The following is a 144,179-nucleotide window of genomic DNA, read 5'->3' on the forward strand; positions in this document are numbered from 1 at the left end:
GTGTTTAATTAGAATTACCTCTGATCAAGGCAAATGGTGAAAACAATTAGAGGGAAAACAAGTATTAAGTTCCAATAGAGAGAGCTCATTTTTTATACTAAACAACTTCACCCACAAATACTGTTACATTCTGGAATTTTGTAACCAAACTTCAACATAGCTTAAATATTATATTTAATAATTACCGAACGTAAATTTTCTCTTTCCTTTGGTAAACAATAAATTTCATTACTCAGTCACTGTTTACCTGCCTTGTCAGGAACATTTCTAGGACGTGTTGTATTTCCTTGTCTATAATTTAGTAGTTTTCTAGGGTTCTTTTGTATATACGAGCCATGTAATACCTTGTGAGCCTGAGGCCTTGTAATATCTGCAGTTGGCTATAGTTTGTAAATATAATTTAAACTATATATATATATATATATATATATATATATATATATATATATATATATATATATATATATATATATATATATATATATATATATATATATATATATATATATATATAAATATATATAAATATATATATATAATATATATATATATATATATATATATATATATATATATATATATATATATATATATATATATATATATATATATATATATATATATATATATATATATATATATATATGTATATATATATATATAATATATATATATATATATATATATATATATATATATATATATATATATATATATATATATATATATATATATATATATATATATATATATATACATATATATATATATATATATATATATCATGAAAAGAGAAATCACCAATGCTACAGCACAAACACAAAAAAAAAAAAGAGACAGAAGGAGAAAAGGAAGACTGTTTTCCTAAATTAGTGATTAATATATATGTATATATATATATATATATATATATATATATATATATATATATATATATATATATCTTTGTATTACTCAAGGCCTTTAAAGGCTTGTAAATAAAAATTATATTGCAAAGCCTACTTATAATTTACAAAACTATTCTAGCTTTTTCGCATAAGCTAAAATTCCTTGGCAATCCACTATTACAGAAAAAACTGTAATACAAAAAACTCCTAACCAAATCTAATACCGTTTCACTGTATTGGCCTAAAATAGTTTGACCACTGCCATATTGTCATGATAGATTAGAAGGGTAATTCTCAAACTTTCAAAAAATTTACATAAATTGAAAATAAGATTTTTCAGGCTTCTTGGGTACTGGATTGTTTGACTCAAAAGTTATAGATGAAAAAAAATAATTTGAATTGAATAAAAGTGTTGATTATCATTCTGCAATAAATTCTTCTCGAAAAGTCTCGGATTTGAATAAAACCATGAAGGCTTATTTTCATCATTAGTGCAAGTAATCAAATCTTGTTTCCTCTGCAATTTTTTTTTTATTTTACGTTTTTATATCGTAGTATACTTGAATAAAAATCCTGATCACTTTTATTAATATATGAAAAAATATTAAACAAATAATTTAGATCTCTTGACATTCCCAACATTCTAAACAAAAATAGGCCAGTAGTAACGCTTGGTGCCAAATGAGTTATTTAACTCCTTGCTAACTCTTAAAAAATATAAAGGAACTGTTAACGAAGCTACTTTTGGCTAATGCCGATCAATATTTTATATTCCTAGGGACAGATATAGAGGAAAATATTAGGGAGTCCCACTGTGAAAGGGTATCAATGATCAAAATTTATGAGGGGCGGCAATTTGACAAAGGTGCTAATAATTGATCGAACTGACAAATTTGTTCTAAGAAAGATTACATAAAAAAGAAAATTTAAAGGATAAGAGGGCAGCATTAAATATCTCGGGGTTGGGCGTCCACCAGTGTATATGCTCGGCTGTAATTATAGTACCACTTTTGGTTAAAATCAAAATTGTAAACGACTACAATGCCAACTACACATACCGCTTGTACTTTAGCGGGTTGGACATTGTTCCGCCTTCAACTGTGTTATTCACAAACTCGAACAAAAGCTTAAGCAATAATGTTTTGTAAATAGAAAATATAAAAGCTTGCATTTACAATTAATTTTTCTAAATTTTGTAAAGAACTTGGAAAGCATTCTAAGACATATTGTCAAAGTAGAGAATAGTTACGAACATAATAGTGTAGACCCAAGCTTCTTCAATTTCAACTTCAACTTAATTCTTTATTCAACTTAAAAAATGCAAAAACAATATTGTCGCAACAGAAAGCAGAGCTCGTAAGGCTGGGACAGTGCAAAAACACAGAAAAAACATCAACATCTCATCGTGATAATAATTTCAAAATTTAACAGGGCAAAAAACAACCAAAATATAGAAAAACACACCAAATAGAAGTAACAAGAATTAGTAAATAAATAAATATTGGGCAGGATGGGCTTGGGAGGCCATCTCGAACACAAGGAAGAAGATCAAATAATTTGATTTTCCATCATCAATTGTGACTAATAAATTTTTTTTTGCAAACTATCTTCAAAATTTACTTTTTTAAATTTAGCTGATATTTTTGGGATGGATCAAACAGAACTATGTCATTCAGCTAATAATTGAATACGATGAAGAATATTTGGTTCCTAAACGAAGACCTTGACCTTTTGGAATTTACAAAAGGAATTCGGTACATCCCAGACCTCCGACAATCCGAACGAGGAAGTAAAATTTACAGAGATTTATCATCGAAATAATTTTTAGAATTTTAGATTTGAAAATGCCATTTGCAAGTATATAGTGCTCAAGTATTTTTTAAATATAACAAATTTAAGAAAAGGAATTTTTAGTTTCCGAAATTTTTTCAAATTTTGAAGGTCGATGTAAAGAATTTCCGAGTATTCTTATTGCTCTATTTTGTGTTACCTGTAAGGGTTGTATGCTTCCAAAATGTTTTAAGATATACAATTAAGGACTAATTCAAATGAGAAGCAATTAGACAGTGGTAAGTTATTTCTATTATGGTAAATGGAAAAATATTTTTCACATGATACATCGACCCAGTATTTTGAGCTAGCTTTAATCTTTAATACTCAATACGATTATGAAATGACAAAAGGGGATCAAGAAAACTCCTAAATAACGATATGATTGGATGCTCCAAATTTTTTTATCACCAGCCTGAAGCTCCTGACAAAAAAGTTCTCGAGTGGCACGTTTTAAACGACAAAAAACCATAAATTTAGTTTCCGTAAAATTCGGTGCTAGATTTTTGGAAACAAACCATCGATTTACTGAGGTGTCTTATAGTTACATTTTCGATCAATTTCGATGAATTCCTAGCTTTAACTGTTGTAGCTTTATCATCTTCAAATACAATTGCATGGCTAAGATTCTCTTGCAAACCTCGTGGATCGTTAAAAGATCGTTAAAATAAATCAAAAATAATAGTGGACCTAATACTAAGCCTTGGGGGACACCAATATCAATAAGACTTTTTAAATTAGTCATTTTTCCACCCATATCTACTCTGATTTTGAATCCACTCAGGTATTATTCAATAATTTGTAATCCTTTCCCTCTTATGCCGCAATTCAACATTTTGTCAAGAAGAATTTCATGATTTAAGTTGATTGACCAACACCAGCAACGTAATCACTAAACATATTAGCATCTTGCGGTCCTCCAACTTCTACACCTTTTTTATTAGTTAATACCTCAGAATGTGATATTTTTTTATTTTTCCAATTTTATCCTTTATTAAATTCCAATTTTTTTGGGGAGAATCCGAATTTTTAAATGAATTTTCATAATACACTCTTTCTTTTTCTCTAAGAATCCTTAGTAATAGATTCATATAGTTTTTAAAGTGTATTATATTTATTTCAGTGGGACACTTCATTTTAATTGTATATAACTCTTATTTTTCATTATTAAACGTCAAAAGCGATGCATTTACCCAGGGTTTTCTTGGTGTTAACTTTTCATTTTGTTCAAGTAAGCATCTCCAGATCTTCTAGAACCGATTAGTTTGATACATTCCCCACTAAAAAAAGCCAAAAGGAGCAAAAAACAAGCATCTGCGATCCTTTTTCTGATTAAATAAAAAAAAACAAGTTTTCTTAACTGATAGGAAGGAGCGACATTCAAACTTAAAACGAACAGAAATTACTTCGTTTATGAAAGGGGCTGCTTCCTCATCAATGCGCCGCTCTTTACGCTAAAGTTTGACTCTTTCTCTCAACTCTTCTTTTTAAAACAGTAAAAAAAACTTTAGCGTAAAGAGCGGGGCGTTGATGAGGAAGCATCCCCTTTCATATACGATCTAATTTCTGTTTGTTTTAAGTTTTTAATGTAGCTCCTTACTTTCAGTTAAAAAAACTTGTTTTTTATTTAATTTCTGAACGTTTTTGAGTCAATGCATGTTTTGATTTTGGCTCTCCGCAGAGGAATGAATAAAACGAAATTTGCATATTTATTTTTTTCGCTAAATGGCTTTCTCATAATTTTGATCGAATGATTTTGAGAGAAAAAGAGCGGGGGAGGAAGCCTAGTTGCCTTCCGATTTTCGGTTAATTAGAAAGTCAGCTAGAACTTTTAATTTTTGAGTCTTTTTATCAGTAAAAGATATAAGTAACTTATAAATTAGCTTACGTAAAGAACTTTTGTATTCTCATGTTTTTATTACATATATGAGGGGGTTCGCCCCCTCGTCAGTACCTCGCTCTTTACACTAAAGCTTAAATTTTGTCCCAATTCATTAAGAATGGCCCCTGAATCACAAAAGCCATAGAATAAACAGTTGAAATTACTAAAAATACTTCAGCGTAAAGAGCGAGGTATTAGGAGCAGGTGAGCGCCTCGTACGGGTAATAATTTTTGTTCGTTTTAATTTTTAATGCTGCTCCTTACTTAAAGCTGAAAAAATTTTTTCATTCTTTTTTTTAAGTAATGCTAGTAAATCCTGCGCTCCCTTCATGGAAATTTTCTTCGCCCATGAAAAATTCTTTGATGGAAAGTCCCACCAGCGTATCTACCTCTGCTCAATCCCTCCCGAAACCAAAAAAATATCCTCCTGAAAACGCCTGTATACTTCCCAATAGCCATTACTATATGCAAGCACTGGTCAAAGTTTGTAACTTGTAGCCCCTCCCACGGAGGCTGTGGGGGAGTAAGTCGTCCCAAAGACACAGTTATAAGGTTTTGATTACGCTGAATAAAATGGCTATCTCAGAATTTTTATCCGTTGACTTCGGAAAAATAATTAGCGTGGGAGGGGGCCTAGGTGCCCTCCAATTTTTTGGTCACTTAAAAAGGGCACTAGAACTTTTCATTTCCGTTAGAATGAGCCCTCTCGCAACATTCTAGGACAACTGGGTCGATACGATCATCCCTGGTGAAAAAAAAAACAACAAACAAATAAACACGCATCCGTGATCTGCCTTCTGGCAAAAAATAGAAAATTCCACATTTTTGTAGATAGGAACTTGAAACTTCTACAGTAGGGTTCTCTGATACGCTGAATCTGATGGTGTAATTTTCGTTAAGATTCTATGACTTTTAGGGGTTATTTTCCCCTATTTTCTAAAATAACGCAAATTTTCTCAGGCTCGTAACTTTTGATGCGTAAGACTAAACTTGATGAAACTCATATATTTAAAATCAGCATTAAAATGCAATTCTTTTGATGTAACTATTGGTATCAAAATTCCATTTTTTAGAGTTTTGGTTTTTATTGAGCCGGGTCGCTCCTTACTACAGTTCGTTACCAAAGTAAATATTACCTCACCTAAGAGCTATGACCTCTGTCAACGTAATATGTCAGGTAAATCTAATGAACGGGAACCGAAAAGATAAAAGAGATATGCTTCCACTGTTGCATTGAAAAAAATAAGAGTAATAAACTATATGTAATTAGTTTATTAGGTATAAATTTTGTTTGTTTTTATTGATGTCTTTCAGTTTTACTGCTGATGATGACACTGTATATGTGTTTAAAATATCCAGTTCAAAATTTTTATATCAATTCACTGTCAATAAAAAAGTTTCATCCCTATTTTGAACTGTTATACTTTCGTCAGGTCTTTTTTGTCTTTGTTTGTCCATTGTTTGCAGGGTAGGCTATACTAGAAAATGGGTTACCACTAGAACCAAGAGCCTCTATCATCCAACACTACGAAATTTCCAATTATTGGGTTTTAATTTACTACGGTACATCTCTTCTCTTCTTAAGACATTATGTGTACGAGCACTCTGGAAAATACAGTCGTGCAGAGCAAGTTCATATGAAACATTTCGTGATAATGAACTTTGATTCCAATAGATACATCAAAAGAAAAAGAATTTTATGCTCATTTCAAACATACAAGTTTTATTAACTTTGATCTTACTTATGAAATGTTAAGAGCCTGAGAAAATTTGATTTATTTTCAAAAAAGGGGGGAACGCCCCGTAAAAGTAATAAAATCATTGAAATCACACCATCAGATTAAGCGTATCAAAGAACTCAGTGTTAGAGGTTTCAAGCTTCTATTCACACCAATCTGGAATTTTTTTTGGGGGGGGGGCTAGAAAAAAAAATCATGGATGCGCGTCTGGGTAGTTTCTGATATATTTCGTATTTTTATCTGCTGTGTTTATGGTGATTGAAGAAATTACATAACGAATCTCACAACATTATGGGATTTATAATATTAAGTTGAGTGGATTAGCTCTATCACAGAATGTCCTTAGCTAAATTGAGCTATATACATAAACATTTTGTAGTTTACTTGCGTTTCTTAGCGATTTTTTGTTATTTGAGGTACTTCAAAGACAAAATTTAAGAAAATGAAGTTTTTTTTAGTATTTTTAATAGCTCAAACAATTTATGTGATATTCTAGAGCGGACTAGCACAACAATAAAATGTATTCTTCAATTACAAGCGATTAACTTTTTTTCTACTTTATTAGCTCATTCTTATCTAGTTTTCTTTTGTTGGAAACAGCCTATAAACAACACACACGGCATTGGAGCAATTCGACATTCTAAGAATTTTCTGCTACCAAAAATTTTATATAATGCTTTATTCCACCCATATATTTCTTATGAATTTGTGCTGTGGTCAAGCAAATTATGTCATCCGTATACCTCCCCCAAAATTTATGTTTAAAAAAATATGAATCTAACGCTTGTTTCAATATTTTCTGCAAAACAATTTGCTAATAAAGGACTTAAAGGGGCCCCCATGGGTAAACCATTTACTTGTTCGAAAAAAACCTCTGAATTGAAAAAAAAGAGAAAGTGTTGCATGACCTAACTAAATTCATAATTACACCGACTTCCAAAACTGTTTCACCACTAATTAAGTCTAAACTTCTTAATATCTTTCTTTCAAGAAGAATTTCTGTGGTTTTTACAGCAATACTCGTATACATTGATACTATGTCGAAACTTGAAACTATAGAATTTGAAAAAAATTCACTTCTTTTAGTTTTTTTTTTTTTACAAGTTCTGACGAATTCTTAAGGCTAATGGTCTTTTTTGTTCCCGCCCAATTTCTGAAACAGATTCTAAGAATCTTAATAACGCCACTGCTAGTATCTATTCGATAGCAAACTCGTTTATGAGACTTGACAAAAACATAAACCAGTGGGAGAAAAAAACAAAAGATGTTTGTTTAGTAAAAGCACGTTAGATTCTACGGAGATTAATTTAGATGAACAGGTTATGTAAAAGAAAATATACCCACTGCTGAGCTAAAAATAGTGTTTTCTTTTGCACATCAATTTAAAGGGTAATCCTATATTTTTTCGCTCAGAGATTTTGATTCGATGTGCATTGAATGCAAATGGTAGAACTTGTACGAAAAGTAGACAAATCTTTTATTTTCGAGATGGGTGTCTGTTTTGAAATGTAAAGCGTGAACTCTCCCAAACCTCAACCGAGACCGAGTCCGTTTGGAAATGAAAATTGTTTGGCTATTGGGAGAACCCTTGGGTATTGAGAATTGCAAGCAGTTAGCCAGGTGGGTGAAACACCCACCTGGCTATTTTCTTTTAATCTCCAGTTCTCGAAGTCCACCAGTCCCCAAACTTAAACCTCGTCATGTTACTTCTGAATTCCTTTTTACAAATTGTGATGAAAATGAAATAATTATGAGTATGAAATAACAATCCTGTGGAGTAGATGAAGTATCGTTAAAAGTTGTTAAAGCAACAAAAACAATTGTTATTTCTATTTTGACTCATCTGATTAATTTATCACTTGAAGAGGGAACTTTTCCAGAAAGACTTAAATTAGCCCGAGTGCTACCCCTTCACAAAGGGAAGTCAAAAAATGAACCGAGTAATTACCGATCCATTTCTATTTGACCTTTTTTTTTCGAAGATTTACGAGAAAGTAGTCCATGAAAGAATGTATGATTACCTCCAGGAGTAGAATCTTCTGTGCGATACCCAACTTGGCTTTCGCAAAGGACTTTCTACGGATATGCACCAGCTATCTGGAATTCAATCCCCTTGGAAATCCGGAACTCAAATAGCCTTACTACCTTCAAGCGAGCAGTGAAGGGTCGTTACAGAAATACTGTTTGGATTTGAATATGCGGTCCTCCTCTTTTCGGTCTTTTCTTTTCTTTTTTTTTTCTTTTCTATCTCTTCGTCACTCCCCTTTTTTCTCTTTTTTTTTCTTTTTTGATAAATCCAGTTGATTCGTTGTTTCTGTTAGTTGATTGTTTAATTATTCTTTAGTGAAGTTTCTGCCCTAGTCAAGCACTTTTGTGCTTTCCTGGCAGATTATGTACATGTAATTATGTGTTTTTTGTTTAAATATATATGATTGAATTGAATTGAAGAATTCCTGCGAACAAAACTCTAGCACAGCTTGCATAAACAATAAGTGCGTAATTGGTAATTTGATGTGTGTGTGTAGACTTGTTCCTGTGTTTGCGTACGTTTGTGTTTTTGTGCTCCTCAATCTCATCCTGCTAAATAACTAAGAAGACTAATCCGCCATTCCATCATAAATTTACTATGAAAAAGTAGCATATAAACAGAATTGATGGAAATAAAACTAATTTATTGGGAAGATAACAAGATGAAAAGTTTGTGTAAAACGAAAAACTCAATGCATACCCGTACTAATGAACTTATTTTGGAAGAAATATAGCCTCTCAGGCGCATACAGGTTAAAGCACATAAAAAATAATTTTTATTGAAATAGAATAAAAGCGATAAAAATAGAAGAAAAAGTTCGGGATTTCCCAAAAGGAATTTAAAAACCCTTGTCCATCGTATCTGCCCCCATTAAAATACAACAACGAAAACAAACAGTCCGCACATGCAAAAGTAAACTACCCAAAGAAAAAGGATGAATGTTTGAGAGGTTTTTCACTCTCAGAAATCATATACCTCAGGTGGCTAGTACCAAGCATGGCAGAAGTGTGCCAAGCATAGCGGAACTGTGAGAACAGTACTAAGAGTGAATGATCTGTGCCAAGCATGACATAAGTATCCCAAGCATGGCAGATGTCTGCTAAGTCTGATACAAGATCGTGATTTCATAGCAATCTGGGAATGTACATTATACAATTAGGCTAGTGAGTTAAGTAATCAAAAATTAAAGAGCCATTTGAAACAGACGGACAGAAAATAAAATCAATGATCTAAATGTGAAACGGTCAAACATTACTGTCTATGCATAATTGACTGAAAATGAAGAGAAATAAAAATAAATAATTATACCAAACATAAAAGAAATGGGTACTGCTATATACAAATAATTAAATCCTAAACGATTGAAAATTAAAATGAGTGCTAAAGTTAAACCAAAAAGGACACAAATTACTGCCCATAGGAGTTGGGCTAGAGTTCCCTTCTAATCGTAAAACAAAATAAAAAATTGTCGCTAAATAGAATCTGTAAACCTTAATTGTTGATGCTTCCTGTAATTAGTATATTAAACACTAAATAATTATACATTACACATTCAGTTCATTTTCAATATCTTTCCAGTCACCTTGATTTTTATAGGTTTTTTTTTGTCATTTGTTTGGAATTAATAAGATGAAAGCTATTTTCCTTGTAATAAGATTAGGGCGTTAACGTTATTTTGTGTTAGGGCGAGATGCACAAGATTTCGGAAAGAAACTTAATGACGCTTTAATTAAATACCAAAAATGAACGAATTGTACAGAAAACGTAATAATTGTAGGAAAAACTATAAAAATCACAAATATTAAGCCCAAGTAACATACAAGAAATTTATAAAAAAAACTAAAATTGTTTGTATTAAATGTATTTAATATACTTCAGACCAGATAAGAAACTTCATTATTTTTGGACATTGACGAAGAATGAGACAGAAATTTATGGAGGAAAAAAGAATTTTCCTTGCCAATATTTTTTAACACATTTTTTTTATCAAACACGAAGATTTATCTATTCCAAATCAGACCAAATTATTTCTTCAAAATCACTGTTTTCATGCATTGAGTTCCTGGTAAATTCACTGTTCTCCCCCGATCCCTTCTGTGCGTTTTTTTTCTTGCTGTTCACTTCAACTCGACTCAACCTTCTTTTTTTTCCTCTTTTTATTTCTTGAGACAAGCTTGAGTCCTTCGGTTGGTGGGCTGTTGTACATTTTACAGACACAGGTTCTCTGATTTCCATATTCCTTGCAACCCTTGAGTCTAAAATTTCAGGAAGTAAGGATTCATTCCAGAAGGCTTCAAGCTTCGGAAATATTTTTTCCCAGTAGTCTTTCGATCGGTGAACTGTAATTATTTCCCAATCCTCAATAGAGTTATAAACTATTAAGTGGCGTACCATTTTATCCAGTATCCCGAGTTGGCCTTGTATCTGGGCGAAATACCTGTGATTTTTTTTAGCTGAAGACCTTCACTGGATAATTCAAGAAAAAATGCTTTAACTAAATTTTTTGACTGGGCCACATCATAAATGGTTTTGAACTCTGGTATATTATGCACCGTTTTTATCTCTATAGGTGTGCCATTAGGGAGCAGTCCATCTACAGATGCAGCAAGATACTGATACTGTGGATGCACACTGAGTCCTATTTGATCTCCCTTTACGACTTTTAAGTTGAATTTGTTTTCATATGCTTCTAGTGCCACTACTTCTAAATCTAAGCCCTTTTTCATTAGGGCAGAGCAGAATCTAGGTCCCAAGTTTCGAATTTGCTTAACAATTGGGGCAACTCTGGTGCTGTTTTTTCTGGTTGCAATTCTGTGGAAGTAACTACTAGTTATTCTCTTAGATCTTTCTTCAACCCAAGTGTCATTTTTGGATTGACCCTTGGTACTGTTGAACAAACAGCTTATACTGGCAAAATCCAATTTTAAATTCTCGTCAGTATATTTTTGTATAGCCAAATTCATTTCATCAGAAGTCATGTCTGGCTTATTGCAATTTGGTCCATAGTCACGATTACCAAAGTTATAGTTTCTATTTTTTAACTTAGCAACGTGTTTTCCTCCAAGAGCACTATAATAACTGGTCAAATTACGTTTAGATATTACACGGAGCTTAGCCGTTTTATTACAATATTTTTTTGTTACGCTAGAAGGACTAAGCCCAAAAATATTTTTCCAAGCTAATTGATGCCATTTTGGACCTGAATTATAAGCAAGACTTGCTCCATGAACTCTTGCATGATATGAACCTCGTTTAGACCGGCTTATTTGCTTTTCTCCGATGAATTTAGCAACAACTGACATGTAGCTTTCAGCTAAGTTTGTAGTTGCGTCATTTCGAAGCTGCTCTGCTTTTCGACACACAATATCGACCTCTGTCATAACATCTTCAAACACCTGCAGGGGAAAATTATTCCACCGATCTTCTATTTTACTATTCACGGCCAATTCAGCAATCTTAGGACAGCCAGAATCACATTTTGTGTGGTTTCCGAAAACATGGTACGGACCTCTTTTTAACAAGATTTTCAATTCTTCTGCTGTTCCATTATTTTCAGAATTTATTTTTATCGCGCCCCTTAAATTTTTTGTCAGTTGCTGTATAATTCCTCGGGGAAGACATTTTGTGTACAAACCTTTTTTATTTTTGCACAAATTATATAGATGGGCGGTATAGTTTTTTGTGACGTGATTTGCACATTCATGTTTCCGTATGTTGGAACCGTAGGAAACACTTTGTTTTAGCTTATAAAAAACACTGGAATCACCGTCACCGATAAACTCTAAAAACTGTAATCCGTGCATCTCCTCAGTGGAACGAAAGCCTTCAACTAGAATATCTGTTTCCATGCTCCTTGAATTTCCGTTATAATTCAGAAAGCAGAAATGATCTTTGGGAATTACTTTGGCGTTTGCAGAAGAAAAACATATATAACAGTATTTATTTTTTATGCCAACATATAACAGTTTTTTCGAAAATGCATCTATGATAACTGCAACACATCCTTTGGCCGAATAATCGTGTCCTTTGCTACGCTTATTCCAGCCTCCATCACATATCACTTTTGTCCAGTATGAGTCCTCCTTATACCTATCATCATGAATGGCTGATTTTAAGGCCTCTCGTCCATTTTCTAGCAAAATTTCCGATAAACTATTCATCCAAGCATTACCAAGCTGCCTTTCCATACGGGAATAAACTATTCGTGACATTGGTTTCACTCCAAGCACCCCGAAGAATTCACACAGTGTAGAATACCCTCCTCCACTACCCATGGCTCCCCAAACAGCCTTCGAATTCAAGCAGCCTTTAAGACTTGATTTTTTTTTCGGAAAAAGCAACCTGTGTCTGGTCCGTAAAACTTGAAATATATTCTTTTACGCTTGTTGCTGGACATTCTGGTTCACCTTTAATCCTCTTTTCCCAGTTACACTTATTACACTTAACTTTCAGTTCAGTTTTCAGGCCTTTCTTTTCTAATTGCTTTATAATCAATTTTCCGTGATCGCAACTGATTTTGTGTCTGAATGCTGAAATTACTTCAGCAAGGAAATACCTTAGATTCACAATGCAGTTTCCATCTGGAATTCCAGATAAGTCTATCTCAGTATTCGTATCGGGGCAATCAACACCGTAAGAACCACTACCGTTTCCCAATTTATTTGAATCGTCTATGAGAGGATTTGCTGAAAATTCTTCTGAAATTTTTGATCCATTTGACAAATTATCTTTATCTTGTTCTCCAAGCAGCACCTTTCTAAAAAAAATGAAAAGAACCATAGAAAAAAAAAACAGCGACCCGGCTCAATAGTAAACGAAAGTCTAAAAAACGAAATTTTGATACTAATAAATACGTCAAAAGAATCGGATTTTAATTAAATTTAGTCCTACCCATCAAAAGATAAGAGCCTGAGAAAATTTGTCTTATTTTGGAAAAAAGGGGGAAACACGCCCTAAAAGTCATAGAATTGTTTTGCCAGAAGACTGATCAAGGGTGTGTGTTTATTTGTTTTTTGTTTTCTTTTTCCCAGGGGTGATCGTATCGACCCATTGGTCCTAGGGTGTCGCAAGAGGGCTCATTTTAATGAAAATGAAAAGTTCCTGTGCCCTTTTTAAGCGACCAAAAATTGGAGGGCATCTAGGCCCCCTCCCACTTTCATTTTTTTCTCAAAGTCAACAGATCAAAATTTTGAGATAGCCATTTTCTTGAGCATAGTCAAAAAACATAATAAGATGTCTTTGGGGACGACTTACTCCCCCATAGTTCCCGGGGGAGGGGCTACAAGTTATAAACTTTGACCAGTGTTTACCTTGACCTGATGCCCACTCAATTGGACAATCTGTCTTGGCTTTTTCTACAATTGGCCATGACTTGACTTTTCCCATAACTATTCCTTTTAATTAAAAGTCAACGGTTGAGGGGTTTTGGCTGAGGGGGGGGGTAGAGGGGAGGGAGCTACGTTGAAGGATCTTTACTTAGAGGAATTTGTCACGGGGGAAAGAAATTCAATGAAGGGGCATAGAATTTTCTAGCATTATTAAAAAAAAACACTGAAAAAATAATAATGAAGAAGTTTTTCAACTGAAAGTAAGGAGCAGCATTAAAACTTAAAACGAACAGAAATTATTACGCATATGAGGGGTTCATCTCCTCCTAAATACCTCGCTCTTTCCTCTTTCCGCTAAAGTAATTTCAACTATATATTCTACGGACTTGGTGATTCTAGGGTCATTCTTAAAGAACCGGGAGAAAATTTAAGCTTTAGTGTAAAGAGCGAGGTATTGACGAAAGGGCAAACCCCCTCATATATGTAATACAAATATACAAAGTTCTAGGTGCTTTTATAAGTTACGAAAAATTGGAGGGCAACTAGACTTCCTCCCCCACCCCATTTTCTTCAAAATCGTCAGAACAAAAATATGAGAAAGCCATTTAGACAAAAAAAGATATGCAAATTTCGTTGTGCGGTGAGCCAAATCAAAACATGCATTAATTTAAAAACGTTCAAAAATTACATAAAAAAAAAGGTTTTTTAACTTCAAGTAAGGAGCGACATTAAAACTTAAAACGAACAGAAATTATTCCGTATATGAAAGGGGTAGTCCCCTCCTCAACGCCTCGCTCTTTACGCTAAAGTTTCTTATTGTTTTAAAAAGTATAGTTGTGAGAAAGAGTCAAACTTTAGCGTAGAGAGCGGGACATTGAGGAGGGGACTACCCCCTTTCATAAACGGAATAATTTTTGTTCGTTTTAATGTCGCTCCTTACATGCAGTTAAAAAAAACTTGTTTTTTTATTTAATGGACAAGAGGGAATGAAACTTGTATATGTAATTTTTACTTACCGGTATTTTAAATTCAGCCACCTTTTGTTGATAATTTTCTTCCTCATAGCTCAAATGTCTTATTGACTTCAGTTGACAAGTCAACAGCTTTAATCAGAGACACAATGCCTTCTAGGCGTAATGTCTAAAATTGGATAAGAATCCCGCCTTTTTTTCTATTGGCTGATAAAGAACGCTATTAAGCCGGAAACAGGGGTAAAATAAGTAAAAAGTAAGCACATTTTGAAATTGTATTTTTCTGATTTTGCTTTCAAACTATTTATGATAGACATCAGAAATTTTCTGTAATGGTTGTAGATTATAAAATCTACATATGATCCAAAATTCTACCCTCTGGAGCCAACTTCATACCTTCTAGCAATAAAAATGTTGAAAATTAAAAATAATTTTTTGCACCGTTAAAAATAAAAATATAACAATTCTGCAACCAACATTTTTTTTTTAAATACTGGCAGGATGAACTAAAAAAAAAATCTACTGTCATTTCCCATCCACTAAATTTTTATTCACCAAACCAAAATAACTTGATTTCTTTTTTTGCACAATAGGTAAAGCATATACAGAAAAAGTGAAACCAACATTTTTTTCCTTTTTAACTCGAGAGTCATCAAAAAAAAAATCAGTTCAAAATCACCTAAATCGCAGAAGTTATTCATGATTTTCTATCATAGGAGAAATAGCATTGGACACAAATTAAGACCATTAGCCTTAATGTATGAAATTTGTATAGACATGAGTGGTTTACATAATGACACTAACCACTTACTCAGAGCACTTGTTGGTGACTTTTTACTTGCAACAATTGGTCGTAATGGCAGATTTGGCTTATGTATTTTGGAATTCCATATAATTTAGGGCACAAAGAACTTCTTGGTAAGAATTTGTAGAAAAGTTGAGGTGTAATATTCCCTTCTTCCTTCAAACTCTTTAACTCGTTCTTAAAATTCTTTGAGTACGAGTCTGTCGGGTCAATAGAAAGTTATTTTGTACTTTTTTTCATCTTTCAGTAAAGCGTTTAATTTTGAATCATAGTCCTTGCTATCCAGTATCACTAAAATGTGACCCCTGTCTGCTTTTGTAAACATAATAGATTCATCCCTTCTAAAATTGTTAAGAATCTTTATGTCTTTGATAGAATTTTTAGGGATTTCTGGTTTTAAAGCAAACTCCGACAGGGTTTTAACTGTAGAAGCTCTTACTAGGCTAACATCTTTGATTAGAATGGGGTTCTATATAAAGATGTTTCTATTGAAGAGATAATTTCTTCTACTGGGACTTTATTAGTTTTAAAGCAAAATTTTGGACCTTTTTCTAATACTGACTTTTCTAGTAACGTTAAGGTCCTTGATGAAAAATTAGTTACACCTGGTCCAAGAGTTGACGAAGGTATTACAGCTTTATTTTCAGATAATTTTGAAAACTTTTTAAGTAATCTTTTTCTGGAAAGGTGAAAGTCATGATTGAAGTGATTTCTTGCTGTTAGTTGAAAATAACAAAAATCACCTTTTTTTATATAATATTTTCCAGAAAAAGTTTATCTTTCACTAGTACAGCTCTTTTTCTCCATTTATCTTTAATAAGATGATTTAAATTCTTGAAATGTAGACCTCTTTTTAACTTTTTCCTGACAAAACCAAGGAACAAACATCAAGGAAATGTTCCTGGGAATTAATGCTGACTAAATATTAGGCTTTTTCTCAGAAAATTGTAGAATATGTACTGATGTGCTATTCTGAGTATCTTAGTTTCCAAACTTAATAACTGTACTATTTCCTTTCTATGAGCTGTAGACAGAAATTCCACAAAAAATGTTCAACATTACAAAAAAAAACCTCTCCAGTGAGCTCCAGTTATACTTCATATCTTGAAGTCTTTTAACTATGCATGCGATGACCTTGCAACTAGTAACAAAGGTTTTAGGTGTAATTCATACCATTTTGGACCTTTTTAAGATGAGTAGCAAAAGAATTGCATTTAAGTGTCCTTAAAATTTTTCTCTGAGTCAACGGCAATTATTGAATAATTCCGACCATTGAAAGTGTTGTAAGAATCATTAGTTCGCTATAATTTCCCCTAGAAAGGGCACCAGCAGAAAAATAAGACTCTTTCTCTTAACTCTACTTTTTAAACCAGTAAAAAACTGTAGCGTAAAAAGCGGGGCGTTGAGGAGGAAAAGCGCCTTTCATATACGGAATAATTGCTGTTCGTTTTAAGTTTTAATATCGCTCCTTACTCTCAGTTAAAAAACTTGATTTTTTTTTAATTTCTGAGCGTTTTCGAATTAATGCATGTTTTGATTTTGGCTCTCCGCACATAAATAACAGAAACGAAATTTGCATTCTAATTTATTTTTGGCTAAATGGCTTTCTCATATATTTAATTGGAAGATTTGGAGAAAAAAGGGTTGGGGGAGGAGGCCTAGTTACCCTCCAATTTTTTGATTACTTAAATGGCAACTAGAACTTTTAATTGTTTTACGAACGTTTTCATTAGTAAAAATATACTTAGCTTACGAATTAACTCTCGTAACAAATTTCTATATTCATATGTTTGTATTACGTATATGAGGGGGTTCACCCCCTCATCAATACCTCACTCTTTACACTAAAGCTAAAATTTTGTCCTAATTCCTTAAGAATGACCTCGGAATCAAAAAGGCCGTAGAATAAATAGTTGAAATTACTAAAAATACTTCAGCGTAAAAAGCGAGGTATTACGAGGAGGTGAACCACTCATATGCGTAATAATTTCTGCTCGGTTTAAGTTTTAATAGTACTACTTACTTTCAGTTGAAAAAACTTTTCATATTTCTTTTTCCATTTTTTTTAATAGTGCTAGAAAACCTTTCGCCCCCTCCATTGAAATTCTCTTCCTCCATGACAAATTCCTCCATGGAATGATCCTCCCACGTAACCCCCTTCAAGTTCTCCTTTCTCCCCCCAAAAAAACCATTACTATATGTAAACACTGGGCAAAGTTTGTAATTTTCAGCCCTTCCCACGGGGACTGTGGGGGAGTAAGTCGTCCCCAAAGACATAGTTATTAGGTTTTTTGACTATGGTGAATAAAATGTTATCTCGGAATTTTGATCCGGTGACTTTCGTTAAGATTGAATGACTTTTAAGTGTTTTTCCCTATCTTCTGAAATAAGGCAAATTTTTTCTCAGGCTCGTAACTTTTGATGGGTAAGACTAAACTTGACAAAATTTATATATTTAAAATCAGCATTAAAGTGCAATTCTTTTGCTGTAACTATTGGTATCAATACTTTTTTTTAGAGTTTTGTTAACTATTTAGCCGGGTCGCTCCTTACAACAGTTCGTTACCACGAACTGTTTGAAAAGCGCAAAAATTCTATCTATCGCATATAGAGTCTTGGAACTTCTGCAATAAAGTTTTACGATATTTTAATTTTTTAGATTCTTAATTAATTTTTGGTTACTACCTTCACTATCAGCTTTTACTTACATTTTCTAGCCTTGAACTGTTTCAAAACCTTCACAAAAAAAAACCTAGTCAAGGTAATAGGAAAATAATGATAAAACTAAAAATTTTTGTGTTTTTTCTTTTTAATTTTGGTAATTTAAATAGGGCTAACTTTATTTTTAATTCTCTTTCGTTCAAAAGTAAAAAAGTACGATGTTATAAGCCTTTAAAGGCAATACGATCCAAATTACTGTAGGTGCTATCCTGTTGTATATTAGCCTTGATATAGCTCCAAAAGTTCATAAATAACTGACATAAACAACTGATGACATAAACAACTGAGCAGTAGTTGCCAAATTTGAGATGCGGACTCTAAAATAATTCCAAACATTTTTAAACATTTGTCTTAACAAATTACTGAAAAAATGTGTATACAACTTACTGCTCATATATGGTATAGTATTTTCGTATGAAAGTAGGAAGGGTATATATTGAAACGTTAGTTATAGAAAAAGTTTTGTTGAATAGTTGATTGTTATTTAGTATCAAGAATAAGTTATTTCACTGTGCTAGATATTAAGAATCTAAATACACAAGATGCCATGGATTCAGTTGACATTTTAATAAGAGGTAGATCGACATTTGAATATGAAGAAAAGCTCAGTAGACATTTAATAGAGCTGAATGGAATCAGATCTGAATTAATTCAAAATAAAACCCTAAAGGTACCCTGATAAATACATGATACTTGGCCAGTAAACAGCATTGAAAAACAACAACGAGAGAACAAAACAAGAAAAAGCTGAATATCTCTTCCTTTTTGGTTTTCCACAGGGAACAACATCCTGGATACAATGCAACCGATTTTGAATATGAGCTGAAAATAAATTAGAATTTGAAGTTTGTTATACCAGTGCCAAAAATAGAAATCATAAAATACAGCTAACTATCCATTTTCGTTCTTGTTAGTATTTTACATAATATCTGTTTTTATATGATATTTGTCAGTATTTGCATTAATTTTTATGCTTAGAACCAACTAAAAAGCGAAGTCGATGTCTTGTATTAAACTAACAGTAAGCAAAATTAAAAATAAACTCATAATGTTGATGCTAGTATACCATGAACTCAGAACCACACTCTTCTTTTGTTCTTAATCATTCCCAAGACCAGTTGAATATATTGTAATTTGAAACTAAGCTTATCTCAAATGTTTGGAAGTCTACAGATCTGTTTATACCGCATTTGACATTTAGTAGCCACTCCTATTTCCTTTGTTTATTCTTGCTACTGGGTAGACAAATTATCAATATCCAAGGTACCTGTTAATGCTAAATTTTGCATTTAGTAAACAGTCTCATTTTCCTCATGTGTATCTGTATCCTTACAATTAAGCAGATGAGCACAAAAAAAAATTAAAAATATGAGATTAAGCGAGAAAAATATTAAAAACTAAAAAAAATCAATAAACAAGGGCTGAAAGAAGGAAAAACTTAGGACCAAAAACTGAAAAAAAAGAAATTTTCGTGAATAAAAATGGCAAAAAGACAAAATCACTTGAATAAAGATTGAAAATGGTTAGAGATTTATCCTTCTAAAAGCTATATATTTTAAAACTTTGGTACAAAATCGAATTGACAAAATCATGTGAACAAAATTGAAAAAGACGAATCCACAAGAATAAAATACTAAGAAACAAAAAATTTACAGAAGAATTTACGTGAAAAACTTTTGAAAAATCAGAGACAAAAACTTCGCGACAAAAACTGGAAAAACAAGAACTAAGAGCTCATATGGCACTTGTGACGAGGCGAGAAGAGCTAAGAGCCAAGAGATCATATGGTATGAGCTCTAACAAAATTCTATGAATCAATAGATTGATTTGAAAAGGAAAATAAGAGGCTTAATGCCGGTCAGGATTTAAAATAAGAGCTCTGAGTGACGATGTCCTTCTAAATATCAAAATTCATTAAGATCCGATCACCCACTCGTAAGTTATAAATACCTAATTTTTTCTAATTTTTCCTCTCCCTTCAGCCCCCCAGATGGTCGAATCTGGGAAAACAACTTTATCAAGTCAAATTGTGCAGCTCCCTGACACGCCTATCAATTTTCATCGTCCTAGCACGTCAAGAAGCACCAAACTCGCCAAATCAATGAACCCCTCCCCCTATTTCCCCCAAAGAGAGCAAATCCAGTACGATTCTGTCAATCACGTATCAAGGACATTTGTTTATTCTATCCACCAAGCTTCATCCCGATTCCTACACTCCAAGTGTTTTTCCAAGATTTCCCCCTCCAACTCCACCTAATGTTAAACGATCTGGTCGGGATTTGAAATAAGAGCTCTTAGACATGAATTCTTTCTAAAAATCAAATTTCATTAAGATCCGATGACCTATTCGCAAGATAAAAATACCCCAGTTTTCACGTTTTCCAAGAATTCCAGTTTCCCCCTCCAACTCCCCCCAATGTCACAGGATCTGGTCGGAATTTAAAATAAGAACTTTAAAGCACAAGATCCTTCTAAATATCAAATTTCATTAAGATCTGATCACCCTTTCGTAAGTCACAAATACCTCAATTTTCATAATTACCCCCCTCCAATTCCACCAAAGAGAGCAGATCCGGTCCGGTTATGTCAGTCACGTATCTTAGACAGGATTTTATTCTTCCCTTCCAGTTTCATCCTGATCTTACCGCTTTAAGTATTTTCTAAGATTTCCGGCCCCCCCCCAACTGCCCCCCCCCCAATTACGCTTGATCCGGTCGAGATTTAAAATAAGAGATCTGAGTTACGAGGTCCTTCTAAATATGAAGTTTCATGAAGATCCGATCACTCCTTCGTAAGTTAAAAATATGTCATTTTTTCTTATTTTTCAGAATTAACCCCCCCCCCCTCCCAATACGTTGGATCCGTTCCAATTATCTAAATCACGGATGTAAGACTTCTGCTTATTTTTCCCACCAAGTTTCATCCCGATCCCTCCAATCTAAGTGTTTTCCATGATTTTAGGTTCCCCACCCCAAACTTCCCCCAACGTCACCAGATCCAGTCAGGATTTAAAATAAGAGCTTTGAGACACGATATCCTTCTTAATATCAAATTTCATTGAGATCCGATAACCCGTTCGTAAGTTAAAACACACCTCATTTTTTTCTAATTTTTCAGAATTAACCCCTTCCCAAACTACTCCAAAGAGAGCGGATCCGTTCCGGTTATGGCAATCATGTATCTAGGACTCGTGATTATTTTTCCACCAAGTTTCATCCCGATCCCTCCACTATAAGTGTTTTTCAAGTTTTAGGTTTCCCCCTCCCAACTCCCCCCCCCCCAATGTCACCAGATCTGGTCAGGTTCAAAATAAGAGCTCTGAGCCACGATATTCTTCTAAATATCAAAATTCATTGAGATCCGATCACCTGTTCGTAAGTTAAAAATACCTCATTTTTTCTAATTATTCTGAAATACCCCCCCCCCCCAACTATCCCAAAGAGAACGGATCCGTTCCATTTATGTCAATCATGTATCTAGCACTCGTGTTTATTTTTCCCACCAAGTTTCATCCCGATCCTTCCACTCTAAGTGTTTTCCAAGTTTTAGGTTTCCCCCTCCCAACTCCCCCCTCCATGTCACCAGATCCAGTCGGGATTTAAAATAAGAGCTCTAACACACGATATCCTTCTAAATATCAAATTTAATTGAGATCCAATCACCCGTTCGTAAGTAAAAAATACCTCATTTTTTCTAATTTTTCAGAATTACTCCCCCCCAACTACCCCAAAGAGAGTGGATCCGTTCCGATTATTTCAATCATGTATCTGGGACTTGTGCTTATTTTTCCCATCAAGTTTCATCCCGATCCCTCCACTCTAAGTGTTTTCCAAGATTATAGGTTGCCCCCCCTCCAACTCCCCCCAATGTTTTAAAAAGTGTTAATAAGAGACTTATTATCTCAGTCGAATCGTGAGCAATGTAAAAGATTCTGAACCTTTCTCACTGAAAGTGAACAAATACAAATTAATGGTGAAAAGAATCGGGTTGTAATCCCTGGCAGCACCTACTGTCTAATTGATTTTATATAAGATTTGATAACAAATGGGAAAAAAAATTGTATTATTTGACAGCCTCTTGAACAAATTATTACACTCATCAAACTTCCCAAAAATTCTTATTGGTAGTAAACATATTTTAATACGATCAGCTGAATAAAGCCAATTATCAAAAGATGATTTTAGATATTTCGGGAAATGCTATCTCACCAAGTATTGACAGTTTCACAACGATGAGAGTGACGAGTCACAAGCAAAGGTGTCTTAATATCAGTACATCACCCACACCGTTCTCCAGTATGAAAAATGTGGTGGCACTTTATTAACCGTGTACGTTCAAACTGGTTGAAATTTTAAAAAAAAACGGGAATACTGTTGAAGTGGAAATTTTATGCTACCCAACCACAATTGATCATGTCAATAGACTTAAGGAGAAGCTAGCAACATTTTTTGTAGAGAGAACCAAGTTAAACTCTTCATCGACATCCTAGAGGCCTTGGTGGTAATTATCAAAAAATAAAGCCCTTCCCCATTGCAAATACTACAAGGAGACCCTTTGACGCTAGACGAGATTCAGAGATGTCACAGCACACCATACAATGTATTTTAATTGCAATCAATGTTTTTAGTTGCTATGCATATGCTATTCTATGGCAGTCTAAGAGAGGTGATGAACTTGCTAACGCTTTTGAAATCATCCTTGAACAAGATTGTTATAGGAAAATTTAAACAGATACTGGTAGTGAATTCGTTCATCCATATGAAAAAAGGTTGAATTGAAATATAATACAATGCTCCAACACAGCCATAATCCAATAATGTTGGCATTGACTGAACGACTGATAAGAACTATTCAACTTTTAATTTCAAGATATTTTACATTGTAAAAAGTGCTGCTTTTATCCATGATTCAGATAAAATTCTGTTGATCTATAATCGGCCCCTTCTTCTATCCCTGCCTTATCTTAGTCCTCTGGAAGTTAATCAATGATACCACAATACAGTTTATATTTTTCTTAAGCAATATTCAAATGAAAGACAAGTGAAAAAGAAATTCAATTGTGGTAATATAGTTCGAATCAGTCGAACTAGTTGAACTTTTGAAAGTGGGAGCTATCGTTGGCCCACTGAGCTTTTTAAGGTTTCAAAAGTCTTAAACACTAAACCTCTAGCATATCGTTTACGTCGTATGAAAGACGAGGATATTCTCGATAATACTTGAGAAGATATGTTGGTCCCTGTTCTGTACTGGTATCAGAGATCATTTCTTTTTATTACGCAAAATAAGTTCATTCATTTAAAGAATATGAAAAGTAAAACCTCAAATCTGACGACCATAAAAAATATCTACCGTATCAATATTTTGACGAATAAATTCAGACGACTTGAACTGGACTTACTAGAAGTTTAAAAAACACATCTCCTAGGGAAAAGATGAATGTTATTGGATAATATAGCATTTGATTGCTCACGCAGGGCAGGAAGGACAGGGTAAAAAGGAACAGAGTAGGGCTCTCGATGAATGAGAAAGCTTCTAGCTCTTGTTTAGGGTACGAATGTCTTAATGATAGAAAATTGATTTTATTCTTATAACTTAGAAAATTTAAGGTATCATTTATAGTAGTACTATCCCTGTTGAACCAACTGACGAAAATACTATTAAATCAGACGAGCTGAAAAATTCCGTCTATCAGTTATATTAGTGTTTACCCCTTTATAAATCAGACCGACAGATGGAAATACTATTAAATTAGATGAGTTTTACTTACAGTTATAGGAGCATATAGACAGGGTCAAAGGTATAAACATGGTGTCTTAGGGGTAGATTTTAACGCCATTGTCGGTAGAAATAGGGTTAGATGGTGTCCAAGCCTAGGTGAATTAGATGTAGAGAAAGAAAACAATAATAACTACAGACTTTTGCCATTTTGTAGGTATAAGAATCTAGGTAAAATCATTTGGAGGTTTTGTCATAAAATGTCCAATAAGTTAATATGGTATTCCTATGATCCTAAGATAGCCAACCTTATTGATTATGTTATTGTATACTAAAAAATGGTATTATCAACAACAATTAGTTACGGCAGATCATTGGGTTTCAGCTTTTACTGATCATAACCTGTAAAGACAGGATCACACTTTCTATAGTAGATTGTAACTTTACATTCGTTATATCTGTTTGTAAAGTCAATGATTGTATTTAAGTTCATATTGTAAAATTCACATTTTTCAGTTTGTTTATTTTAATTGAAGTCAGACACTGTATTCTCATATGAAGAGTCATTTTTTGTAACCGGAAAATCATCAGTAGGCTTACACACACTGTTGCCATTTTCTTTACAGTAATAATATGGAAATCAGACTTTCTTGTTTTTCAAATGAATGAAACGTGCACCAGGTTCTTCTTCAAAACACAAATTAAAGCAAAGACGATACCAGTCTCTTAGAAATTCACTGAAATTACGTTTAGGATTTTTTCCAATCATACCAGGTAAGTGTTTTCTCGTTATTCACACTTATCATAGTGACAATTGGAGCGTAGGAAACCTCTTTTTTGAGATTCACAAGCCTCTTCAAGACAGAAATTACAATCTTTAGGTGGCACTGCATATACTCTATGAAATTTCCATGGATTATATAATATGCTTTTCGTAATAGTTTTCAGTAATAATGCAGTTCTCTCCGGATGACCAGCAACCATAATATATACAAACAAATAAACATGTGAGGAACATGTTCAGTGTTGACTCTCTCACTGCCAAATAGAAACAAACTTGCGACATAATACAATCCTAATAAGAGGCGATTACTGCTAAAATTGCCTCTCACTCCATTGGACTATTTGTTTAGGGTTTTTCTACAATTAGCCATGACCTGATGCCCACAACTATTCCGTTTTAATTCAAAGTAATATACATAGTACGTGATACTTCAACAGAGAGAGAGAGAGGATGAGTAGTCGAGTGATGTCAAACTTCAAAATTGATTAAACCTTTTTGGACAGGTGTTTTTAAATTATAGACTTATTTGATGTCCTTGTAAAAACAGAGAGTGAAAATCGTTCTGAAATAGTCTTCAGTCAACCTAGAAAACATGAATATATAGGTAGTGCTCAAAAGCAAATCCACAATTTGATTTTATTCCTTTCGATTAGCATGTTAATAAATTTAGTGAATGCGTTTTGACCACGACGCATAAGTATAAAATATTAACCCAAAGCTGGAGACTAATCTTTCATGATGTTTTCAAGCATTCCTCTAGAGAATTTTATCTTTCGTGCCAATAACTCTTGAAACTGATCATTTAGATTCAAACAGTTTTCCAAAGTCAAAATATTCCGTATGATTTTTTCTATCTCAAATCCATTTATATTTTAATCCTGACACTCTCACTGCTGATTACAGACTAACCAACAAAGCCACAGAATTAAGATTTTTTCTATATTAAGTTTTGTTGTATATTGGTAATCTAGAGAAAGGTGCGGTAACCAACCGAAATATCTAACAAAAAATAGTTTTTCAATTCAGAACATTTTATTTTCAAAAAAGGATTGTAACAAGCTCAATCTTTTTAAAAAATACTGATTTAGATCATTGAAATATATTTCATCAATACATTTAATCCATCAAGTGGTGTATGTATATGCATTATATTCATTTTTGCTGTGAAACATAACTCTTCCTCCAATTCGAATTTGCTCAATGATACAACATGTTTTACAAACATCTCATCCTGTTCAAGGGTTAACTGACAATATCATGTAATTTTTCCTGCAACATTGGGTACTTTTGGCATCAATTCACTACCACTAGCACCTTCAACACCCAATACAGTAAACCGCTCCTATCAAATAGTAAAGTATTTTTTCCATGGACAAGAATCTATATTAAAAATATAGCCAATCTAAACTCGTCTTCACTACTGCTTTTTACAAAATGTATATCCTGGAGAAACAAAGGAGCTACCTTGTCCGTTCCCCGGTATATGGATTAATAAACTCTTTCGTAAACACTGTCAAAACAAGGGCCTTTGACCCTCAAAACTACGTCATTGACAAGGTCGTTTGAATTTACATAAATGAACATTGGACTAACGTCTTGAGAGGGTACTATAATCCTTGTTTTCTACATTTTTTTTTTGCTCACTTGACTAGCGTCTTAGAAAATGCCCTTGGGGAGGGCGTATTAACATTTGTCGAGCCCTACATCATCTTCGTTCAAATTTGCATAAGCAAACAATAAAACCTGGTAAACTGTGACGGAAAAACCACCTGTTCCCACTAAATGAAATAAAAAACAGTACCTACATCTTGGAGAGGGTCCTAAGAGAATCACCGTTGAACATTCTTCGTGATCTTAAGCGAGAATAGAAGAGAAGACTAGTGGCTGTGATTGTACAAATAATTTTGTACACCTTACAACTACTGTATTAAGTCTCCTTGTTTCTAAGGAGGAAAAATCTTTTTTCGGGTATTTTTTTTCCTTGTTTTAATTTTTTTCATCGACTTCACATATTTTTCACTTTCTATTAATGTAGTTTTTGCTACCATATTAGGCTTATTTAATACAATGTAGTGCGATAAATTTTTGGTTTATTATTGTGACTAGACGAAAATTTGTTAGGGATGAAAATTACTTGACTCTTTGGTGTTTTCCTATATATATATATATATATATATATATATATATATATATATATATATATATATATATATATATATATATATATATATATATATATATATATACATATATATATATATATGTTTATATATATATATATATTTATATATATATATATATATATATATATATATATACATATATATATATATATATATATATATATATATATATATATATATATATATATATATATATATATATATATATATATATATATATATATATATATATATATATATATATATATCATGAAAAGAGAAATCACCAATGCAACAGCACAAACACATAAAAAGAAAAGAAAAAAAGGAGAGAGACAGAAGGAGAAAAGGAAGACTGTTTTCCTAAGGTCAAACAGCATAGCCAAACACAATCAACCATAAAGAATAATCCATGGACAGGCAGTCATGTCGTCAATAAGTATAAGTCGTCATTTACCAAACAATAGAAAAAATAATAAAGACAAATAATTCAGAGGCAACAACCCAACACAAGGGCTCATCAGGAGAATACACTGGCCTATAGGGTTTCGCCACTTTAAATTCTCTACCCAGCCAAGTGTTGTGGCTACCACAGAATATCCATGGCATCCCCGTGTCAGGTATCACCCCCAAAATACATGCCTATGAAAAAAAAACAGCAAATGTAAAACAACCAAGTAACACCAAAACAAGCTTATCCTGTTAGTATATCCCTCTTTTTAGCAGCAATAGGTAAACTAAATATGATAAAATTTACCAAATCACAAGTATTAGCACATTGCAAAAAAAAAAAATTAATGAACTAAACAATTATAGAATTCATCTTTACCATGTGGCTATTTTTTTTAAAAAAATCCGCTCTATTAGAAACACAATTCAAAATAAATGGCGCTGCATCATCATTTGTCGAACCTCCGAAATTAGTTGAAAATTTCTTTAAGTATTTCCAGATAATTCTTTTGATATTTATTTAAAAGTTCGTTATAATGAAAACTAAATTTTTTAAATTGCCAGGTTAATTTATTTGCAGAAAAACCTATTGATATCAATTTTTGGCTTAAGATTTTACATCTATTTTTAAAATCAATATAATTACTACAAATCCTTGCATAACGAAGTAACTGTGAGAAAAACGCAGAATATATGATATTTGAGTGTATATTACTTTCAGGGAATGGGAAACTAATCACTTCAAAATCAAAATCATCCGTTTTATTATACATTTTAAAACTTAATTTATTATTATCACAAATATTAACATTTAAATCTAAGAAATGATCTTCATGACTAGCACCATGACTAGGTTCAAGAGTAAGCTCTGAGGGATATATATTTTTAAAAATATCAATGAAATCCTTACAATTTAAGACCAAAATATCATCTAAATATCTTTTATTATTTGACAAAACATGTTTTAAATTATTTGGATTATTCTTATCCATCATATATTTATATTCTAGTTGACTTAAAAACAAGTTAGCTATAAATGGGCTGGTATTCCCCCCCCCATTGGAATTCCCACGATTTGCTTGTACAAATCACCACCAAATCTTATATAAGTATTGTATAAAACAAATTCTAATAACTCAAAAATCACATCCAAGCTGTAACATCTCAAGTTAACTGTGGTATTAAAGCAATTTGTCCATATAGCTTTTTTATTATAAGTGTCTATTTTTAAGAACCTTTTACTAGAGAAGAGGAAAGATTTCTTGATAACAGTTTTTAAATTATCTAACACTACATTAAGTGATAAATTAGTATACATTGTCGCAAAATCGAAAGACTTAATTCTTTTAGCTGAAATCATTGTTAAAGACTCTATCACCTGCAGTGAATTATTAACACTCCAATATGGATTAAAATTCGAAAACTTTTTAATACCAGAACAATAGGTTTTAAGTTTATTTACAATTTCCTTTAAAATTAAAGAGAGGTCAGTAGCAGCAATGCGGGTTGGACATTTAGCTGCTCCAGCAATAAACCGTGGTTTAGGGGGATTCCTATGAAATTTTGCAGTCCAATATAGGAAAGGGAACTTTTTATCATTGTCATTTATTTTAATATCAAAATTTTTAAAAAGTATTTCTTCAGTCTTGTCAATTAAATTCTCATCCTCTAAATTTACCTTTTCCTAAACATTAGTTGTGCATAACTCCCTTTTTAAGATATCACAATACAGCTTCTGACAAATTATGGCAAAATTATTATTAGCTTTATCCACTGGCACAATTACAAATTCATTCTGTAGATTAGCAATTGCTTGTTTAATCTTCGCATTATAAAATAATGATTTAGTGTTACTATTTTTTAAATTAGAATATATTTTATTTCTTATTCTACTAATAATTAAATTCTTCCAACTTTGAAAACTCTCTTTACTTTTATTCTCTTTCTTACACCACTTATCAATAAATAAATCAAAATTATTTTCCAAGCCATCAAGAACACTCGATGGTATCAGATGATGAGAAAGACGGAAATTAGCCCCTTTATTCATTATAATTTGAAGATCATCTTGCTTTATTATTGACAAGTCCCCTGTTATAACATGTTTGTAAGTAGGATTTACAAATGGGCCAAGTTGCTTACAATTACAAACCGGTTTCCAATTTATATCACTATCTAATCTTTTAAGTATTAAATTATAATTAAAAATAATTTGCCCAATAGTTTTTGAAAATTTATAAGTTAAAACTGGACTATCATTATAATTCAAATTACTAGGAAGGGCCTGTTTTACATGCCGCTGATTTAAAATTTCCGGTAAATTAATATCTTCAATCTGCTTACAAGTAAAATTAATAGGTAAATATAATCTGTTATCCTTATTACCAATTTTATCAAACTTTTTCTTTTTTGAAATAAATTTCGTTTTAGTTAGAATACAAATTGTATCACATATTACTTTAAAATTATATTCAAGAGCTGTATTATTCTTAACAATCCAGAAAAGTTTGATTAAATTCCTCTTGGATAAATTATTTACACATTTTATTACAGAAATCATACCCCTAGATTCAAGTAGCTGGCGTAGATCTATAGAAAGCATATGTAAATCTAATTCATTTTTTCTATTATTTTTCCTATGTCCTCTCGATCGTTTTATATATATATATATATATATATATATATATATATATATATATATATATATATATATATATATATATATATATATGATAGGTTTTCCATTTGTGAGTATCCTGTATACTTTCAATTAGTCTTAAGCTTGCTATATCTAATTTGGGGTGTTGTGGTGAGTTTTTATTGGAGAGAGTGTTGACTCGAGAAGTTGAGTCGTTAGAAGGAAGAAAATACAAAATTTGTTAAAAATTTTAAATTGGGAAATGGTTTGTTGTCAAAAATCAAAATAATAATTTGAAGAGTCTTAAGAAAAAAACAAAAAAAAAATATGAAAATGGAAAGTCAGAAGTAGCCGGAAAATGTGAAATTTGTTAAAGCTCGAGAATTAGAAAATATATTTTGTCAAATATTGGTAATATGAATTGTGGAATTTCTAAAAAAAAGCAAGAATTCTTGACATTGTATAGGTTTAGTCATTAATAGTTGAAACACCATTTATGTTACACGAAGAAAGTGTGAAAACATTCTGTATTCTTGAGTTAATAGATGCTTTGTAATAAAAAATTGACGAAAGAACTTCGAAATTCTTGTAGAAAATCTTTCTAGTACTGATATTATGCTTGACTTGTCATTCTTAAAATGCGAAAGGTTAAGTTAAAAAGACATAAATCTTTAAACCCGTTAGAAATAAAAAATTAAAATTTGCTAAATTCTCTGAACTGGGATGAGTTTTTTGAAAACAAATTTAAGAAATATAGAATATTGAAAAAGAATAGTGGTTTTTTGGTTATAAAATATAAAATTCAAAGACCCAGAAGGAAGGAAATGGAAAGTTCTTGAATTGAGAACTGATTTGTTGTCAAAAAATAAAAAAAGATCCAGGAAAATTATGAGAAGAGCTCATATTGTTGAAATATGGATAGTTTAGGTATAAATCTTTTAGAATCGGAAAGGTTAGAAGGAAGGGCTTTATTGTCTATATTGTGATAAAAACCTTGGAATTTTAAAAAAAGTTTAATTCTTGAAATGCGAAAGGTCTTGCTGTAAAATGTATAAACTCCAAGGGTTACAACTCTGAAAGTCATAAGAAAATAAATTTTTTTAATAAGAGAGATTTTCTATTTAAGTTCGGAAACACAAAGCTTAAATACCTGCAAAGGTGATTTTTTTAAATAGAAAGGGTTTGAGAAATGTTACACTTAACAGCCTTTAATGAGGAGACAAGCGCACCTATTTCCTCTTCTGAAGTAATTTTCCACCTCAATTTCAAGAAGATCGGTGGTTATCCCGAGATATATGGAAAGCCCTTCTCAGATTTTTGACTGTGGTTTTGATTAGAGCTAATAATAAGAATAACTTCTTTAATAGCCATACATAAAAATACCAAATAAATGATCAAAATTAGGATCAACGTCAAAATTGCCCTAAGAAGATTTAACTCCATCTCATGAAACCTAATGAAAATTTATACCCAAGAGTTCTCTTAATAGTCAGAGTGTCAAAATATAAGACAATAAAAAGGGTTTTGGCATACAGTAAGTAGATAATACTTGGAATATGGCAATAAACGAAAGAAAAGGGTTAAGTTTTATTTTTTTAAACATAATCGGTTTCAAAATAAGGGAGGGGTTTAAGACTTAACATCAAATCAAAATTTAATTCGCTTTTGGATGACGAGTAATAGTTTTGTTACAGTTGATCGAATAAAAGTTATTTAACATTGATTTATTTTGACTTAAGTTTACTCCAACATCAAAATCCATCTCTTCCTAGTTAGTGAAGGCAAGGTATGTTAGTGACAAAAAAAATGTCTTTCCATCGCTTTTGGGGAGCAGCCTCTTGGACAAGAGTCTTCCCTAACAATATTTGTTCTGCAAACACCTGCTTCTCACTGGCAAGATTTTTCATAAGGTATTCTGCAAGTATGTGGCTTGCAAAGATTTCTTTGTTAGAAATAGTGCCATTTCTGAAGATTTCTTAAGCGTGTCGAGTTAATTAACATTAGCTTTTCGAAATGAACAAAAGCAAAACTTTTAAATCTTAAAATTAAAATTTACAAGACAATAATAGCGTCTAAAGAAAACATAAAATAAAGAAAACCTTTATTTTTGACTCATCTATTGCATTTATTAATAGAAGTAATTTTCATCACTCTCCAAATAAAAAAAGGCTTGAAAGAAAGATTAAAATTAGCATCGAAAGAAAATATAATTCATCAAATTTAGCTAATAAAAAAGACATGGAGGATGGGGTACTATATTACTAAGGCATTAAATGGAATTTTATTCTTTTGACGGGGGAGGGGGGCACAAGAAACATTTTTGAGGTCTCCTCGCAAGCTTTTTATGCAACAAAACAAAACGTTAGCTTCTAAACAAGTTCAAACATGAAATTTTGCATCACAAGACGAAACTCTTACGTGAGGGGAAATGACTCTCATTTCGTTTCTAGCTATAGTTATATCCTTTAGCGATAGGGTGCTATAGCTTTGCTATAAATTGATGAGATCGTATAGTTGTGTCCTATAGCTGTGTATGGAGTCTTGAAAAGTGTAACATTTTGTCCAAGGAACTGATGCGTCTTGTATTATCTTATCATACTACAGATTTTCTGATTGATCAAGTTTGTATTGGACCACACTTTACTACTACAACTTTTTTTTCAAGTACTGTACTAAAAATTTGGCTGAATATTTTACAATTTTTGATAAAATTGCCAGAGGAGCTAACATCTGTGAAAGAATTTTGGACAACTGCAGAAGGTGAACTGTAATTGTCATAATGGGCTTGATGGGGAAAGTTTTGGATAACACAAACCTAGGAAACTTTTAGGATTTTGTTGTCACCACATGAATAAAAGCAAAGGCATTAATTAAAAGTGACACAGGCCCTAAAATTAATCCCTACGGAAATTGTTATTCATTTCCAAATTGAAAAAACATAAATTAATTTACAGATAAAATGACCATTAAACAAACAATCAAACATTCCTCAATATACTAAACTGACAGAGTTTCGACAAAAGAATTTTATTGGATAAGTGCTTAATAGTATTGCGAATATCCATAATTATAGCAGCAGAAATTAATCCAAATATAGAGTGGAACATAAACAAAGGGTTATACACATTTTTTGGTTGATTATTACATATGGAACCGAATTGAAAATTATGATACAAGTGTTAATAATTAAAAACGAATTGAAATAAATTTACCTAGATTTGTCAAGTATTTTATCAACACGGATAATTTGGAAATTGGCCGATGGTTGACTGGGTCTTTTGTCGGCCCTCCATTACATAAAACAACACTAGGAATTATTTTTTAAACAAAAAGAAAAATTTCATAATAAATTTCAAAATTTCAGTTTGGGGTGGGGGAGTCTCGTTTTATATTTTGGCGTTGTTGGCAGTAAAAAGAATTGGCATTGTCACTAACATAATTTGCAACTACTAGACAAATTATCTTACCATTCTTACTAGGCTGAGGTCCAATTATTATTTATGAATAAAAATCCACATAAGCATAAGACATCATAGGTCAAATTAGAGAGTCAAAAAGCGTTTATTATAGCATTTTGGATGCCGGCGAATAACTGTCATTACTAATAGAGACAAAAGAAAACAATATTCCATATTAGTGGAACAAGATGATGAAGGGGGGACATTTGTGGCATAAAAAGGATTAAATGGAAGATATTATGAAAGGACAGTATATTCAGAGGGTTAAAAATATATTTTTTATAATAGGGGCCATTATTGGTTAGAGTGTAAAAAATTATCTATTAAAAAAAAAATAGGTCATAGGCTGGAACCAAATTTATTTTGTGTGTAATTCTTAAAAGTGGTGGAGGTAAATATAACATCAATCATATCACAGGATATCATGGCTGCAACAGAAGCTGTACCCTAGCTAGTAATTAACTCTTGCCTAAAGCAAATGAAAACTCAAAACTTCAGTTTCCAAATTGTCAAAGGAGGAAAAATCGCCATTTGAAACTAACTGAGGAATGCTAGCTATGATTAATCAATGTTACTAGTGAAATTTTACTTTGAAAAGAGACTTATGGGAATATCCAGTTTGAGTGAAGTTCCACCATATAAATGATAAATAGGTCAGCTTTGAACAATATGTCAGGAATGAAATGAAAAACTACTACAACCTTCTAATAACAAAACAGTAAAAAAACAGCGAAAATACAAGAAAAAATAAAGAAAAACACACTTAAGATGATGTAAAAATGTATAATACTAATGTCCAGAAGCTGGTAAAGACCTATTTCATCAAAATTTTGACATTTTCTTCCGATCATGTTACCATGGAGGAAAACAGAAAAGAAACTTTTAAAGAATTGAAAGTATTGAACTTTCAAAGAAAAAATGTCTTTCGTATTCAAAAGAGGGAAAAATAAGCAAATGAATATAACTGAACAATTGTATTAAGCCAATAATAAGTTTAGTAAGGCTCTGCGGTTAAATTTTCTACTGTTCTCGAGTAGTCCCACCGATCCTCTGCGTCAAAACTGTCAATTTGTCTAAGTTTTGAAATTCAAAAATTTTCTCATAAAAAGCCTTACAAATTGGTCAAAATTGATAAAATATTTAAAAATCAATTGGGTTTGAATCCCACGTTTTAGTTTGTATAACTAAAAAAATGAGCAATATTTATATAGATCTGCCTGTTCAGCAGGAAGGGCTAGATCCTGAAAAAATGGCATTGTTCCTGGTCACTGAAACGTCTAGCCACCCCATTTTCTATGCTCTGTCTCCTTATAACACGTAACTTACACTTCATATTAGTGTTAGCATGGAGAAACAAGGATGCTTTTCAATAAAAGTTAATATACTGATACATGCATCAGTAAAAACGAAGAATTTTTATGGATGAACTTTGGTATTAGAATTTTCAGACTTGGAATTCCAGTAATGGGCATATGCGAATTTTACCCAATATAGCAATTTTTACCAAGAAGATGAAAACTAAATAATGCAAAACAAGGGAATGAGTCTTTGATCGGCCACTTCTTTTTAGCACAGTTGAATAATGCTTGGCTGTCTTAGTCTTGCAATCTGCACAGGTCTTTTAAACTTAAAACATTTGCGACCCATCAGAAGTTTTAGAGGAACATATATTAGATAACTCTCTGTAAGCATGTTTTCTAGGGATAAAATTTTCAGGAATTGACTTCTCTTATTAATGACTTTAAACGGCCCAAAAACCAGCAGAAACAGTTTTGCAACAGCTATAAGACAATGAATTTATAAAAGCAAAAAACCTACTAAATCTATTAAAATTTTGCCTTACCAAATAATGAAAAAAACATTGCTGCAAAGCAGAAACCAAAAAACAAATCATGGCCCCTGACGAAAGGTGTCCTTGGGATTTGTTTTTCCGCATAGGCTGTAATTGTTAAAAGAGTGAGAAATGAAGTAACTCCAATGCTCAGTTTGGTGCCTGCTTCTCTGTCTGGCAAAAGGAATACGAGCCATGATGAGATAACAACAATCAGGGCCGGAAGGTATATTGACATAATTGGCAGCTGAGGATATCTTGCCAGGTTTACTTTTACCCATGCGGTATCACGCACTACGTTTCCAAAGCCTGCAAAACAACTTGTGCCAAAAATTGTAGTTTTATATTGCAACATTGCCGTAATATTTTTTTGTTTATTTACTTATCTATCAATTGATTTGATATTTTTTTTGGTAAAAAAATAAAAAGGCTGAAAAATTCCTAATGCAAAATAAAAAATACACACAATAAACGATCTTCTTGACAAATAAAATCACTGACAACACAAACAAAAAAATAAATAACACAATATATACGGCAGCTATAAAACAGAAATAGACGAAAAACAACATTAATGACATAAAATAATACAAAATAGGTGGCAGGAAGGAGAAAGTTTTATTACTCGCACCCATTGAATTCAGCAAATTTTAAATTTGAGATCATGTTTCTTAATTTGTTTAGCATCTAAGACTTAAGGAGCTAACATTTTAAATACAGAAAAATTTGCATTTTCCTCTACCATGGAAAGGTAAAGTAGATGCTTAGTAATGATAAACACTTTAGAAGTCCAGAATACCCTAATTCAGAAGTGAACTTTAAGGGCCATGTCCCCTAGGGTTCCCTTGTGCAGTGTAAGTACCATGTAATTCCATCATTTCGATGACATATAAGGTGGTATTGCAACTTCCGGGTGATAAGAAAATTCCTGAAAATTCTTGCCGGCTGTTATTTCTCGGTGGAATGGGCCTTTGGATAAAAGCAGCCAGGTACAGGGTGCCCATCAAGGGGTCATTAGTATAAAAATTTGATAGTGAGTTACTTAGTATCACAGTTCCATATAGAAAATTGACATATCTCTTCTGTGAGTTAAACTGGGGTCTTTCCCGGGACACTATTGGAGTTGTAACACTTTTTTGGTATCATTCCAAGAATTTCAAAACAGGTTTCTGAGACATTTGTAAATTTCAAGAATCATTCATGCTCTTGGTGAAACAATACAATGAATAAAAGTCGGCCCATATCCTAATTTCTGAGAATTACTTGGCATGCTGCAAGAATTTTACTGATGATGGTTTATATGGTATTGCGCAATCATTTATGTTGTCCGTGAAACAAAACAAAACGTTCTGTGACAGCCCTCACATCTGGCCCTTTGAAATAACAACTGTGCAAACAACATCTTTAGCTGTTTAGCAGTTTCTTATAGATTTTATGAAATTTATGTCGAATGTCTGAATCGAACGTTAGACCCATTATTTCCTATAGTAAAAGAACGAAACGCTACACGACTGAGCTAACAATTCATATATAAAATTATGCTCTTGGAAGCACGTTCCAAGTAATCAATGTATTGTTTCTGGGACGCTGGCCAACTGGCGTTAAGCGTCATTATATTGTGACAAGTTGTTTGCAAAATTTATTGCTCAATTGGATATATGGTAAATGTGATCAGAGATTAGTCTTAAGGCACCTTTTTGACATCATTCCGAGAATTTGCATACCAAGGTGATTCGACATGCTTGCTCGACAGACATATTCTTTTGATGGTAAATGAAACTTGTTTTGACATCTAAAAATTGTGATAGATACAGCAGGGCAAACATCATTTTTGTAATGTAAAAGTCCTGAGCACATCAGTTTCCCATTACCAGAGCTTACGCATGAGTTTGAATCCCACGATTCTCATCCAGGACCCCATTTACCCTTGCAGGAGACCAGTGTCTCCGTCAAAGGCCCAAGTCCCCCTCTTCGTCCCAGCATCTCCTCATTTTCTAACTCCTATTGAAAATTTATTACTGATTATCAATACTGATTATTTGATTATATGTTATTGATTATCGATTATCAATTAATATTATTGACTGTTGATTATCAATATTGATTATTAAATAATGACTATCGATTACTGACTATTTATTGCTGATTATTGATTATCAATAATTGATTATTAATAACTGGTTATGAATTATCGATGTTAATCATTGATTTTTGGCTATAGATTATTGATTATTGATTATCAACATTGATTATTGATAATCATTTAATGATTATTGATTACTGGTTATTGATTAAAAATTAATGATTATCAGTATTAATTATATATTAATTATTATTGAATACCAATTATTGATAATTGATTACTGGTTATTAATTGGTGATTATCGATTATTGATGTCCAATTATTGATGATCAATGTTGATCATTTGGTCTTGATTATCGATTATTGCTTATTGATATTGATTGTTCATTATAGACTATTGATTCTTAATTATCGATCTTTGATTCTTGATTTTCAATTATTGATTATCTGTTACTGATTATGGATATTGATTACCGATTATTGTTTATAGGTTATTGATTATTAATTGTTTTTTTGGAACCCAGATTTTTTGTACTTTACTTGGGCTAAAAGTTTGTTTAACTTAAATTTTTATTAATCAATAATCAATTGATAATTATTATTAATATCGAAATGGTTATTCATATAGTGTGAGTATTCAATAAACCTGTGTTTTGCTTTTCAGAAATAAGATCACGCACGGTTAAAATACATCTTTTTTTGTTATTAGTATTTGGGTATTTAATATACTTGAGATTTTTCAGAAATAAGAATATCCCGGTTTAAAATAAATATCATTTTATTAACAAAATTTCAGTATATAATACATTTGGGTTTTACTTTTCAGAAGTAAGAACAACCACGTACCCCCTCCCCCAAAAAAATTTATAATTTATTACCAATTATTGAAATTAATTATTGACTATACATTATAGATTATTGATTATGAATAATTGATTATTGATGATCGATTATGAATTATCGATATTAATTATTGTTTTTGGTTATTGACTACTGATTATTTATTATCAGTAATGAATAGTATTTATACATTATTGATTAATGATTTTCCATTATTCATTGCCGATTATTGATTATTAATTAATGATTATCGGTATTAGAAATATATATATATATATATATATATATATATATATATATATATATATATATATATATATATATATATATATATATATATATATATATATATATATATATATATATATATATATATATATATATATATATATATATATATATATATATATATATATATATATATATTTGAATATCGAATATTAATTATCGATTATTGATTATTTATTATAGGTTATTAACTGCTAATCATCGATTAATGATTACTTATTATTAATGTTCAATAATTGATTATTTATATGGATTATTAATTCTTGATTATCTATTATTGATTATCGATACTGGCTTATGGATATTGATCATTGATTATGGATTATGGATTATTGATTATTAATTGTTTTTTTTAACCTATTTTTTTAACTTTTTTGGACTTGAAATTTTTTGAACTTAGATTGATTTGATTAATAAATAGTTAATTAACTATTAATATTAATATAAAATTGATTTTCCTATGATGTGATTATTCAACAAACTTGGGTTTTACTCTTCATAAATAAGAACACTCACGGTTAAAACACATCTGATTTTGTTAATAGAACTTGAGTATTTAACAAATTTGGGTTTCAGTTTTCAAAAATAAGAGCAATCGTGTTTAAATAAACCTAATTTTATTACAAAATTTGAATATTTAATAAACTTGGGTTTTAGTTTCCAGAAATAAAAACATTGACGTTTAAAGCACATCTAATTTTATTGTTACTATTTGAGAATTTAATAAGTTATTGTTTAAAACTTGTTTAAAATACATCTAGTTTAATTGATAATACTTGAGCATTTAATTAAATTGAGTTTCAGTTTTCAGAAATAAGAACAATCACGTTTAAAATACACCTGATTTTATTAATAATATTTATGTATTTAACAAATTTGGGTTTTAGTTTTTAGAAATAAGTTAATCGATAATCAATAAATATTAACTGATAACAATAATCAATAAACGACAATCATTAATCAATATTCAATATCGATAATCAATAATTAATAGCCAATAATCGCTAATCCATATCGATAACCAATAATCAATAATCGATAATAAATAAAGAATAATCAATATACAATAATCAATGCCGATAACCAACAATCAATAAAAACTGAAGTTAAGAAATAGCGGGGAAGGTGATGGTGCCCTGGGTGACTCGGGGTACTGGAGGGGAATATAGAGCCCCTGAAAGAGGAAAAGGGTTCTTGGGTGGGAATGTTGGGACCCAAACTAATGCACAAACACCTCTCAAATGGAAAATGGACGTGCTCAGGACCATTACATTAGCAAAATGATACCCGAACCAGCAAGCATCTCAAGTCAACGTGGTATGTATATCCTCGGAATGATGCCAAAAAAGCTGCTCTGGAACAAATTACTGTTTGAATTTATCATATATCCACTTGAGAATTTGAATGCATAAATGATTTATTATGACGCTTAACACCAGTTGGCTAGTACCCTAGAAACAATATATTGATTGTCTAGAATGGATTGCTATGAAAAAAATTTCATCAATGACTTGTTATCTCAGTCGAGTAACATGTTACTGTTTTACCACAGGAGATAATGGGTCTCACGTTCATTTCATACATTTGATATAAATTTCATAAAATCAATGGAAAATTCCTTAGAAGCTAAAAATGTTGTTGGTTCAGCTGTTTTCAGCTGTTGTTGGTTCAGCTAATTTAAAGAATTTACAAATTCTTCTTTTTAGTTTTATTGCACGGGTAATCAAGACAGATCTAGTTTTATTTCCATTTTTCTGGGATTTCTTTTTTTAGAAATGGCCTGTCTATGCAAAGTTTAGGCTTAGCTAATCGAAAAAGTGCATAAATTCTTCATTTTTAGTCGCATTGCATGGATAGTCAGGAAATATTAAGTTTTTTCTATTTATGTGGTAATTTTAAGAAAATGGCATAGCTTTGCCAAGCTCAGCCTTACCTAATATAAAGAAACAAACATTTTTAGTCATACTTCATGGGTAATCAAGAAAAAGTTAATCCTTTTTCTTTTTTCGTTTGTCTTCTTAAGAAAATTGCCATTCTTTGCCAAGCAAAGCATTAGCTAATTGAAAGAGTTGATAAATTCTCCATTTTTAGTCGTATTGCATAAGTGATCAACAAAAAATTAGATAGCAAAATGAAATGTATTGAACCCTGTTTATAGAAAAATAAGATTCTATGAAATATGGGCAGCAAAAAACTAGATGCATTTTGAAACACACCCATTACTTTCCTTATAAGTTTCACCTTAACGCCTTGTGAAATTTGGACAGCAAAATTCTGTTAACAGTGCTTAAGATACGTTGAAATTCAGTCAGTGAAAACAAAATGCAGTATTATGTTTAAAAAACGAAGATTTTACTAATTTTTAGCTAGGATAAACAAGTAAAATTTGCAAAAAAAAGACGTTTTGAATCTTGGCTAGCAAACTAAAATTTAGTAAGCAAAACAGGAGGGGACTTAACATTAAATTTACAATTACTTGATTTAAACTTAGGCTAGCGAATAACTAGGCCTTTTAAATTTTGTGTAGCAAAATCCAAAATGTATTACATTTGATGTGCAGTAGATTTGGTGTGTTAAATTTATTTTAGCAAACAGAAACTGTGTTAATTTTTGGTAATAAGAAAAAAATAATTTTGGCTTGGAAAATATAAAGTTTATTAAATATAGGTCACTTAAAGAGTAAGATTTATTGTCATAGGCATTATTTTGTGCATCGCGGAAGTTCTTATAGAAGGATTTTTCTTAAAAAACTTGGAAGTGGCCCTTTGGAATGCCAATTCAATGTTTTACTGCCCTTTTTAAGAGTCAAAAGTGATCAAAGGGTAACCAGTTCCTTCCTACCACCACCAATACCCCGAACAAAGTGAATCAATATGAGGTAGCAAATTTATTCAACATAGTCGAAATATTCAGCAAATATGTCTCTGGGGATGTTAATCCCCCCACACACAGCCTCGGGGCAAGGTCTGTAAATTAAACAATTAGCCCATTAATCTTTAAATAATGGCGAAGACCATACTGCCTTTCCATAATACAAATACAGAAGAGAAAATAATGAGACTTTTTTTTCCAAAGACAGTGAGTGAACAAAACCTATTTGAATATTTCTGCCCAGTATCTAAGGGCCGTCTTCAGTAAAGAAAATAACAAACAATAAGACAATTATAATAAAAGTTTTTGGTTAAAAATCCATTTCTTAAGAGAGCCTAGGCATCATTACTTCTTAACGAATCGTTCAGCAAAGACATTAGCCTTGCCCTTAGATGTAGGGCCGAAACATTCAAATAGGCTTCGTTCATTCACTGTCTTGGTAAAAATAGTCTTCTTTATTCTCTCTTCTGTATTTGTATTTAATATTTAGTATTTGTTACTGAGAAAGGTGGATATATATGACCTTTAGTGTCCAAAACAGAGAAGGCGTTCGGGTGTGCCATTGAGAAAATGCTGAGGGATGTGTTGACCTAAATCAAACCACGTTACGTGCAGAAGAGTTGCCAAAAGCCCGTAACTCAGGAACAACTAAGCGTAATAATTTAAAACTTTCAAGAAGTGATAAGAGGGATGTTCAATTGACCAAGACAGGTAGTATTTGAGTACTAAAGTTACTAAAACTATTGTTATTGATAATAAAACCAAGAGGCTACTACTATACCTACTAATAATGCCATCACTACTACTACCTCTACAACAACTGCATCTACAGCGAATAGGCTACTACCCAGGCATAGGTATTGAAGTAAAAATTTGAAGAAATGTTAAAGGGGATTTTGAACTAGATCAAGACATCGAGTCTTAATACAATATAAGACTGGTGGTCATCTTTGGCCTTTACTGTCCAAAACGAACAAGTAGGTCCAGATTAGCCCTCAGAAAATTTGAGGGAATTTTTCAGCTAGATCAAAAAACATTATGTGCAAAAGAGTTTTCAAAAGGCGTAGCTTAGGAATGACTGTGCATTAATTCAGAGCTTTCATTGAGCACTTCTTATAAACTGCTAGCTGTTGGGGTGGCGCCACCCCAACACCTAGTTGGTGGGGGCGCTTGCCAAACCACAACCCCCCCTCCCCAAGCCAACCCCCGCGCGTAAGTTGTTACTTGCCATATTAGCTAAGCGCCATTGTAGTGGTGTCCCTGTGTCCCACCTGTGATATATATATATATATATATATATATATATATATATATATATATATATATATATATATATATATATACTAGCTTTTGGGGTCGCGCATCGCGTCGGCCCAACACCTAGTTGCTGCCCCCCCCCGCACGCCTCCCTAACACGCCCCCCAACACCTCCCCAAGCCCCCCCGCACGCGTAATTCGTTACGCACCATATTAGTTACGCGCCATTGTAGTTGTGTCCCTGTGTACCACCGATGAATATAGATAGGTTTATATATGTGTTTTGAACTACGTGAAACTTGCGAGTATACAACATTCTTGGCTTTCCCATTGTCTGTGCATATACAAAGCCTTATGTACTTATAATGACGTCATATGCAAAAGCTCTTTTTAAAAGCAAACAAACATGCATACACACAACTCGTTTCTATATAGATAGATAGATAGATAGATAGATACAATACAAATTAACTGCGTAAAACTTGCGAATATACAACATTCTTCGCTGTCCAATTGTCGCTGCATTATAAATACATTGTCAGGTTTACCCACCCTCGAACATGCAACGTACAATTGTCCATGGGAAAAACAATCAGTATTAAGATCTATACCACATTTTTCTAATAATTGACCTTGAGCTTTGTTGATGGTGATTGCAAATGCTAATCGAATTGGGGATTGAAATCTTTTAAATTTAAAAGGCAGATCCGTTGGAATCAGGGGAATGCGAGGAATACGAGCAGTCATATCTGACGTCTCTAACCGTTTTCGATTGAGTATATCTTCGGACATTTTCGATTTATGTTTTCCCCATAACTCTGTAGGAGCTGAAGGAGAGCAAGTTGTTAGAATGATTCCAAACAATGCACGAATTTGACTTGGAGTTGACATTTCGCACGCGTCATTGATGCAGTTATCCCAGTGTTGGTCATTCTCCAATAAATTCAGAGCTTGGCATGCACTACGGTAAGTGTCATGTATAGTACCGTTTACAGTTCTCAAATACTCAAAGGACGTCGGACCGGGTACATTCACCAAAAGCAGGCGTAGAAAGAAGCATTCATGTTGATTGGGGTGAACGGTGTAGTCTTCCTATCGTGGTATTTTTGAAGATGGTAGTTTGGCCGTCGACTGACTTACCCTGTTTTTGACGTTCAAATACTTTATTTTTAGTATTCCACGTGTAATACGAAGGCACTTCAATATACAACAGTTTTATTGCAAAAGAATCATTTTTGCATAGCGGAAAGAAAGCAGTTAACTTTGTATTCGGTGGATTCAGGGCTCTTTGTTGCACGTTGGATTCCAAAAAATAAACAGGTTGACCATTCTGTAAATGTACCACTAAGTGAACAACAGCTGGACTACGTTCATGTATCGGAAATGAAAGAATTCGCCAATCAGCTTCATTACTGCTTATGTGTCTTCCAGCCTGATATTGTGCGATTTCGTCGACATCTTTGATTTCGGACTGCAAGCCAAAAACTGTCATGTCACTGCCTTTGTTGACGTATTTACATATGTATTTGACTGCCTGTACAGAGTTACAGTATTCAACATTCATGTGTGCATTAAATGTTTTTGATAATAATGGGGAATATGGAACAACCATGGGGAATATCTACTTCGATTGTGGTGCCGTCACGCTTCTTTATTATTGCTGTTTTTCCGCCATCTTCAGTAGATCTTCTTCTATATTGTGGGTAACCATCATTGCCAGTAATTGTGTTGGGTACTAAAAGTGGAGGATATTGCTTTGTGCACCTTCCTTTGGCCACGCATGGTGAATTTTCTTTCAGTGCACCGTAAGGTCCATGTATCATATTTTTTACAACAATATCATATAACCCATTATCGACATTTTCATCAGGTATTTCAGCGGAAATCACATCATCAATTTCGTTGGAATTAATTTTATAATGTAGCCAGATTAGTATATGTGCGTGTGGTAATCCTCGTTCTTGCCATTCCACTGAGTACATCAAGCATCGCACTTACCCAGGTTTCTCTTGTGATTCCTCGGCACGCTTTCTTTTGGTGATTTCTCTTTGAGACGCAAGCCTAATTTCACGCTGTTGTTTTGATTCCTCGGCACGCTTTCTTTTCTTACTTTCTCTATCAGCCGCAAGCCTGTTTTCTTGCAGTTCTTGTGATTCCTCGTCAAGCCTTCTTTTTTAAATTTCTCTTTTAGCAGCAAGTCTGATTTCGCGTTGCTCTGGTAGTTCCTCGGCACGCTTTCTGTTCTTTCTTTCTCTATCAGCTGCAAGCCTGTTTTCTTGCTGTTCTTGTGATTCCTCGGCACGCTTTCTTTTCTTACTTTCTCTATCAGCAGCAAGTTTTTTTGGCATTGACTCTTTGAGCAGCTTCCTCGGCTGTTGCCATTGTAGGTTCTTCAGTCATTTTACAATTAAAAATTTTTCCATGAACGAATGTCTTAAATACGTTTAATGACGTCATCGTCATAACAAACATGACGACAAATAACTTCATGACGACATGACATGATGACATGACGTCACTCGACAGACACACAGACAACGTATTTTTATATATAGACTAGCTGTTGGGGTGGCGCTTCGCGCCACCCCAACACCTAGTTGGTGGGGTGTTTCGCGCCCCCCAGTTCCCCCCTTGCGCGAAAGTCGTTACGCGCCATATTAGTTACACGCCATTGTAGTCGTGTCCCTGTGTCCCACCTGTGAATAGATATATATATCTTCTATATATGTAAAAATAAGTTGTCTGTCTGTCTGTCAGGTGACGTCATGTTTCTGTGTCGACTGACGTCATGAAGTTAGTTGTCGTCATTTTTGTTATGACGGTGACGTCATTAAAGATACTTAATCATGAAGTTAGTTGTCGTCATTTTTGCTATGACGGTGACGTCATTAAAGATATTTGAGACATATATGTTCACGTAGAAATCTATTAATGTTTAAGTTTAAAATGACTGATGAACTTACAATGGTAAAAGCCGATGAAGATGCTCAAAGAGTCTATGCCAAAAAACTTGCTGCTGATAGAGAAAGTCAGAAAAGGGAGCGTGCCGAGGAACCAAAAGAACAGCAAGGAAACAGGCTTGAGGCTGATAGAGAAAGAAAGAACAGAAAGCGTGCCGAGGAATCAAAAGAACAGCAAGGAAACAGGCTTGAGGCTGATAGAGAAAGAAAGAACAGAAAGCGTGCCGAGGAATCAAAAGAACAGCAAGGAAACAGGCTTGAGGCTGATAGAGAAAGAAAGAACAGAAAGCTTGCCGAGGAACTACCAGAACAACGCGAAAGCAGACTTGCTGCTAAAAGAAAAAGTGAAAAAAGAAGGCGTGCCGAGGAATCACAAGAACAGCAAGAAATCAGGCTTGCTGCTGATAGAAAAAGTAAGAAAAGAAAGCGTGCCGAGGAATCACAAGAACAGCAAGAAATCAGGCTTGCTGCTGATAGAGAAAATAAGAAAAGAAAGCGTGCCGAGGAATAAGAGCAACCTGAAAGTTATCGCCTGGCATTCAGGTACAGCCCAGTCATTGATTATAGCTTGAGTAGATGTGTTCAAATCGGGACAATGTCTAAAATTTGTCCCAATTGCAAGGCCTTGAAATTCAATGGTGAAACAATGGGAATGTGTTGCGCCTCAGGAAAAGTTAAACTTACTCTATTGGCTGCACCACCAGAGCCATTGAAGACTCTCCTTGCTGGAACTACGTCAGAATCTAAGCGTTTTTTGTCAAAAATCAGAAAATACAACTCATTTTTCCAAATGACGTCGTTAGGAGCCCAAATCGAAAACCCAGATCAATTTATGTCTACTTTCAAAGTAAAAGGGCAAATTTATCATAGAGCAGGGTCCCTACTACCATTCTCAGGCGAGAATCATAAATTTTTACAATTGTACTTCATCAGTGATAGAAATTCTGAATTGAATGCACGTTTCGAAATTTTTCCCAACGTTGAAAGGACAATCGTTTCCCAATTGCAACATCTTTTCCACGAAAATAATAATTTAGTGCGTCTGTTCAAAACAGCAATCGATTTGATGCCTACTGATACGTATAAAATTGTTATTTCCGCTGACAAAACGTCTCCTGGCCAACATGTGCGAAGATACAATGCTCCAACTATCGACGAAGTGGCAATCGTTATGGTCGGTGATCAGTTTTTACCTCGAGATATTATTCTTCATAAGTGAAACACTCAGTTGTTAAGAATTGCTGAAACTCATCGATGCTACGATGCCCTACAATATCTTATCATTTTTTGGGATGGAGCCAACGGCTATCACTTTAATATTAAATTGATGAATCCAGCCACTAACAAAGAAATGAATAAGAAATGCAGTGCAATGCATTAGTATTCCTATAGACTAATGATTCGGCAGGATAAAGAAAGTTATATTTTAAAATGCCGTGAATTGTTTCACCAATTTGTCGTTGATATGTATGCTAAAATTGAATCAGAACGTTTGCTATATATCCGCCTGAATCAGACCAAGCTCCGCTCTGAACAATACATTCATTTGCGAGATGCAGTTATAAATGACGGTAATACCACAAACGTTGGAAGATTAAATATTTTACCTTCGTCATATGCTGGCAGTCCCCGTCATATGCATGAATATGCTCAAGATGCTATTGCGTATGTTCGTCTCTATGGTCGTCCAGATTTACTTATTACATTTACATGTAATCAATCTTGGGACGATATACTGCAGCTTTTACTTCAAGGACAATCGGCGGTTCATAGGCATGACATTACGGCCCGTGACTTCCGGCAAAAGTTGAAATCACTGATAAACTACATAGTAAAACTTGAAGTCTTTGGGTCAGTGCGATGCTGGATGTACTCAGTGGAATGGCAAAAACGAGGTTTGCGACACGCACATATACTAATCTGGCTGAATAAAAAAATTACTTCGAACGAATTTTATGATGTGATTTCCGCTGAAATCTATATATATAAAAATAAGTTGTCTGTGTGTGGATCTGTGGATCAGATGACGTCACACTAAATTATTTCACACTAATACAAAAGAAGAAAAAAACTAAAAAAGGTAAAAACTACAAAGAAAAGCTAAAACGAAAAAAAAACTAAAAAAGCTAAAAAACTAAAAAAACTAAAAAAAGGTAAAAATCTAATAACTAAAAAAAAAACTGAAAAAAATAAAAAAAGGCAAAAACTACAAAAAAAATAAAAACTAATAAAAAAACTAAAAAAGCTAAAAAACTAAAAAAAACTAAAAAAAACTAAAAAAAGGTAAAAAACTAAAAAAAACTAAAAACTAAAAAAGAAAAAAACTAAAAAAAAGGAAAAACTGAAAAATAAAAGAGAAAAAGAAAACTAAAAAAATATGAATAAATATATATAAAAATAAGTTGTTTGTGGGTTATGTCTGTCTGTCTGTCTGTCGAGTGACGTCGTGTTTGTCCGCATATGACGTCTGAATTATTTCACACTAATACAAAAGAAGAAAAAAAAACTAAAAAGGTAAAAACTACAAAAAAAACTAAAAAGAAAAAAAAACTAAAAAAGCTAAAAAACTAAAAAAAAATAAAAAAGGGTAAAAAACTAAAAACTAAAAAAAACTGAAAAAACTAAAAAAAGGCAAAAACTAAAAAAAAAACTAAAAACTAATAAAAAAACTAAAAAAGCTAAAAAACTAAAAAAACTAAAAAAACTAAAAAAAGGTAAAAAACAAAAAAAACTAAAAACTAAAAAAGAAAAAACTAAAAAAAGGAAAAAAACTGAAAAATAAGAGAAAAAAAACTAAAAAAATATTAATAAATATAAAAAATATAAATATAAATATAATATAAATTAGCAATCAACAAAGCACCGAGACACAAATGACGACCGGGACACAGGGAGTATAAATGACGACCAGGACATAAGTAAAAAAAAAACTAAAAAAACTAAAAAAATGGTAAAAACTACAAAAAAACTAAAAACTAATAAAAAAACTAAAAAATCTAAAACTCTAAATAAACTAAAAAAGAAAAAAACGAAAAAAGGAAAAAAATAAAGGAGAAAAACAAAACTAAAAAACGAATGTATATACAGACCGGGACACCGGGATACAAATGACGACCGGGACACAGGGAATATAAATGACGACCGGGACACAGGGACACAACTACAATGGGGACGCCGGGGGGCACAGGGGGATATAAATGACGACTGGGACACCGGGACACAAGGAATATAAATGACGCCCGGGACACTCAAAGAGAAATCACAGACTGGAACACCGGGACACAAATGACGACCGGGACACAGGGAATATAAATGACGACCGGGACACAGGGACATAACTACAAAGGGGACACCGGGGTGCACAGTGGGATATATAAATGACGATGGCGACTCAGGGAATGGTCGATTAGCAATCACCATCAACAAAGCTCAAGGGCAATCATTAGAATCATGAGGTATAGATCTGAATACGGATTGTTTTCCCATGGACCATTATATGTTGCATGTTCAAGAGTCGGTAAACCTGAAAATCTATTTATATGCACAGACAATGGGACAGCAAAGAATGTTGTATATTCGCAAGTTTTACGTAGTTAAAAACACACATATATATATATATATATATATATATATATATATATATATATATATATATATATATATATATATATATATATATATATATATATATATATATATATATATATATATATATATATATATATATATATATCTATCTTTATTCACAGGTGGGACATAGGGACACAACTACAATGGCGTGTAACTAATATGGCGCGTAACGACTTACGCACGCGGGGGGGGGCTTGGGAGGGGCGCGTAGCGCCCCCACCAACTAGGTGTTGGGGTGGCGCGAAGCGCCACCCCAACAGCTAGTACCTGATAAAAATGAAAAATGTCGATAAGGGGTTACATGATAATATTGTAAAAAATATGATACATGGACCTTGCGGTGCACTGAACGAAAATTCACCACGCATGGCCAAAGGATGGTGCACAAAGCAATATCCTCGACTTTTAGCATCAAACACAATTACTGGCATTGATGGTTACCCACAATATAGATGAAGGTCTACTGAAGATGGCAGTAAAACTGCAATAATAAAGAAGCGTAACGGTACCACCATCGAAGTAGATAACCAGTGGTTGTTCCATATTCCCCATTATTATCAAAAACATTTAATGCACACATAAACGTTGAATACTGTAACTCCGTAAAGGCAATCAAATACATATGTAAATACATCAACAAAGGCAGTGACATGGCAGTTTTTGGCTTGCAGCCCGAAATCAAAGATTTTGACGAAATCGTACAATATCATGCTGGAAGATACATAAGCAGTACTGAAGCTGTTTGGCGAATTCTTTCATTTCCGATACATGAACGTAGTCCAGCTGTTGTTCACTTAACGGTACATTTACAGAATGGTCAACGTGATGCAAAAAAGAATCAAAAATGATTCTTTTGCAAAAAAACTGCTGTATACTGAAGTGCCTTCGTATTACACGTGGAATACTAAAAATAAAGTATTTGAACGTCGAAAACAGGGTAAGTCAGTCGATGGCCAACCTACAATCTTCAAAGATACCACGATAGGAAGACTCTATACCGTTCACCCCAAACAACATGAATGCTTCTTTCTACGCCTGCTTTCAGTGAATGTACCCGTTCCGACATCCTTTGAGTATTTGAGAACTGTAAACGGTACTATACATGACACTTACCGTAGTGCATGCCAAGCTCTGAATTTATTGGAGAATGACCAACACTGGGATAACTGCATCAATGACGCATGCGAAACGTCAACCCCAAGTCAAATTCGTGCATTGTTTGGCATCATTTTAACAACTTGCTCTCCATCAGCTCCTACAGAGTTATGGGAAAAATATAAGTCAAAAATGTCCGAAGATATACTCCATCGAAAACAGTTAGAGACGTCAGATATGACTTCTGATTTTACATCAGAAAATTATAACTACATTTTAGTTATTATAGAAGATTTGTGCATACGTATGGCAAACAAACCTCTTCAGGATTTGGGAATGTCTTCACCTAACCGTATCGCTGCTGTTTCGACATGTGTAGAATTGGATCGTGAACAAAGTTACAGTCCGAATGATCTATTGTCGTATGTACAAAATAACATTTCCAAGTTAACGTCGGAACAAAAAGACATTTATGATACGATAATGCATTGTGTCGATAACAACGTTGGAGAAATTTTCTTTTTGGATGCGCCAGGAGGTACTGGTAAAACGTTTATGATAAAACTGATTCTGGCATCAATTCTATCAAAAAATGATACAGCGTTGGTAATATCGTCGTCCGGAATAGCCGCAACATTGCTGCCTGGTGGAAGAACTGCTCATTCCGCTTTGAAATTGCCTCTGAATTTGCATTCTACAGAAACTCCCACGTGCAATATTTCCAAATCATCTGGGATGGGTAAAGTATTGCAGCAATGCAAACTTATTATTTGGGATGAGTGCACAATGGCACACAAAAAATCGCTCCAGGCTCTGGATCAATGCTTGAAAGATTTGAGAGGGAAGTCGAAACCCTTTGGCAGCACATTAATATTGCTTGCGGGAGATTTCAGGCAAACATTACCTATAATACCTAGATCAACTCCTGCAGACGAAATGTATGCTTGCTTGAAAAATTCTAATTTATGGGCAAACGTAAAAATATTAAAATTGACTACAAATATGCGTGTCCGATTGCAAAACGATGACTCTGGTCAAACATTTTCAGATCAATTGCTGGCAATTGGAAACGGAAAGCTCCCAGTAGACTCAATTTCAGGACGTATTCAACTACCTGCTGATTTCTGTAATTTAGTGACGTCCAACAATGAATTGATTGAAAAAGTATTTCCGAATATTCTAAAAAATTATAAAAATAATAAATGGTTAAGTGAAAGAGCGATTCTTGCACCCAAAAATATAGACGTCCAAGAAATCAACAATATTGTTTTGACCAAGATTCGAGACCAGGCAGTCCTTTACAAGTCAGTCGACACAGTTTTGAAACCAAATGAAGCGGTTAATTATCCATCTGAATTTTTAAATTCCATAGATCTTTCAGGGTTTCCACCACACGTGCTACAACTAAAAATAGGCGTACCAATAATACTTTTAAGAAATATCAACCCACCAAAGCTTTGCAATGGCACGAGACTTGCCGTAAAAAAAAAAAAAAAAACAATGGAAAACCTAATAGAGGCCACAATCTTGACAGGGCCTTTTGTGGGTGAGGCTGTTCTTATTCCTCGCATTCCCATGATTCCAACGGACCTGCCTTTCAATTTAAAAGATTGCAATTCCCAATTCCATTAGCATTTGCAATCACCATTAACAAAGCTCAAGGTCAATCATTAGAAAAATGTGGTATAGATCTTAATACTGATTGTTTTCCCATGGACAGTTGTACGTTGCATGTTCGAGGGTCGGTAAACCTGACAATCTATTTATATGCAGCGACAATTGGACAGCGAAGAATGTTGTATATTCGCAAGTTTTACGTAGTTAATTTGTATTGTATCTATCTATCTATCTATCTATCTATATAAAAACGAGTTGTTTGTATCCATGTTTGTTTGTTTGTTTGTAAAAAGAGCGTTTGCATATGACGTCATTATTAGTACATACGGCTTTGTATATGCACAGACAATGGGAAAGCCAAGAATGTTGTATATTCGCAATTTTTACGTAGTTTGAAACACATATATAAATCTATCTATATTCACAGGTGGGACACAGGGACACAACTACAATGGCGCGTAACGACTTACGCGCGCGGGGGGGCTTGGGGGGCGCGAAGCTCCCAACCAACTAGGTGTTGGGGTGGCGCAAAGTGCCACCCCAACAGCTAGTATATATATATATATATATATATATACTAGCTGTTGGGGTGGCGCTTCGCGCCACCCCAACACCTAGTTGGTGGGGGCGCTTCGCGCCCCCCCCAAGCCCCCCCGCGCGCGTAAGTCGTTACGCGCCATAATAGTTACGCGCCATTGTAGTTGTGTCCCTATGTCCCACCTGTGAATATAGATAGATATATATATATGGTTTTAACTACGTAAAACTTGCGAATATACAACATTCTTTGCTGTCCCATTGTCTTTGCATATAAATAGATTGTCAGGTTTACCGACTCTTGAACATGCAACATATAATGGTCCATGGGAAAACAATCTGTATTCAGATCTATACCTCATGATTCTAATGATTGCCCTTGAGCTTTGTTGATGGTGATTGCTAATCGACCATTCCCTGTCCCGGTGTCCCGGTCGTCATTTACATCCCCCTGTTTCCCCCGGTGTCCCCGTTGTAGTTGTGTCCCTGTGTCCCGGTCGTCATTTATATTCCCTGTGTCCCGGGTCCCGGTCGTCATTTGTATCCCGGTGTCCCGGTCTGTATATACATTCGTTTTTTAGTTTTGTTTTTCTCCTTTATTTTTTTCCTTTTTTTTTCTTTTTTAGCTTATTTAGATTTTTAGATTTTTTAGTTTTTTTATTAGTTTTTAGTTTTTTTTTCTTTTTAGTTTTTTTGTCCCGGTCGTCATTTATATCCCCCTGTTTCCCCCGGTGTCCCCGTTGTAGTTGTGTCCCTGTGTCCCGGTCGTCATTTATATTCCCTGTGTCCCGGTCGTCATTTGTATCCCGGTGTACCGGAGTTGTGTCCCTGTGTCCCGGTCGTCATTTATATTCCCTGTGTCCCGGGTCCCGGTCGTCATTTGTATCCCGGTGTCCCGGTCTGTATATACATTCGTTTTTTAGTTTTGTTTTTCTCCTTTATTTTTTTCCTTTTTTTTTCTTTTTTAGCTTATTTAGATTTTTAGATTTTTTAGTTTTTTTATTAGTTTTTAGTTTTTTTTTCTTTTTAGTTTTTTTGTCCCGGTCGTCATTTATATCCCCCTGTTTCCCCCGGGTCGTCATTTATACTCCCTGTGTCCCGGTGCTTTGTTGATTGCTAATCGAACATTCCTTTTGTCCTGGTCGCTTTCTCTTTGAGTGTCGTCATTTATTTTTTTCTTTTTTAGTTCTTTTAGTTTTTACCTTTTTTAGTTTTTTTTAGTTTTTAGTTTTTTTAGTTTTTTACCTTTTTTTAGTTTTTTTAGTTTTTTTTAGTTTTTTAGCTTTTTTATTTTTTTTATTAGTTTTTAGTTTTTTTGTAGTTTTTGCCTTTTTTTTAGTTTTTTTAGTTTTTTAGCTTTTTTATTAGTTTTTAGTTTTTTTTGTAGTTTTTGCCTTTTTTTAGTTTTTTTAGTTTTTTAGCTTTTTTATTTTTTTTATTAGTTTTTAGTTTTTTTTGTAGTTTTTGCCTTTTTTTTCTCTTTGAGTGTCGTCATTTATTAGTTTTTTCCTTTTTTTTTTAGTTTTTTATTGGTTTTTACCTTTATTTTAGCTTATTTTTCAGTTTTTTCCTTTTTTTTAGTTTTTTTTATTTTTTATTTTTTTTAGTTTTTTACCTTTTTTTAGTTTTTTTAGTTTTTTAGCTTTTTTACTTTTTTTATTAGTTTTTAGTTTTTTTTGTAGTTTTTGCCTTTTTTTAGTTTTTTCAGTTTTTTTTTTAGTTTTTTATTGGTTTTTACCTTTATAGTTTTTTTAGTTTTTTAGCTTTTTTATTTTTTTTATTAGTTTTTAGTTTTTTTTGTAGTTTTTGCCTTTTTTTAGTTTTTTCAGTTTTGACGTCACCTGATCCAGTTTTTTCAGGTGACGTCACCTGACACATCCATCCATCCATCCATCCACAGACAACTTATTTTTATATATATAGATATATATATATATATATATATATATATATATATATATATAAGTATATATATATGGGTGTTGCCTCTGAATTATTTGTCTATATTATTTTTCTATTTTTGGTAAATGACGACTTGTACTTATTGACGACATGACTGCCTGTCCATGGATTATTCTTTATGGTTGATTGTGTATGGCTATGCTGTTTGACCTATGTGATTGTATGGATGAGTAGGGTTAAGGCCTCATTCAAGTGCTGGTCTATATTAATCACTAATTTAGGAAAACAGTCTTCCTTTTCTCCTTCTGTCTCTCTCTTTTTTTCTTTTTTTTTGTGTTTGTGCTGTTGCATTGGTGATTTCTCTTTTCATGATATATATATATATATATATATATATAATGAGGTTAGCAACTGGTTTTGTATTAAATCATGAGTTAAGCAGGGTTGTGTTCTATCCCCCTTTATATGGATCATTTTGATGGACTTCGTCTTAAGGAGCACAGGAAAGGCAATTGGAGACCATGGAATCAAATGGGGAGGAAGAACGCTCCTTGACTTAGATTATGCTGATGATTTAAGCATATTAGATGAAAGTGTGAGCAAAATGAATGAATTTTTAGAGGTTTTACGAGTTCAGGGTGCTAAAATAGGCTTGAAAATTAATGTTAAGAATACTAAGTCACTAAGGTTAGGAATAAGTGAAGATGAACAGGTGACCTTAGGTAACGAAAAGATTGATCAGGTTGGGAGCTTCAGTTACCTTGGTAGTATTATTAGTAAAGATGGTGGGAGCAGTGAAGATGTTAAAAGTAGAATAGCTAAAGCTCAGGGTGTTTTTTCACAGTTAAAAAAAGTTTGGAAGAATAGAAAGATAAGCCTACAAACCAAGATTAGAATATTGGAAGCTACAGTGATGACAGTGGTCAAATATGGCTCTGAAGCATGGACACTCCGAAAAGCAGATGAAAATTTACTAGATGTTTTCCAGAGAAATTGCCTACGGATTGTTCTGGGTACCCGGCTGACTGACCGTATTTCAAACAGTAGGTTGTACGAAAAGTGTGGTTCAATCCCGCTTTCTGGGGCTATAATGAAAGAAAGGTTGAGATGGCTAGGCCACGTTCTACGGATGAAGGATGACAGATTACCGAAGATTGTCCCTTTTGGCCAACCGTCTGGGGCTACACGGAAAGCAGGTCGTCCTTGTCTGGGTTGGGAGGATGTCATAAATAAGGATTTAAAGGAAATGGGAACTTCCTGGGAGGGTGTAAAGAGGGAGGCTTTAAATAGATTAGGATGGAGGAGCAGCGTGCGTAGCTGTGTTGGCCTCAGGCGGCTAAGTTCTGCAGTGAGTTATTAGTAGTAGTAGTAGTATATATATATATATATATATATATATATATATATATATATATATATATATATATATATATATATATATATGTATATATATAATAAATATATATATATATATATATATATATATATATATATATATATATATATATATATATATATATATATATATATATATATATATATATATATATATATATATATAAATATATATATATATATAAATATATATATATATATATATATATATATACATATATATATATATATATATATATATATATATATATATATATATATATATATATATATATATATATATATATATACATATATATATATATATATATATATATATATATATATATAAGTTGTCTGTCTGTGGATCAGGTGACGTCATGTTTCTGTGTCGGCTGACGTCATGAAACTAGTTGTCGTCATTTTTGCTTTGACGGTGACGTCATTAATGGTATTTAAGACATGCGTTCACGGAAAAATGTTTAATTGTAAAATGACTGAAGTTTCGGCAATATGTACTTCATAGTGACGCTGAAAAATAAAGAAGAAAAAAAAAACTGAAAAAATGTAAAAAACTAAAAAAAACTAAAAAGAAAAAACACTCAAAGATAAATTACAGACCGGGACACAAATGACGACCGACACAGAGGGAATATAAATGACGACCAGGAACCTCAAAGAAAAATTACAGACTGTGACACCCGGACATAAATCACGACCGGGAATATAAATGACGACCGGGACGCAGGGACACAACTACAACAGGGACGCCGGGGGTACAGGCAGGATATATAATTGGCGACTGAGACACAGGGATTGTTTGAATTGAAATTACAGACCGGGACACCGGGACACAAATGACGACCGGGACACTGGAACACAGGGAATATAAATGACGACCGGGACACTCAAAGAGAAAATACAAACTAGGACACTAGGACACAAATGACGACCGGGACACAGGGAATATAAATACTATTTATATTCACTGACAATGGGACAGCGAAGAATGTTGTATATTCGTATGTTTTACGTAGTTAAAAATATATATTTATATCTATCTCTATTCACAGGTGGGACACAAGGACACTGCTACAATGGGGGGCGCGAAGCGCCACCCCAACAGCTAGTATATATATATATATATATATATATATATATATATATATATATATATATATATATATATATATATATATATATATATATATATATATATATATATATATATATATATATATATATATATATATATATATATATATATATATATATATATATATATATATATATATATATATATATATATATATATATATATATATATACTAGCTGTTGGGGTGGCGCTTCGCGCCACCCCAACACCTAGTTGGTGGGGCGCTTCACGCAACCCAAGCCCCCCCGTGCGCGTAAGTCGTTAAGCGCCATATTAGTTACGCGCCATATTAGTTACGCGCCATTGTAGTTGTGTTCCTGTGTCCCACCTGTGAATATAGATAGATTTATATATGTGTTTCAAACTACGTAAAAATTGCGAATATACAACATTCTTGGCTTTCCCATTGTCTGTCCATATACAAAGCCGTATGTACTAATAATGACGTCATATGCAAACGCTCTTTTTACAAACAAACAAACATGCATACACACAACTCGTTTTTATATAGATAGATAGATAGATAGATACAATACAAATTAACTACGTAAAACTTGTGAATATACAACAGTCTTCGCTGTCCCATTGTCTGTGCGTATAAATAGACTGTCAGGTTTACCGACCCTCAAAGATGCAACATACAATTGTACATTGGTAAAGCAATCTGTATTAAGATCTATACCGCATTTTTCTAGTGATTGCCCTTGAGCTTTGTTGATGGTGGTTGCAAATGCTAATCGAATTGGGAATTGCAATCTTTTAAATTGAAAAAGCGGATCCGTTGGAATCATGGGAATGCGAGGAATAAGAACAGCCTCACCCTCATAAGGCCCTGTCAAGATTGTGGCATCTATTAGGTTTTCCATTGTTTTTTTTTACGGCAAGTCGCGTGCCATTGCAAAGCTTTGGTGGGTTGATATTTCTTAAAAGTATTATTAGTACGCCTATTTTTAGTTGTAGCAGGTGTGGTGGACACCCTGAAGGATCTATGGAATTTAAAAATTCAGATGGATAATTAACCGCTTCATTTGGTTCCGAAATACAGATTAACTGCGTAAAACTTGCGAATATACAACATTCTTCGCTGTCCAATTCTCGCTGCATATAAATAGATTGTCAGGTTTACCGACCCTCGAACATGCAACGTACAATTGTCCATGGGAAAAACAATCAGTATTAAGATCAATACCACATTTTTCTAATGATTGACCTTGAGCTTTGTTAATGGTGGTTGCAAATATTAATCGAATTGGGAATTGCAATCTTTTAAATTGAAAAGGCAGATCTGTTGGAATCATGGGAAAGCGAGGAATAAGAACAGCCTCACCCTCAAAAGGCCCTGTCAGGATTGTGGCCTCTATTAGGTTTTCCATTGTTTTTTTTTTACGGCAAGTCGAGTGCCATTGCAAAGCTTTGGTGGGTTTATATTTCTTAAAAGTATTATTGGTACGCCTATTTTTAGTTGTTGCACGTGTGGTGGAAACCCTGAAAGATCTATGGAATTTAAAAATTCAGATGGATAATTAACCGCTTCATTTGGTTCCAAAACTGTGTCGACTGACTTGTAAAGGACTGCCTGGTCTTGAATCTTGGTCAAAACAATATTGTTGATTTCGTGGACGTCTATATTTTTGGGTGCGAGAATCGCTCTTTCACTTAGCCATTTATTATTTTTATAATTTTTTAGAATATTCGGAAATACTTTTTCAATCAATTCATTTTTGGACGTCACTAAATTACAGAAATCAGTAGGTAGTTGTATACGTCCTGAAATTGAGTCTACTGGGAGCTTTCCGTTTCCCATTGCCAGCAATTGATCTGAAAATGTTTGACCAGAGTCATCGTTTTGCAATCGGACACGCATATTTGTAGTTAATTTTAATGTTTTTACGTGTGCCCATAAATTAGAATTTTTCAGGCAAGCATTCATTTCGTCTGCAGGAGTTGATCTAGGTATTATAGGTAATGTTTGCCTGAGATCTCCAGCAAGCAATATTTAGGTGCTGCCAAAGGGTTTCGACTTCCCTCGCAAATCTTTCAAGCATTGATCCAGAGCCTCGAGCGATTTTTTGTGTGCCATTGTGCACTCATCCCAAATAATAAGTTTGCATAGCTGCAATACTTTAACCATCCCAGATGATTTGGAAATATTGCACGTGGGAGTTTCTGTAGAATGCAAGTTCAGAGGCAATTTCAAAGCGGAATGAGCAGTTCTTCCACCAGGCAGCAATGTTGCGGCTATTCCGACGACGCAATTGCTAACGCTATATCATTTTTAGATCGAATTGATGCCAGAATCAGTTTTATCACAAACGTTTTACCAGTACCTCCTGGCGCATCCAAAAAGAAAATTTCTCCAACGTTGTTATCGACACAATGCATTATCGTATCATAAATGTCTTTTTGTTCCGACGTTAACTTGGAAATGTTATTTTGTACATACGACAATAGATCACTCGTACTGTAACTTTGTTCACGATCCAATTCTACACATGTCGAAACAGCAGCGATACGGTTAGGTGAAGGCATTCCCAAATCCTGAAGAGGTTTGTTTGCCATACTTACGCACAAATCTTCTATAACAACTAAAGTGTAGTTATAAATTTCTGATGTAAAATCAAAAGTCATGTCTGACGTCTCTAACTGTTTTCGATGAAGTATATCTTCGGACATTTTTGACTTATATTTTTCCCATAACTCTGTAGGAGCTGATGGAGAGCAAGTTGTTAAAATGATGCCAAACAATGCACGAATTTGACTTGGGGTTGACGTTTCGCACGCGTCATTGATGCACTTATCCCAGTGTTGGTCATTCTCCAATAAATTCAGAGCTTGGCATGCACTACGGTAAGTGTCATGTATAGTACCATTTACAGTCCTCAAATACTCAAAGGATGTCGGACTGGGTACATTCACCAAAAGCAGGCGTAGAAAGAAGCATTCATGATGATTGGGGTGAACGGTGTAGAGTCTTCCTATCATGGTATCTTTGAAGATGGTAGGTTGGCCGTCGACTGACTTACCCTGTTTTCGACGTTCAAATACTTTATTATTAGTATTCCACGTGTAATACGATGGCACTTCAGAATACAGCAGTTTTTTCAAAAGAATCATTTTTGCAAAGCGAAAAAAAAGCTGTTAATGTTGTATCCGGTGGATTCAGGACTCTTTGTTGCACGTTGGTTTCCGTGAAATAAACACGTTGACCATTCTGTAAATGTACCGCTAAGTGAACAACAGCTGGACTACGTTCATGTATCGGAAATGAAAGAATTCACCAAACAGCTTCATTACTGCTTATGTATCTTCCAGCCTGATATTCTACGATTTCATCGAAATCTTTGATTTCGGACTGCAAGCCAAAAACTGCCATGTCACTGCCTTTGTCGACGTATTTACATATGTATTTGATTGCCTCTACGGAGTTATAGTATTCAACGTTTATGTGTGCATTAAATGTTTTTTATAATAATGGGGAATATGGAACAACCCACTGGTTATCTACTTCGATGGTGGTACCGTTACGCTTCTTTATTATTGCTGTTTTACCGCCATCTTCAGTATATCTTCTTCTATATTGTGGGTAACCATCATTGCCAGTAATTGTTTTGGGTACTAAAAGTCGAGGATATTGCTTTGTGCACCTTCCTTTGGCCATGCATGGTGAATTTTCGTTCAGTGCACCGCAAGGTCCCTGTATCATATTTTTTACAATAATATCATGTAACCCCTTATCGACATTTTTATCAGGTATTTCAGCGGAAATCACATCATCAATTTCGTTTGAAGTAATTTTTTTATGTAGCCAGATTAGTATATGTGCGTGTTGCAAACCTCGTTTTTGCCATTCCACTGAGTACATCCAGCATCGCACTGACCCAAACACTTCATGTTGTACAAGGTAGTTTATCAGTGATTTCAACTTTTGCCGGAAGACACGTGCCGTAATGTCATGCCTATGAACCGCCGATTGTCCTTGAAGTAAAAGCTGCAGTATCTCGTCCCAAGATTGATTACATGTAAATGTAATAAATAAATCTGGACGACCATAGAGACGAAAATGCGCAATAGCATCTTGAGCATATTCATGCATATGACGGGGACTGCCAGCATATGACGAAGGTAAAATTGTTAATCTTCCAACGTTTGTGGTATTACCGTCATTTATAACTGCATTTCGCAAATGAATGTATTGTTCAGAGCGGAGCTTGGTCTGATTCAGGCGGATATATAGCAAACGTTCTGATTCAATTTTAGCATACATATCCACGACAAATTGGTGAAACAATTCACGGCATTTTAAAATATAATTTTCTTCATCCTGCAGAATCATTAGTCTATAGGAATAATAATGCATTGCACTGCATTTCTTATTCATTTCTTTGTTAGTGGCTGGATTCATCAATTTAATATTAAAGTGATAGCCGTTGGCTCCATCCCAAAAAATGATAGGATATTGTAGGGCATCGTAGCATCGATGAGTTTCAGCAATTCTTAACAACTGAGCGTTTCGCTTATGTAGAATAATATCTCGAGGTAAAAACTGATCACCGACCATAACGATTGCCACTTCGTCGATAGTCGGAGCATTGTTTCTACGCTCATGTTGGCCAGGAGGCGTTTTGTCAGCGGAAATAACAATTTTATGAGTATCAGTAGGCACCAAATCGATGGCTGTTTTGAACAGACGCACTAAATTATTATTTTCGTGGAAAAGATGTTGCAATTGGGAAACGATTGTCCTTAAACGTTGGGAGAAATTTCGCAACGTGCATTCAATTCAGAATTTCTATCACTGATGAAGTACAATTGTAAAAATTTATGATTCTCGCCTGAGAATGGTAGAAGGGACCCTGCTTTATGATGAATTTACCCTTTTACTTTGAAAGTAGACATAAATTGATCTGGATTTTCGATTTGGGCTCCAAACGACGTCATTCGGAAACATGAGTTGTATTGTCTGATTTTTGACAAAAAACGCTTAGATTCTGACGTAGTTCCAGTAAGGAAAGTCTTCAATGGCTCTGGTGGTGCAGCCAATAGAGGAAGTTTAACTTTTCCTGAGGCGCAACACATTCCCATTGTTTCACCATTGAATTTCAAGGCCTTGCAATTGGGACAAATTTTAGACATTGTCCCGATTTGAACACATCTACTCAAGCTATAATCATCGACTGGGTTGTACCTGAATGCCAGGCGATAACTTTCAGATTGGTCTGATTCCTCGGCACGCTTTCTTTTCTTACTTTCTCTATCAGCAGCAAGCCTGATTTCTTGCTGTTCTTGTAATTCCTCGGCACGCTTTCTTTTCTTACTTTCTCTATCAGCAGCAAGCCTGATTTCTTGCTGTTCTTGTGATTCCTCGGCACGCTTTCTTTTCTTACTTTCTCTATCAGCAGCAAGCCTGATTTCTTGCTGTTCTTGTAATTCCTCGGCACGCCTTCTTTTTTCACATTCTATTTTAGCAGCAAGTCTGCTTCTGCGTTGCTCTGGTAGTTCCTCGGCATGCTTTCTCTTCTTTCTTTCTCTATCAGCCTCAAGCCTGTTTCCCTGCTGGTCTTTTGATTCCTCGGCACGCCTTCTTTTTTCACTTTCTCTTTTAGCAGCAAGTCTGCTTCTGCGTTGCTCTGGTAGTTCCTCGGCATGCTTTCTGTTCTTTCTTTCTCTATCAGCCTCAAGCCTATTTCCCTGCTGGTCTTTTGATTCCTCGGCACGCCTTCTTTTTTCACTTTCTCTTTTGGCAGCAAGTCTGCTTTCGCGTTGCTCTGGTAGTTCCTCGGCACGCTTACTTTTCTGACTTTCTCTATCAGCAGCAAGTTTTTTGGCATAGACTCTTTGAGCATCTTCATCAGTCATTGTAAACTTAAACATTAAAAGATTTCTACGCGAACATATGTCTTATATAACTTGAATGACGTCACCTTCAAAGCAAAAATGACGGCAACTAATTTCATGACGTCAGCCGAAACATGACGTCACCTGATCCACAGATCCACAGACAGACAGACAACTTATTTTTATATATATAGATATATATATATATATATATATATATATATATATATATATATATATATATATATATATATATATATATATATATATATATATATATACTAGCTGTTGGGGTGGCGCTTCGCACCACCCCAACAGCTACAAAACAATCCGTATTCAGATCCAACAAAAAACAATCCGTATTCAGATCTATACCTCATTATTCTAATGATGTCTCCCTGTGTCCCAGTCGTCATTTATATTCCCTGTGTCCCGGTCGTCATTTGTGTCATGGTGTCCCAGATTGTAATTTCTCTTTGAGAGTCCCGGTTGTCATTTATATTCCCTGTGTACCGGTGTCCTGGTCGTCATTTGTGTCCTGGTGTCCCGGTCTGTAATTTCTATTCGAACAATTCCTGTGTCCCTGTCGTCATTTATATATCCCTCCTGTGCCCCCGGCGTCCCCGTTGTAGTTGTGTCCCTGTGTCCCGGTCTTCATTTTTATTCCCTGTGTCCCGGTCGTGATTTGTGTCCCAATGTCCCAGTCTGTAATTTCTCTTTGAGGTTCCCGGTCGTCATTTATATTCCCTGTGTCCCTGTCGTCATTTGTGTCCCGGTGTCCCGATATGTAATTTCATCAGTTGACAAACATGACGTCAGTCGACAAACAATTTCATGACGCATACAGCTCAATCCTTATAATGACGTCAGTCGACAAACATGACGTCAGTCGACACACAAACATGACGGCACTCGACACACACACAGACAACTTATTTATATATATATATACGTCAATTGACAAACATGACGTCAGTCGACACACAAACATGACGTCATTAGACAAACACACAGACCAACAATTTATTTTTATATAGACAGATAGATACGCCAGTTGACAAACATGACGTCATTCAACACACAAACATGACGTCACTCAACAGACAAACAACTTATATATATATATATATATATATATATATATATATATATATATATATATATATATATATATATATATATATATATATATATATATATATATATATATATATATATATATATATATATATATATATATATATATATATATATATATATATATATATATATGTTATATATATATATATGTTTTTAACTACGTAAAACGTACGAATATACAACATTCTTCGCTGTCCCATTGTATGTGTATATAAATATGTATATGTAGCTAGTATATATATATATATATATATATATATATATATATATATATATATATATATATATATATATATATATATATATATATATATATATATATATATATATATATATATATATATATATATATATATATATATATATATATATATATATATATATATATATATATATATATATATATATATATATATATATATATATATATATATATATATATATATATATATATATATATATGTATATATGTTGCATATAAATAGATCGTCAGGTTTACTGACTCTTGAACATGCAAAATATAATTGTCCATGCTAAAAACAATCCGTATTCAGATCTATACCTCATTATTCTAATGATGTGTCCCTGTGTCCCGGTCGTCATTTATATTCCCTGTGTCCCGGTCGTCATTTGTGTCCCGGTGTCCCAGATTGTAATTTCTCTTTGAGAGTCCCGGTGTCCTGGTCGTCATTTGTGTCCTGGTGTCCCGGTCTGTAATTTCTATTCGAACAATCCCTGTGTCCCTGTCGTCATTTATATATCCCTTCTGTGCCCCCGGCGTCCCCGTTGTAGTTGTGTCCCTCTGTCCCGGTCTGTAATTTCTCTTTGAGGTTCCCGGTCGTCATTTATATTCCCTGTGTCCCAGTCGTCATTTGTGTCCCGGTGTCCCGGTATGTAATTTCATCAGTTGACAAACATGACGTCAGTCGACAAACAACTTCATGACGCATACAGCTCAATCCTTATAATGACGTCAGTCGACAAACATGACGTCAGTCGACAAACAAACATGACGTCACTCGACACACACACACAGACAACTTATTTTTATATATATACTGGCTGTTGGGGTGGCGCGAATTGCTGTCCCCATTGTCTTTGCATATAAATAGATTGTCAGGTATGCCAACTCTTGAACATGCAACATATAATTGTCCATGGGAAAAATAATCCGTAATTGGATCCATACCTCATTATTCTAATGATTGCCCTTGAGCTTTGTTGATGGTGATTGCTAATCGAACATTCCATGTGTCCCGGTCGTCATTTATATATCAATATATAAGTCAACACATAATACACAAACAACTTATTTTTATACTAGCTGTTGGGGTGGGGCTTCACGCCATCCCAACAACTAGTTGGTAAGAGCGCTTCACGCCCCCCCCCCAAGCCCCTCCTCCCCGCGCGTAAGTCGTTACGTGCCATATTAGTTACGCGCCATTGTAGTTATGTCCCTGTGTCCCACCTGTTAATATATATATATATATATATATATATATATATATATATATATATATATATATATATATATATATATATATATATATATATCTTCTATATATATATAAAAATAAGTTGTCTGTCTGTCTGTGGATCTGTGGATCTGTGGATCAGGTGACGTCATGTTTCGGCTGACGTCATGAAATTAGTTGCCGTCATTTTTGTTATGAAGATGCTTAGTATATTGTAAAACACATTAATTTGGTTAATAATATACCATTTAAAACACCAAAATGAACATGCTGGAGTAGTCACTCGGTGAGAGAGGGTGTCAGAACGGAGAATGAAGGTCCCAGGTTCAAATCCTGGTTAGGCTAAAAAAGGTAAAAAACTAAAAACTAAAAAAAAACTGAAAAAACTAAAAACAGACAAAAACTACAAAAAAAACTAAAAACTAATAAAAAAATAAAAAAGCCGAAAAACTAAAAAAAACTAAAGAAACTTAAAAAACTAAAAACTAAAAAAAACTAAAAAAAGGAAAAATGAAAAATAGAAGAGAAAAAGAATACTAATAAAATTAAAAATAAAAATAAAAAAAAATAAAAAGATAAAAAGCTAAAAAAAGGTAAAAACCAATAAAAAACTAAAAAGAAAAAAAAATAAAAAACTAAAAAAAAAATTCATCTAAAAAATTAAAAAAAAACTAAAAAACGTAAAAACTAAAAGAACTAAAAAAGTAAAAAAAAAACTAAAAAAGGAAAAACTGAAAAATAAGCGGGATATAAAACAGGGGGATATAAATGACGACCGGGACACCGGGACATAAGGAATATAAATGAATCAGAAAATACAACTCATGTTTCCAAATGACGTCGTTTGGAGCCCAAATTGAAAATCCAGATCAATTTATGTCTACTTTCAAAGTAAAAGGGCAAATTTATCATAGAGCAGGGTCTCTTCTACCATTCTCAGGCGAGAATCATAAATTTTTAAAATTGTACTTCATCAGTGATAGAAATTCTGAATTGAATGCACGTTGCGAAATTTCTCCCAACATTGAAAGGACAATCGTTTCCCAATTACAACATCTTTTCCACGAAAATAAGGATTTAGTGCGTCTGTTCAAAACAGCCATCGATTTGATGCCTACTTATACGCATAAAATCGTTATTTCCGCTGACAAAACGCCTCCTGGCCAACATGTGCGTAGATACAATGCTCCAACTATCGACGAAGTGGCCATCGTTATGGTCGGTGATCAGTTTTTACCTCGAGACATTATTCTCAGGGTTTCCACCACACGTGCTACAACTAAAAATAGGCCTACCAATAATACTTTTAAGAAATATAAACCCACCAAAGCTTTGCTATGGCACTCGACCTGCCGTAAAAAAAACAATGGAAAACCCAATAGAGGCCACAATCTTGACAGGGCCTTTTGAGGGTGAGGCTGTTCTTATTCCTCGCATTCCCAAGATTCCAACGGATATGCCTTTTCAATTTAAAAGATTTCAATTCCCAATTCGATTAGCATTTGCAATCACCATTAACAAGGCTCAAGGTCAATCATTAGAAAAATGTGGTATAGATCTTAATACTGATTGTTTTTCCCATTGACAATTGTACGTTGCATGTTCGAGGGTCGGTAAACCTGACAATCTATTTATATGCAGCGACAATTGGACAGCGAAGAATGTTGTATATTCGCAAGTTTTACGCAGTTAATTTGTATTTTATCTATCTATCTATCTATCTATCTATATAAAAACGAGTTGTATGTATGCATGTTTATTTGTTTGTAAAAAGAGCGTTTGCATATGATGTCATTATTAGTACATACGGCTTTGTATATGCTGAGACAATGGGAAAGCCAAGAATGTTGTATATTCGCAATTTTTACGTAGTTTAACTCCTGCAGACGAAATGAATGCTTGCCTAAAAAATTCTAATTTATAGGCACACGTAAAAATATTAAAATTAACTACAAATATGCGTGTCCGATTGCAAAACGATGACTCTGGTCAAACAGTAGACTCAATTTCAGGACGTATACAACTACCTGCTGATTTCTGTAATTTAGTGACGTCCAAAACTGAATTGATTGAAAAAGTATTTCCGAATATTCTAAAAAATTATAAAAATAATAAATGGCTAAGTGAAAGAGCGATTCTCGCACCCAAAAATATAGACGTCCACGAAATCAACAATATTGTTTTGAACAAGATTCGAGACCAGGCAGTCCTTTACAAGTCAGTCGACACAGTTTTGGAACCAAATGAAGCGGTTAATTATCCATCTGAATTTTTAAATTCCATAGATCCTTCAGGGTTTCCACCACACGTGCTACAACTAAAAATAGGCGTACCAATAATACTTTTAAGAAATATCAACCCACCAAAGCTTTGCGATGGCACGCGACATGCCGTAAAAAAAAACAATGGAAAACCTAATAGAGGCCACAATCTTGACAGGGCCTTTTGAGGGTGAGGCTGTTCTTATTCCTCGCATTCCCATGATTCCAACGGATCTGCTTTTTAAATTTAAAAGATTGCAATTCCCAATTCGATTAGTATTTGCAATCACCATTAACAAAGCTCAAGGTCAATCATTAGAAAAATGTGGTATAGATCTTAATCCTGATTGTTTTTCCCATGGACAATTGTACGTTGCATGTTCGAGGGTCGGTAAACCTGACAATGTATTTATATGCAGCGACAATTGGACAGCGAAGAATGTTGTTTATTCGCAAGTTTTACGCAGTTAATTTGTATTGTATCTATCTATATAAAAACGAGTTACGTGGATGCATGTTTGTTTGTTTGTAAAAAGAGCGTTTGTATTTGACGTCATTATTAGTACATACGGCTTTGCATATGCAGAGACAATGGGAAAGCCAAGAATGTTGTTTATTCGCAATTTTTGCGTAGTTTGAAACACATATATAAATCTATCTATATTCACAGGTGGGACACAGGGACACAACTACAATGGCGCATAACTAATATGGCGCGTAACGACTTACGCGCGTGGGGGGGCTTGGGGGGGCGCGAAGCGCCCCACCAACTAGGTGTTTGGGTGTTAGATATATATCAACAGCTAGTATAGATATATATATATATGTATATATATATATATATATATATATATACATATATATATATATATATATATATATATATATATATATATATGTTTTTAACTAGGTAAAACGTGCGAATATACAACATTCTTCGCTGTCGCATTGTCTATGCATATAAACTGATTGTGAGGCTTACTGACTCTTGAACATGCAACATATAATTGTCCATGGGAAAAACAATCAGTATTCAGATCTATTCCTCATTATTCTAATAATTGCCCTTGAGCTTTGTTGATGGTGATTGCTAATCGAACATTCCCTGTTTCCCTGTCGTCATTTATATATTCCCCATGTGCCCCCTGGCGTCCCATTGTAGTTGTGTCCCTGTGTCCTGGTCGTCATTTATATTCCTTGTGTCCCGGTCGTCATTTGTGTCCCGGTGTCCCGGTCTGTAATTTCTCTTTGAGTGTCTCGGTCGTCATTTATATTCCCTGTGTCCCGGTCGTCATTTATGTCCCGGTTGTCCATGGGAAAGACAATCCATTTTCAAATCTATACCTCATTATTCTAATGATTGTCCTTGACCTTTGTTGATGGTGATTGCTAATCGAACATTCTCTGTGTGCCGGTCGTCATTTATATATCCCCCTGTGCTCCCCACCGTCCCCGTTGTAGTTGTGTCCCTGATTCCTGGTCGTCATTTATATTCCCTGTGCTGCGGTCTTTATTTGTGTCCCGGTGTCCCAATCTGTAATTTCTCTTTGAATGTCCCGGTCGTCATTTATATTCCCGGTGTTTCGGTCGTCATTTGTGTCCAAATGTCCCTGTCTATAATTTCGTCAGTCGACAAACATGACGTGAGTTTACAAACAACTTCATGACGGTATAATCCTCAATCCTTATAATGACCTCAGTTGACACACAAACATGACGTCAGTCAACACACAAACAACTTGTTTTTATATATATACTAGCTGTTGGGGTGGCGCTTCGCGCGACCCCAACACCTAGTTGGTGGGGGCGCTTCGCGCCCCCCCCCAAGCCCCCCCGCGCGCGTAAGTCGTTACGCGCCATAATAGTTACGCGCCATTGTAGTTGTGTCCCTATGTCCCACCTGTGAATATAGATATATATATATATATATATATATATATATATATATATATATATATATATATATATATATATATATATATATATATATATATATGGTTTTAACTACGTAAAACTTGCGAATATACAACATTCTTTGCTGTCCCATTGTCTTTGCATATAAATAGATTGTCAGGTTTACCGACTCTTGAACATGCAACATATAATGGTCCATGGGAAAACAATCTGTATTCAGATCTATACCTCATGATTCTAATGATTGCCCTTGAGCTTTGTTGATGGTGATTGCTAATCGACCATTCCCTGTCCCGGTGTCCCAGTCGTCATTTATATCCCCCTGTTTCCCCCGGTGTCCCCGTTGTAGTTGTGTCCCTGTGTCCCGGTCGTCATTTATATTCCCTGTGTCCCGGTCGTCATTTGTATCCCGGTGTACCGGTCTGTATATACATTCGTTTTTTAGTTTTGTTTTTCTCCTTTATTTTTTTCCTTTTTTTTTCTTTTTTAGTTTATTTAGATTTTTAGATTTTTTAGTTTTTTTATTAGTTTTTAGTTTTTTTTTCTTTTTAGTTTTTTTGTAGTTTTTACCTTCTTTTTAGTTTTGTTAGTTTTTTTTTTACTTATGTCCTGGTCGTCATTTATACTCCCTGTGTCCCGGTGCTTTGTTGATTGCTAATCGAACATTCCTTTTGTCCTGGTCGCCTTCTCTTTGAGTGTCGTCATTTATTTTTTTCTTTTTTAGTTCTTTTAGTTTTTACCTTTTTTAGTTTTTTTTAGTTTTTTAGATGAAAATTTTTTTTAGTTTTTTCCTTTTTTTCTTTTTAGTTTTTTATTGGTTTTTACCTTTATTTTAGCTTATTTTTCAGTTTTTTCCTTTTTTTTTAGTTTTTTTTTATTTTTTATTTTTTTTAGTTTTTTACCTTTTTTTAGTTTTTTTAGTTTTTTTAGTTTTTTAGCTTTTTTACTTTTTTTATTAGTTTTTAGTTTTTTTGTAGTTTTTGCCTTTTTTTAGTTTTTTCAGTTTTTTTTTAGTTTTTTATTGGTTTTTACCTTTATTTTAGCTTATTTTTCAGTTTTTTCCTTTTTTTAGTTTTTTTTAGTTTTTAGTTTTTTTAGTTTTTTACCTTTTTTTTAGTTTTTTTAGTTTTTTTAGTTTTTTAGCTTTTTTATTTTTTTTATTAGTTTTTAGTTTTTTTTGTAGTTTTTGCCTTTTTTTTAGTTTTTTTAGTTTTTTAGCTTTTTTATTAGTTTTTAGTTTTTTTTGTAGTTTTTGCCTTTTTTTAGTTTTTTTAGTTTTTTAGCTTTTTTATTTTTTTTATTAGTTTTTAGTTTTTTCAGTTTTGACGTCACCTGAACTAAAAAAACTAACGTCAGTTTTTCAATTGGTTTTTACCTTTATTTTAGCTTATTTTTCAGTTTTTTCCTTTTTTTTAGTTTTTTTTAGTTTTTAGTTTTTTTTAGTTTTTTACCTTTTTTTAGTTTTTTTAGTTTTTTAGCTTTTTTATTTTTTTTATTAGTTTTTAGTTTTTTTTGTAGTTGTTGCCTTTTTTTAGTTTTTTTAGTTTTTTAGCTTTTTTATTAGTTTTTAGTTTTTTTTGTAGTTTTTGCCTTTTTTTAGTTTTTTTAGTTTTTTAGGTTTTTTATTTTTTTTTATTAGTTTTTAGTTTTTTTTTGTAGTTTTTGCCTTTTTTTAGTTTTTTCAGTTTTGACGTCACCTGATCCAGTTTTTTCAGGTGACGTCACCTGATCCATCCACAGACAGACAGACAGACAACTTATTTTTATATATATAGAAGATATAGAAAAAGATAGATATATAGATAATAAGAAAATTTAAAGAAAACAACACTGAACTTTGCCATCCGTTGTGGTTGCAATGGTATTTGTTTCTTGGCCGTTTAGTCAATGTTTAGGAAAAACAATGGGAACTAGGTTCAGAAAATGTTTGGGGGTATGTTGAATTACATCGAATTCGGCTGTAAGTATACAGGCTGTCGAATTGCCGCATCAACATAATATCAAAAAGACTTAAAGTATTTGGAAGAAACTTTTAAAGCAATCTGACGGGTATGTTGAGCTAATAAACGTGCTCTGTATCTATACTACTACCACTAATAGAAGTAGTACACTAATAGAAATAGAAGTTCTACTTCTGTTTGTTTTAATATTACTAAGAATAATGCTATTAATGTGGGATTCCAGGGACTCTTCAGGGGAATGTGGGCTAGGTCAATCTACATTATATGCATGCAGTTTAGCAACAGGACATATCAGAAATATATCAGAAACAACGTAAAGTAATAAGTTTTGAAACCATCAGGGCATGAAAAAAAGATGTTGTACTAGGCCAAAACGGCACAATGTGTATCTCAGAAACAACATAAAGTAATAAGTTTTGAAAGCATCAGGGCATGAAGAAAAGATGTTGTACTAGGCCAAAACGGCATAATGTGAATACAATCGCTACTTAGTACTCTATTGATTCAACTATTACCTATGCTTTGGCATAGTGTATACCTTTTTCTCTAGAATAAGGTATAAACTAGAAACTTTCACGGGAAGTTTATATTACTTTAAAACTAAATTAAAAGGCAGTATGTGTGCATTGGTTGCCAATAAAACGTCTCAGCGACATCACAAGAACCAGGGAGGGTGTTAAATTGAAACTTTCCGGGATATTACTATTACTACTCCAGCTCTTCCAATTCAACTAAATCTAAAGAGAAGAGTTGAATCCAGGTTGTCAAAATGGTATAGATACAATATTTTATATCTTGGTATGTTAAACGGAAATTTCTATTTTCTTGAGAATTTAAAGCGATATATAACTTAAATGAACAATACTATTTGTGTCTAGATTTTCAAAAGGGTATGAATTCTTAAAAATTGTTGAAAACATTCTCCAACGTATAAGTAGTAGGACAAGTTACAGATTCTTAAAAAAAAATTAAAATGTTCTCTTCTTTTCCCATGAAAAAGAGTATCAAACAGTTCGTAAACAGTTCGTTGAAATATATTCTTTGAACAACTTATTTTTTACTAAATATTAAAGAATCTTAATGAAAATCACACCATTAAAATCATCACGGTCCTAACTGCAATAAGAAGAATTTTGTTTTTGTTTTTTTGCCAGAAGAATGATCACGAAGGTCTGTTTATTTGTTATGAGATGAGGAAAATAAATAATTATTCTAACTATTGTTGCTAATTTTTACCATGTAACAATCTCTCAGACTGCACAGGAAGTAAGAATGGATCGTATCTCCGATAATTGTCAAAACTCCCAAGATCATATACCTCTTATTGCTCTAATTTAAAAATGAGCAAGAGTTATTTCACCGGGTTGTTGACGGAGACCTTGGGAACTTCCTTTGAGATTTTAAGATGAGGAGCCCAAGCCCCTGTCTCTTTAATATGATCATAACTGTTTTATTTACCTGACATCTCAAAAAAAGAGGTATTCTTCCACCCCTGGCATTAGTGATTTTTTTTTTTTTTTTTACCAAAAAGTAAGATTATAGACAAATAAGTGAAAATAGTCAAAGATCCAAAACACAAACAACTCACTTTTATTGACCTGGTATTTAGCTAAACCAACATCAATTCCGAGTAACTTGAATTCAGAAAGTTCTGACCCATAGAGTATAGTTTGTGTCACCCAATAAAATTTTGATAAGCTTCCTGAATATGAATCTGAAAAGAAAATAAGAAAATACAAATAATTTTAATGAAATAATATTCAACGTTTGCCATATTTTTGCCAACTCAAAAGGTTTGTAATATAATTCCGTTGCTTGCCAACGTGAGTGATGTATAGAAATACTGAAGTAAAAACTTCGTAACCTTCCCTAACCTTCTCAAAGGGTATAGTTATTGCTGAATCAGACGTGACTCTCTAAAAATGTAAAAGAAGCTCATTATTACAAACAAGATTAACAAACTCTTCTCAATCTGTGTGATTGACTTATGGAGTCAAAATAAAAAATAAATCTTAAATTTAAAAGTTAGTGTATGTTGAAGGGTACCGCAAATCATTGAACACAGTCTGAGGTGTACCCAGATGGCTGGAACAAACCAAAATTCACAATAAATGGCATCTATGGTCCTTGCATCTAAACGCCTCAATTTCTTGCTCTAGATGATGGGTCGGCAACCCGTGCCCCGCGGGCCACATGACGCCCGCAAGGAATCTTTTGTGCGGCTCTTAAGATCCTTACCGCGACACAACTGACGGACTATATTACACACCAATGCACAACGGAGTGAAACCAAGTTTTATCAATCATTCTGCCATCTATATTCTTGGAAAAATCCGTAAACACCGTATAGCATAGTTATTTTAATCTTTAATCGTTAGTTTAATTTTAAGTTAGTTTCCAAAACAAATATTTTAGTATGTTATAATTTTTATTTTTGAGTGAACCTACCTCAAAGTTTGGGAAATATCCCGTAAAAACATTTTTTTTTTGGTTTTACTTGTTTATTCTTTTATAGTTCAGTAAAATTTAATGTCTGTGGTACCAAATGAAAGTCAAGTTATCTTGTCATGTTATGCTGCGATCTTGTGGCAAAATATTCAGAGGAAAAACAAAGTAATGCTTGATTTTTTAGATGGTTAGTATCAGATGACACCCATATACAAAAGCGAGGGTAATGTTTTTTTCCTTTTTAAGGTATTTTTTACCAAAAGGGTTTGAATACATCCAGGGTGTCAAAAGAGCATGGATACAATCTCTTAGAAACAAAATAAGGTATTAAGTTTCAAGTTCAGGGATACCAGGCGAGTAAAACTAAATCAGAAGGTACAATACATATCCAGATTGTAAACAGGGTGTATGTGCAGTGTGCCAGGAAAAAAGGGGACCAGCTGAAACTTTTAGAGCACATTATTGGGGATGTTTGACTAAATTAGAAGACGCTAAATGAAGTTTAAACTTGATTTAAACTTTGTACCACTTTGTAAGCCACTTGATACCACTTTGTAATGGAAACAACAAGACAAATCTTCAGAGCTGGAACAATGGCAAAAAGTTAATGATAAGCCAGCTGGTAGACTCCGTAAAAACAAATAGATACATAGGCCTATGTCTTATTTTTGAAAATTGCAGATTGATAGAACCAAGACGGCTTCTAGGAAAAGAAAGATCGTTGATGAAAGACAGATTCTTAATGAAGCATGGGCAATTTTTTGTTATTGAACTTAATTAAAATCCTGGTGTTTAATCTGTCAAAAGAGTGGTTAACTGTTGAATCTGATGTTTAATATGTCCTTAGTGACGGAATATAACTTGAAGCGATATTACGATACTGAACATAAAACTAAAGTTGACTATCTTGAAGGTGAATATCGAAAAAACAAAATCATTAACATGAAACTATTACTCAAAAATTAGCTAAAAATCTATAAGACTGTGACAGAAAAAATCAAACCAGCTGTGCGTGCCAGTTACAAAGTGGAAAAAATAATAGCAAAGCATGATCACTCACTTACTGACAATAAACTGTCAACAGTGTATATACATTAGTATTTACACATAGTACATGTACACACATTAGTGTATACACATATTTTATTTTCAGATAAGTGTCATTTTCTCTTTGAATTTAAATTCATTTTTGGTCACCCTAAAGGATAACAGATTGCCAAAGATTGTCCTTTTTGGCCAACCGTCTGAGGCTACACGGAAAGAGGTTGTCCTCGTCTGGGGTGGAAGGATTTCATAAATAAATATTTAAAGGAAATTGGAACTTCCTGGGATGTTGTAAGGAGGGAACCCTTGAATTGATTAGGCTGGAGGAGGAGCGTGCGTAGCTGTGTTGGCTTCAGGTGGCTTAGTGCTGCAATGAGTTATTAGTAGCAGTGGCAGTTTAAATTTCTTGATTTTTGAAACCTTAAATCTGTTTAAAATTGGTCTTGCTGTTTCATTTCCATTCTCTGTGAAAATTTCTGAAGTACAAGTTACCATTCTAGCTATTGTAACTATTTTTGTTGCTTGTAACTATTGTAACTATTGTAACTGTTTTTGTTGATTTTATTCCTGGAATGCTGAAAAATTTAGTTATAACAAAACTCATTGACAGTTTGTTTTTGTTGATTGATTCACATCCCCTTGTTTACAAAAGAGAAAGTTCGTTTTGCTTTTGCTTGTGGTTTTGCTTTAAGTCCATGTTGAGTTCAAGAAGTGTTTCTGCCTGTGTTCACAATCATGAAATTAAAGTGAGTTTTTTCTATTACAATAATTTTTTCTATTTTTTCCCCTGCATAAGTCGCTTACCACAAAAATCTTCCTCTCCATTTATTATCTTACTTTAATATTAATAACACTCAAAGCAACTGTCTCCGTTCATCCAATAGTTCCTTCATTGTCCCCAAGTGTTTCTCTAGTTCCGCCAGCGATACCCCATTTATAAATCTATACTTCAACGGAATTTAATACCTCCCAGTGTCAAGCTATCCACAAGTTTTCGCACGCTATATAACAATGTACTAAAATCTTGATTTATAATTCTCTAAATGTTTATTCAATTTGCTTTAATTGCCCATGTTTTTCTTTTTTCTTTTTTTCTCTCTTCTTCATTTTCATGTTTTTCCAGTTAAGATCCTTAACAATTTCGCTTCTAGAATTTTCATTATTATTGGTGTTATATGTGTGTTTGTTTTTATTTTATTTTAATAAATTGAATTGAAAATTGATAAGAGCCGAGGATCTTGGCTTAGTTGAAGGAATTTTCCCCAAAAGAGGGAGGAGAGCATGCCAATTGTTTTATTTTATTGATTTATAGCCTAGTAACTATAGGTTAAACACATTAAGCTATAAGACACGATGAAATTGGCTATTTCAACTTTGATGTGGATTCGTTTCCATCGATGGGGGCTAATAGGCTAGTAGAGCCCCCACCCCCCAAGCCCCCCCCACGTGCGTAAGTCGTTACGTGGCATATTAGTTACGCGCCATTGTTGTTGTGTCCCTGCGTACCACCTATGAATATAGATAGATTTATATATATGTTTTAAACTACGTAAAACTTGCGAATATACAACATTCTTGGCTTTCCCATTGTCTGTGCATATACAAAGCCTTATGTACTAATAATGACGTCATATGCAAACGCTCTTTTTACAAACAAACAAACATGCATACACACAACTCGTTTTTATATAGATAGATAGATAGATAGATACAATACAAATTAACTGCGTAAAACTTGCGAATATACAACATTCTTCGCTGTCCAATTGTCGCTGCATATAAATAGATTGTCAGGTTTACCGACCCTCGAACATGCAATGTACAATCGTCCATGGGAAAAACAATCAGTATTAAGATCTATACCACATTTTTCTAATGAATGACCTTGAGCTTTGTTAATGGTGATTGCAAATGCTAATCAAATCGGGAATTGCAATCTTTTAAATTGAAAAGGCAGATCCGTTAGAATCATGGGAATGCGAGGAATAAGAACAGCCTCACCCTCAAAAGGCCCTTACAAGATTGTGGCCTCTATTAGGTTTTCCATTGTTTTTTTTTTTTTTTTACGGCAAGTCGCGTGCCATTGCAAAGCTTTGGTGGGTTGATATTTCTTAAAAGTATTATTGGTACGCTCATTTTTAGTTGTAGCACGTGTGGTGGAAACCCTGAAAGATCCACGGAATTTAAAAATTCAGATGGATAATTAACCGCTTCATTTGGTTCCAAAACTGTGTCGACTGACTTGTAAAGGACTGCCTGGTCTCGAATCTTGGTCATAACAATATTGTTGATTTCGTGGACGTCTATATTTTTGGGTGCAAGAATCGCTCTTTCACTTGACCATTTATTATTTTTATAATTGTTTAGAATATTCGGAAATACTTTTTCCATCAATTCATTTTTGGACGTCACAAAATTACAGAAATCAGTAGGTAGTTGCATACGTCTTGAAATTGAGTCTACTGGGAGCTTTCCGTTTCCAATTGCCAGCAATTGATCTGAAAATGTTTGACCAGAGTCATCGTTTTGCAATCGGACACGCATATTTGTAGTTAATTTTAATTTTTTTACGTGTGCCCATAAATTAGAATTTTTCAGGCAAGCATTCATTTCGTCTGCAGGGGTTGATCTAGGTATTATAGGTAATGTTTGCCTGAAATCTCCCGCAAGCAATATTAATGTGATGTCAAAGGGTTTCGACTTCCCTCGCAAATCTTTCAAGCATTGATCCAGAGCCTCGAGCGATTTTTTGTGTGCCATTGTGCACTCATCCCAAATAATAAGTTTGCATTGCTGCAATACTTTACCCATCCCAGACGATTTGGAAATATTGCACGTGGGAGTTTCTGTAGAATGCAAATTCAGAGGCAATTTCAAAGCGGAATGAGCAGTTCTTCCACCATGCAGCAATGTTGCGGCTATTCTGGACAACGCAATTGCCACCGCTATATCAGTTTTTGATCGAATTGATGCCAGAATCAGTTTTATCACAAAAGTTTTACCAGTACCTCCTGGCGCATCCAAAAAGAAAATTTCTCCAACGTTGTTATCGAAACAATGCATTATTGTATCATAAATATATTTTTGTTCCGACGTTAACTTGGAAATGTTATTTTGTACATACGACAATAGATCACTCGTACTGTAACTTTGTTCACGATCCAATTCTACGCATGTCGAAACAGCAGCGATACGGTTAGGTGAAGGCGTTCCCAAATCCTGAAGAGGTTTGTTTGCCATACGTACGCACAAATCTTCTATAAAAACTAAAGTGTAGCTATAAATTTCTGATGTAAAATTAAAAGTCATATCTGACGTCTCAAACTGTTTTCGATGGAGCATATCTTCGGACATTTTTGACTTATATTTTTCCCATAACTCTGTAGGAGCTGATGGAGAGCAAGTTGTCAAAATGATGCCAAACAATGCACGAATTTGACTTGGAGTTGACGTTTCGCACGCATTATTGATGCAGTTATGCCAGTGTTGGTCATTCTCCAATATATTCAGAGCTTGGCATGCACTACGGTAAGTGTCATGTATAGTACCGTTTACAGTTCTCAAATACTCAAAGGATGTCGGACCGGGTACATTCACCAAAAGCAGGCGTAGAAAGAAGCATTCATGTTGATTGGGGTGAACGGTTTAGAGTCTTCCTATCGTGGTATCTTTGAAGATGGTTGGTTGGCCGTCGACTGACTTACCCTGTTTTCGACGTTCAAATACTTTATTTTTAGTATTCCACGTGTAATACGAAGGCACTTCAGTCTACAACAGTTTTTTTGCAAAAAAATCATTTTTGCAAAGCGAAAAGAATGCGGTTAACTTTGTATCCGGTGGATTCAGGGCTCTTTGTTGCACATTGGTGTCCGAGAAATAAACACGTTGACCATTCTGTAAATGTACCGCTAAGTGAACAACAGCTGGACTATGTTCATGTATCGGAAATGAAAGAATTAGCCAAACAGATTCATTACTGCTTATGTATCTTCCAGCCTGATATTGTACGATTTCGTCAATATCTTTGATTTCGGGCTGCAAGCCCAAAACTTCCATGTCACTGTCTTTGTTGACGTATTTACATATGTATTTGATTGCCTTTACGGAGTTACAGTATTCAACGTTTATGTGTGCATTACATGTTTTTGATAATAATGGGGAATATGAAACAACCCTCTGGTTATCTACTTCGATGGTGGTACCGTTACGCTTTTTTATTATTGCTGTTTTACCGCCATCTTCAGTAGATCTTCTTCTATATTGTGGGTAACCATCATTGCCAGTAATTGTTTTGGATACTAAAAGTCGAGGATATTGCTTTGTGCACCTTCCTTTGGCCATGCATGGTGAATTTTCGTTCAGTTTTCAGAATTTTCGATTGCCACTTCGTCGATAGTTGGAGCATTGTATCTACGCACATGTTGGCCAGGAGGCGTTTTGTCAGCGGAAATAACAATTTTATGCGTATCAGTAGGCATCAAATCGATGGCTGTTTTGAACAGACGAACTAAATTATTATTTTCGTGGAAAAGATGTTGCAATTGGGAAACGATTGTCTTTTCAACGTTGGGAGAAATTTCGCAACGTGCATTCAATTCAGAATTTCTATCACTGATGAAGTACAATTGTAAAAATTTATGATTCTCGCCTGAGAATGGTAGAAGGTACCCTGCTCTATGATAAATTTGCCCTTTTACTTTGAAAGTAGACATAAATTGATTTGGATTTTCGATTTAGGCTCCAAATGACGTCATTTGGAAACATGAGTTATATTTTCTGATTTGTGATAAAAAACGCTTAGATTCTGACGTAGTTCCAGTAAGGAAAGTCTTCAATGGCTATGGTGGTGCAGCCAATAGAGGAAGTTTAACTTTTCCTGAGGCGCAACACATTCCCATTGTTTCACTATTGAATTTCAAGGCCTTGCAATAGGGACACATTTTAGACATAGTCTCAATTTGAACACATCTACTCAAGCTATAATCATCGACTGGGATTTACCCGAATGCCAGGCGATAACTTTCAGGTTGCTCTGATTCCTCGGCACGCTTTCTTTTCTTACTTTCTCTATCAGCAGCAAGCCTGATTTCTTGCTGTTCTTGTGATTCCTCGGCACGCCTTCTTTTTTCACTTTCTCTTTTAGCAGCAAGTCTGGTTTCATGTTGCTCTGGTAGTTCCTCGGCACGTCTTCTTTTTTCACTTTCTCTTTTAGCAGCAAGTCTGGTTTCGCGTTGCTCTGGTAGTTTCTCGGCACGCTTTCTGTTCTTTCTTTCTCTATCAGCCTCGAGCCTGTTTTGTTGCTGTTCATTTGATTCCTCGGCACGCTTTCTTTTCTTACTTTCTCTATCAACAGCAAGTTTTTTGGCATAGACTCTTTGAGCATCTTCCTCGGCTGTTGCCATTGTAAGTTCATCAGTTATTTTACAGTTAAACATTAATAGATTTCTCCGTGAACGCATGTCTTAAATACCTTTAATGAAGTTACCGTCATAACAAAAATGACGACAACTAACTTCATGACGTCAGTCAACCCACAAACATGACGTCACCCGACAGACCCACGCACACACAGACAACTTATTTTTATATATATCTTCTATATATATAAAAATAAGTTGTCTGTCTGTGGATGTGTGGATCAGGTGACGTCACCTGAAAAAACTGGATCAGGTGACGTCAAAACTGAAAAAACTAAAAAAAGGCAAAAACTACAAAAAAAAACTAAAAACTAATAAAAAAAGTAAAAAAGCTAAAAAACTACGAAACTCAAAGGGAAAGCGACCAGGACAAAAGGAATGTTCGATTAGCAATCAACAAAGCACCGGGACACAGGGAGTATAAATGACGACCAGGACATAAGTAAAAAAAAAAAAACTATCTATATATATAAAAATAAGTTGTCTGTGGATCTGTGGATCGTGGATCAGGTGATGTCACCTGAAAAAACTGGATCAGGTGACGTCAAAACTGAAAAAACTAAAAAAAGGCAAAAACTACAAAAAAAACTAAAAACTAATAAAAAAAATAAAAAAGCTAAAAAACTAAAAAAACTAAAAAAAGGCAAAAACTACAAAAAAAACTAAAAACTAATAAAAAAGCTAAAAAACTAAAAAAACTAAAAAAAAGGCAAAAACTACAAAAAAAACTAAAAACTAATAAAAAAAATAAAAAAGCTAAAAAACTAAAAAAAATAAAAAAAACTAAAAAAAGGTAAAAAACTAAAAAAACTAAAAACTAAAAAAAACTAAAAAAAAAGGAAAAAACTGAAAAATAAGCTAAAATAAAGGTAAAAACCAATAAAAAACTAAAAAAAAAACTGAAAAAACTAAAAAAAGGCAAAAACTACAAAAAACTAAAAACTAATAAAAAAAGTAAAAAAGCTAAAAAACTAAAAAAACTAAAAAAACTAAAAAAACTAAAAAAAGGTAAAAAACTAAAAAAAATAAAAATAAAAAAAAATAAAAAAAAGGAAAAAACTGAAAAATAAGCTAACATAAAGGTAAAAACCAATAAAAAAGAAAGCGACCAGGACAAAAGGAATGTTCGATTAGCAATCAACAAAGCACCGGGACACAGGGAGTATAAATGACGACCAGGACATAAGTAAAAAAAAAATTAACAAAACTAAAAAGAAGTTAAAAACTACAAAAAAACTAAAAAGAAAAAAAAACTAAAAACTAATAAAAAAACTAAAAAATCTAAAAATCTAAATAAACTAAAAAAGAAAAAAAAAGGAAAAAAATAAAGGAGAAAAACAAAACTAAAAAACGAATGTATATACAGACCGGTACACCGGGATACAAATGACGACCGGGACACAGGGAATATAAATGACGACCGGGACACAGGGACACAACTACAACGGGGACACCGGGGGAAACAGGGGGATATAAATGACGACCGGGACAAAAAAACTAAAAAGAAAAAAAAACTAAAAACTAATAAAAAAACTAAAAAATCTAAAAATCTAAATAAGCTAAAAAAGAAAAAAAAAGGAAAAAAATAAAGGAGAAAAACAAAACTAAAAAACGAATGTATATACAGACCGGGACACCGGGATACAAATGACGACCGGGACACAGGGAATATAAATGACGACCGGGACACAGGGACACAACTACAACGGGGACACCGGGGGAAACAGGGGGATGTAAATGACGACCGGGACACCGGGACAGGGAATGGTCGATTAGCAATCACCATCAACAAAGCTCAAGGGCAATCATTAGAATCATGAGGTATAGATCTGAATACAGATTGTTTTCCCATGGACCATTATATGTTGCATGTTCAAGAGTCGGTAAACCTGACAATCTATTTATATGCAAAGACAATGGGACAGCAAAGAATGTTGTATATTCGCAAGTTTTACGTAGTTAAAACCATATGTATATGTATATATATATATATATATATATATATCTATATTCACAGGTGGGACATAGGGACACAACTACAATGGCGCGTAACTATTATGGCGCGTAACGACTTACGCGCGCGGGGGGGCTTGGGGGGGGCGCGAAGCCCCCCCACCAACTAGGTGTTGGGGTGGCGCGAAGCGCCACCCCAACAGCTAGTCTATCTATATAAAAATAAGTTGTCTGTCTGTGGATGGGTCAGGTGACGTCACCTGAAAAAACTGGATCAGGTGACGTCAAAACTGAAAAAACTAAAAAAGGCAAAAACTACAAAAAAAAACTAAAAACTAATAAAAAAATAAAAAAGCTAAAAAACTAAAAAAACTAAAAAAAAGGCAAAAACTACAAAAAAAACTAAAAACTAATAAAAAAGCTAAAAAACTAAAAAAATAAAAAAAGGCAAAAACTACAAAAAAAACTAAAAACTAATAAAAAAACTAAAAACTAATAAAAAAAAATAAAAAAGCTAAAAAACTAAAATAACTAAAAAAACTAAAAAAACTAAAAAAAGGTAAAAAACTAAAAAAAACTAAAAACTAAAAAAAAACTAAAAAAAAAAGGAAAAAACTGAAAAATAAGCTAAAATAAAGGTAAAAACCAATAAAAAACTAAAAAAAAAACTGAAAAAACTAAAAAAAGGCAAAAACTACAAAAAAAAACTAAAAACTAATAAAAAAAGTAAAAAAGCTAAAAAACTAAAAAAACTAAAAAAACTAAAAAAAGGTAAAAAACTAAAAAAAATAAAAAATAAAAAAAAACTAAAAAAAAGGAAAAAACTGAAAAATAAGCTAAAATAAAGGTAAAAACCAATAAAAAACTAAAAAGAAAAAAAGGAAAAAACTAAAAAAATTTTCATCTAAAAAACTAAAAAAAACTAAAAAAGGTAAAAACTAAAAGAACTAAAAAAGAAAAAAATAAATGACGAAACTCAAAGAGAAAGCGACCAGGACAAAAGGAATGTTCGATTAGCAATCAACAAAGCACCGGGACACAGGGAGTATAAATGACGACCAGGACATAAGTAAAAAAAAAAAAACTATCTATATATATAAAAATAAGTTGTCTGTGGATCTGTGGATCGTGGATCAGGTGATGTCACCTGAAAAAACTGGATCAGGTGACGTCAAAACTGAAAAAACTAAAAAAAGGCAAAAACTACAAAAAAAACTAAAAACTAATAAAAAAAATAAAAAAGCTAAAAAACTAAAAAAACTAAAAAAAAGGCAAAAACTACAAAAAAAACTAAAAACTAATAAAAAAAATAAAAAAGCTAAAAAACTAAAAAAACTAAAAAAACTAAAAAAAGGTAAAAAACTAAAAAAACTAAAAACTAAAAAAAAACTAAATAAAAGGAAAAAACTGAAAAATAAGCTAAAATAAAGGTAAAAACCAATAAAAAACTAAAAAAAAAACTGAAAAAACTAAAAAAAGGCAAAAACTACAAAAAAACCAAAAACTAATAAAAAAAGTAAAAAAGCTAAAAAACTAAAAAAACTAAAAAACTAAAAAAAGGTAAAAAACTAAAAAAAATAAAAAATAAAAAAAAACTAAAAAAAGGAAAAAACTGAAAAACAAGCTAACATAAAGGTAAAAACCAATAAAAAACTAAAAAGAAAAAAAGGAAAAAACTAAAAAAAATTTTCATCTAAAAAACTAAAAAAAACTAAAAAAGGTAAAAACTAAAAGAACTAAAAAAGAAAAAAAATAAATGACGACACTCAAAGAGAAAGCGACCAGGACAAAAGGAATGTTCGATTAGCAATCAACAAAGCACCGGGACACAGGGAGTATAAATGACGACCAGGACATAAGTAAAAAAAAAAATTAACAAAACTAAAAAGAAGGTAAAAACTACAAAAAAACTAAAAAGAAAAAAAAACTAAAAACTAATAAAAAAACTAAAAAATCTAAAAATCTAAATAAACTAAAAAAGAAAAAAAAAGGAAAAAAATAAAGGAGAAAAACAAAACTAAAAAACGAATGTATATACAGACTGGTACACCGGGATACAAATGACGACCGGGACACAGGGAATATAAATGACGACCGGGACACAGGGACACAACTACAACGGGGACACCGGGGGAAACAGGGGGATATAAATGACGACCGGGACAAAAAAACTAAAAAGAAAAAAAAAACTAAAAACTAATAAAAAAACTAAAAAATCTAAGAATCTAAATAAGCTAAAAAAGAAAAAAAAAGGAAAAAAATAAAGGAGAAAAACAAAACTAAAAAACGAATGTATATACAGACCGGGACACCGGGATACAAATGACGACCGGGACACAGGGAATATAAATGACGACCGGGACACAGGGACACAACTACAACGGGGACACCGGGGGAAACAGGGGGATGTAAATGACGACCGGGACACCGGGACAGGGAATGGTCGATTAGCAATCACCATCAACAAAGCTCAAGGGCAATCATTAGAATCATGAGGTATAGATCTGACTACAGATTGTTTTCCCATGGACCATTATATGTTGCATGTTCAAGAGTCGGTAAACCTGACAATCTATTTATATGCAAAGACAATGGGACAGCAAAGAATGTTGTATATTCGCAAGTTTTACGTAGTTAAAACCATATATATATATATATATATATATATATATATATATATATATATATATATATCTATCTATATTCACAGGTGGGACATAGGGACACAACTACAATGGCGCGTAACTATTATGGCGCGTAACGACTTACGCGCGCGGGGGGGCTTGGGGGGGGCGCGAAGCGCCCCCACCAACTAGGTGTTGGGGTGGCGCGAAGCGCCACCCCAACAGCTAGTAATATATATAGATTTCTCTCAAACACGTTATTGCATGACGTAATGTGTCAGCTACTGTTCTGGTCATCTTAACTGTATTCAATTTACTTTATTTCCCAAATATTGGCAAATTAAGCTACTAAAAATGTCTTAGGGGTTACTTTGGCATATTTTACATCCCCTGGATCTGCAAAAGAATTAATTTATTCTTTTGGTTGAAAGGCTTAAAGGCCAAGTCCATGCTGAGTTTAAATTGTTTTTGCCTGTTTTCATAATCTGACAAGTAAAGTGATTTTTTTTCTATTATGAATGGTTAACTTTTAAACCGATTAAGGTTAAAGTGGGGTTTTCAGAACTGAGGGTCCCAGATAGGTCTAAGATATCTTCCAAGAGAGAAAATGAATATCATAGCAATGGTTTTTTGCCGACGTATGCCTTGACAATTATAGGTTAAAGATATTATCCTAAAGGGAGATGTAAAATTTAGATACGATCTTAGTTAATGTTTTAGAAAAGTAAAGAAATACATTAAGCTATAGACTGGAAGAAACAACAATTTAAAATTTCACAATACACAATTGTGAACAAGAAATGGAGGAAAAATGGTACACAACAACAATACAAAAAAGTCAATCAGAAAATATGTGAACTTCAATAAAAACAGAAATTGCAATAAATGCTGAGTTAAATTTAGGACAAACAGAAACTATGACAAATAAAAATAGAGTTAACGCCCCTGATCGTTCAAAGGACCAGAATACCATTTGCACTTTTACTGAAAACATAATGTATTTAAAAAAAAATTTCTCTTATATAACGTTAGTAAATCCAAAATTGCTGAGTCTTTCAGGAATGAATATTAATCTCATTTCTGTATAAGACTGTCAATCCACATTCATTTGTTCTTTTCAGCACACTTGGTCATTGTGATTACTTTCTTTCTTTTGTTTTCGTTTTTATGACAACTAATATCACACAGGTCAACACACAAGTTGGTTACAATAAATTGCATAAACAGAAGAAATATAGGTAAAATCTAAAGTAAAAAAAAATGGAAATGAAAACAGGTGTACTTACAACTTACAAGAGTGAATTTGGCTGATAATACATCGAATGGATATACATGTAAATTATCGTCGTATGGAATTTTTAATGATATCCTTAAAGTAAATAGACAATTTAAATCTAAGCAATATGATTTATCTACATCGTCAGTAAAAATACATAATCAGTCACGTTAAATATGCTATTCGTTCCTTTCTCCTATTAGCTTTGCAGTTATATATAACTGCATAATTGAATTGAAGCGTATACTATAAGAGTTAAAGCGTTACACTAGTAAGGAGACAGGATTATTTTGGAAAATCGTAGATTTAGTAATTTTTCTAGTAGAAAAAGTGATTTCTTGTACAATTAGTGTGTCTAATGAGCTCTGACCGCAACAAGGCAACGAAATACATGCTAAATCTTTTCTCTTGGCACTAATTAAAGAAAAATGAAGTTTTCTTATGGAAGTAAAGAGAGAAGTTAAAACGTGAAATCAATTAAAAGTTATTGTTTTACCAATTACAGAATATATATCTAAAAACTCACTCATAAAACTGACTCGTGGTATTTTTATGAGTAATTAACTTACTTAGAACAAGTAATTTTTATATACAATTAGTGGGTCTTATGAGCTCTGAGTGCAACAAAGTAACGAAAGATATATTAAAAATCCGTTCTCTGGGCGTTAATTGAAGAAAAACGAAGTTTTATTATGGAAGTAAAAAGAGAAGTAAAAAATTAAAATCAATATAAGTCATTGCTCTACCAAATACAAAAGGTATATCTAAGAAACTCACTCAGACAAACTAACTGGTGTTATTTTTCGCTATTGGTAGAATTATGAAAACCAGTGTTTTACTGAAAACGGAAAACAGACCCCAAAAAAGCAGGAAGTTCTCTCATTAATACAAGATTTTATGACTAAAATGCGTAAAACAAAGCCTGCTTCGTAGTTTTCTATGGGCTTTCAGTGATAATGGTATCGAAAATTATTAGCACATAATTATATAAAACAAAAAAAAAAATCTCTGAGTTTTCAGTATAGCGTACGCTAAATTTAAAAATCTTACGGATTTTTGAACTAAGAAAAATAAAAAGAATTTTGTATACTGTTTATGTCAAATCGCCTCAGTCTAAAATTTCCCCTAGAAAGTTCACCGTAGAAATTTCCCTCCATACGGAAAATTTATGCCTATGCAAACCCACCCCAAGCACAAGCCCACACCTACCCAAAAAATGCATTTTTGCTTCCCATGAACAAATACTATTCTTAAACAATGAGTAAACCTTATAACTTAAAGACTTAGCCCCAGGGGATCATAGGGGGTCATATTATCTATCTTCTTAGGCATGGTTTTTGGGCTTTTCAAATATGTTGAACAAATTTCCTATCTCAAGATTTTGGTCGTATGATTGTTGGGGAGAAAGGGGTGTTAAATTGGGGTTTGCAATCTTTTTGTTCACTTAAAAAGAGCACTAGAATTTTCAATTTTCGTTTGAATTAGTCCTCTTCGGATGTTCTAGGACTAATGGTCCGATACAAAAACATCTAAGAGGGAAAAAACCATGCATCCGTGATCTTTGTTCTGGCAAAATTACAAAATTCCACGTTCTTGCCGATAGGAGTTTGAAACCTCTACAGAAGAATTGTCTGACATACTAAATCCCTTGCCGTGGTTTTTATAAAGATTCTTTGACTTCTGGTGGGTGTTTTACCCCTTTCCAAATGTAGACGAAAGTTTCTCAAACTCATAACCTTTGATGGAGAAGACTAGGCTTCATATATTTTGTATGTTTGGAAGCAGTATAATAATTTGATTCCTTGGATGTATCTATTGATATCAAAATTCTATTTTCAGAGTTTCAGCTATTATTGATCCATGTTGCTCCATACTTACAGTTCATAATCACGAACTGTTTGATTACATTAGAATAGAGTCTTTCCTTAATAATTGTAAAAAAAAGAAATTAAAACTTGAAACAGCAGAACTTACTTTGTATATGTCAGGGTAAAGAAATGTGCATTGTCTTCAACTCTCCGTTATTGACACTTTCACAATTCCAGGAAGCATTTTTGTAGAAACTTGGGACTATTTTGAACAAATTAACGATCTTAAAATTCTGGTCGAATGTCTGGGGGGTTGCGGGGGGAATAGATGTAGTAACCAAGCTACTGAGGAGGACCGGCTATCCTCCAAGAACTTTTGAATCTTTACGCATGCACAAGGATACTTACTTTCAATTTGAATTGGCCCATTCAAATTTCGAATGGTCACTGATTGCATGCAAAGAGACTGAAAAAACCTAATAACTAGAGGCAACTTTGCTTTTTACTTAGGTGGCACTGCTACGATGCTGATGATAAATTTGAAAGAAATGTCTGTTTGAAATTAAAAAATAATTGAAGAAAAAATTCAAATTCAAACAAAAGTAGGCAAACATGAAGATATTAAATACTAAACCTGGAGGAAGTGAAGCTCGACTATAGGCCAGGAAACTACACTGGAAAAAAAATCGATTTCCAATAATTTTTTTTTTACTGGAATTCAAACAAGTCAATACTAAATCTAATTTCTTTTTGTTAAAATTGTAATTTGTGTTTGAATTCTAACAAATTATTGAAACTATTGAAGTTTATATACTATTCAGTAGAAAAAAAAGGTTATTCTCAGCGTAAATACATTTTGTTAATCAATACGGTTTGGACTTCAACAGTAGATTAAAATTTGTTGAATATTATATTGGAATTGACTATATTGTGCTGCTTAAAGAAACATGTTCATGCTTAAAACATGTTTAAGCTGTTTAATGAAAAATCAAATGTCGGATTTATGAGAGAAAAAAGTTGATACTAATTGTCTTTTTGAGCTGAAAAAGATATTATAAAACAAAGGGAATATATTTTGACTTGGAAAAGAGTTGAAAGTACGTATCTACATAGTGCACGCACAAAAATTTATGTACAAAATTATATTTTCGTAGCAGTTTTATAGGCGATTTTTTTAGTGATTTGTGAGTCTGTTGTTGAAAAATGTGTGAAACTGCACTATATGCAACCTTCTAAGTTCAAAATGTTTTAAGTAATAATAAATACTTCACCAAGAGATTTCCAAAACTGGGAAATTTTCCAGGCACGTTTCTACTGAAATGTAAAAATTTGCACTTTCCTACATAAAAGTATATAAACTCTTTATGTACGGTATATAAATTAAAAATATTTACATTTTTCTTCTGAAAAGAACGAAAATCAAGATAACGTCAATAATTTGTTGGAATTCAAACACAAACAGGCACTTTCCAACTAAGCTTAAACATAATGCACTTTAAAAGCATGAAAAATGCTTCAAAAACTGACTAAAATGTAACTGTAGTTTCCTACAAGATTAATTTAGGAATAAGACATTTGGCAAAAAAAATTTATCAAACAGTTCATAGCATCGGACTTTAATTATAGATCGACCCAGCTCTATAGAAACTGAAACTCAGAAACGGAATTTTGGTAATAATTGATAATAATAGGGTTTTTATGCGGATTCCAAACATAAAAAACCTCTTTTTAAATTATTATGATACTGAATTGCGACAAGCTTGAAAGCTTACCGTATTTAGTACTAATAAATAAATAAATAAAGTTTCATTTCAAAAATGAAAACGTCCGTAAACCTGCGAAAAGCTATTGTGTCATTTGTGCATTACTGAAACTAAATATATTTATAAAAAAAAACCTCCTTTAAACTATTATGATACTGAAATACAGTCCAGAGCGTCCACGCACTGCGATTGGTTCCAGCTTGGTACTACGAGACCCAGAGTTTAAACCAACTGTTGCAATACATTGCAGGGCCGACACAAGGATCTTCGTAGTCAATAAGCAAAAAATATTGAAAGAAAAAAATTCTTTTAAATTAGATTTTACATTAAACCCTGAGTTTATTTTCATTAGTTCTTCCAGTCATCTCGATTTTTATAGAGATTTTGTTTCATTTTGTTAGCAGTAGCTTAACTCTTATGTTTGTGATTTCAGCTTGTTCCAAGTTTGACTTGAAATTTGTTTTAATACTATCTTATGAGTGTGTCAAAAGCATTATTTTTGGCATTATCATGGCAAGAATTCAGTCCTCGAGGCGGAAAAAATGGGGGAGGCTTTCTTTTTAGTTTTGCCTAGATTTGATTTCATCTTTATTTCGGGTTGCTGTACTAGACTCTTTCCCTGATTGAATATATTTCTTACTCAGGTTTCTTCTGTTGGCCTGCTGCTACACCATTGAACTGCTATTTCCACCATGAAAAGTGTAGCCATCAGTAGAACTGAATGGTCAGAACTAGAAACTAAATTATAGGCCAAGGAAATTGAACAACGCTAATAATTAAAGTCCATGAAAGAACTAGAAATCAAACAAACAAGAAGGAAATTCAATATGGATCTTAAACCTAACATTCTTTATTTTTAACAACGAATTGAAAATTCAGTAGTGTAAGAAAACATCCAACTTGCTTACTATCGCTAAAGTTTAGACTTTTGCCCTAATTCTTTGATAATGATTCCTGAAACACAATGACCGTTTAATTAGAATAATAGTCTTTGTTTTAAATTTTTATTTAAAATAACTTTAGTGTGAAGAGCAAGGTCTTGAAGAGGAGACAACCCCTTTCATATACAAAAACATTTCCGGTTGTTTTAAGGTTTGATGTCGCTCCTTACATTCAGTAAAAAAAAACTTGTTTTTTAATTTAATTTGTTATTGTTTTTAAATAATACAATAGGGATATTCGGCTCTCTCTCTCATTCGGGTACTTGTAAACGCCACTCACTCAAGTTTACCCTGTTTAAGACTCGAAAACCAAACAGTTTCTTCGCTAGTTCCTTCGTTAGTTTAGAAACAGATGGGGGCTATAAATTTGTACATTATGCGGGGGGGGGGGGTAAAGAATAGTGGGTCTGAATACAATATGTGCTAGGTAAAATTATTATGCAAATTATGAAGTAAGAATTGCTTTCTGACTTCAAACTGTCCGATATTATCGCCCCTTATGTGCAAATATATAGCCCAAATTATATATTATCCACCTATTCTGTCACTTGCCTGTCTTACCCAATGATTTGCTGAAAGAAGCGAACGAAAAAACTGGTTTGTTCTTGATGTCTACAGAGCTTAAACTTCAGTAAGTGGCTAAAAAAAAAAACTAAAAAAAAACTAAACTAAAATGAAATTCCCAGATTTGGAAATCCTAATTTTCCACGGGGGGGGGTGTTTTCTTACTCAGTTTTCTTCTTTCAGCTTGCTACTACGCCATTGAACTGTTATTTCCACCATGAAAAGTGCAGCATCAGTAGGTGTCAAATTAAATAATTAAAATCTAATGAAAGGACTGAAAATCCAACAAACAAGATGGAAATTGAATAAGGATCTCAAATCTAACATCTTCTTTTTAACAACAAATTGAAAATTCAATTGTGTAAGAAGACATCCAACTAGCTTATTGTTCCACAAGTTGAAAATCCAATTCATTTATATAAATGCAACATTTTGTTATCGACAAATAGGAAATTGAATAATAATGAGAGAATTCAGTTAAGGTCCTTAATATTCAATTTAAGCGATTTTCGGCTGTTAAAATTCCGATTTTTTTTTGTATATAAACATTACAAGTGATTTTTGTTGAATCTTAAACATTATTTTTTACACCTTTTTTTTACAAAGTGACTTTTTAGTCACTTGCAGGCAATTTCTGGAAAAGAATTAGTGATAGTCCTAGTTGTTGAACTACAAACGCTTGGCGAATCCTATGGCAAAAAAAAAGAGAAAAAAACATAAGAAAAAAAAACACTAGAGATTTCGAAACCAAAAGAGAAACTCACAAACTGGTGGTTCTAATGGATCCGTTTGGCTGGATAGAAAACATGATTTGCTCCCTTTGTTCGCTCCCTGCTACTTCAGGAAAATAGAAGCTTGGTGTCCAAAAGCATTTGGTCAAATAAAATGGAACACGCAACTCCTTCTTACGCTTCATTTGGAGCCTCAGATCTTCCCAAAATACTTGAAGATGAAATTTGATGGTTGCTACCTTTTTCGATAAGGAATGTGTTTACTAACAGTGAACATAAACAACCGTAAAAAAGTCAATCGTGAAAAATAGGAGGTATTTTTCATAGCAAAAAACAAATAAGCAAATATTAATTTAAAGCTAGAAGTACAGCAAATTGCATTAAAAACCCTATATGGACTAAAAGATGACTAATTAGCAGTGCAGTCACCAAGGTTATGTACTTCGATTGCAGGTCGAGATGAGTATGAGAAAAATGAGTGGTATGATACCTATGTAGTAAATTAGCCGAGTTTATCCATAAATATATAATCTATGACTAACAAAAATAACAAAAATTATGTTTGACGAAAACTGCCCTATTATGTGGAGTTTTTCTGAAAAAAAAATTTAAGCATGGCATTACGCTAAAGAATAGTAAATTTTCCCCCATATAAATCTGCTCACTTCTATAACGCGTGTATTTTGCGGTGTTTTCAATTACTTGTCTGATGTTTCAAAATTTTACTTACAATTAGCCATGTTTACATTTTTCAGAAATGTTTGAATTAATTTAGAATATCACATGTCTTTTTCAGAACTAGAATGGTTGCACCTGTTTTATTGAGAAACTCATATTCAAGTTCACTTATCATTGTCTAAGTTTTGTTTGGGAAGGAGGTTAACTCTAGTGAACTAAAGAGGAATAGGCGAACACATCATGTTTTACTGAGAAATTATACAGAGAGATTCCTTCCCATCAGGATATGTTAAACAGTAATAATAACGTGCTGCATTGGCAGTTCTAATCATTCATTGGCTTTTGTTCAACACGGAAGGCGTTACAATAATATGAGCGAAATGGGCTTTTCGCTCAGTTTTTTTGACCATTCCGTGTTCTTTACGCTGGTGTTAGTAGTATATTTAATCACAGGGGCTAAATACGAATCACGACTGTCTATTTTTTTTCTGTCCCTCTCTATCTTTCTGCAATAGAAAAATAATTATTTTATGTTTACCAACATATATTATTCTAAAACTCCAGTTGTTAAGCTCTGAATTTCTTAATGAGGCTCCGCTAAGTTTTGGTCCGTTCTACCCTCTTTTCTGTCTTTTGTTGTAACTAGCCTCATTTTCTTATGTTGTTTGTGTCTTTTGATGATTACATCTTTGTTTTTGTAGAATAGTCAATATTTTTTTTTTTTTTAACTATTATTATAGCTAACTTTTTCTGTTACAGAAAAATGTAACTTTTTTTGCCCCGCCACTCTGTATCAAGCACCTTATTGTGGTACCTTTGCACGGGGCTCGTTTTATCGAATTTGGAAGTTCTTGCGGCCATTAAAGAGTCAAAGGTGGTTAATGTGCGAAGAGTACTCTTCTATTCCCTTTTTAGCTGCCCTCCCTTTGTGAGATAGACAGTTAGATTATTTTTAAGACATTCCTCCTCCCCCTCTATTTTCGCCTTCTGATAATATTGAAGAGAATCATTTTCCTCAATTTTCTATCACTATCTTCACTCCCTGACTTTCAAGATGATTTTGAAGAGCCTTCATTTAGTGCAATACAAGATTTGATAATTCAAGATAGATTAATGGTGTTTTAAATCAAATAGGTGGGGGATAGACTGCATTAATTTCAGTTCCTGTTTCTAAAAAAGAAAACGCATTTAAACAATATTTAAGATATTGAAAGTTTAATTCATTCTTAATGGGCAATGAGGCTAAGAAATATATAAGGAAAATCGATTGAAAAATTCAAATTGAAGAAAATATAAGTTTAAATATTCAGGTTAGTGCACATATCACGTGTTCTAAAGAGGGAAGGGGGGATCAAAAAGAAATTTTTTTAGTTTTAAAGGATAATACTAGTAAATATTGTTTATTAGCTTTGAAGGAAGTAGGAATAGAAGAAGAATATTTCTAGTATTTCTTTCAAGGTTTCTTAGGGAAAGTGGCATGTTTGAATAAAATATATCAAAACCTTGGAGGCTGAAAACCCTACTGTTAGAATTTGTTTGCTTTATTACGGCAAAAACGAAAAAAAAATATATCCAATAAGCACTACATTGAATGTAAATGTGGAATATTGGCTTTTTTGTGATATTGTTTTGCTTTTTAGCGTTCTCTTGATTTTGACTCATTATTGGTTGCCTCACTATCGCAGTGTGATGTTTAAAGGCTTCAATCTATGGCAAGTCAGGATTAACAGACCTGAAGATTGTCTGGCAAGTCGATGATTCTTGTTGATAGAAGCCAATTATTGGTATGCAAATATTCACGATGATCGGGCATGGCTTGCAAAAATATTTTATTTAAAAAGAGGTCTATGTTTCTCCTTGCTGTCTGCTCGCAAGCTAGTTCAAGTGATATATTTACACTGAAGAATACTATGTGTCCACGAATTTTTGACGATTAACCTCGAATTATGTATTTACGACGCGTTCATAGAACTTAGACTGAAAATTGGAGAGGCCTGGTTAAAGAATAAGTTTGACTTGAATGGAGTTTCTAGAACTTAATAATAAGGAAAATGGACGTAATATTTTTTTCTAAAAACAGTTTTCGAATTAGAATTTGATTCTTTTAAAAAGAAATCTTAAAAATGGATGTATGTATTAGCAGAATAGCTTTAGGATTTGTAAAAAAGTAGTTTTGGACTGATTAAAAAGTTAACAATTTTTATGTCCGTTTCTTTTAGTTGTTTGACGCTCTATAAGTTTAATTGAGGGATATCCGCCAGAAAAAACTATACAATCTTCAAAGCCAGCCTAATTTGTACAGATTTAGTTTTTGACAGCGACCTTGCTTTTCTCGTACTGTTCTAGAAATTAAATAAGAAAGTGAAAAAATTAATTACCGCCTCATCGTCGGATATCTCGCTGACACTATAAATGTATACAATCAGACCAATATCCTGGGGTTTAACACTGGTTTCGTTTTGCACTAGAAAAGGGTAAAACCTTTCAGCATGTAATCAACTAAGGTAAGATTACACTAAGCAAACTTTAATTACAATTATTACAATTAATTAAGTATTCTGCCAGAGGAAGATATCGAGTGACAAAGCTATTTTTCATCAAACTGTAATATAAGTCATAGTCTTTGCTGATAAATCTTCAAATTGGTATAAACATCACATACTAATGGGTTTTTGCCAATTATTTTCAATTATGAGTGAGCATTAAACAATTCCTACAGATAATTTCCTTAGATATACTCTAAACTAAAGAATCCGACCTATTTTGTAAAGGTTTTCTATTTAAGTCATCAAACTTTCGGAAAGTTTTATGTTTTTGGAGGGGGAGAGGGAAACAATAAAAAGAAAAATTATTTAATGATTCAAATAAGAAGCATCAAGATATTCAAGACTATTCTAGAAATCAGGAGTGGTTTAATTGGGGGGGGCTAGGTCCCCGAGTTAAATAAAGACGACTGGTATTATTCTCCAGGGGCCATATATTTTATAAATTGATGCAAGATGCAAACTGAACAAACTTTGGTTTTGGATAATCATTTTCCAAATGGAAGAGTAGGATGAAAAGGAATTAAAATTCTATTTAATTGGTCTACATGATTAAGACCCAAGCAAAGAAATTCGGTTTGTCTTTTTGAATTTGGCACCCATTATATACACGTTGTTATTCTACTATAAAATAACTATAAATGGAACCATGGGCATAACTACGCTTAGAAAACCGAGATGACTATTTTCCCGTGGTAAAATTTGCAAAAGCTTATCAATTTTCACAAATCAAGAGAACACAGCAACGGATGGAGCTATGGAGTATTCCACAACTCAATATCGTATTCAAAATTCTTGTCTTTTATTACGTGTGCAGCCTTGTATAACAATACATGATTTGTTCTTCCAAAAACCAAAAGATGCATACATATCGCTTAACTCGTGTTCTTTGGTGTCTGTAGTATTTACAATGTTTCAGTAAAATACGTGATTAAAATCCAATCCAAACAGTCGTTTAATGAGATTAATAACATGATCTTGACATTATTGCAGTAGCCGAGGTAAAATTACTTTGAAGTGGTAAGAAAATGGTAGAAGTTCACAGCACAATTATCTATCGCAGCCCAGATACGAAACGGGAAAATGGTGTTGAGACATATCTTACCGAAACATGTAGCAAAATATTAAAGGAACTGGCCTCCCACTTCACCTTGATTGATGACGGCCAGATTTATTGGGTACTATGTCCGTAGTCATATTTTATGCACCAAAAAACTATACAACCGCAAAATCAAAATATGATTTCTATTATCCCTTAAGAGCAGTAACTAAGGATGTCCAACATCATAACTTGATTCTCATGATCGGATACCTAATGCAAAATTTCTTTTTATGGATCTTATTACCCACATGTTTTAGGAGGATACAACATCGCAGAACGAAATTCAGGTGGCACTTTGTTGATTTATCCTTACAAACAATTTCGTCATTGGTAGTATTCTCTTCGCACACAGATAGTCACAAATAATCCTGGAGATCTCCAGATGGCACTAACCGTAACTTAATTTATCATCACCAAGTGAAACGTAGGACGGAATCTAGCATAAAGAATATCTAACCCTCCCGGCGATCAGACACCCACTTTAATCACAATTTAATGATCCCAACAATAAAGATCAATGTCCATGTATTCTGTAGACTGCCAACCTTTTAGTCAAAGTTTGATTCATTCAATTTTTATCGATAAAATTTCTAAATCGACAAATTAACTTGTAGCTCTTGGTTCCATGGAAAAATATGGATTCAGAACTGGTCTGGTAAGCCATCAACGGAAACAACTATGAGGCAGCAGATTCAGCGCATGGACCAAGAAGAAGTTACCAAGACTGATGGGTATGTGGCAGAGTGTGAAGACTTTCCAAGCAAATAAAAAGAAAGAACAACAACCGATTGTCATCCTGCTCTGCATGGCATACTGTATACAGAAGTCAACTGTGTAAAGGCTTTGACAAAAAGAGAAGAAAAAGGCTAGACTCACTTTAACCCTTCAACCGGAAAGTTTCACGAAATTCAGGTGGCACCTCGTTGATTTTATTCTTACAAACAATTTCGTCATTGGTAGTATTCTCTTCGCACACAGATAGTCACAAATAATCCTGGAGATCTCCAGATGGCACTAACCGTAACTTAATTTATCATCACCAAGTGAAACGCAGGACGGAATCTAGCATAAAGAATATCTAACCCTCCCGGCGATCAGACACCCACTTTAATCACAATTTAATGATCCCAACAATAAAGATCAAGGTCCATATATTCCGTAGACTGCCAACCTTTTAGTCAAAGTTTGATTCATTCAATTTTTATCGATAATTTTTCTAAATCGACAAATTAACTTGTAGCTCTTGGTTCCATAGAAAAATATGGATTCAGAACTGGTCTGGTAAGTCATCAGAGGAAACAAGTATGAGGCAGCATATTCAGCGCATGGACAAAAAGAAGTTACCAAGACTGATGGGTATGTGGCAGAGTGTGAAGACTCACCAAGCAAAGAAAAAGAAAGAACAACAACCGATTGTCATCCTACTCTGCATGGCATACTGTATACAGAAGCCAACTGTGTAAAGCCTTTGACAAAAAGAGAAGAAAAAGGTTAGACTCACTTTAACCCTTCAACCGGAAGGTGAGAAGAGAAAAAATATGCAAAAATAGTGGACAGCCAAGCCCTATATAAAATCACAAAAGAAATATTTGGCAAATGAACAAACCCGGAAAAACCACCAAGGGACAAATCTGAAAATCCAGTAGAGAGCTAGAAGCTGTCAGTAAAGTATGGGCAGTAAACATTAAAAAACTTGGTATTTTTTCACCACCACTTGAAGAACGTATGGTTAAAATGGAAATACTCTCCTCACTTGACAATAGTTCTAACTAATCTATAGTCATAGGAATCTTTAAGGCCATCAAGAAACTGAAGAACAAAAACAAATCCTGTGATAATAGAATCACAGGTGAAATGATCAAATTTTTAGTAACTTTTCTGGGGTCCGAATAAAGTTTTCTCTTTTTGTAACTATTTGGTCTTCTTAGGCGGCTCTTTTGGAGCCTGTTGATACTACTCTGCAAAAAAAGATGATGTATCTGTGTGCATCTTTTGTGGAGCAGACGGAGACACCTTCTCTCTGCTTTGGAAGTTTCTTTCTCACATTATTTTCAAAATGTTTAAGCAAAATTAGATGATAAGCCCAGAGATAAACAAACGGCTTCAGAGGTAACCACCCATACACAGAACTCCTGTTCAACTTCAAAGAATTCCCTGAAGAACGCTGTAAAGAGTGATGTAAAATCTATAAGATATTCATTGGCCTGTAGGAAGTGTTTTATTTTCTCGAAAGAGAAAGGCTTTGGAAGATTCTTTCCAAGTACGATATCCTACCAATAATCATCCAAATTAACTTGGCTATGTATTAAGGTTTTGTGGCCTGTATCCATGAATCTGCATGCTCATTATGAGACTTCACAATCCTCTCAGGAGCTGAGCATAACTCCGTTTAATCAACGTTGCTGTTCATCATAATAATCAACCAAACATTGACAAAAGTAGAAACCCTAAGGGTATTCTCGAAGACGCAGGTGATATTGTTTACATTTTAGGTAAGGTGTTTTTACGTGAGAGTTCAGCAGATGTTAATTTACAGAAGAAAATTTAAATGTCTAAGAAACTACAGACCAGGTGGGAAAAACCCTTTAGGCATTTCCCAAGACGCCTTTCAAGTAGGGAACCCTCGTATATAAGAAAATGATCTTAGTGCCCTACCAAAACGCTATTCTAATGTTCACCTATGTAAATTCAAATTTGGATGACGTAGTTTTGTGGATCAGTGACACTTGTTTTAACAGGGTTTACATAAAACTTATTTTGGTTCAAGAATCCTTTGTACACAGATCTGAAAGTTTTTCCGTTATGTGACTTGTTTTGATTCCCAAATTTGTAACAAATGATAAAATTAGATAATTTCGAAGACCACACTACCTTTCCATGACGAAAGTAAAACAGTTCAAAATAGGGATGAAACCTTTTAATTGACAGTGAACAGAGATACAGGTGAATTTGGATTGAATGCAATTTAGGATAATTTACTGAAGTCAAATAAAGTAAATATCACCTCAACTAAGAGCTATGACCTCTGTCCACGTAATATTTTAGATAAATCTAATGAACCGGATCCGAAAAGGTCAAAGAGATTTGCTTCCGCTGTTGCATAGAAAAAAATAAAAGCAATAAACAAAATGTAATTAGTTGATTAGGTTTAAATTTTGTTTGTTTTTATTGATGTCTTTTAGTTTTACTGCTGATGATGAGCACTGTATATGTGTTCGAAACATCCAATTAAATTTTTTTATATCTGTTCACTGTCAATTAAAAGGTTTCATCCCTATTTCGAACTGTTTTACTTTTTAATACTAAAATTTGATATTCTTCGCTGCTTGGCTTATACCAGATTTTGTTTATCCACTTACCGGATGTTGGACCTGGTAAGTGCTTTGTGCCTTCAGGGTATAAAAGGTGTATACAAGCCTGGAGATATAAATGTAAACTTTTCAAGATGAACAGTGAAACAAGATATTTTATAAAGGTTGGGATATAACCGTACCCCGAGGTAAGAATCTAATTTCCAAGGAATTGAGTTGATCAAAAAAAAAGATGAGCATACTTAAATGGAAGCTGAAAGGATTTTGAATAGGAAAATAAATACTAAAAACACTTCCTCTCGTTTCTCTTAATGGTTCTACTGTGACTATAATAATCATTTTTTCATCATGTTAAGATATGATTTACCGTAAAAATTATATTATTGCATTTTCAGATGCCAGATATATCTGACTAATGTATTAAGAGGTATTTGGGTGAAACGTTAATTACCGTGAATATCAAAAACTGTCAAAACCTTTTAATTGAAGAGAGGGGTTGTTTTTATGCTTCCTGTAGCAAAGTGACCAATTTTTAGTTGAAATACAATTGAGCGTGGATTTTAAAGAATTTTAGGGTGGGTAATAATAAAAGAAAAGCGTCTTATACATATGTTAAATGACTGGGGTGGGGAGTGTTATATTTAATTGTAAATAAGGACAGCTAAACAGTCGTCTTTTGGAATGTAATCACGATTTTAAATAGATTACTCATCCTTTACTGATGTTTGCTCCAACAGTGAAATATCATTAACATATTTTTTGCCTATGTATGCATACCATCTTTTGAACATTTATTCCGAAGTTATCGAAGTAAAATCAAAGCTATAGCGCTTCGTAATATACACTAAAATGCTGACTGTTTAAGCTGCCCAGGGAAGTTTTCTGACAATGATAAAGAAAAGTGGGGAAAATAAGCTACCCCGTTGACAGAAGAGAAGTTATTTGAATCAAAATCAAGGGGAAACACTACATGTTGACACTAATTTTTAAGGTTGAATTATTTGGAAAAATAAACATTATAATCTTTATTTAAGGAGTATTTGAGTCAAAAAGAGGTTCTTTCTTCTAAGAACCCAAGGGTATGCAATTGATAAGCAAAAGTAATCAAGGAAAGTTAAAAAATGGAGCCTTAAGGACCCAGAATTCGAAACATGTAGACAGGCCCTTCAATGACTACCATGCTGATGGATGACATTAATGTCAGCCATCTCGTAAGTAAATACGCATTTATTGAGAGACATAATGAAATATTCCCATTGATAATTTCTATAAAGAATGGAGAAGGTCAGAGATTTATTTACAGTTTGAAAAGTGTCTTAGTGACAAAAAAATATTGTTTGAACTTCTATGCATAGCGGGATGCTGAAAATGTTAACAATAAATTTATCCGTATAAAATGGTATTTAAAGGACTGTTGTTTGAGGGTCCAGGACCCTCTTAGAATATAAAAATATAGATTATTAAACATACTGTTGGGGGCCTCTTCTTCGATAATATTGTCCCTCCAAAGAAAAACTATAGACTTTTTTCAACTTAACAACACTGTATCCTTTCCAAGGGGAAATAACCTATCTGTTTGGGCCCTTGTTCAATATTGCTGCTATAAATCCTGACCTTTAAAAAAGAATAAATTTGGCTTTTCAAAACAGATAAAAAAAATATTTTCATTTCACATAAATACCTAACAATATCAAAAGGAAAACACCTACGAGCTAGGCCCTGGCCCTTAAAAAACAAAATAAGTTTTTATCACTGCTAAAATAATGTTTCCCTATTAAGGTCTACCGTTCAGGCAAAGTGAGGGAGGAAAACTGGGAGGATTACTGTAAAAAGTACATAGAGATTGATGTTTTTATGTTGATTGATATTATAGTGTAAAACTAGGACAAGATCTATGGGGAATTTGGATTGGATTTGGAGTATTATTTTTCAAATTCTTATCTGGTGATGGATTTAATTCTTAATTTCAGAAAAGTTATGAACTCAAACATATCTATTTTGAAAGCAGTTAGCCTATTATAAATTATCCGTTAAAATCGCTTATGCTGTTATCTACAAATATAGCAGAATAGATGACAGTTCTTTGCGGGGAAAAAATACATTATCTATGATTTAAGTGAATAGATGGCAGCAATGAAGATGGGACCAAAAATATTTTTTTTCATTGATATCAGCCATGATGTACCAAAATTTCTATGAGCTAATAAATGACAAAAACTGCACGGATATCCAGTACTCGCGGACTGGGTACCCAGCCAGAATGTTCATATGTGTTTGATATCAGAATAGCTACCTGGTACTAAAATTCAGATTAGAAGTCGAACGTTTTTTGTTTTAAGGAAATTCAGAAGTGAAGTTGAACTTTTTTCTCTTCTTTGTGAAAAGTCATAGCAAAAATGTCACTTTTTTTTCCTTTCGCAAAACTCAAAACTGAAAAACAACATTTTGTTCTTCTTTAAAAAATTGGAAACAGAGGCGGACATCTGCTCTCTTTCTCTCGTAACAGAAATGAAGTTGTTTTTCTTTGTCTTCTTGGGGAAAAATCAGAAGTGAAGTTGAACTGTTTTACCTTCGAGAAAATTCAAAAGTGAAATTGAAAATTCCTCTCGTCTTTGAGAAGAATCAGAACAGAAGCGTAACATTTGTTTCTTCTTTGGAAAAATTGATAACAGAAGTGTAACTTTTTTCTGTTCTTTTCGGAAATTCAGAATCGAAGTGGAATTTTATCTCTTCTATGAATTAATCTAGACCAGAGAAACATATTTCTCCTTCACCTATAATTTACTTTAAAAAACTATTCCAATCTTTTGAAATGTAAAAAGTCCTAAGATAAGAAAATCACAACAATGGAGTGAAAGAGTTCATTTTTATTGATGAAATGTCATCAGAGCTGACTTAGATCAAATAGGTTAGATACTGCATTATATAGGCCTATGTTTACATGCACAAAAACAGTTAAAAATGCATGAACAATAATTTAAATTTCAAAAACGTCTTTTGCATATAGCGAAAAAAGGAAAATTAACACACAAGAAACAACAAAACCTCTCGCTTGCGAACAAACAAAAACATACAAAAAAACGTTGATGGGAAAGAAAAATGGCTCCCCTCGCATCTATAGACTTCTCCAAGCTACTATTGAATTTTCCCCAGAATGAGATGGTGCCTGTATTTTATGTATTCATTCTAGCCTGAAGTAAGGTACTTTCCATGGGTGGTACTTTCAAACCGTCCATACGCATAGACTTTGTTCGATATGGCTTGCATGGCATTTTTCTCTGCTCTAACTATACAGTTTTTAAAATTTAAAGATATAACGGCCATGACTTTTGCTCTTGGAGCTAGACTAGTTTCTACATGGTTTTTAATAAGTATTCATAACGAAATTCCCCTTCACATAGTGTAGGCACCTTCCCGCAGATTTTTTTATTTCGACTTTGTGCGTTTGCACACAGTACGCCTTTGAGCCTGCAAGCATACCATGCAAAATAAAGTTTCGCCCCATCTCGAATCTTGAAAAAAAAATTTAGTTTGGAGCCTGGCTTTTCGCTAGCTCTGAGTGAATTAACTCATTCCAATTGGTAAAGCCTATTCGAGAGCTAATGTGCTTACTATTTTCTGAATCATCTAATAGGTCTGCTGTTTTGCTTTTAAACGGAGTGAATCAGTGTCAAACTAATACACTTGAACTCGTTCCTCTCCAGCAATTTAAAGCCAACAAACATTACAATAATGTTTCGACATGATTTTTTTTTTCAAAATTGGCACTGCCAACGGCAATACTTTTATTTGAAACTGCATTCCTGTTTTTCTATGTAAAAGGACCATATTTGACTCTATGATAGTGAACAATGTAAAGTTCAGATCAGCAATGACCCAAACACATTCTTTTGGGTAGGTTATAACGTTATCACGACTCTTATTGTGCACACCTTCATATATTTTGCCGACGGCTGATATTAAAATGAGTTTAAAGGATTCTATTCCAATCTTAGCTTTTACTTCAGAACGCTTACTGTTAAAAGTGTCAATAAGTGTCTTCATATAAGGCTTTTGATGGAATTGGAAGTCTCTATGAATCTTTGTTACCCTGAAACCGTTGGCTATAATCCATCTCAAAAGAACTGGAAGTAAAGCAATATACTTATTTGGATGAAGGTTGGCAATAAGTTTTTGTTTTGATGGTGTCCAGTGCTCTGTCCCATACTCTACCAAAGAAATATTATATGGAATAAATTAATCTTCAGAATCCGGTCTGTTTATGACCAAGGAAAAAATCCTTTACCAAATCATGATATTCCAAAGGTGTTTCACCATCAGTTTAAAAAAAAAAAACTATCCTTGTCGGCCATTATCCTCAACAGTGACGATATCGGGTAAATTTGGATAGCAAGGATTGTTAAACCATTTGTATTTTCACACGACAAAGAGTAGTGACACATTTCCAAGAGAACAAGGAGTTCATCAAAACTGCGTCAGACTTTACACCGTAGCATTGTCCAGTCAGGTCAGTTTCCAGAATACGATCTGTATTAAAAGCATGCCCTCTCCTCATGGAACTCTACAAATAAGTGCTATTCCAAGCTGGTGATCAAAGTTATCTTATTTTTGCTGATGTTAAGAATTAGATCCATCACCAGATGAGGAGTTGAAAAACAATATCCAAATCCATCCAAATCTAAACCAAATTATTCGTAGATTTTTGTCGTTTTTTACGCAAAATGTCTAACAACGTCAATCCATCACCTGCCAAATAAATTTCACAATAATCTTCTAAATCCTTACACCCATTCTTTGCCTAAGATATTTTAGCAAATTCATATTTGGCAGTGGTGCATTGATGATTGTGAAGTGAATTATAAAATACTTCGATGGTAGTTTTTCCTCACAAAGTCTCGAGGTAGAAATGTAGTAGCCTACCCCACTCCCTTCAAAAAATTTCCAATTACATACCCAACACATTTTTTACCTTCAATAAACAAAGTGTCCTCTGGTGATAGGGTAATTGGATAGGTTGCATTGCACAGCCAGGAAATGGACTTGTTAGAAGATTTAATAAGTGCAATTATGGCTGCGCCCTTACAGCGTTCCCCACCCATTGTCTAAAAAAACTCTACATATTGCATGCTATTACTCAAGTCTCTTTGTGAATATCCGAAACAAACTGCATGTTCCTTAAAACGAAAAAAATTCAATGGATCATATACATTTGTAAGTTTGGCTTTGTCTTTTTGCATACTATTCACCAACGTCAATGGCCTTCGACACCTCTGGAGGTATAGGAAGACCAAAGGTCTGAAGTATAAGGTATACAAGTAAGAACTGGGAGTGGCAGCCTCCTAAATTTAGGAGTCTTAACACTACTCTTTAAAGTTATTTGAGAAGAAATAACCTATAAATTTATCTTAAATTTGTGTTTGATAGTATATTCATGGCTATCCAAAACTTGGAAGGTAATACAGCTTCTATCAGTCATCCCTCTTTACGTTAGTCACTAATCTTTGCAAATCAATGGTAAACGAACAACCACTCAATCATATTATTACTTTACCAAATAAAACAAATGCTTCTCAAACAAGAGGGGTATTTAATGCCCATTAGACTCCTACTCTTGACAATAACGTGGATTTATTGGTATTATTACAATTGTTGAAAGTCCTCGATATTTTAACACTATCGTGGAACGTATTCTTTTGTGTTAAAAGATGTGTCTTTAACAACAGCATTATCATTTATATAGGAGATAAGTTTTTGTTTTTTCAAATACGCTAAGACTCACAACCCTTTGAAAAAATGAATAATTGTTACTGGAACAAGTTTATAAGACTGGTCTATACAACCGGCCTGTCAAACCGAAAACTGTAAAACAACAAAAACTGAAATTCAATAACGAGAAAAAACAAATAGTCCAAACCCAAATCATTTTTCACGACAGTCACGATCAAATTGACAAACTAAGTTGCGAATTCATTGATTGAATTCTTGATTGAGAAGTCAGTGCAACAACATTTTCATAATCGGGACTATCAATGGAACCGCAAATTGGCAATACAAATGAAAACTCTTACGCTTTGATCTGTCAGCGTAAAAGGTTTAGGAAGACAAATAAAATCAAATAGACTTACAAGCTTCATTCGGTGTTATTGTGTTATCATAATTTGTGTCTCTTATGTTTATCCTTGTAAGAAATCCAGAACAACTAAAATTAAAGTAAATACATGTGAGAGACTAAGATAAGCACTCAGTAAATTAAAATGAGGAAAAGTTAAGTTTAAAAAAGCTTGACAATTATCACCAAAGACACCTCTTAAAGAGGATGGTTTTACATAGTCTCCAGATCATCTCCAGCTCTTGGTCCCATAGAACACAGGCCTTAATAAAAAAAAGTACATCTAAGGATTTCATGGGTGGAAGGGGGGGGGTCCAAAAACCACCCTTAACTAGGCACCTAATATGCGCTGTAATAAACCTTAGGATAGGAGGAGAAAAAATTATTCTAGTTAGCAAAAAAAAGAAGCAATCTAAATGAAAGTTTTGCTATTTATTAGTGTCCATAGGCTTAGCAATAATTTCTCCGTCACAAGAACTTCTTGCATAAAGGTTACTTTGAGTACAGTTCCAAGTAAATTTGTATGATATTTTTCTTTCTAAAATGAATTAAAATTTGATTTTTTATTTTATTATTTTTCAAATAAAAATTTCCCACTCATTCCAAGTTCAGTATTAGATCCCTGATCGTTTTTTTAAAGTATGATTTTTGAATATTTCTTTTAGCTGTTCAAATATTCTTCAAACTCAAATATTTTTATACGAGTGGCAATTATATCATCATTTATAAGATTATTCAAGTACGTGTCTTATACCAAAATTTTTCGAAATTTCTTCGTTATACTTTTCCCCAGAGCAAGGAGTTTGATAGAGAATTACGTTTAAAGGCTTAGAGTTCTGCACAAAGCAAAGAAACATAAACACCAAAATGAATATTGGTAGTCTTACAGATTATTGTTTAGCAATTATCTTGAAGCCAGAATCGATACTTCACCACAAACTTCATCAAAACGCAATATGGTACATAACAAATAGAGAAATGTTCAACCTCAAAATATGGATAGGGAAAAATCCCCTTAACAGGACAAATGCAATCTAATATTCATTTTAAATATTGGTTCTCAATAGCGCTTGTCTTCTAACCCAGGCTGTTATCCTAGCGAATCAGCAGGTAGATTTTCATCATTCTCCAATTCTCGTATTTTCATGTTACTTTTCGCATTGTTCTTGCCCTTCCAGTATTTCTTTCAAAAGATCCATTGGGTCACTGAAATCCTATATGTTAAAGGATGAGCAAGACTTTCACAAACAGTTTATTAGGTCTAAAATGCACATTTGGCTACATGAAGTTGGTTGAAATTACCTTCAGGGATTTGTAGTAGATCGCTTACATTGAATAAAGCTACGGCAAAAGAACGTTCAAGTTTCATATTTGTTTGTGAAAGACTTTAGAGATCAAGTGACGTCCTATAAAAGGTCAAGCCAATTTGCTTGGAAATTCTGAAGGTGGTAGATGCAGATCAACCAAGCAAGCAGCAATCTGCAAATCATCAGTGTTACCTACTCTTTCCTTGGGAAAAAAGGAGGAGTCCACAGTGAATACAAGCAACCCTTGAGAGTCCAAAAGACTTTTGAATAGTGCTTGTGTGGTTTGCTATATCTTTATTGTGTTGCGAGAGCAACACTTTGGTTTTGTACCGTTTCTTTTTGTTTTGTTTTTTTCCTAAGCCGCCAATCTCGGCTTATTCCTGGAAACTGGTAAGGGTCTAACCTGTGCAGTTTTTACGGAAAGTGTGGATTTCAGGCCGGATTGATGACTATGACAATACATTTTGCAAAGCTCCGCAGAACTCATGTCTGGGGCCAAAAAGGATGGTTTTTGCTTGTCCACGAGCCAGAGACTATGGTGTGCAAAATGAAGGGGAGTTATATGGCCTATGTCAGAGAGGAGTATCTGAAGTTGTGCAGCCAAGCTTTCGTTTCATTAAACCTTGTTTCTGCTTTCGAATGGAAAGCTCCCTTCTAGCAGGCAAGCATGCAGGCACCACTTTCAAATTGAAGATGGACTAAAATCTATAAGTGTTGAATATATGCGGTAGTTACCCGGCCCCACAGCCAATATATCTTCTTTGAGTGATAAATAGAAAAATTGACAGAAGCAAAAAAGCTGCGTTTTCCCACGGGTCCGAAAGTGCTGTCATCTATTGTTTCTACCCATTTCTGTTCGTGATTTCGGCTGGGTTTATCATTTTTTTTTGGACTTGGGATTGAGGTAGAGAAATTTTATCAGATGTACCTCTTAAACTTTAAAAGTTAGGTCATTGCTAAAGAAACTGGAGCTTATCCTTTGCTCCTTTTTAAGTGATGACGTTAGAAAGTTGGCCTACGGCAAAAAAGTCAATTTTTGAACTGGGATAGATAGAAATTTTCGACGGCAATCGATAGCTCTTGATGAGGTGATCAAAGTATATGTCATCCAGTTTTGGTACAAAAAATTTCTTCATGAGATATACCAGTTTGAAAGTTTCAAAGGGTTGACAACTTCAGTAGTAGGGTACAAACTGACATCAAAAATAGGCTGATACCAACTATGAGACAATTAGAGGACTTGTAAGCAACAGTCGGCGGTTAGACCATAATTAGCTTCAGCAATAAGGGGTTTGCAACTTTGTCTAGTTGGTGCGCCTATTATTTGTTTCAGGTGTATTTGATGGTAAGACCAATTTGGTTCCAGTGGTAAGACATGCAGAGGACTTGTAAGTAATAATCTTCTGTTAGGGTACAATCACTTTCAGGTACCCATACTCACTGTAACATAGAATTAAGTGTTTACGCAACGGTTACAAAAGAAAACATGAAACAATGAGACAGTTTCGAAATAATTAATAGAGTTTCATCTATGGTATTTTGATCCTGAATAATTATGGATACCTTTATAATACCAACTAGAATATATAAGATATTGTTCCAAGTCTTGATCCGTCACGATGTCTACGATTGAAAAAGATAAGTTCAACTGGCTGCAGAGTCAATTTAGTCCCTTCTTTTGGTATTATAGCTCGTGATGAACTGACCTAAGTATATGTAATCCATTCTTTGGTAAAAAAAATTCTTCATGAGATATACCTGTTTGAGAATTTCGAAGGGTTGACAACTTCAGTAGTAAGGTACACACCGAAACAAAAATAGGCCGATGCCAATTGTGAGACATGTAGGGGACTTGCAAGGAAAGGTCGACTGTTAGCTCATAATCATCTTCGACAATGAGGGGTTTGCAACTTTTGCTATTTGGTGTACCTACTATTTGTTTCCATGTATTTGATGGTAAGACCAAGTTGGTTCCAGTATTAAGACATGTAGGGGACTTGTGAGTAATAATCGTCTGCTAGGCTACAATCATCTTCAGTAAAGAGGGGTTTGTAATTTTTGCTAGTTGGTGTAGCCTACCCATACTCACTGTAACCTAGAATTAAGTGTTTACGCAACGGGTACAAACGATAACGTAAAATAACGAGGCAGTTTGTAATAATTAATAGAGTGTCATCTATGGTATTTTGATCCTGATAGCTTTGGTAAAGTTACGGATAGCTTTATAATACCAACTAGATCATATAAGATACTGTTTCAAGTTTTCATCCGTCACGATGTCTACGATTGATAAGGATAACGTTCAACTGGCTGCAAAGTCAATTTAGTCCCTTCTTTCGGTATTACCGATAGCCTGTGATGAGCTGATAAAAAATATGTCACAGTAGTTTCTTCATAATTACTAGTGTCATTTATGGTATTTTGATTCTGAAATGTTACAGGTACCTTTATATACGAATAGGATTATATAAGATATTGTTCTAAGCTTTCATCTGTCACGATGTCTACGATTGAAAAGGATAAAGTTCAACTGGCTGCAAAGTTAATTTAGTCCCTTCTTTCGATATTCTTTTGTTATTGGTGTTTTTTCAACGCTGAGGAATAGACTTTGATCATGTGATTGCTCATCGTGTTCTTCTTTGAACATAACGTTTTAAAAGCTTCGATAGGCTGACAACTTGAGCGTTTAACCGATATTAAAGAAACAAAACCAAAGTGTTGCTTTCGCAATACTTTATTCGGCGAAGCCGGACAAAGGTTGCCGCAACGCTTCAAGTTGCTCAAGCAACACAGGTCTAGTTTCTTTTGTTCATCATTTTAATTTTGATTTATTATGATTCTCGTTGTGACTTGTCATGTAACAACATTTGTTTATGTTCTTCACTTTTCTATTTGACTTGTTGTAGTTTTCACTACCGCTTATCTTTTAACCGCATCATTCCTTCTTTTTTAATTTTGCTTATGACTCGTGGCAATTGTCGTTTTCATAAGTGTTCTAACCACATATTTTTATGTTTTTCCTTCCCGTTTATCATTACTCCATACATATTTTCAAGAGCCTTTAACTGAGCTTATTGGAATTGTCAAGTCACGTTTGATGATATTGTTTGCTAATTTTTACCTGTGAGTTGATATTTTTCAGGTCATACTCTTGATCTTTTCTCAGTTGATGGTCGAATTTGATCAGTTTCATTAATTGTTAATTTGCATTTTTGTCCCCTATTTATTATCAAATTGCCTATAATACCTTCTTTTTCCCTCAATTTCATTTTCAGTCGTTCTGAAATTTGCTGTCAAATGTCTTGTAACCACAAATTTCGTTTTTCTTCACTTATGTTTATGACTCATTTTCTTCAATCATTATCATCAAATTTTTGGGGGACCTTTAAAAGTTCCGATAAGGTGCAGCTTTCCTATAGACTCTTCTTATTTATTGTCATTTTTAATGTACCTAAAAGTATCACCTAATATTTTCTTCATTTACAGACAGAATTTAAATTTTTTGCCCTCTCTAGCACATCTCGTAATTAATAAAGTCTACTGGGACAGCTTTTAATTTTAATCATATTACTGTTTCTACCATCTATCATGTTATTGTTTCTTAATAGATTTTTTCTCCGCTTACTGTGTATTTTTTTTCTAAACATCTCCCAGACACTATACGATTATAATTACTATAAAATTTTCAGTCTTTTCCCAATACGCCCTAGAGACAATGTTTACCAGCTACCACCTTATATACTCATCTCTTATCAGGCACGAGTTCGGTTCTTTATTTCACTCTTAGATCAAAATTTTTACTGTCGGGTGCACTCCTATAACACCAAACTACCCGCAAGACTTCATTTTATTAAATTAAAACAAATTTTGTCTTTATTCCAATCCTGAATCATACTTTTCACACTTGCAAACACTCTTATAGCACCAAACTATGCAAAAGGCTTCATTTTACTACTTCCAAACAAGTTTTCTTCTTTATTTCACTCCTCAGCCGTACTAAACTACCCACAAGGCTTTGTTTTATTCAATTCATAGGTGTTTTTCCTTAATTCATTCCTAACTAAATAATTTTAACACTTACTTACGCACCTATAGCATCAAACTACCCAAGAAGATTCACTATATTAGTTTCAAACGATTTTGTTCACTATTTCACTCCTAAACTACAGTTATCACCCTTGTGTACACTTTTATAACACCGAACTACCAACAACCCTCCATTTCACTTCAAAATAATTTTTTCTCTTTATTTTGCTCCTAAGCCATGCCTTTCACACTTGCATAGACTCTTATAACACCAAATTACCCATAACACTTAATTTAATTTAATTTCAAAGGTGATTTATTCTCCGTTTCACTCTTAAACAATATTTTTCTAACTTGCGTACACCCCTATGCCATCAAACTACATAAAAGGCTTCATTTTATTATTTTCGAACGACTAATTTTTTTATTTTGCTCCTAAACCGTACGTTTTACACCTCCGTACACTCCTTTAACAGCTAACTATCCATTTTGGCAAGTTTGGTAAGGTTTTACTTATGAACTATGGCTATTTTGAACTTTCAATGTTATCATGTTACACCAAGCTTCTGTTGCCAAGGTGAAATGAGTTAAGAGGGTGAGGATATGCATCGAGTAGGGTTTAACCTATGAACAAACAGTATTAAAACTTTCTTTGTATTTATTTTTTTTAAGTTTGTGTGGAGATTTTACCTTCCAGGGGATTTCCTTTGAAGACCTATTTTATTCTCTCAGGTGGTTCCTGGAGGAGCCCGAACACAAATCCATCTTTTCTTGTAATTTTCGGTGGAGTATCTGAAATATACGGACATTTTGGCATTTTTGGAAGGTCTTATTTATGAACTAGGCTTATTCAAAACTTTATACGTTATTAATTTACATCAAACTTCTTTAGTCTAGGTGAAACGAGTTATGGGGGTAGGGATATAGATAGAATAGTGATTCACTTATGAACTAGCAGTATTCAAACTTTCTTTGATTTTCCTTTTTTTTAAGTTTGTGTAAGGACAAGACTGAGAACTTAACTTTATGAAGACCATGTTTCCAATATTAAAGTACTGGGATAAAGAGGAATAAAGAACGTTTCATTGGAGCATGGGGGTCTTAGAAAGATCTTGCAAAACCGGTATTGGGCAAAACTTTTGCGAATTTTTATTATTTTTAAATTGATCAATTGAATTGATTTTTTTCCGATTTTATTATTTTTGAAATCATAGCCCTTAGCCTTTCTATTTCAGTAAAGTCCTTCCCACTCAGGGCACTTCATTTTGTTTTTTCCTATTGTACTTCGCTGTCGCTCAATTGCCAAAGGCTTTAAAGTTCGTCCTTTTTTTAAGTTACAGCTCTTTACTATATATTTCAAGGATTTTAACCGATTTCATTCTGTATTTTAAGATTCGTTTCACATTTCTTATTATTTTTTCAGGTTTATGGACATCCCACACAGGGTATTTCACAGGAATTTTCGGAATCCCTTTCACGGTCACTCAATTTCAGAGGGCTTTTAATTTAGATTTCTTTGAATTATCTCTTCCTGCTTGAAATTTTTAACTCCAGATTTTAATTTCTGACGTTTTATTTTCAACCTATTTTACTCTTTATTTTTTTTTCTTTCAAGAATTTTATATTCACTATTGAGTATACTCTTAATTTTTCCCTAGATGGTCATTTTTTAAGGGAAAGTGTCCCTGTTTTAGACCCTTTTGGAGATTTTTGGGAGGGAAATGACGTACAGTTCAATATCATTAACACATCTTCCAGTCCTTTGAATATCCTAACCTTAGTTTCAACTTTGCTTAGACCCTTATATCGAGCTATATCTATCAAGAGCTTTTGTAATATTAACGTCAAATAATTTTTTACTTTAAAGCTGTTTAACATTGTTTTTGTATTTTATTAATTTTTTATATTGAGCACAATCCTCTCTGGAAATGTTACTCTTGCATATCCTCGGGAGGTGGATATTTTTGGACACTCGAAAGAAATTTAGTTTCTCCCTTTCATGAAAGTACAAAGGTACATTTTGAATAAGGTCTCCAGTACTGTTTATTTTGTAGTTCACATGTTTATCTTTGAGAGTATTCAGTGCTACGATAATCTTATTATGGACACACCTGCTTGGAATTTTAAGACATTGTCAAGAGTATTTTAACTCACCATACTAAAGAAAAACTCCAAAAAGAGGAAAAGTAAAAATGAAGACTCCCTAAAGGTCGCTTCCTGAAATCTCCACCGCACTGAACTATGTAAAAGTCAAGATATTTAAAATTTTTAGTTCTAAATCTACTTGTGTAAATTCCACCTATAAATTTTTGAAAAGCTATCTACAATGAAGACGAAACATACTATAAATGATGCCTCTTTAAACATCATTCCGTCAAAGGAACTGACAGACAAAATTTTTACCCAAGCAGGAGGAGCTCCAAATATGAAAATTGAAGAGTTGCTAGATGACATTATTAATAAATTCTCAGCTTTACAAATTTTTTTTGAAAAATGAAGTTCCAGTGGATATTATTCCCTTTCTTGTCATAGAAAATTTGTCCAATAGTGAAGAAAAACTGTCTAAATGAAACTTATGCAGTTTCATTTATATGCGGTTTCATTGTCTATACTCATTCAAGAATTCATACGAAAAATGCGATTCCAATTTGCAGAAAATTTTTTTCTTAAAGTTAGAGCTTAAATACCCGTTTGAGAGTTCACACAGGAGAAAAAATATACACTTGCATGATATGTTTGGAATCATTTTCTTATCTCTCCAGTTTATCGAAGCACCTGAATCATCATACAAGAGAAAACCGTATACCTGCAAATTATACACGAGACCGTTTGCTCATATGTATATATTATCCAAGCACATGAAGAGTCATAAAGGAGAATGACCATATATTTGCAAGATATGTGCAAAACCTAGGAGCACTGACTTATGCAGCCATAATAAACTGCACACTGCAGAAAACCTATATGCCTGTAAAATGTGTAAAGGATAATTTTATCTTGGTTCCACATTTTCAAAGCATACTCAGATTCATACAGGTAGCAAAGGAACCAGCATGGCGAAGAAGTGAGAAGACATCACATAAAGTGTTCTTAAGTGAATATTTATTTTGTATTAAACAAAAATTGTAAGGAATACGATCTGAAAGAATTAAAAAAGTGTCCTTTCAAGAGAGAGCATAAGGAGTTATTGCATGGATGGGATTTTTAACATCTAAAATGGTTCTGGAAGCGCTCCAATGTGTCGCATCTCAGAAGTTTCACACATTAGTACTTTGGACTTCTTTTGGCTAGAGTTGTCATTTTGCACCACAAAATAGTTAAAAACACCACCATACTACGGGGCAGTCATTTCGGCTAAAATAAATTTCTATGTCAGCCGTTTATTTTGTAGGACAACCTTGTCCTTTGGCAACGAATGCGCCACCATACGGCATGTCTGCCTCCGTAACTCAGGGTTCAATATGCGTATAGTTTCCTGATATTTCTAAATCAATTAATTATCTCAGAATTTTCATGCAATTACTTTTCGGCCTTCTTTTAGCTTGAATCGTTGTTTTGCATCGCAAAATGAAAGGATGTGGCATCTTAAGAGAAAACATGATGAAATATTTTATGGAATTGATTTAAGGCATTTATTTTCTTGTGACAATATTATGCATGTCATTATTTCAATAAAAATGTTTAATGGCATTACTTTGCCTTGTTGCCATTATTTTTGGTGTAGAATACGCTAACAGCTACAATGTTTGCAATGCTGAAAAGGTAGCGCAGACATAGACAAATACCAAGTCAAGTTCACGGGAATGGTGACGGTGGGAGCAAAAATATACATATAAACATAAATTAAGACAAACAAACGCACAAAGATAGCCAGAGAGACAGTAAGCACAGATTCAAACACATGGGCACGGTCAGAGAGAGACGAAAAACACAATTAAACTTACAAAGTCAGACATACAAACAAAGAAAGATAGACACAGAGACAGGCGAACCACACACTCAAACACAAAGTCACAAGGCCAGAGAGAGACAGAAATATAAAAAAAAAACACAGTCAGTCACACAAAACAGTCAAACACGCACGCAAGGTGAGAGAGATCAGAATACATACGCAAAAACTCACAGAGTGCAACATAAACACACAAAGATAGAAACAGAGAAAGGCAAACACAGACTCAAACACACAGTCACGGTGAGACAGACACATAAAGCACACACAAACACAAGGAAAAACATAGAGAGAAACGAACTGAGTCAGACACACAGGAGCAGATAGAGAGAGAGAGAGAGAGAGAGAGAGAGAGAGAGAGAGAGAGAGAGAGAGAGAGAGAGAGAGAGAGAGAGAGGAGAGAGAGAGAGAGAGAGAGAGAGAGAGAGAGAGAGAGACAAAAAACACACACATAAACAGAGTTAAACACACAAATATACTAAAATGGATGCAGCGAAGTGTAAACAGAGATCCAAACACAGAAGCACAGTGAAGAGAGACAAAATGAACAAACTCACATCGTTCCTATGTGTTTGAGTTTTAGTTTGCCCGTCTATGTCTATCGTTGTGTGTTTGTTTGTATTGTGCTTGTGTGTCTTGTTTTGTCTCTCTCATCATACCTGTGGGTGTGATTGTGCATTTGTCTGTCTCTGTGTCTAACTTTGTGCGTTTGTGTGTCTGACTCGGTGTGTATTTTTGTCTCTCCTTGCTTCTCTCTCTCTTACCGTGCCTGTGTGTTTGACTGTCTCTGTGTCTATCTTTATGTATTTGTGTGTTAAAAATCTATCTTTCTCTATCTTTCCTTGAGCGTCTGAGTGTTTATGTTTATCTCAGTGTCTGTCCTTCTGAGTCTGTGCGTGTCTTACTCTGTGTTTGTGTGTGTGTCTGTGTTTTGTCTTTCTCAACGCGCCTGTGTGTTTGAGTGTATATTTTCCTGCTCCGTGTCCATCTTGTTGTGTTTTTGTGCGATATGTGCTTACACGTGTGTTCTTATCTCTCTCTCACCATGCGTATGTGTTTGAATCTGTGTTTGGCTGCCCCCGTGTATTTCATTGTGTGTTTGACATTGAGTTTTTGAATGTTTTTTGTCTGTTTCTCTCTCTCTGTGATTGTGTCATTGGGTGTGCGTTTGCCTGTCTCTGTATCTATCCCTGTATGCTGACTCAGTGCGTTTGGCTGTGTTGTTTGCCTCTGTCTTACCGTGCCTGTGTTGATAGAATGTTTGTTTGCCTGTCTCTGTGTCTATCTTTGTGGGTTTGTGTGTCTGACTATGTGTTTATGTGTTTGTTTTTGTCTCTCTCTCTCTCTCTCTCTCTCTCACACACACACCATGCCTGTGCACTTTACTGCGTGTTTACCTTTCTGTGTTTCTATCTTTGTGTGTTTGTTTGACTGACTCTGTGGGTTTGGGGGTGTTTTTTGCCTCCCTCTTTCTCACCATGCCTGTGTGTTTTGAGTCTGTGTTTGCATGTCTCTGTGTCTATTTTCGCTTGTTTCTGTGCGTGTTTGACTCTATGTGTGAGTTTGTTTTTCCCCTCTCTCTCCGTGCCTATGTGTCCTACCTGTTTGTGTCTAGTTTTTGTCTCTCTGTCGCCTCGCCTTTGTGTTTGACTATGTGTTTTTTTGTCTCTTTGTCTATCTTCGTGTATTTGTGTGTGTGGCATTGTGTGTTTGTTTGCTTGCATTTGTATGTGTCCATGGGTTTTTGTGTGTGCGTATTTTAGTTATGTTTTTTAGTCTCTGTCTCTCATCGTACCTCTGTTTTTGACTGTGTGTTCACCTTTTTCTGTGTCTACCATAAGGTCTTCGTGTGTCTGACTCCTTGTGTTGGTGTGTGTCTTTTTTGCCTCTCTTTCATCGGACCTTTGTGTTTGACTGTGTGTTTGCCAGTCTCTGTATCTATCGTTGTGAGTTTTATGTCTGACTCTGTGCGCTTGTGTGATTTTTTTGTCTCTGTCATCATGCCAGTGTGTTTGATGTGTATTTGTCTGTCTCTATATCTACCTTTGTCGTTTGTGTGTTGTCTGACTGTGTGTGTTTTTAGTCTCTCTCTCTCTCTCTCTCTCTTACCGTGCCTGTATATTTGACCGTCTCTCTGTCTATCCTTGTGTATTTGTGTGTTTGACTGTCTATCTGTGCATGTGTGTCTGATAGCTCATGCCGACCTCTGTGTCTGACTCTGTGTGTTTTTATTTTTTCTCTCTCTCTCTCTTACCGTGCCTGTAGCTTTGACTGTCTCTCTATCTATCCTTGTGTAGTTGACTGTCTATCTGTGCTTGAGTGTCTGATAGCTCATGCCTATCGCCGTGTCTGTCTCTCTGTGTCTGTGTGTGTCCTACTCTGTATTTTTTGTGTACTTTTTTCTCACTCTCAACTTGCCTATGTGTTTGTGTGTGTGTTTTCCTGTCTCTGGTGTCCATCTTTGTGTATTTACGTGTAACTCTTTGCGCTCGTGCGTGTGTTTTGTCTCTTTCTAACCTTGCTTATGCGTTTTATTCTGTATTTGCCTTCTCCAGTGTCTGTTTTTTTGTGTTTGACTCTGAGTTTGTGTGTGTGTTTTTCGTCTCTGTCTCTCTCTCTCTCTCTGTGACTGTCTCTTAAAGTTTACGTTTGCCTGTCTCTATGTCTATTTTTGTGTACTAACTACGTACGTTGGGCTATGTTTTATGTCTCTGTATCACCGTGCCTGAGTGTTGGAGTGTGTGTTTGCCTGTCTCTATGTCTATCTTTGTGGGTTTTATGTATCAGACTATGTGTGATTATGTGTGTGTTTTCGACTCTCTCGCAGTCAATATGTGCTTTATCGTGTGTTTTCCATTCTTTGCGTCTATCTTTATGTGTTTGTGTGTCTGACTTTGTGTGTTTGGGGGTGTTTTTTGTCTCTCTGTCACCGTTCCTGTGTGTTCGAGTGTGTGTTTAAATGTCTGCGTCTATCTTTGTTTGTTGTGTGCGTGTTTGACTCTGTATGGATGTTTTTTGTCTCACCCTGTCTCCCTACTTGTGTGTCTTATTGTGCTTGCCAATCTATCTGTTTGTGTCCATTTTTTGTCTCTCTCTCTCACCTTGCCTGTTTGTTTGATTGCGTGTTTTCCTGTCTCTCGGTCTATCTTGGTGTGTTTGTGTTTCTGACAGTGTGTGCTTTTTGTCTGCGTATATGTGTCTGTGAGTGTTTGTTTGCTAGCGTTTGTATATGTCTCTCTCTGTTTGTGTGTGTGTGTGAGTCTGTGTGTGCATGTATATGTGTATTTGTGTGTGTGTGTGTTTGTGTGTGTGTGTATGTTTGTATGTGTGTGTGTGTATGTGTTTATGTGTGTGTGTGTTTGTGTGTGTGTGCGTGTGTATGTGTATGTGTGTTTGTGTGTGTGTTTGTTTGTATATTTGCGTGTGTCATTTTTAGTGTACCTTAACAATAATGGAAAAAGAAAAAATAATACAATAAAATATTCTTATAGAGCTTATTGCATGTGGAATAATATCGTAAAAACATGAACGACTTAAATCCACCCCATTAAATACTTCATAATGATTTTTTTCGAGATGTCACATGTTTCCATTTTGTGGGGCAAAACAATAATTATAACCTAGGAAGGCTAAAAATCTATTGTGTGAAAATTCTGATATGGTTAATTATTTTAGAATTATCATAAAACTATACGTATATTGAACCTACAGTTTCAGAGGCAGTAATCCACACAGTGGCGCATTTGTTCCTAAAGCATTAGACTAAGATAGACAGTTATTTTAGTCGAAAAAACTGTTCCACAGCAAAGAAAGTGGTGTTTTCAACCATTTTGTGGTGAAATACAACTATTCTAGCCAAAAATACTATTGTGTGAAAATTCTGAGACAGTCCTTCAATTTTGGAAGTATTGAAAATCTATTCGCATATTAAGCTTAATTCCAGTGGCAGTTGTATGGCAGTGCATTTGCTTAGAACGGTGGAGATAGTTCTACAAAATAAACAGTTATCATAGACATTTATTTTAGCCCAAAGACAGTCCCAAATCAAAGTGGTAATTTTTATTCAAAAAATTTAGTATGAAAAAAAATCACGGAGGAGTAGAGCCCTTTTTATGTTTTGTCCAGATTAACATCAAGAAAAAACTATGGGAATCTAATGTAAAAACTATGGGCTATTTCGCGTTTGGATAGGTATTAGGCAGGGCATCATCGCTCTCGTTTATAATAGCAGTGTTCAAGAGGCCCAGAAGAAAGTTCAGACATCGTTAATTTTTCAAAGTCTTGATTTGTCATATTTGAATTATGATGACGACATCCTGAACCTCAGTTGGACCTTTCCAAGTATCAAGGAAAATTTTGAGATTTTATGTTCCAAATACAGGAAAATAGGGCTTGAGTTTAATGCTGAAAAGAGTGATGTTGTGTCAAGTGGTATGTCAAGCAATCGGCCCATCCCCAATATCGTTTGTCTAGATGGTCAGCCTGTCGGGCTGTCGCCAAGCATAAATTACCTTAGATTATCCATTGGAAGTGACTTAAAGCCTACTCGAACACTTTTATTAGAATTTCTAGGTGCAAAGCCTCACTGGCCATACGGCCTGCTTTTTCCTTGTAATGCACGCTATAAAAGAAGAGTTCTTTCTAAAATTTATAACGCGTTTTTGGTGCCCCATTTGTTAGCCTTGTTACCTTTTTGGAACGTTTTTAGTACGCCAGATTAAGGAGCTTGTCGGTCAATTTTTTTTCATAACGCTAAGTCGCTACTGGGTGTACCTCAGCGGGCCAAAAATTGGCGCATGGTTTCTTTATAGGGAGTTGTCGATCCGTTTGCTGTTGTTGCGGAGCGTAGGTTACGCTTTCAACAGAATTTGGATACCTCAAATACTTTATTTAATGCCTTTTTATAAATGTTTTTCTTATTGAAGTTGTTTTTTGTTTCCTTCTTTTTTCCCCTTGTATGCTCCGTTTTATCACCATTGTGTGTGTTTATTGGGTAAGCTAATCGGTTTAAAGTTTCATTCATTCATTCAATATGGTCCCTATTTTAGACGCTTAGAATGAGGACCCGGTTAAATTAATAAACTATGAGTAACTAAAGACAAACTGCTCTCTGAACACACTTAAGATGCCCAACTAGAAAATACATTAGACTTGACACAACACATAGCAGATAAAAGTTGTCTAGTATTATTAATCAGATTACAAGTCTTAACAATTTCAACAACTACCCCCTGTCGCGATTGTACCATTTAGTGGCCAATTTAAACAAGTCCATGAAAAATCTATGGAGTTCTTTATTTTAATACATTAAAGTTTATAGCTATCTGGTATGAAAAACTAATTCAAAATTTTCTTGTTTCAAGTAGTTATGTTGAATACAGAAAATGGATTTTAGCACATTTTAGATGAGATTTAAAGGAATGAGTTTTAAAAATATCCATCTTATCTTTACAGTTAAGTCAGTCAATTGCTTTGGTAGTAAAGCCTAAGAAATTTGGGTTTGATAAGTTTTACTTCTTAAATAATCAAACCAAATTTTTCGATTTGATACTTATTGAAACTAAAACGTCATCTTTTCTTCATTGACTTACCTCTGATCACACCCAAAGGTATAAACTGTGAGAGTCAATATAAATATTGAATGCCAGTAGAAACAGATCATTTCTAGCATTAAGCCTAAGACTGACTCTTACATTCTAGAGATATGCAAAGAAACATCAACAGCAAATAACTTAAATAATGAACTCAATAATTACTGAAAGTGCATTTCTCTTTCCTTTGGTAAACAATAAACTTAAAAACTCCCAGAACACTTAATCCAACTTATCGGAAACACTTCCACGACTAGTAGGATTCGCCTGTATATTGCACCAACGTTTTATCGAGATTTTTCGATATATATAAGGGTGCCAGTGGATTTACAACACGAAAATTTGATTTGTATTTATTAATTAGCACCAAAAGAAATCAGCTTTACAGGGCGCTCAGCATAATTACTCAACTACTTACATGCTTACATACTCAACATACAACATACATACTCAAATTACTTACGCTCAACATAATAACATTACAGAAAACACTGAAACATGCTTAACGATAATATACATGTTAACTAATATAGTAAAGATTATATTCAAAATGGGTGATGATACAACGTAGTCTAGAATTCTCCACCTTTAAAAGACTGAACCGTGATAGTGGCAACAGCATCCGATGGATGTTCTAGGTCCTTCATAACTGGCTGGGCAAGGCATTTTGACCTAATATTGTATGTGGTGGTAACATTTTGTGTTTGTGTTTATGGGTACTGCTACATTTTCTAAAAGTGGAAAAGCGAGGTGGAATGAGATTACCAATTTTCTTAGCAGCGCAGAATCTGTTTATAAGGTCAGCTCTGTCACATTTGAACAGAAAATATGTCAATGTAGTTTCTGCATTCTTAATTGTAAAGTAGATGTGCCAGGTATAACATGAGTTTGGTGGCTGTTCGTTACACTTCGACTCTGACCCTATCTTTCCTGTTAAGAGGATACCATATTGTTGATCAAGCCTCAAATTATGGACACATAAAGTAACGCCAACAAATAAAGGTGAAACTTTAGAGTATAAACTTTAGACGTAATAATTGGTAAACTGGCCGATCGTGGGCAATTGGTACGTGTTTTCCAAACTGAGACTCAAGAGATAGCACACCAAAAGGTCTTGAATATAATTCAAGCATGATATTAATAAGAAACCCGAAGTTTTTTTTTAAGTTCTCGAATATTCTTCAAATGAGCCCTTAAACAACTCTCTATAATGTTCACAAACCTCACTAGCGGAGAAAAAAGGTATACATCAGTACTTCCCGTGCAAAATGGAGTTCAGAAAGTGGTCTCAGAAAAAGTGACAGAGTTTTCCATGGCACTTTATGATGGCGTTAATTCGAATCTATAAAAAGCATGTAGCTGTAAAAAATGGCTTTCAAAGGAGCATTTAAAAGACTCTCAATATGGTTCCAGTGGCCCACTAGCAGAAGAGAATAAAAGAAAAATTGAGAAGACAACAGTGCTTTCCATACAAAAAAATGATTTTCCTTATTGATCAAGGTGTGGATTGTAATTCTGATATGAAAGGTTTTCGACCAAGACAAATTCAATGGTGCCCTTTTCGTTTCGACTCAGCACCATCTTCATAAGTTACTCAGGCTCATTTTCGAAATTGCTACAAATCTGTTTCACAATAAATTCTTTTTAATAAGATTAAAGGGCATAATACTTAATATTCTTCAATGAATTACAAAGTTTTTTTTTAAACGCGTTTTGAAACTTTTGGTTACTATGGACCGTGGTTCGTTCTTTACTAGGTTCCAGCTACTGCTGCAACCATGATGTATATGCCCTTTCGTAAATCTGGATACAGTTTGCCCGTTTTAATCTACTTCAACCTTTCCTTAAACGTTCCCTGAATGTATCAACTTAATATTGTTAACCACTTTCTGATATTTTCCAAATACAGCCTGTTGAAAACCTGAATGCATATAGTCTTTTGATTTAGTAAAACATCTTTTCAACATTCCCTTAAATTTTTTACTTAAATCTCTTAGCCATTCCTAACATATTACCGATACGCATATCAAGGAGGCACACTCGTGCCTCTATAAAGAGGCGACACACGACAATGTTAAGCGATCTTCGGTTCCAGTGGTCGCAGACGGATGGGGAGGGATGCATTTCGTAGCCCGAGCTCCAACTAAGAAACCTGCAAAATTTCATCCCCCTCCAACTTTTTCTTCATGGGGAAAATCTGGCCGAAAGTTTCGACCTGTCAACCCAAGCCCCCCTTTAACGTTGTCCGATCGGGCTGAAATTCACAAGTTAAGGTCCCCTAGGGCCCAGGAGCTTATCCGCGAAATTTCAGCTTGATCCGATAACTCCTTCCCTGTTTTCCAGAAACCACGCATAGCCACTTAAAATTCATTTACTTTTTTTTCCTAGACGCCTACAGGTCACATCCGACATCGGATCTGGGTGTACGAAGACTCATTCGATGCGGAATTCTCCGAGTAAGTGCCCATGAAAGTTTCGTAGGAAAATCTTAACCCCCCGAAAGTTTCGACCCTCCAACCCCTTTTAACGTTGTCCGATCGGGCTGAAATTCACAAGTTAAGGTCCCCTACGGCCCAGGAGCTTATCCGCGAAATTTCAGCTCGATCCGATAACTCCTTCCCTGTTTTCCAGAAACCACCCATTAGTTATTTAATTAACGGATTTCTCTCCATAAGAGCCCATGTTAATTTGAAATTTTTAAAATCTATTGAGAAGTTATATTTACACACATGCAAGTTATTAGCTCAGTTGGTAGAGCGTGAGACTTTTAATCCTCGGGTCAAGGGTTCAAGTCCCTTACGGGCGGTTTTTTTTTCACAACATCAAAAAAATTTTGATAACACCTGGACAGCTTATCATTTGAGAGATAACAGAATATTAGCTTCTTATGAGCAAAAGAAACATTTCGGTCATTCTATCTATTTTTTTTTCTATTTTATACAATGATTTAAAAGCGGGGGGGGGGCGGCAGCCACCCAAGTTCCTCTCCTAATTCCTGTACGAGGAGTACAGGAATTATTAAATTACATCCACCATGGATTGTAGAAAAACGTACAGAAATAATATGAAAAAAACTTCGTTTTCTTAAAGAGTTAAAGAGGCTGCGTCCCAAAGTCGAACCTTAAAACGTACAGGAATTAGAAGAGGCAGTTGGGGGGCTGCCGCCCCCCAAACCCCCAGCTTTTAAAGACTCTTTTGTACAGGTTTTTTTTTTGGGGGGGGGGGGGGGTACTTCATTGTTACTAATTACTAGTTTCGGCGCAATGGTTCTCCTGTCCTCTTGTGTTTAACATTTTTCGAAGTTATTCCATTATTCATTCATTTCAATTTTTTGTTAATTAAAAGAGGGCCTTTCCGAAGCCAAGAGCTGGGGGTTAGCAAAAAAAACAAAAAACCTGTACAAAAGAGTCTTTAAAAGCTGGGGGTTTGGGGGGCGGCAGCCCCCCAACTGCCTCTTCTAATTCCTGCACGTTTTAAGGTTCGACTTTGGGACGCAGCCTCTTTAACTCTTTAAGAAAACGAAGTTTTTTTCATATTATTACAGCTAAAAAGGGCGTATGATGCCCTTTCAATCACATAGCACCCTCTGAAGTTGTAAGAAAAACCATAGCACTGCAACTTGAGTAAGCGACATAAACATGTAGTCTAATTGACTTTAGAAGATAAAACGTAGCTTACAGCTAAAAACCATAATTATATCAAAACAGTTTATTGATATTATAAAACTCCACTTCCTAGCATAGATTCTTCAGCAATTCTAATCCTCTGAAGTAACTTATCACCATCGTTTCCAGTCATCTTCGTAGCTTCTTTTCCGATAAAATGATTCAAGAATAATTTCAAACCTTCTTTATATAGTCTTAATTTGTTCTGTGTCAAGAGACGGCCAAAAATCTCACGTAAAGTTACATCCGACGTCTTGAGTAAAAGAGGTATAAGTAATTCCTTCAAGAATTTCACTGTTATTTTATTGATTTCTGCAAAATTTACAGCCTGCAAAGATTAGTAAATTTAAGCCCATAAGAACACCTTAAAACAAGAACGTAATAAAACCACCAAATCGTGTCAACCGAATAAAATTAAAAAATAGGAGCGACAAAAAATAAATATGGCTAGATTCGATTTAATTTTACCATCATATGATGATGACACGATAACATTTGGCAACATTTTCTGATATTCTGAGGTATGGTAAATACCTTCACTGTCTCTCTCCACAGTTATGTATAATAGGTTTCATTTCAGAGAATGAGGCACAAATTAAAAAAAAAGTAGGTGTGTTTAATAAAACACTTAAGGAATTGTCTGGATCAGCTACAGAATCCTGAAAATTTTGAAAACATACCCCCAAGAAAAAATCCAAGAAAAAATAAGCCAAAAAGAATCCTCAGAGAAACCTGCAAAATCGGTTGACTTAATAGAAAAAAGGGATAATAAAAGAAATAAAATGATAATGGATGGCTTTGATTCAATTATACCAAAGTTTGCTGATGAAACAGTGAAGGTTTGGTATACATTTTCAAATATATTTGGGTATGGTAAATACCATCAAAGAGCACAATGCCTCTTACTCAGTTACGTATAATTGGTTTCATTTCGGAGAATGAGGCACAAGTTCACAAAAAATAGGTGTTTTTCATGAAAGCACTCAGAAATTATTCGGATCAGTCACACAAAATCAGGAGACTATAGGAGGCATAAGCTCCCCAATTCAACAAATTTAAGCCAAGAAAATCCCTGAAGAAACCATCAAAATTGGTTGACTTGATAGAAAAGAATAACATAAAAGGATAATGACTGGTTTTGATTAAATTGTACAATTGTCTGCTGAAGAAACAGTGGACGTTTTGCGTACATTTTCTATCATATTTGTGTAGGGTAAATACTTTCCAAGCACTGTCTCGCCGTGACAAACTAGTGCCAAATCGTCAGTCCAAGGAAAACAAGAGGACTAACTCAGAGTCTACTTATTTTGGTTCGTGCTTTTATGTTCAATTATACAAGGGACTGCATCTGTGTGCTATTTTTGGCTGGTTGTTTCCTAGTGCTTTAATTTTTATTTTCTTATTAACTAATGCATTAAAAAAGGAAAAATAACGGTGAAGAGAATCGTGTTTTAATCTTTAAAGGAAGAGTAAAAAAAAATTTCATCCTTTATATATTTGTCTTTCACGAATCAATTTCAAATTTAATGACCCTCTGATACAGGGGCATAGTCAGTAATAAGATATCCAATTGAAACATTCATATATTAAAAACAGATAAATATTTTAATTAGACAGTGAAAAATATAAAATAAAAATCAAGGAGGCACACTCGTGCCTCTATAAAGAGGCGAACCACGACAATGTTAAGCGATCTTCGGTTCCAGTGGCCGCAGGGGGATGGGGAGGGATGCATTTCGTAGCCCGAGCTCCAACTAAGAAACCTGCCAAATTTCATCCCCCTCCAACTTTTCCTTCATGGGGAAAATCTGGCCGAAAGTTTCGACCCGTCAACCCCAGCCCCCCTTTAACGTTGTCCGATCGGGCTGAAATTCACAAGTTAAGGTCCCCTAGGGCCCAGGAGCTTATCCGCGAAATTTCATCCGATAACTCCTTCCCTGTTTTCCAGAAACCACGCATAGCCACTTAATGTTCATTTTCTTTTTTTTTCTAGACGCCTACAGGTCACAGCCGACATCGGATCTGGGTGTACGAAGACTCATTTGACGCGGAATTCTCCGAGTAATTTTCCTGGAAAGTTTCGTAGGAAAATCTTAACCCCCCGGAAGTTTCGACCAACCCCCCCCCCCCCTTTAACGTTGTCCGATCGGGCTGAAATTCACAAGTTAAGGTCCCCTACGGCCCAGGAGCTTATCCGCGAAATTTCAGCTCGATCCGATAACTCCTTCCCTGTTTTCCAGAAACCACGCATTAGCTACTTAATTAACGCATTTCTCCATAAGAGCCCATGTTAATTTGAAATTTTTAAAAGTTATTTAGAAGTTATATTTACACACATGCAAGTGATTAGCTTAGTCGGTAGAGCGTGGGACTTTTAATCCTCGGGTCAAGGGTTCAAGTCCCTTACGGGCGGTTTTTTTCACAACATCAAAATAAAAGTGTATAATTTTGATAACACCTGGACAGCTTATCATTTGAGAGATAACAGAATATTAGCTTCTTATGAGCAAAAGAAACATTTCGGTCATTCTATCTATTTTTTTTCTATTTTATACAATGATTTAAAAGCGGGGGGGTTGGGGGGCGGCAGCCACCCAACTTCCTCTCCTAATTCCTGTACGAGGAGTACAGGAATTATTAAATTACATCCACCATGGATTGTAGAAAAACGTACAGAAATAATATGAAAAAAACTTCGTTTTCTTAAAGAGTTAAAGAGGCTGCGTCCCAAAGTCGAACCTTAATACGTACAGGAATTAGAAGAGGCAGTTGGGGGGCTGCCGCCCCCCGAACCCCCCGCTTTTAAAGACTATTTTGTACAGGTGTTTTTTTGTGGGGGGACTTCATTGTTACTAATTACTAGTTTCGGCGCAATGGTTCTCCTGTCCTCTTGTGTTTAACATTTTTCGAAGTTATTCCATTATTCATTCATTCCAATTTTTTGTTAATTAAAAGAGGGCCTTTCCGAAGCCAAGAGCGGGGGGTTAGCAAAAAAACAAAAAACCTGTACAAAAGAGTCTTTAAAAGGGGGGGGGGGTTTGGGGCGGCAGCCCCCCAACTGCCTCTTCTAATTCCTGTGCGTTTTAAGGTTCGACTATGGGACGCAGCCTCTTTAACTCTTTAAGAAAACGAAGTTTTTTTCATATTATTTTACAAAGAAATAATAATGGAAGTCTGTTAAGTATACTCACCTGATAATAATATTTTCACTTTGGTTATAGGCTGAAAGGCACAGTGGTCTAAGAAACTGTTGATCCAATTGGTTAAACAGAAATTTGATTATTAATAGGGCTTCCACTCTCTAAGATTTTTCCCTAGATCTTGGGATTTTAGGTCTGAGTGTAGGATCTTGGAAAAAGTATATATATTAAGTATTACCCTCAAAAGTATATTAAGCATATATATTATCATTATTCAGTATCTTGCGAGCATTTCAAATCTTGTGATTTTTTGTTAAATAATTTTATATTTTGTTAAATTCTCAATGGGAGTCCTGGTGGCTATTCAGAAGTTTTTTTTTATTATTATAAATATCCGTTATTTTGGCATTCATACATATAAGAAAAGTCGAAATAACAGGTAAAATTCAATTACGAATTCGAGCATCAGTAAAACCGAATATTTTAGAAAGAAATCTCTATCCTTCGCCCAGTTTGACAAAATACAAAATACACAAAAACCTTTGGTAAGTATTAACGATTACCTTAACGTATTTTTAAATAAGGAGTTAATCTAAATGTTTTTACAAAACTATTCATTAATTATGGACGACATTAAAAAATCAGCAAACAATTATATTTATGATGAGCGAACAGCTTTTGTCGTGTTGGGATATAATGAGAACTCACTAACAATCAAACATTCTGGAAACAAGGAAACAATCCATTACCTTTTTAAATAAGACTCATTTTGGAGTGTGGAAAGACGGGGGGGGGGGGGGGGGTAGAGACTCCTAAGATCCCGCTACACCATTTTGGAAAGATACTTCACCAGGAATTTATTCAGTTGGTGAGGGTGTCAGAACACGAAAAAAAGGTGGAAGATCCACAAATGTAAGGAAATTGCGAACAACATTGTCAAATTCAAATCTTTTGAGCATGGGGTTGTCATAAAAAAATTACGATAAAAAAAAGAAAATGAAATTAAAAAAAAGTGGGGTAATGGATTTTAGGCACTAAAGAGAACAAATATTACTCATTTGGTGCTATAGCACATCTTTTTTTTGTACATTATATGATGTGGATAAAACTCCCAGGAATTAATTCTGATTCTCATTGACACGGGAAAACGTCTTGAGTACCTATCTAACCCCTTACCCCTCCGTAGAACACTGACATTTAACGACCTTTTACTATATATTTTATAAAGCAGGAATTTTGAGCAATAGATGTACATTGAGCAATATATGTGTTTTGCTAGGAGACAATTTGAGAGTATAATAGGCACTCTTAGTATGAAAAGGATGGTATTGAAAAAGGTAAGACATTTATGAACAAATTCTCCAAGGGACGAGAGTCTTGCAGAACAGCCTCAAGGGAGAGGGAAATGTGTTAAAAAGACACAATGTTTTAATGGGAATAAAAATGTTTCCCTGCAGCAACACTCTTCCTTAGAGGAATTTTGACAGAAAAAGGAAACCTTTTTCGTCACTTTGCATGTTTTCTATCAGAGAAAAATGCCATAGAAGCATATGAGCTACAGACCTGCCAGTCATAAGGCACTAAAGGTGTATCAAACTTCGAAAAGTGTTTTCACTATCTTATAGATTTAAGTTTTATAGTTGTGTTGTATACCTTTATGTGTATGTGTTTTTATTTCAGTTTTGTTTTATTTTCATTTTAGTTTTTATGTTCGTTTCATAGTTTATCAGTCAGTGCATCGAATTTGATTTTGTTTCACATCTTCGTTCCAGAAGAAAATAAAAGCAAAAAAGAAAATACTAAAATAGAACCATCTTACTTTGAGAGCCGATATTGGTAATCCTTTTTCTGCAATTAATGTTTGATAGAACTGAGCAAGGTTTGACATCCTCTGTAAATCCAAGGAATGAATTTCTTTTAATTTATCCCATAAGGCAAACTGAAGTGTCATCTGATACGTGCGGTCATAGGTGGAGAACTTCAGCGCCAGAGCTGAATAATATGGGTTATGAACTTTTTCACGAAGGGCACACTCGAGGATCACATAAATGATTTCTTTTCGTTGTTCTGACGAGAAATTAACACGTAATAGTTGCTCAAATGCTTCCATATAATCCTGAAACACAGATTTTAGGTTAAATGGATATAACTCTTACTGATGGGAGGAGGGACCGGTTACAAAGTCTAAATAGGTCCCTAAAAAGGTCCCTTTTTCAAAGGGTTAGAATCAGATTCGAACAAATCTTCCCAATTCTTGAAACGATTTTACTGTATGATTTGGCTATTCTTCAAAACAATTTTTAAAAAGAATGATAAAAGATAGTGAGAACGGACAAAAAGAAGTTTGACAGACAAAAAAAAGACAATGATAGATTGCCAAAGATTTTCCTTGTCATTCACCCATCTAGGGCCGAAAGAAAAGGGAGGAGGCCGTGAGGAAAGACTTAAGGATAATTGGAACTTCCTGGGAGGGTGTAAAGAGTAAGGCTTTGAATAGCAAGGGATGGAGGAGGAGCGTACGTAGCTGTGTTAGCTTTAGGTGGCTTAGTGCTACAGTGAGTTGTTAGTGGTACTAATAGTATTATTTTTAAGCCAAATATGCTTCTTTTTTCTTGTAGATTTGAAGTTACTAAAGTTTCAGAACAAATACTATCTGGAATTTAAAGTTCTCTGATAAAAAGTTTGTTAATTGGTTATTATTATTAGAGAGCTTATACTGGCCATACTGCTACAAAAAAAACGTCTCAGATAGAACCAAATTCCAGCAGTTTCTTGACTATATCTACTTCAAAATTCACCTCTTATATGGACATTAGATTTACATTATCCCCGACTCATATATACATTACCCGTAACTAATAAAGAAATTACCCCCGACTAATATAGACATTACCTCCGACTAAAATAGACATTACCACCGACTAATGGTGGAAAGCATTGAAGCAGACAGGTTTCATTCACTGCACACAAAATTTTAAGCGTGGGTTGATCCATTGCATTTTTATAAGGTTAGACATTTTTGCCCGAATTTACGTATAGCAATTACGCACAGATTTTCTAAAATCTAATATTTTTCTTGTTCGTCGCGATTAAAATTAGGACAATTTATAGCAAAATAATAAAAAGTAAATTATAACATAAACGAATCAAAAAATCTAACAACTACATTTAAAATTTTAATCAAAAAGAAAATAAACCGTTACTGAGAGAGAGAGAGAGAGATTGAAAGAGAGAGAGAGAAAGAGAGAGAGGGAAATAAAGGAGAAGAGAATTTATTTTAAAAAATAAAAAAATAAAATTATTTTTTTTAAAAAGTATAAAAAAAATAAAATTTTAATCAAAAAGAAAATAAACCGTTACTGAGAGAGAGAGAGAGAGAGATTGAAAGACAGAGAGAAAGAGAGAGAGGGAAATAAAGGAGAAGGGAATTTGTTTTAAAAAATAAAAAAAGTGCGTAGGTTTAGCGACCAATCCAAGAAGAAATCACTTGTCTGGAAGGGTGGTAGATCAAAGACACAGATGCAATAAAAACGTGGCAACGAAGCCAAAGTTCACCCCCCCCCCCCAAAAAAAAATAACAAAGGAAAAAATGTTTAAAGGCTAAAAATAAATTTTTAACTTTAGGAACATCGAAAAGAGACCAAACAATTAAATCCAAAAATGATTGTAACTGTATATAACTAAGAAAAAGCCACATTCGTTTCTTACTATTCAAATTAAGAAAAAGCCATCGGTGTTTTTCTGTTTGTACATTCAACGTTATGATAAAGAACGAAATCTAGCCCATAGTAACTTAAATATTTTATATAATGTATAACTAAGAACAAGCTAAGTAACAACTAAGGACACAAAAATTCAGACAAGTATTATTGCCGAAAAAAGAACACTTCCCAAGAAAATTGTCAAATTGTTTGATTATATCTTTGGTATTTGCATGATAAACGCCCTACCCTTCAAGTTGTTCATTCACTGACGTATTATAGAACCATTTTTTTCGTTAGTTTCTTTCAGCTTAGCATGAAACAAGACAAAGATAACTGAAAGAATAGATAGAAAACATAATTTAGTCTATATATTTGCAAATAAGGGAGGGGGGATGAAGCATTTGGACAGTGTAAAGTTAAAAAACAATTCTTACTCCATAATATGCAGAATAATTATAACTAACACATTAGGCATGCACACCCGCAATACTTTACTTAACCCCCCCTCCCCCCTAATGTGCAAATATTTTTATCTTACTTTGGTACATTTTATTAGAATTGAGCGTCACAGAGACATATTAGACGAATATTAGGTAGGGCGTATATCATACAAGTACCATGTCTTTTTTATTAAAATATTTCCATTGTTTTAATATTTCTTTACTTCATTATTTACTTAAGCATTAAATGTTTATTCATAATATCTATTTGCTTTAATTATCTACTTTAAGCAAAAATTAGCTTACCTCTGCCGACATGAGAATACAGAATATATTTCTTCTGACATCCGTGTTCATCCTCATTTTAGCGGCCAAATCAAGCAGCTTTTGACTGTATCTAATGGCCGCATTAGCAGTAGGGGTTTTTTCACCTTCAATATCCTGTGATATTTCTTTACTTGGATTTGACCACGCACTTCCAACAAGCCACCATCTTCCACGGTTACTAACTGAAATTTATTGTTATGTTTAAAACTAAGATTAATAGTTTCATAAACACACAAACACATATATATATATATATATATATATATATATATATATATATATATATATATATATATATATATATATATATATATATATATATATATATATATATATATATATATATATATATATATACATATATATATATATATATATATATATATATATATATATATATATATATATATATATATATTATATATATATATCCTCGGGTGTATTGGCTTGAGGTGGATTGGTGCTAGGTTAGGTTAAATTAGGTTACAAACCTCGAAATGGATTAAAAACTTTTCCTAACCCAACCTAACCTGGCTTGTCACCATCAAACCTTGAATAAAACTGAAAAAGTTGACATTCCCCGATTTCGGACATTCACAGTTTCATATACACTATATGCAGCCACTTCGACCATTTTTCTGATAATTTAGGAGACACTATTGAACAACAATGTGAAAGATTCCCCTGAAATGTTAAAGCAAGGAGGGCCGCAATCAAGGAACATGGGATACCCACATGATGGTAGATCGTTGCTGAAACTTAAATAAGATTTGTTCAAAAATCATTTCAAGAACAATATCACGGAAAAAATCCCCCCTACGTGTTAAGTGAGTAGTTGGTTTAGTGAACGATTTGTTCCCGTTTCTTGGAATGTAATAAATAACAGGTAAGAAATATTTTTGCTTTAGAATTTGCTTTAAATTTCTGTAACTGGTCATTTATCAATTTATGGTTAAAATTTAGGTCTGGTAAAATCATGGAATTTAAACTTTCAGCTCACGTACTCTTTGACAGAATGAATAATGCTGAAATTCAATCTTGAACTGAAATAATAGAAAATTAGAAAACCATTTTGGTTCAGGGTATGTCATTTTTTTTTTATTGCCGTTGTAAGATTCAGTTTACATTTTTATAGATATCGTTGGAAAATCTTTTTTTTTTTTTTTTTTTTTTTTTTTTTTAACTGAAAATAATGTAATTGAAAATGATATTGTACTTTAAAAATTCAAGTTGCTAGGTAAAAACTAACCACATATTTGACACTGAGCATAAAATTATATTGAATTGAATTTATTTATAACCCGTTATTATACACATGAAAAACGGATTATAATGTGAATAAAAGAAAAGAAGAAAAAGAAAATGACCTAAAAAACTAAACGACACTTCATCTTACTTAAAACAATTAAAACATACACAAGCAAAACATTCATTGTGTCAAAATAGCGCTCCATGGGTGCCAACCAATTCTACTATTATAAGCTTCTATGCTTTTTCTGATAGAAGCATTCGGGTCTATGATGCCGTATCTTTTAATGACCCAGGAGATGCTTGACCATGGTAGAAGGGCAAGCAGGTATTCTGCATCCCGGAAATACATTTGCCGAAGCTCCTTCGTCTCAGTTATCGTAAACGTACAACAAAAAGGTGCATGATATAGGAAATTCGGGAGTGCAGAAGCATTGTAAAATTTAGCTCGACGTTTGAGGCTGAGACGATGTTTATTTGCTACCAAGCTTCTGTATGCAGTTGCTGTCTGACGCTGGAGATGCAGGATCAAGAGCCTTCTAGTTGCTGTAAGAGTGTCACCGATAGGAAGCCCTAAATATTTCATTTGTGATTTTGGGGAAACTGGCGCTCCATCGAGATTAACAGTAAATCCTGTTAGAATTTCACCCCAGTTAAACAGAACCCCGTCCGATTTTTCTCTATTGAATGTAAAGGTTGATCTTAGTATATTCTTTACTTAGAATAGCAAAATTTCTTTCCAACGACTGTACTGTTCAACTGGGGTTAAAAATATCATCTGCATAAGCGATAAGCGACACATCGATCCCTTTAAAATACACGAAGGAACTGCTCTGGACTGGGCATTCAGGATACGGTTATTGAAGGCAATTGGAGAAGTAAGGGCACCCTGTCTGACTCCTTCGACGGACTGGAATAACGAAACGTATTATGGTCCCATCAGGTAGCCTGATTACAACAGCAAGATGGTTATACATATCACACAAAGCACGAATAGCAGACGTGTCAACTCCACGTTTATATTGCTCAAGGAGAATGTGCGCGTGAATTAGAGTTAAAAGCACGGCTTACATCAAGACTCCCTAGGACGAGCGAATCACCAGACTCATCAACATCTATAAATCTATAAGTATTGACGAAGGTGCAGTAGGCGCTTGGGCACACCCTAGGCCTTTCTGGAAGCTGATATGGCAGCATGTAGCATTTATCTGTAAGTTATGGCATTACAAGTGTTTCAAAAATCTTGCAGAAAGTAGTAGCAAATGTAATAGGCCGATATGAAGAACACTCATTAAGCGATTTATTCTTTTTTAGAACACGAGTAAGACGACCTGAAGAGAACGAGGTCAGAACTATTCCAGTTGTGAACACCATTTGGAACATGAGCTCAAGGTGACAAAATAAGTCAACATAAAGTGAACACGAATAAGAAAGAAGAATAGATGAGTATGGCCTGGTCTCACAGAGAGCAGCGATACGTCTTCTGAACGAAAATTCTGTAAAATAAAAAATTGTCGATCCATTTCTGTAATGTTTTATATCAAACAGAAATTATAATAAATAACCGAGTCACACTAAAAACAACCAAAATTAGGACGAAAAGGGCTGACAAACCCTATGTCTTCTCAAGACCAGAATATAATTTTAAGTTTACTTAAAAAAAATTGACTGTAGATTATCAGTTTAATATACATGTGCTGATATTTATTCTTTAAAGACTTGATAACCTTATATTTATTTAAGTCAAAAGACATTAAATAGTGTTTTAGTTAAATAGTGTATTAGTGTTTAGTGAAAAACATTAAATAGTGTTTTGTTTTCAGCAAGGTGCAAATTATATTCGGGTTTTGAGAAGACACTACAGCTACAATCAGGACACTATAACCACTCCGCACACCCATACACACTTTTCAGTTAGTATAGGTTAGAGTTCTTTATTGTATATATCACTGTTACCCTGATATATCTCTTACTAGGTTGCTAGTCATCGCTGCAACTCGGAACCTTCATGTAAAATATTATGCTATTATGGGCTAGAGGTCGGTCTTTATTATAATCTAAATTAAGCGGGCAGAGATTCCTGCAACTATAGGCCGGACGGAAACAAAATGTTTCTATTTAAGCGGCAAATTGCGTTTGAAGTGGCGATTGAGAAAGGCTCTCACTTAAAAAACAAATGTATTTTTATGCAAAATTGTGTGTTTTTTCCTCATGTATGCAATAGTTTATGCTTTATTTGTATACTGATATATAAAAAAATTTTTTTACGCCACAGACATTTTTTTTACAACAAATTTTTACGTATTTAGAACCAAATTCTGATGCAATTTCAGTCAAGTTTTGGTTCATCTATTTTGACAATATGAACCAGTTTTTTGATGAGTTTTTAAGAGCTTTGTATCCGGGACCTAAAGGTTGACCTTATTGGAAATCAATTCGCAACTCATACGTTCAAAATACGTCAGTAGAAGCCAGTAATTAATGACAATTTAATAACCAAATTAAACGGTAACAAATGAGATTAAATCATTTATATTCTAGGCCACGGTCTATCTTGAGAAGGGACGGGTTATCAGCCGTACTCATGCTAGTTTCTGCTTGTTTTGAGTCTGACTGTAAAATCTGTTCGTTTTGGGTTTTATTTATTCACTGAAGGTAATTTGTGGTAGTTTTACGCTTGAAAGATCATTTGAATTTATTTTTGGTCATTTTTGACTTAATGAAGTTCTTTGAAAAACTTATCAATAATCTAAGTATATTAATTCGAAAATAGTAAACAAGGATACATTAGCATCCTCACGTAATCCCGTTTTATATAACGATTTTGAGCAGCAAACTCACAAATTCATAAAAAAAACATAGGTAAATGCAAACCACCAAAATCTTAGAAGACTGAGGATAAATTAAACGCTTAAAAATACTATACAAATAGAGAATCTAAAAAAGAGCTTTACTAACAACCGCTAGCACTGGAGTAACATTCAGTATTTCGAACCTTTTGACAAAATCTCCATTTGCAATTACTCTGCTGTGGGGCATTGTCATTTTGCATTTCATTTTATAGACGCCAACTTGTTCCCCTCTTAAGAGCTCCCCGAAGCTTGGGCACATCAAATCAATATAAAACTGCAAAAAACACACACGAAAAACTTACTATTTATTAGTTCTTCGTAGGAGACATTTAAAGTCGTGATTGAGCTGCCTTTTCTAATAGCATTTCTCAAAACTTTTCGAAAGTGTTCGATTTGTTCCTGATCATATTGCTTTATTTTTGACATGTTGTTATTTTTTATTGCACTTAGAGTTTCTAACATGAAGCGCACACGAGCCCTGAAAAAAAGGAGTATTAAAAACAGTTTTTATAAATACTCGAGCTGCTCACATGTCTTAAGCATTGTTTCATCATCAATCTGTTAAAAGTATTCTGTCTACTGATTAAACATTTTTGTAGTACATCACTTCTTGTGGAATGTGGTAGAAATTGTGAAAAAGCAATTGGTTTGGATGTGTGTTTCCAAACTTATTTTGAAAACCATGCATTCTTCAGATTTTATCCGACAGTATGGTATACTTTAGTATCATAGCCCTAGTAAATGTAATCATAATATTATTATAGTATTTGATAAAGTCAATTGAAGCATAAATTAAGTCCGTACCCAGGGGGCCTCTGGGCCACGTCCATAAAATGATCATGTACAGCGACTCAAAAAATACAATAGACAAAACCAAGTATGGAGGGGTATGGGGTTACTTACCTTTACAGCATAAATTTTTCATAAAAGAAATTTCAGCACTCTTTAAAATTCAGAACCGTTTCCTTAAGATCGTTCAGACCGTTTCTTATGAGTTAATCTCACTACACAGTCTCACAAGACAACCTTACCAAACTCAAAAGACAAATAGATCATTAATTGTCAACCTCTTAACGCGACTGTCCATGTGGTTAATGACCAGCTTCTAAATTACCGAGGACATCAAAATAAAAATCCTGCAAGGATTTTTTTGGGGTCATTTCAAAATTTGATATTTTTATTGCAGTATCATATTTTCGTCATTGTTGCCACGTCTAAGCACAAAAATAAATAAACAGAGCAAACAGATAAACTTGGCAACGGTCTTTGTCCATAAAAAATAAAACATTAACAATCTATTGACTCCCAAGAACAACGGTACCTTAAAACGAAAGTTATCTTTTAAAAACTTTTTGGTAACATATGTTTTTTGCTTATTTTTAGCTGATTTTTCACTCAGTTTTATTTTATAAATTTGGCTCGCTAATACTGAAAGCTGTAGAACTGCATATAGATTGCAACCCCGATATTTTCTAATTTTATATTGTGTAAACTTCCACTTAAATATAAAAAAAAAATCAAATTTCATTTTCAATGTCTTTTGTAGGCCTAACGTAAAGCAACAATGAAATAAATTTTCACGAGTAAAATTCAACTGGGTTTCAAAGTACTCATGAAATAAAACAGACAATTGTTCATGAACAAAACTTAACTAAATTTTCAATTCAGAATTGTTTCCTGTAGATCTAATGTTTTTCAGTCTGATTACAGACGAGAAGATCCTTTTAGAGTTTGACATTATAAGCTGCCATTATTCAATCATTCTTTACATTTCAAATATAGGTTTGATTTAAGCATGTAGATGTCTTAAATAAAATTATCACGGACACATTCAGGTTGAAGGCAGAGGAGCATCCGGGGTTAAATCGGAAATACCTAAAAATATGATATGATGGAAAACAAAATTATATTAAAAAAAAGGTAAATGGAACAACAAAAAAATGCTGAAAGCCCGTTTTTATCGAAAATGATTTACTGGACGTTGGGGGCAGAATCAGAGGCGTGAATATGGCAGAACTGATGACAAACAATGTTCAGGCATTTTTCAGTTTTGAGGTATTTCACAAATGGAGAGGCAAACCTTGTATGCTTCTGATCTTAAAATTGATTTTATTAAAACCAAATAATAACAAATACACGCATCTTAAATACCCTAAATACATGGAAGAACAAGAAATGAGAGAAATTATTAAAAAGATCGAAAAATGAGAAAACTGCTAGTGATCAAGAAAACTGGAAACAGCTAACTAAAATAAGGTGATGAAATTATAAAGAATGCTAAAAAAAAAAAATTACTATGGACACTGCTAATTAAATAAGATAATAAAATTGCGAGGGATGCTACTAAAACCAAAAGTCTATATTTAGACTACGATTTTTTTTTTCTTTCTTTTATTTACCCTCTTAGATCAATCGTCTACAATTAAAAATTATTATAAGCGAGTGACCAAATATTAGGAAAAGGAGTGTTCGGCAAAAACATCCCATTGGCTGAAAATATTTTAATCTTTTCACATGATAATCGTTTTTCGTTCAATTTAAACAGCTTATAGCACATATGACAGTGTAATCTGTCGAACGTGTGAACTGAGTGAATTAAATTTCCGATCAAAACGAAAGTCATTCACATAGTAAATCTAAAAAAGTCTATTAGGATTAAATTAACGTCAAATAAGTTTACTTTGTCCATATCACTGATACAGGGAATATGATTTCTTATGTAATTTCAAAGAATGTGTAATATAGATGTATTATCTTAGTTTCAGTAATTTGTAGGATCAAAAGATTTTAGCATTTACTTGTCTTATAAAACAAAATCGAAATTTAGCTCCAAAATTCATCGGAGTAACAATATACGAAGTGGAGAACAATGCAACCATTCCGGATGAATTTCAGCAATTTCTTAATTCTATGACACAATATTGAAGCAAAGTAAAATAATGCTCAGGATGAGCAGTAAATGTTTATTTACAGTGGAATTTATCTACGCCATGTCGGAATATAACTGTCCGTGACGATTTAACCAACTTGTCAGAAATAAAATACGGAGCTAAAATAGATGAATTCAGTTACAGAAAGGAGGGCAGGGGACGATTTCAGACTTTCAAAAATGGTTTGCTATTCATGCAGTTTTTTCCTTGATGGAACACTAAGATCACTCTCAAGTCTTAATGCCAGGTTTAAAGCTAGAATTCCCCCTTTTCCTATTCATTGTTCAAATCTATGCTCTAGAAAAATGAGCGAAGAAAAAGTAGGGATTTTCATACTTCCATCCCTGTGATGCAAAGAGAGACGTTTCTATAATGTAAGAGCGACATGAAACAAAACAAACATATTCGTGCGACACCAAGTGACCAAAGATAACAATTGATCGAGTAAAACAAACCTAAGGAGTACACTAGGGAAAACCATTACTGGGCCACCTTCACACCAAACTTAGGTTAATTTCCTCAATGTCCTGGTAATCTTACTTTGCTAAAGGGAAATCCTTCGAAGGTTTCTTTAAAATAAATGTTGTGCTTTATTTCTGCCCGTTGTGGGGCGTAACCGGTGGGTTAAGTAATTTAGGCGATTGGTTTGTTGGTAAAAGATGTAACAAATATATTGTTTCACTCAACAGCTAAACGGTACAAGGATTAGTGATGTATTTTATAAATTAACATTCACTGGCGGCCGAAGATAACCAACCAAACAATCCGTCCATGATAAAACAGGTCATCCTCTTGTGACAGATGTCATATATGTTCACCAATGGAGATACCTTTGTCACGTGCTACATCTGAACAATCTCCCAGTTCCGTATGCAACGCTCCAATAGGAACTATTGGGTACAATCTGCAGTGTAAGACCAAGAAAAAGCATGCACCAAACGTGCCGGATAGACCACCAAAGCCTAAACACGTCAATCCAGTTTCAGTGGGAAATATACTGCAGCAGTAGACTTGCGGGAATATTGACTTCTTCTTGATGCTCCGGGTGCCTCTGGAAGTACAGGCGGATTTAAGGTCTAAGGTAAGAATATATGATTTTTTCTTAAATTTTTATATTTGAGACTAAGTCGTAGAACCTCTAAGTCGTAAGAGGTGATGTTTGGTAAACAAAAAAAAACAAGAGCTAAGAGCTGATATGGCATTTGTGACGAGGTCAAAAGAGCCAAGAGCTCATATGGTATGAGTTCTAGCGAAATTCTAAGAATCAATAGATTGCTTTAAAAGGAAAATCAGAGGCCTAATGCCGGTCGGGATTTAAAATAAAAGCTCTGGGTTACCAAGTCCTTCTAAATATCAAAATTCATTAAAATCCGATTACCCACTCGTAACTTAAAAATAACTCAATTTTTCTGATTTTTCCTCTCCCTTCAGTCCCCCAGATGGTCGAATCGGGAAAACGACTTTATCAAGTCAATTTGTGCAGCTCCCTGACACACCTACCAAATTTCATCGTCTTGGCACGTCCAGAAGCACCAAACTCACCAAAGCACTGAAGCCCACCACCTAACTCCACCAAAGAGAGTGGATTCAGTCCGGTTATGTCAATAACGTATCTACGACATTTATAAGCGTTTTCCGAGATTTCTGGTTTCCCCCTCCAACTCCCCCTATGTCAAAAGATCTGGTTGGGATTTAAAATAAGAGCTCTGAGACATGAGTTCCTTCTAAATATCAAATTTCATTAAGATCCGGTCAGCCGTTCTTAAGTTAAAAATACCTCAATTTTTCTAATTTTTCCAAAATAACAACCCCCAGCTCCCTCAAAGAGAACGGATCCGTACCAATTTTGTCAATCTCGTATCTATAACTTTTGCTTATTCTTCCCATCAAGTTTCATCCCGATCTCTCCACTCTAAGGGTTTCAGAAGATTTCCGGTTTCCAAGATTTCTGTTTCCCCCCTCCAACCCTCCATGTCCCCGGATCCGATTCAAATTGAAAATGGGGCACCTGAGACATAAGATTCTTCTATATATCAAGTTTCATTAACATCCGATCACTCATTCGTACGATACCTCTATTTTCACGTTTTCCAAGAATTTCGGTTTCTCCCTCCAACTCCTTTCAATGTCACCGGATCTGGTCAAAATTTAAAATGATAGTTCTAAAGCACAAGATCCTTCTAGATATCAAATTCCATTAAGACCTGATCACCCGCTCGTAAGTTACAAATACCTAATTTTTTCTAATTTTTCAAAATTACTCCCCCCCCCCAAACTCCACCAAAGAAAGCGGATCCGGTCCGGTTATGTCAGTCACCTATCTTGGACTTGTGCTTATTCTTTCCACCACGTTTAATCCTGATCTCTCCGCTTTAAGTGTTTTCCAAGATTTTCGCCCCAATTCCCTAATGACATTAGGATATATCTTATTTATTTAAAATAAGAGCTCTGACTTTCGAGGTCCTTCTAAATATGAAATTTCATTAAGATAGGATCCCTCTTTCGTAAGTCAAAAATACCTCATTTTTTCTAATTTTTTAGAATTAACACCCCCCCCCAAAGAGAGCAGATCAGTTCCGGTTATGTCAATCCCGTATCTAGGACTTGTGCTTATTTTTCCCACCAAGTTTCATCCCAATCCCTCCATTCTAAGCGTTTTCCAAGATTTAGGTTCCGCCCCCCCCCAACTTCCCCTTCACAGGATCCGGTCGGGATTTAAAATAAGAGCTCTGAGATACGATATACTTCTAAACATCAAATTTCATTAAGATCCGATCACTCCTTCGTAAGTTAAAACTACCTCATTTTTTAATTTTCCAGAATTAACCCTCCTCCCCCAACTCCCCCAAAGCGAGAGGATCCGTTCCGGTTATTTCAATCACGTATCTAGGACTTATGATTATTTTTATTACCAAGTTTCCCTCCCTCCAGTCTAAGCGTTTCCCAAGATTTTAGCCCCCCCCCCCCGATCCGTTCACTCCTTCGTAAGTTAAAAATACCTCATTTTTCTGATTTTTCAGAATTAACCCCCCCCCCCCAAAACCCCTTCAAAGAGAGCGGATCCGCTCTGTTTATGTCGATCATGTCTCTAGGACTTGTGCTTATTTTTCCTACCAAGTATCATCCCGATCCCTCAACTCTAAGCGTTTTCCGAGATTTTAGGTCCCCCCTCAATTCCCTCCAATGTCATCAGATCCAGTCAGGATTTAAAATAAGAGCTCTGAGACACGATATTCTTCCAAACATAAAATTTCATGGAGATCCGATCACTCCTTCGTAAGTTAAAAATACCTAATTTTTTCTAATTTTCAGAATTAACCCACCCCACCCCTCCCAACTCCCTCAAACAGAGCAGATCTGTTCCGGTTATGTCAATCATGTATCTAGGACTTCTGCTTATTTTCCCACCAATTTTCATCCCGATCCCTCCATTCTAAGCGTTTCCCAAGATTTTAAGTTCCCCCCCAAACTCCCCCGAAATTCAGCGGATATGGTCAGGATTTAAGATAAAAGCTCTGAGACATGATATCCTTCCAAACATAAGATTTCATGAAGATCCCATCACCCGTTCGTAAGTTAAAATACTTCATTTTTTCTATTTTTTCCGAATTAACCGACCTCCCACTCCCCCAGATGGTCATATCGCGAAAAGGACTATTTCTAATTTAATCTGGTCCGGTCGCTGATATGCCTGCCAAATTTCATCATCCTAGCTTACCTGGAAGTGCCTAAGGTAGCAAAACCGGGACAGACAGACCGACAGAATTTGCGATTACTATATGTCACTTGGTTAATACCAAGTGCCATAAAAACAGGCAACTGGATACTCCACTTACCTGAGTGGTAATACAAGCAAAGATGGTGGATACAGTGAAAAGATAAAAAAGAAAATAGTCATGACAGAGCGCACTTTTTTTGCTGTTCCAGAAAAACTTTGGTAGAATGAGAGATAAGCCCTGGAACTAAACCTGAAATACTGGAAGCCAAGGTATGAAAGTGGTCAAGTATGGCTTAGTGGCGTAAGCACTTCAAAAGTTGAGGAAGACACATTAGATGTTTTCTAGAAGAATTGCCTAAGGTTGGTTTTAGTCATTCTTACCAGGCTAGACGAAAAATATACTCTGATCCCATTTTTTAGGATATAATGAAACTAAGTTTAATATGGTTAAGATTCGTTAGATGAAGAATTATATATTACCAAACATTGTATTATCCAAACAATGACCAAACATGGAAATATGACCAAACATGGTCATCTGTTTGGGACCAGAACGAAACATTCATCGTCCCTGAATGGTATAAGAATAAGTCATAGGAAAGGGTTTGAAGGAAATTGGTATTTCAAGGAAGACGGTATAGAGTGAAGCTTTGGACAAAATGAGATGGAAGAAAAGCGGACATTGGTCTTGACCTTACACGGCTTGGTGTTTAAGTTAGTAGCATTAGTTTTTATTTTGAGAGACACATTTCCTGAAATGCAGCAGCTAAAGTTTAGACAAAAACAATGCTTTGCACTATGCCATGTCTCGTATAGGAGAAATATGTTAAAAAGAGCAGACTTACTCTTCTTTTGAGCTTCCTGTCTGCGAAGCTTTCAGTTGTATGGAAGCAATGAGTTCCTTTAAAGACAACGGATCATCTTTTCTCAACATGAAACCAACAGTTTTTAACACCAAAAGAATAAGTTCAATGTCTTTCACTAAAAATCGATCTACAAAGCGACGCATTAGACTATAAACCATGGATGAAGCAGTGACCTGTAATTAGAATTGTTAAATAAATTAATTTAAAATGAGACTACCCAAGGTCATAACCATTAAATGAAAAGGGACAGAGGGCTTGACTTCCTCAGAGTACTCGAAACATAGTACGAATATATTGAAAGGGTTTTTTTCAAAGTAGGGGATCAACTCCAGGCCTTAACAGTGTTCCTCAGTCGCTCAAAATTCTTTCAATTCACCAATACGATTAATATTTAAGGAATTTGTTATTACTACACGGCTCATATCGACATGAACAAGTGAATTATTTTTCCATTTGGGAAACATTTTTATTGAAAGTGACTTCTGTTTTAGTTAATAGCTAAGAATACATTTATGCGACATATTTTGAATAAAAGTATAAAAAATTATGAAAGTTTTAAACTTCAAACTCACAAAAAAAAGAGATGAGACAAAATATTAAAAGCAAGGCTGTGTCCAGAGAAGGGGTAGGAAGTTCCACCCACCCCCCGCAAAAAAATGTTAGTCCCGACTCATAAAAA

At 34.0% G+C, this 144,179-nt stretch overlaps 3 protein-coding genes across 4 annotated transcripts in view; all 3 read right to left on the bottom strand.

Annotated features, from left to right (window-relative positions):
• Positions 1–7,451: 7,451 nt before the first annotated feature.
• Positions 7,452–15,417, bottom strand: LOC136026342 (uncharacterized). The gene is made up of 2 exons (XM_065702843.1): positions 14,711–15,417; positions 7,452–13,123 (listed from the first exon to the last, which is right to left on the bottom strand). The coding sequence occupies exon 2, from the start codon at positions 12,639–12,641 to the stop codon at positions 10,746–10,748; it is 1,896 nt and encodes a 631-aa protein (XP_065558915.1). The 5' UTR covers positions 12,642–13,123; positions 14,711–15,417; the 3' UTR covers positions 7,452–10,745.
• A 3,336-nt stretch (positions 15,418–18,753) lies between these two features.
• LOC136039007 (glutamate-gated chloride channel alpha-like) lies at positions 18,754–95,217 on the bottom strand. The gene is made up of 6 exons (XM_065722540.1): positions 95,051–95,217; positions 92,028–92,233; positions 86,198–86,280; positions 73,014–73,139; positions 35,242–35,538; positions 18,754–19,013 (listed from the first exon to the last, which is right to left on the bottom strand). The coding sequence occupies exons 2-6, from the start codon at positions 92,177–92,179 to the stop codon at positions 18,856–18,858; spliced, it is 816 nt and encodes a 271-aa protein (XP_065578612.1). The 5' UTR covers positions 92,180–92,233; positions 95,051–95,217; the 3' UTR covers positions 18,754–18,855.
• A 29,086-nt stretch (positions 95,218–124,303) lies between these two features.
• LOC136026344 (nucleolar MIF4G domain-containing protein 1-like) overlaps positions 124,304–144,179 on the bottom strand; it is a 52,496-nt gene continuing 32,620 nt past the window's right edge. For both annotated transcript variants that reach the window (XM_065702857.1, XM_065702866.1), the window contains exons 6-10: positions 143,480–143,673; positions 136,289–136,464; positions 131,866–132,068; positions 129,235–129,531; positions 124,304–124,603 (exon numbers count right to left, since the gene is read on the bottom strand). In XM_065702857.1, coding sequence (XP_065558929.1) covers positions 124,328–124,603; positions 129,235–129,531; positions 131,866–132,068; positions 136,289–136,464; positions 143,480–143,673 — 1,146 coding nt within the window. In that variant the 3' untranslated portion in view covers positions 124,304–124,327. The remainder of the gene's footprint in view (positions 124,604–129,234; positions 129,532–131,865; positions 132,069–136,288; positions 136,465–143,479; positions 143,674–144,179) is intronic.

Source organism: Artemia franciscana, chromosome 1 (genome assembly GCF_032884065.1).
Source record: "Artemia franciscana chromosome 1, ASM3288406v1, whole genome shotgun sequence".
In the NCBI taxonomy this organism is placed as follows: domain Eukaryota; kingdom Metazoa; phylum Arthropoda; class Branchiopoda; order Anostraca; family Artemiidae; genus Artemia; species Artemia franciscana.

Excerpts from the sequence above, each read along its gene's own strand:
- LOC136026342 (XM_065702843.1), bottom strand. The coding sequence starts at position 12,641 with ATGGGTAGTGGAGGAGGGTATTCTACACTGTGTGAATTCTTCGGGGTG.
- LOC136039007 (XM_065722540.1), bottom strand. The coding sequence starts at position 92,179 with ATGAAGCGTAAGAAGGAGTTGCGTGTTCCATTTTATTTGACCAAATGC. Across the intron at positions 86,281-92,027 it reads TCCATTAGAACCACCAGTTT|GATATCATTAAAAATTCCAT; the intron begins GTGAGTTTCTCT and ends ATTTACTTTAAG. Across the intron at positions 19,014-35,241 it reads AATGTTTTTTTCATTATTTG|CTCATATTCAAAATCGGTTG; the intron begins GTAAGGCAAAAT and ends ATTTATTTTCAG.